We start from the raw sequence: 144179 nt of genomic DNA, 5'->3' as shown, positions 1-144179 counted from the left end.
GCAGATCCACTATAATGACAGGTAGTGATGTCGCGAACATAAAAATTTGGGCTTGCGAACGGCGAACGCGAACTTCCGCAAATGTTCGCGAACGGGCGAACCGGGCGAACCGCCATAGACTTCAATAGGCAGGCGAATTTTAAAACCCACAGGGATTCTTTCTGGCCACAATAGTGATGGAAAAGTTGTTTCAAGGGGACTAACACCTGGACTGTGGCATGCCGGAGGGGGATCCATGGCAAAACTCCCATGGAAAATTACATAGTTTATGCAGAGTCTGGTTTTAATCCATAAAGGGCATAAATCACCTAACATTCCTAAATTGCTTGGAATAACGTGCTTTAAAACATCAGGTATGATGTTGTATCGATCAGGTAGTGTAAGGGTTACGCCCGCTTCACAGTGACAGACCAAACTCCCGCAGCGGGTACAACATCTAAATAGTTTCTAAATTTTGTCCTGAGTTTAGAAATACCCAATGTTAACATGTTCTTTGCTTTTTTTGCAAGTTATAGGGAAATAAATACAAGAAGCACTTTGCTATTTCAAAACCACTTTTTTTCAAAATGAGCGCTAGTTACATTGGAACCCTGATATCTGTCAGGAATACCTGAAAATCCCTTGACATGTATATATATTTTTTTAGAAGATATCCCAAAGTATTGATCTAGGCCCATTTTGGTATATTTCATGCCACCATTTCACCGCCAAATGCGATCAAATAAAAAAATTTTTTTCACTTTTTCACAAACTTTAGGTTTCTCACAGAAATTATTTACAAACAACTTATGCAATTATGGCATAAATGGTTGTAAATGCTTCTCTGGGATCCCCATTGTTCAGAAATAGCAGACTTATATGGTTTTGGTGTTGCTTTTTGGTAATTAGAAGGCTGCTAAATGCCACTGCGCACCACACGTGTTTTATGCCCAGCAGTGAAGGGGTTAATTAGGGAGCATGTAGGGAGCTTGTAGAGTTAATTTTAGCTTAAGTGTAGTGTAGTAGACAACCCAAAGTATTGATCTAGGCCCATTTTGGTATATTTCATGCCACCATTTCACCGCCAAATGCGATCAAATAAAAAAAAATTGTTCACTTTTTCACAAACTTTTGGTTTCTCACAGAAATTATTTACAAACAACTTATGCAATTATGGCATAAATGGTTGTAAATGCTTCTCTGGGATCCCCTTTGTTCAGAAATAGCAGACTTATATGGCTTTGGTGTTGCTTTTTGGTAATTAGAAGGCTGCTAAATGCCACTGCGCACCACACGTGTTTTATGCCCAGCAGTGAAGGGGTTAATTAGGGAGCATGTAGGGAGCTTGTAGAGTTAATTTTAGCTTAAGTGTAGTGTAGTAGACAACCCAAAGTATTGATCTAGGCCCATTTTGGTATATTTCATGCCACCGATTCACCGCCAAATGCGATCAAATAAAAAAAAATTGTTCACTTTTTCACAAACTTTTGGTTTCTCACAGAAATTATTTACAAACAACTTATGCAATTATGGCATAAATGGTTGTAAATGCTTCTCTGGGATCCCCTTTGTTCAGAAATAGCAGACTTATATGGCTTTGGCGTTGATTTTTGGTAATTAGAAGGCTGCTAAATGCCACTGCGCACCACACGTGTTTTATGCCCAGCAGTGAAGGGGTTAATTAGGGAGCATGTAGGGAGCTTGTAGAGTTAATTTTAGCTTAAGTGTAGTGTAGTAGACAACCCAAAGTATTGATCTAGGCCCATTTTGGTATATTTCATGCCACCATTTCACCGCCAAATGCGATCAAATAAAAAAAAAATTGTTCACTTTTTCACAAACTTTTGGTTTCTCACAGAAATTATTTACAAACAACTTATGCAATTATGGCATAAATGGTTGTAAATGCTTCTCTGGGATCCCCTTTGTTCAGAAATAGCAGACTTATATGGCTTTGGCGTTGCTTTTTGGTAATTAGAAGGCTGCTAAATGCCACTGCGCACCACACGTGTTTTATGCCCAGCAGTGAAGGGGTTAATTAGTGAGCATGTAGGGAGCTTGTAGAGTTAATTTTAGCTTAAGTGTAGTGTAGTAGACAACCCAAAGTATTGATCTAGGCCCATTTTGATATATTTAATGCCACCATTTCACCGCCAAATGCGATCAAATTTAAAAAAAAAACTTAAATTTTTTCGCAATTTTAGGTTTCTCACTGAAATTATTTACAAACAGCTTGTGCAATTATGGCACAAATGGTTGTAAATGCTTCTCTGGGATCCCCTTTGTTCAGAAATAGCAGACATATGAGTTTGGCGTTGCTTTCTGGTAATTAGAAGGCAGCTAAATGCTGCTGCGCATCACACGTGTATTATGGCTAGCAGTGAAGGGGTTAATTAGGTAGCTTGTAGGGAGCTTGCAGGGTTAATTTTAGCTTTAGTGTAGAGATCAGCCTCCCACCTGACACATCAGACCCCCTGATCCCTCCCAAACAGCTCCCTTCCCTCCCCACCCCACAATTGTCCCCGCCATCTTAAGTACTGGCAGAAAGTCTGCCAGTACTAAAATAAAATGTTTTTTTTTGTTTTTGTTTTTTTTAGCATATTTACATATGCTGTGGTGTAGCATCCCCCCTTAGCCCCCAACCTCCCTGATCCCCCCCAAAACAGCTCTCTAACCCTCCCCATCTGCCTTATTGACGGCCATCTTGGGTACTGGCAGCTGTCTGCCAGTACCCAGTTTGCAAAAAAAAGTAGACCAACCCCCCCCACCTGCCACACCAGATATGAGTGGTGGCACTGGGCAAGTGGGCACAGTATACGCTGTGAGCCTGACACAGACTGATGTTCTAGCCCTAAAAAGGGTTTTTTGGGGTGCTGTCCTTACAGCAGAGATCAGATGAGTCCTTCAGGACTGTAGTGGACACTGAATACACTAGCCTAGCTATCGATTTCCCTATTAAATCAGCAGCAGCTACACTGTCCCTCCTCTCACTAAGAATGCAGCTTCCGAATGAATCTAAAATGGATGCTGTCCAGGAGGTGGGAGGGTCTGGGAGGGAGGGTCTGCTGCTGATTGGCTGGAATGTGTCTGCTGACTGTGAGGTACAGGGTCAAAGTTTACTCAATGATGACGAATAGGGGGCAGATCGAACATCGCATATGTTCGCCCGCCGCGGTGAACGCGAACAAGCTATGTTCACCGGGAACTATTCGCCGGCGAACTATTCGCGACATCACTAATGACAGAGTGTCTTATGACCCTGTTCCCCAATTTAAGTTTTAACCAGGCAGTACTGTAAACTTTTAGGGAGTCACCCCCAACTCCTATTAGAGAACCATCAACTTCTTTTATTTTAGGTTTGTGGGGTGTTAGCTCATTTAGCTGTGTGTAGTACCTGTGGGATAAAATAGTTGCCTGAGACCCAGTATCAATTAATCCCATGATAGGGTTGGAGACTGAATCTTGCAGCTCAGCTAATACATAATATCTTCCTGCAGTTTCTACCATTTCACACATAAAATTTGCATTATTGTACATCTGTGGGCTTCGCCACGTGTTACCTGAATCCGCCATGTTTTCCCGTGCAGAGGAAGCTTCATACCTACCGGTCTCCTCTATGACAGGGTCGGCTGAATTCTTGTGTACTGCATTAGTGGAAATAAGGTTAAGAGAACACTGCAAAGGGAAAAAATGGTTAATGCTTTCAGGCCAAGGTTGCTCGTCATCACAGCTAAATTGTCCGTTTCCGGTCTGTGGGGAGATAACATGATTAGTACCATTGACATTTATCATTACATTTTGTATATCTCTCCCCTCCCTCTCAGGTGATACTGCAGTATTTATGACTGTGCCTGTGGTCCACTGCTGACCACTGGCTGTACCCCTAAAAAAGTATTGTTCGGTTGCTGAGCCGTAGAAGATTGACTCATATTAGCGAATTGTTCGCTCAACCGATTTAACTGGGTAAAAAGCATATCTACCTGATTGTACAAGTTACCTCTACCCCTGGGCCTATCTCTTGATGCCCCATAATAATGATTCCTGGACCATTGGGTTCCCTCAGAATCAGGGCCGCTATTTCTATTTTGGCATGGTTACCCCTGGGGTTCAGCTTGTTCAGTATTAGTACTTTGGGGAGCATTATATACTTGGGGTGTCTGGTTACCCTGAGAATATCTTCGCCATCTATTGTATCTACCTTTGCGTGGGTACCAATTATTTGGTGAGTATTCTCTTTGTGAGTAATTATTCACCTGATTATGTCCCCCACTTTGGTTATAGTCTCTCTGCACCTCAGCCCCTGTTGGGGGAGGGGCAGAGTTAAACCTCTGTGGAGATGGCCTGTTTTGACTGGCCACCTCCACGTAGGTTTTCTTTTTAGACTCCAAATTGAGGGGGCTAGGTGACACCCTAGTTTCTGCTACAATTTTGGGTTTTGATTCCTTTTTAACCCCCTGCTCACTGGACTGCTGAATAGAGTATAACTTTGTACTCTCTTTGATCAGCCATTCCAATTAGCAGTCCTCATCAAAATCTCTAGCTAAATTAATTTTGATGGGTGTAGGCAGTGCTTCAAAAAATAAATTTACAAATTCTGAGCAATCAAATCTGGGATTATCTTCAGCCATACTGTACGCATTTTTCAATTCAGAAAGGAACTCAATGGGACTTTGATTCGCACTACATTTTAAACCATATACCGCTATTTTCGTGGCAGTTTTAGTGCGATGTTGCCCAAATTCTTTTCTGCATTGTCATTTTATTCCACACCAGGAATGAATATTCATATCCTTTAGTGAAGTGAAGAATTTGGGATGTTTACTGTCAAATACCCAGGGCAGAAATTCAATTTTTAATTTCTCACTGGTAACATTCATTATAGCTAATGCTTTTTCAAAAGCCTTTTAAGTGATCAATTACAGATTTTGTTCCCTTATTGGAGAATATAGGTACTGCACCCTGTATGAAAGTAACTATTTTATGGGAATCATAGACCTTATTAGACTTACTTTGAGATTTTTTATTAGAGTTTCCCTCACCCACACCAGCTGAGTTACAGCAGTTCTCTGGATTTACATCATGAGGTAATTGTCTATTTGGGAACTCTATTTCTGACCCAATAGGGGTCATTTGTCTATACTCTTCCATATATTTTTGTACCTTGTCCCTGACGCGTTCTCTAAGGGAGTTAGCATTATCTGCATTATTCTCACTGTTAATATAGGGGTTTTCATTATGGCGATATGACCTTTTTATATCACTTAATTATCTCTGGCTTTGCACAAGCTGTTTATTTAACTCTTGTATCTGGGCTAGTAAGTTTATATTATGCTTATCTAAGGTGGTTAGGTTTTTGGCAAATTCATCCTTTTTATTTTTGGCTATTTTTAAATTCTCCGCATCTGCATGAGGAACAAATACTACTTTCTAGCTCCTGTATTTGCAATTGTTTGTCTATGACACAAAGCGACATTTCATCAATAAGGCATATCACAAGGGGCCAAGATTTTAGTATAAGTTTGTCTCACTTTTTGAGAGCCTTGCATTGATTAATCATTAATAATTCTTGGAAAAATTCATTTTTTTCATTCCACATATTATTATTAACGGTAATATTTTTAGCCCTAATTTCAAGCATATCCATAAAATCATTTAATTCACCCGCAATATTAAACTTCTCTTTAATGTGATTTATACTGTCTTTCTTATGGACCTGACCTCTAGTAATGGGTATTGTGATGGGACCATTTTCAACGCTATGTACAGAATTAACTGAGTCACTCCTAGTGATAGACATTATTATATTGGTTTAGTATTTAGTTAAATTAAAACGCTAATACAATTTTTACCAAAATAAAGAGAGAAGAAAAAAAATATATACTTTAAAAAAAAATAATATTAATTTTGAAATATGAAAAAAATAAATATTTTTATGAATTTTGAAATATGAAAAAAATAATATTTTTATGAATTTTTAAATATGAAAAATTTATATTTTTAATGAATTTTTAAATATGAAAAATTTATATTTTTGATTAATTTTGAAATATGAAAAATTAATATTTTTATCAATTTTTCAAAAATTAATCTTTAACAATATTTCAAAATATCAATATCAATCTCGAAATATGAACATCAATATTTCAATCTTCAAAAAAACCCTTTTATTTTAAAAATATTAATTTCGAAAAATATTACATTTTTTCTCTCTTTTATAATAATTTCTATTTACTACAAATATATGATATCACTATTATAAATATTAATAAATCTCATGCAAGTGCCTCCATACAGTATGTCAGTATATTTATAAGAATCTAAAGTAGTGCTCTCCAAATAATATATCAGTCTATGGCAGGGTTATAACACAATATATTTAAATAATTATCCTTTAAAATAAACCCTCAATCAATATGCATCTACTAGAAACCAGGAAATTAATATAAATATCTGAATTCTTTTTATTAGTTAATATCTATGAGCATATTGGAATATATTTGTAGTACCAGAATATGAAACAATATTATACACGTTTAAAAAAAAAACTATTTAGATATGCTATACTTCTTACAACTCTCATAAGAGTTTACCTTTAAAACCAGCCTTGTTTACAAATAGCATTTCATTCAATTAACACAATGGGATTCTAAGTAAAATACTCAGCTATTTACCCACGCTTTACTCTAACACAATTCTACTTTAAAATATCAAAACTTTCACAGATAATTTACTTAGCATCAATGATATATGTTTAACAATACACAGGCTATGTAATACTAACTTGAAATACAAACTATTTCTTTAAATCTGCTACATACAGTAATAATGAATGTTTACTTTAAATGTTTGCATACAAACAGGCAAGCTAAGAGCTATTCAAAGCTATGAAATACAGTTTAAAAACACAATTTGCTCTTTTTAATCTACCACAATTTTTTTAATACTTACCAGGATGAACACCAATCGATATCCAATATCTCCAAGCAGGTTTTAATCTCACCTCAGAAATACCAATAAGTATATTTTGCAATCAATGAGAAAAGGGTAGATCAGCTTTGCCAAAGTAAAATGGTATCTCACACCCAGCACACCAGTTATAAGTTAGCCAGCAGAATCTGTGTGTGTCTTCTTTCTCTCTCTTGCATTAACTTATATAAGTTCTCCATCATAGGTGAGGATAATGGGTGGCCCTTCGAAACCTTTTCCCTGTTATTGGTTCACCTTGTGAATGTACGTTGCCAAGGAGATGCATTCTTGCAACAACCAATTGTCTCCTGGCTACAATATCTGTATCGCAACACCGGACCTTGTCCATCGGGGGCAGCATGACAAACAAACACAGCAATACATTTATTATCCAACATTTTAAACAACTCATTATTTCTATAAAAAGGGTTATTCATTAGATCATAACTTCCTGCATCAATCACTCACAAAATTTATTATAGATGGAGCATAATCATATCAATTTTCTGATTATTTTGATATGAAATATCATGTGCCTTTAGCATTATACTATATTTAAGCAAATCAATACTGCTAATTATTTTGAAATTAATGGCATTTAAAATCCTGATATGGCATTCATGCAAATACAGCATGTTTTATATCTCCAACCATTTCTGAATATATAAATTGATGTTCATGACCAATTGTTGCCTGCAATAGAAAGAAATAATTTTTAGAAATGATTTAACATTCATATCTATTTGCAATGTTTATCAGTGTAGTTATTATTCAATACAGCAATTATTTATTTAATATAATATGTCCCATTTCAACATATATATATATATATATATATATATATATATATATATATATATATATATAGAGGTTATTTGAATTATTTCAAACATACACATGAAAAATTTGCATCATTCCTTTTGCACAATGTATTTATATTTTATGTTGTCTTTTAACAATGGTTCCCAAGAGTATAATTTAAAACATGTGTTTCTGCCAAGTTTTCATTGCCCCATTTACATAGCATGGGGTCAATTTGCATCTGAATGTAAATGGTCAAAGTTCTCACAAAACATGTCAATTTATCACAAGATATCTCTCCCAGGTCAGACTTCCAGGCAACGCTGTGAGGGTAGGAGATCCTATCACACATTTCCAGGCAGTAAAACACATGGTCTCCTGAAATGGCTGTCAAAGTCAAATAAACCAAATGTTTATTGTTCTCACTTGTATGCCCTTTTAACTTTTGCATCCTGAGTGGGGGAAAGCTGACATGAGCCAAGTCGATTTTTCTGAATGAATGAATCATTTGCCACTAACCAGCCAAACATATAATCAAAATATGTATATACATTTATTAATCTTTACATATACCTTGACAATGCGATCTGCTCAAATGTAAATCACCACACATCCTTGGCGTCACCTCATTTCCAGACTCATCTCTAGAACATCACATTCATTTGCTGAGAGTTCAAACATTTGCCTCCTTCAAAAACACTGCCAACCATCCACGGCTATTAATAGCAATTACTCTGTTGCGATGGGTGTAGTCAAGTGGCACAAGCAACCAATGCATACGCGCGTTTCACCTCCTACTTCTCTTGGTAGACGAGGCTTCCTCAGGGCTGGTTAATACATCCTATGTTAGCGTTTAAGTATGCATTTTAGCTCCGCTCATGGGATAGATATGTACACTGTTGCATTCAACTCGTCATATTTATACAGTATATACAGGTTAGTATGCAATTTCAATTAAACACATTAGTTACAATGTTATTCACAATGTCTGCAAGTTTAGTAGGATCAAAAAATTGTACCAAAAGATAATAATAATAAAATTATGTACTAAAACAGAAAACAGGAAAAAGGGAAAAGGAAAAAAAAACAAAATTAGCAAATTACCCAATGTTTTCTTAAAAAAAAATGAGATTAACTAAATGAAAATCAGCACTTTGTGGAGGGCACAATATTTAATTTTATATGGAGAACTCTCAATAACTTCAAAGTCCATATTGTGTGTGACAATCCATGTATCACAACATGAGCATAAGCTCAGACATAATACTTCCAAAACGTCACTGCAGAGTAAAGAAAATATAAGACCAGTAGGATCTCACATCTGATGTTCCTATATGCTATGCTCTAAACCTTTGTTTTATTGCCAGACCTCTCGTATCAGTTGCGCTTCATCACGTGTGGATCCTCACTAGTTGTAAAATGCAGCACTGCTTCAGTAATGAGCATGCCACCGGATTCCCCTGTATAACCATCTCTGACTACAAGGTTCTGCTTCTCACAAAACTCCTTAATGCTCCCAGTCTTCAGCCAGAGTATATAACGGTCACATGACCTTCTAAGTTTCTTTCTCCACCATTAATTCCTAATTTTAAGCAAATGTTTACCTACAAATTTGGGGCTTATCTCCATGTATTTTCGCGGTGTATGCCCATATGAGTCACACAACTGCCACGCTGTTACTTTGGTAGTCATAGCAATGGGTCACAGGCCAAACAACAAGGCACATCCTGATTGGTTGCCAATGATTCCCTGGGATATGTAGCAATCAGAATTATGTCTGCAGCTCAAGGAGGAGGGGTTTAAGAAGTGTGGACACCTGGCGTTTTAAAGGAAAGTGCAAGGCGCATTGCTTTTTTAAGTACGGCTCAATAATTAATATTTAAGTATGCCAAAATCGTCACCCCCCCCCCTTAATTTGCTGCATTTGGCCAGTGCCTTGTTTGCCTAGGCCATAATGTGCCCCTGCTCTATGTCAATGAGCGTTTGATCACTGGGCCCTAAATTTTTATTCCCCTGTACAGATAAAAGCCTCTTATAAGTATAGCGCAACTTAGCTTGCACTAAAAGGGATAAACACTAGCGAGTTATACTTAAAAGACTAATTCCAGGTTTGAATCATATACCAGACCCTAATTAATTACCGGAATGTGCCCAAGAGTATTAGCAGAGATAAATAATGTTCTACACTCATTCACACATATACTACCACTCTTGCAATAATACTACGCTATTTATCTAGTGGCTAATAGTGCTGTACGTGAGTAACTCTAAAATGTTTCCAGCAAATACAGGATGTCAAACTCATTTTTATAGATATATAATATGTATAAGAAACTAACTACACTGTAAACAATCTATATACATCTATTAACAGCATTTAAACTGCCATTTTTTTAGCAACAATTGTATGGTTCTGCAGCTCGGGAACAAACCCATTGAAAAATCTCTTGAATTTTTTTATCTGTTCTCCTTTGCTGTGCGCTCCTGCACTGATCAACCAATAACTGTGTGGCATGTTGAACAGTTAGGATTCTCAGTTCAGCAGAATACCTTGCAGGCTCTCTAGGGGCAATGAAAAACACAGTGGTCAGAGGTAAGTTCCAGGAAAAGGGAAACAATATAACTAAAGAAAATATTTAGCAGAGTATTTTTACTAGGGATAAATGGGGAATAACATTTGAGGTGTCAGTCTCTTAGGTGAAGTATGTGAAGATGCAATATGAGATGTGTGAGATATGAGTATTGTGTGCGCTGTGCATATGCAGTGTAATGTCAGACAACGACTCACAAGCCATTTATGGTGATGATTCATGGCTGTCACTCTTTCGTTGGACATATTTGTGTGTGATGGTTAGCTGGGCACACTGTCAGGATTGTCTATATTGTTCTTACAGTCAGGATTGATGGGGATCTGAGATTGTGTGATGCTGTTTGTGCAGGGAAGGGCTCAACCCTTTTGTTATGGTGCCCCCTAACCTAAAATAGCTCACAGATATCAGCATATTCTGGACAATATCACATTGACTACACAGTCGCAGTGCTTTGGCACAGATCACTGCCAGTTTCAGCAAGATCAAGCCCCCTGTCACACTGTAAGGTCTGGTTAGAGAAGAAAGACATCCAGGATTGACCATCTCAAAGTCCTGATCTAAATCAAATAGAACATCTGTGAGATGAGTCAGAATAGCAAACCACATGTAGGTGGATAAGAACTTGCTCCAAGGCCACTGCTTAGCAGAAGGAATGGAGGAAAATTATTGTAAATGCATGGAATCCTGTGTGTGTAAAGCAAATCTAGAAGTGTTGCTGCAGCAATTACTGCCAAAGGTGTACTGATTTTGTACAGATGTTTGCCAATAAAAACAACCTCTCTCATTTAAGTTAGGTGTCTGGATATAATCGCTCACATAATAAAAGATTACAAGTAGTGCGCTAATGTCAGAATAGGATATGATAAGCAATATCGTGACCGCGCTAACAAACATGCTTATTACAAGTAGAAGGTAAACGGTTGCGCTCAAGTGCAAACAGAAACTGCCATTGAAGAAATAGTGCAGCGAAAAGTGTAAGGGTTAAAACACAATATTCACCAAAAACATATGTAAATAACTTCATATATACACTTTTTGAAAAACAAAAGCAAAAAACTAAAATATCTGTATTGTTAAAAATGTTTTATAAAATGTCCACTGAAGTTTGCACGCTAACTTTTTTACTTTCAAGTTGTAATGCTCTAGCAAACCCACCAGCCACATTAAAATGTTACTTTTAACATAGATAGCGCACAAGCAAAAATAAACAGTGCAACACTTGTAATCTAGCAAAAAGTGTATGTGTCTGTGTAGTCGTGTGTGTTTATATATAAAAATGTATATATATATATATATATATATATATATATATATATATATATATATATATATATATATTGAGAGTGGAGGGCCCTCTAGTGGGTCTGTAACAACATTAAGGGATTACCAACTTGAAGTCTGGAGAAGTGCTAGGGTGTTTTTGTTACAATGTTGCAGGAGAGGAGGAGGTGTTTTGTGCTTACCTTTATAGGGTCCTGCAGCAGTGTATGCGGCCTCTTTCTGTTCCAGACTTCGAGGAGAAAGTTTTCTGTTGTTCTGCACTTGGATGATGGAGAGATCTAGAAGAAAGTCGATGCCTCCTAAGCGATTTAGGGAGGTGGTGGAGGTTGCAGCCAGGAAGAAGGGACCTGCAACTCAGAGAGATGAGGACATGTCAGATGAGGCGGTACCCCCCACACCCCAAAAAACACCCCCACATAGGAGTTTTAATAAAGGGAAAGGCCCTAAAAAAGGGGGAGAAGGGGGGTCAGGCACTGTAAGGCAGAAGCAGGTTGGAGCAAGGGAAAGGGCAGCGCAGGGCCCTGGTAGTCAGGGTAGTGATCCGGTCACTAGGACCCCTAAAGTTACCCCTTCCCCCAAGGGTAGGCAGGGGTCCGGAGCTGGCAAGGGAGTAGATAATGTGGGGGGTCTCACTGCAGTAGTAGCTGGGCCTAATAGTGAGCTAGGGCAGTCACCGGTAGTTAGCACTGTGGTGTGTGATAGGCCGCGTGGTGGCGATGGGCCTGACTGTGGGCTGGGGCCTGGGACCGCAATGGGGCCTGATCAATTGGGCCTGGCACAAGAATTGCTACCCTCCCTCCCCCCGGCCGCCATGGCGGCGGTCCTGGCTCTTGCCCGGTCATTGGCGGTGGATGCCCCATCTGGCCTGGAGCGGGCCGGGTCGGCCGCGGTGGTTGCTGGGGGGTCCGGGTCGGAGGCCGCGCGCGCTGGCAGAGTTGCAGAGTGCGCAGCAGGCCCTCCCTCCTCAGATGGCGGTTCCCGCGAGACTTCAACCTCACGCTCTTCAAGTGAGGATCGAGGCCGCCATCTTGGAGGGAGGGATCGAGGAAGGCAGGATGGACCTCACGACCGGAGCAGCCCAGGTAACTTGGGGAGGCTCCGGTTCGCGGGGGGGGCACCAATGGCCGCGGGGGGGACCCGGGAGGCAGAGGGGTACTCACCAGGGGCGGCAGGTGGATCACAGGCGGCGAGTGGATCGCAAGCGGCAAGGAGGCTGGGTGTAGCCGGGAGTATGGCTGTGTGTGACGTAGGAAGGCCTGGAACAAGCGCGCATGCGCAGATTGAATTGCAGGCGCATAGGGCAAGGAGGCATGTTAATCAGTTCCCGGAGGGGGACATACAACATCAGCAGGTCTCAGCTTGGGAACAGCTGGGGATGACACATGGTAGGAGCGGAAGCTTGGTGCAGCAGAGTGCGCATGGTGTGATAGCTGATAATAGATATGGGCAGACTAGGGCACAGGAGGCTGCAAGGCATGTTTGGAGTGGTACCCCCGGGTTTGTGAATGCACATGGGGTGATGCAAGGGGAAGGTAGAGGCAGTCAGGATATGGCTCGAGATGCCGGTATGCATGATAACAATGACAGTATGGAAGAGATGATTAAGAGGGCAGTGCAAGCAGCAATGCGTGAGGCAGGTGTGATGGCTCCCCCTGGGTTGGGTGCCAACGCCCAGGGGGGTACTAGTCATGAAGCTGAGGTGAGAAGAGCAGTAGCAAGTGCGCTGGGGATGAATACAGGGGAACAGAGGGGTGGTAGGGTGGGGGGCATCAATTGGGGCCCCTCCTGCAAACCAGATTGCTCCCCAGGTTGTTTTATCTTCACAGGTGACGGCAGCTACAGAAACCAGGGCGGCGGATGGATCCTCCAATGCGTTGGTGGTAGCTGGGACCAGCAGGAAACAGCAGAGAATGGACGACACAGCTCCACAGGGGACTGCGGACGCAGAGAGACCAGGGGGTGGTGAGTCGCATTTCTTGAACGTTACACACGCTGACACAGACACATCATCTAGCTGTACAGGGTCAGATAGTGGTGAGGACCTAGGGCTAGTTGGGAAGGGGCAGCGTAGGATGTTTCACTGGATAAAGAAGATGGTATCAGGTCAGGAAAAAAGGAGGTCTGGGGTTTCAGTACAGGCTGAGGTGCAGGCGGGGGCGACGGCACCAGGGCCGAATATGCCCATGGATACGCCAGTTCCGCGCAAGGTTGCAGCGCAGGGGGATACTTACCCGTGTCTGGTTCACTCCTTGTATGGTCACCTGAAGGCAAAGGTGATTAAGAAAATACAGGAGGGGCGCTATGTCAATGTTTTTGAGCTCTCTCTGGATGCATTCAGGGCCAAAGAATGGGCCGCGGACGGTTCGGGACCTAAGAGGGTGAGCAGGCCGGAGACCTATGAAGAATGGTTGAAATGCTTCAGGGTCCTGGCAGCATGTTATGTGGATAGGTGGCCCCTGCAAGGCCACAACCTGTTTAAATACCAAGACACCATTGAGGACATACATGTCAGGTTCAAGGAGGGTGCATGGCGTGAGTACGACATGGCCTTCCAGCGCAAGATGGTGGGCAACCCCCTGCTACATTTTGGAACACAGGATATGCATCTGTGGTCCAAACTGGGCCTCGAGGGGCCTTCAACCCTCCCCTCACCTACGCGACAAGCGACAGGTAGGACTGGCCAGAAACAGGGCAGACGAGGCAGAGAGTGCTGGAAATTCCAGGACAAACTGTGTGATAGGGGGAGCAATTGCTCCTTTCGTCACATCTGCAGGTACTGTGGAGGGCCTCACCCAGGAACAGAGTGTGGGAAGAGGAAGGAGCAGGGTCAGGCAAGACCACACCCTAAACAGGGAACTGGAGTCAAGGGCCCCAACACCGCTTAAGCTGCAGGCCGTGCTGCCGTGGCTGGCGAATTACCTGAACCAAGAGGCAGCAGAGCTGCTCAGGATCGGGCTGGGGGAGGGGTTTAGAATACCGGTTAGGGGTTCCGTGGCCGGGTCTGGGGTACATAGGAACCTGAAAACTGCCTATGAGTTCCCTCAGGTGGTTAGAGACAAATTGGCGAAGGAGGTGACTTTAGGATGGGTGTCTGGTCCTTTCGCATCTATTCCTATCGCGGGGCTTGTGCTCTCCCCTTTGGGGGTCGTCCCTAAAAAGGAGACTGGGAAGTTCAGGTTGATTCATCACCTGTCATTCCCGAAAGGGGCATCGGTGAACGATGCAATCGACCCCGAACTTAGCACAGTGCACTATCAGTCTTTTGACGAGGCACTGGCTCTGGTCCGGGCGCTGGGCCCCGGAGCATTAATGGCTAAGCTGGACATCAAGTCAACGTTCAGGCTATTGCCACTTCACCCGTCAGCGTTTATGCTAATGGGGATGAAGTTCGAGGGCGCATTCTATGTGGACAGGTGTTTGCCTATAGGGTGTTCACTGTCCTGCGCGCTGTTTGAGTGTTTCAGCTCATTTCTCCACTGGGTGGTTCAGGAGGCGTCGGGGGGTGGGGCAGTGGCCCACTACCTGGATGACTTCCTGCTGGTGGGGAGAGCACGTAGCACTGAATGTGCTCGGCTCATGGAGGTTAGGAGGGACATAACAGAATGTTTTGGAGTCCCATTGGCCGCAGACAAGACTGAGGGCCCGTGTACGCGGCTCACATTCTTGGGTATAGAGATTGATACAGTCAGGGCTCTATGCAGGTTGCCGGACGATAAAGTGGAGCGGATGCGGCAGACCGTGCGTCTGGTGCAGGGGCGAGAGAGAGTCACCAGGAGGGAAGTACAATCCCTACTAGGACTTTTGAATTTCACTGGAAGGGCAATTCCAATGGGCAGGGTCTTTAATCGGCACCTAGAGGGGCAGCTAAAAGGACCTGCTGGAGGTGGAAAATGGGTCAAAATATCACCTGAGGTGAAGGATAACCTGGGTGTGTGGGACACGTTCCTGTCACACTTCAACGGGGTTTGTCTTTGGAGACACCCGACGGTTTCAAATCAGGTATTGCACCTGTTCACAGATGCAGCCGGCGCGTTCGGGTATGGGGCATACCTGGATGGTGAATGGAGTGCGGGGCCTTGGCCCCGGGAGTGGGTGGACGCTGGCTGTGTCAGGAATCTGACCTTGTTAGAGCTTTTCCCCATTGTGGCCGCGGTTGAGATATGGGGGGGGAGGCTGGCCAATAGATCGGTGGTGTTCTGGTCGGACAATTTGAGTGTGGTGTATGCCATTAATAAATTGTCCGCTTCCTCCCCAGGAGTAGTGTGCTACTTGCGGCACCTGGTGTTGCATTGCTTGGAGCTCAACATCACTTTTACGGCCAAACACGTCCCGGGGGTGCATAACGTGATTGCTGATGCACTCTCTCGATTCAACTGGGGGCAGTTTAGAAAGGTAGCGCCCAGGGCCTCGAAGGAGGGTTTAACATGCCCGTCTTTTCTTTGGCAGCTGTTCCAGCCTGGGAGGGGATCCTCCCATTAATCAGAGCATCGTTGGCACCAAAGACTTGGGCAACATACGAGAGTCACTGGAGCAAATGGGTGGTTTTCTGTCAACAGATGGGAGTACGGGTGGAAGACGCAACCAGGATTCAGGTACTGGAATGGTTGGCTCAGATGAGGCCAGGAGGGGTTAGTAAGCTGGGAGCAGCAGGCAGATTGGCAGCGATAGCATTCTTTAATAAGGCGTTGGGCTACGTTGACCACTCAAGGTCATTCTTGGTTTGGCAGCTGCTGAAAGGTTGGGGCAGGGTCTCTCCCCGTCCGAAGGATCGGAGGGAGCCCATAACGTTGGGGCGGTTAAAGGAACTGGCGATACAATTACGATCGGTTTGTACGTCAGAGTATGAGAAGCTCCTGTTTAACGCGGCATTTGCTCTGGCATTTGTGGGTGTACTACGGGTTGGGGAGCTGGTGTCCTCCTCCAAATTTAAAGGAACGGGGGGCATCCTTGCGGAGCACGTGCGTTCCTCGGGCGAGGGACTGCTCTTGTTTGTGCCTCGATCCAAAACGGATCAGGAGGGCAAGGGAGCGTGGCTGCCACTTGCGAGACATGCACTTGCAGAGTGCTGCCCGGTGCGGTGCATTGAGGAATTTCAGATAGTAAGACCTTCAAATAGTAGGCAGTTTTTAGTACATGAGGACGGCAGTTCGTTGTCACTGTTTCAGTTTCGCAGGGTACTCGCAAAAACGGCGGAGTTGGCGGGGCTGGATCCGAAAAGGATAGCCCCGCACTCCTTCAGAATTGGGGCGGCTACCAGCGCGGCAGCGGCTGGTACATCGGCCCCAGAAATTAAAATGTTGGGTAGATGGAAGTCGACCCAATACAAAAGATATATTAGACCCACATAGTAAAGGGGGGCTGGGGCACACATCCGCTAGGGTTGGGTGCCAGGGCATTACTGGAGTGGGGGATGGGGTTTGGGGAATTGTTGACAGGGGCATGACGGGTAATGTGGTTTGATCTGTTTTGCCAGGTTTAAGAGGTGGCAATTCCCCTCCGGTTCGTGTATGGATTGTCGGACATTCCTACATCCATTGGGCGTCCATCAGGGCGCTGCGGTCAGTGGAAGGGCAGCAACTTGGATTCACAACGTCCAGGGCGAACTTCCGATGGTTAGGGCGCAGAGGCCTTACGTGGGCAGATCTGCCGGCCTTGTTGCAGGAGGCGCACAAGAGGTGGGGGCAGCCTCATGTGATAGTGCTGCACCTCTGGGGAAATGACTTGGGGTCTCTCCCCGCATTGGATTTGATTAAACGCATGATTGCAGACTTGAAGTGGGTGCACACATGGCTTAAAAATGTTAAGTTGGGCTGGTCCAATGTGGTCGCACGACTACATTGGAGGTATATTGTGACCCAGAAGGCCGCGTACAATGTACGAAAGAAGGTTAACCGGGAGATGGGAAGGACGGTCACGGCATTAGGGGGCTTTGTGGTCAGACACGAGCTCATAACGGCCGACAGGAAGGATTTGTTCCGCCCTGATGGTGTCCACCTGACAGATGTGGGTTTGGATATCTTCTTAAAAGACATCAGGAGTGCTCTACTGTTAGTCTAAAAAAAAAAAAAAAAAAAAAAAAAAAAAGGTTGTGATTGGTTAATAGGGTTATGTATATAGTTGCCTGTTGGCTTAGTGGTTTGGCGACAAGAGTACACCTGGCTCTTGTGGCGGGTGGTCAAGGCCCTGGGGAGCGGGCACAGAAGGAGAAGAGTGACGGTCAAGAAAGGGGAGGGGTTACGCTCGCCTAGGCGCCGGCTTGGGGGGTCCCCTCCCTTGCGAGTACAGGCTGAAAATCTCTTATTTCCACAGCTCTCTTTTTGTGCCAATGGGCGTGAACAGCCGGGTGTCACGCTGCAAACACCGAAAGGGGCCTTGACCAGCTGCTGATAGGGGTTAGGTTAGGGTGAGATGCCGCCAACGGATTGTTTAACGAACTTGTTGCCAAGTTTGGAAGTTAATTTATTTAAGTGCCTGCAATGGTATTAAATATCATCGCAGGCACAAGTTAACCATTTATGTTAAATAAACGTGACCGTGACTGGTCTTTGTTTTTCTCCCAACTATGTGTCTTGTCTGTTTATTTCTATAAGTATAAGGTTATAAGGCAAGTCGTAAGATGGAATAGGGGGTTAAGACCTTATGAGAGTGGAGGGCCCTCTAGTGGGTCTGTAACAACATTAAGGGATTACCAACTTGAAGCGGGCACAGAAGGAGAAGAGTGACGGTCAAGAAAGGGGAGGGGTTACACCCGCCTAGGCGCCGGCTTGGGGGGTCCCCTCCCTTGCGAGTACAGGCTGAAAATCTCTTATTTCAACAGCTCTCTTTTTGTGCCAATGGGCGTGAACAGCCGGGTGTCACGCTGCAAACACCGAAAGGTGCCTGCATTGGTATTAAATATCATCGCAGGCACAAGTTAACCATTTATGTTAAATAAACGTGACCGTGACTGGTCTTTGTTTTTCTCCCAACTATGTGTCTGGTCTGTTTATTTCTATAAGTATAAGGCAAGTCGTAAGATGGAATAGGGGGTTAAGACCTTAATATATATATATATATATATATATATATATTTATATATATATATATATATATATATGTGTGTGTGTGTGTGTGTCTGTGTATGTACGTATGTGTTTGTGCATACAAATGTATATTTATGTGTATATATGTATGTGTAAATATGTGTGTGTCTGTGTGTACAAATGTATATGTTACGTATGTATAAATGGATGTGCTTGTATGTGTGTTTGTGTGTATATATATATATATATATATATATATATATATATATATATAAAAATGTATATATGTACAGTATGTGTGTTGTGTAAATATGTGTTTTTGTGTGTGTATCTCAATCTCAGTGTTTATGTATGTATTGTCCATATATAACTCACTGTCCTGAACTTGTTTTACTTATAGTAATGCGACCTTAACGCATATTTAATTAATATAGAACACGTTTGTTACTGTGCGGTCGCAATACTATAAGTATAACACATTAAGAACAGTGAGAACTTATAGAGGCTAAACATAAATACAAACAGAAGTCATGGCTACTATTTTTTATGAAATAATAATATTGCAAACACAAAGGGGTAGATTTATGAAGCAGAGGATGCTGCTGTTTCCACACAAGACTTCTGGCTCACCGGAAACATGCTGCCTGTATCTGTGTGTCCTGCTCCCTGGCCAGAGAGCACAGGGGACACCAGGTCGATCTGCTGAATGAGGCTTCTGAGAAGAAGAAAAAGAAACTGAGAAATGTTCTGCAGAAACTGACCACAAAGAGAGAGGAGACTGAGAAAAGAGTCCAGAGTCTGCAGAAGCACAGGAGAGGGGTGCAAGAGAAAGCAGCTAGTGTAACAGAGAGACTCACTGCCCTGATTAGGGACATCAGGAAACAGCTGGAAGACCTAGAGAAGCGAGTCCTGAGTGAGATCACCCAGCAGCAGGAGCAGGTTTTACTCACAATCTCTGATCTGATCCAGCAGCTGGGAAAAAGAGAACGACGAGCTAACCAGGAAGATTTGTCACATTGAGGAGCTGTGCAACATGACTGACCCATTAACTGTCCTACAAGAACAGGAATCACACAGAGATGAGATGCTTGGTCGGTCCTCCTACTTCCAAGTTCCAATTTGGGGCACTGCGCGTGCAATCTAATGTGCCACCAGATAGGAGTGGGGTTTTAACTAGTACTATTCTTATCAGTTTAATCCCTGTTACGTGCCCTATCAGGGGACGTGTATATGGCATTGATTTTAGGAACCCGGAGATGATTTTAGGAACCGGGAGATGGAAAAAGATGCTTGGTCGGTCCGGCCACGAGATAGATAGATAGATAGATACATAGATTAGATAGATGGATCAATAGATGCAATAGATACATTTGATGATAGATACGATAGATAGATTTGATAGATAAATAGATAGATTTGATAGATAGATAATTTCCCAGACAGAGAATTACAAGACTGCCTCTGGGACCCATGGTAAGGTTCCCAGAGGCAGTTATGGCACCCGAGGCTCTGATTAGAACAGAGCACTCTGTGTATCTGCCCTCGGCCGAAATCGGAACATTCTTTAGCTTTCTGCCTGTCGGACAAATGTCCGTCTGCCAAATGTCCGTCTGCCAAATGTCCTTCTGCATTTTGTCAGAGCACCGCATGCAATCTACTGTGCCACCAGATAGGAGTGGTGTGTTAACTAGTACTATTCTTATCAGTTTAATCCCTGTACCATGTATATGGCATGGATTTTAGGAACCGGGAGATGGAAAAAGATGCTTGAACACCCAGTACAGGTCGTTCTCCTTCAGCCTTTTTATACGAGGGTCCCCGACCCTCAACAGGCACGACAGCATGAAAGACCCCATATGCCATTACTTCCTTTTGCACAATCGAGTACAGGTATGGCATCGATTTTAGGAACCCAGAGATAATTTTTAGGAACCGGGAGATGGAAAAAGATGCTTGGACACCCAGTACAGGTCGTTCTCCGTCAGCCTTTTTTATACGAGTGTGCCCGACCCTCAACAGGCCAGACAGTTTGAAAGACCCCATATGCCATTACTTCCTTTTGCACAATCGAGTACAGGTATGGCATCGATTTTAGGAACCCAGAGATAATTTTAGGAACCGGGAGATGGAAAAGATGCTTGGACACCCAGTACAGGTCGTTCTCCTTCAGGCTTTTTATACGAGGTTCCCCGACCCTCAACAGGCACGACAGCATGAAAGACCCCATATGCCATTACTTCCTTTTGCACAATTGAGTACAGGTATGGCATCGATTTTAGGAACCCGGAGATAATTTTTAGGAACCGGGAGATGGAAAAAGATGCTTGGACACCCAGTACAGGTCGTTCTCCTTCAGCCTTTTTATACGAGGGTCCCACCCTCAACAGGCCAGACAGTTTGAAAGACCCCATTTGCCATGACTTCCTTTTGCACAATTGAGTACAGGTATGGCATCAATTTTAGGATCCCGGAGATAATTTTTAGGAACCAGGAGATGGAAAAAGATGCTTGGACACCCAGTACAGGTCGTTCTCCTTCAGCCTTTTTATACGAGCGTCCCCGACCCTCAACAGGCATGACAGCATGAAAGACCCCATATGCCATTACTTCCTTTTGCACAATCGAGTACAGGTATGGCATCAATTTTAGGAACCCGGAGATAATTTTTAGGAACCGGGAGATGGAAAAAGATACTTGGACACCCAGTACAGGTCGTTATCCTTCAGCCTTTTTATACGAGGGTCCCCGACCCTCAACAGGCCAGACAGTTTGAAAAACCCCATATGCCATGACTTCCTTTTGCACAATTGAGTACAGGTATGGCATTGATTTTAGGAACCCGGAGATAATTTTTAGGAACAGAGAGATGGAAAAAGATGCTTGGACACCCAGTACAGGTCGTTCTCCTTCAACCTTTTTATACGAGGGTCCCCGACCCTCAACAGGCCAGACAGTTTGAAAAACCCCATATGCCATGACTTCCTTTTGCACAATCGAGTACAGGTATGGCATCGATTTTAGGAACCCGGAGATCATTTTTAGGAACCGGGAGATGGAAAAAGATGCTTGGACACCCAGTACAGGTCGTTCTCCTTCAGTCTTTTTATACGAGGGTCCCACCCTCAACAGGCCAGACAGTTTGAAAGACCCCATATGCCATGACTTCCTTTTGCACAATTGAGTACAGGTATGGCATTGATTTTAGGAACCCGGAGATAATTTTTAGGAACCGAGAGATGGAAAAAGATGCTTGGACACCCAGTACAGGTCGTTCTCCTTCAACCTTTTTATACGAGGGTCCCCGACCCTCAACAGGCCAGACAGTTTGAAAAACCCCATATGCCATGACTTCCTTTTGCACAATCGAGTACAGGTATGGCATCAATTTTAGGAAACCGGAGATCATTTTTAGGAACCGGGAGATGGAAAAAGATGCTTGGACACCCAGTACAGGTCGTTCTCCTTCAGTCTTTTTATACGAGGGTCCCACCCTCAACAGGCCAGACAGTTTGAAAGACCCCATATGCCATGACTTCCTTTTGCACAATTGAGTACAGGTATGGCATCGATTTTAGGAACCCGGAGATAATTTTTAGGAACCGAGAGATGGAAAAAGATGCTTGGACACCCAGTACAGGTCTTCTCCTTCAGCCTTTTTATACGAGGGTCCCCGACCCTCAACAGGCACGACAGCATGAAAGACCCCATATGCCATTACTTCCTTTTGCACAATCGAGTACAGGTATGGGATCGTTTTTAGGAACCCGGAGATAATTTTTAGGAACCGGGAGATGGAAAAAGATGCTTGGACACCCAGTACAGGTCGTTCTCCTTCAGCCTTTTTATACGAGGGTCCCCGACCCTCAACAGGCACGACAGCATGAAAGATCCCATATGCCATGACTTCCTTTTGCACAATTGAGTACAGGTATGGCATCGATTATAGGAACCCGGAGAAAATTTTTAGGAACCGGGAGATGGAAAAAGATGCTTGGTCGGTCCGGCCACGAGATAGATAGATACATAGATTAGATAGATAGATAGATCAATAGATGCAATATATACATTTGATGATAGATACGATAGATAGATAGATAGATAGATTTGATAGATAAATAGATAGATTTGATAGATAGATAATTTCCCAGACAGAGAATTACAAGACGTGCGGTCTGGGACCCATGGTAAGGTTCCCAGAGGCAGTTGCGGCACCCGAGGCTCTGATTAGAACAGAGCACTCTGGAACGTATCGGCCCTCGGCCGAAATCAGAACATTCTTTAGCTTTCTGTCTCTCGGCCAAATGTCCGTCTGCCAAATGTCCTTCTGCATTTTGTCAGAGCACTGCGTGCAATCTACTGTGCCCACAGATATGAGTGGTCTGTCAAGTAGTACTATTCTTATCAGTTTAATACCTGTTACGTCCCCTATCAGGGTACGTGTATATGGCATGAATTTTAGGAACCAGGAGATGGAAAAAGATGCTTGGTCGGTCCGGCCACGAGATAGATAGATTTGATAGATAGATATATAGATTAGATAGATAGATCAATAGATGCAATAGATACATTTGATAGATATGATAGATAGATAGATAGATATATTTGATAGATAAATAGATAGATTTGATAGATAGATAATTTCCCAGACAGAGAATTTTACAAGACGTGCGGTCTGGGACTCATGGTAAGGTTACTTCCTTTTGCACAATGAAGTACAGGTTGGGGATTGCCTTTTGTGCAAAGAAATTTCTGCCGTGTACCTTCCACTGCGGTGTCCCCTATCAGGGGACTTGTATATGGCATGGATTTTAGGAACCGGGAGATGGAAAAAGATGCTTGGTCGGTCCTTCTACTTCAAATTTGGGGCACTGTGCGTGCAATCTACTGTGCCACCAAATATGAGTGGTGAGTTAAGTAGTACTATTCTTAGCAGTTTAATCCCTGTTATGTGCCTTTTTTTTTGTTTGGGTTTTGAAGCCACAGTGCAGCACCAGAGGCCAGAAAAATTAGGCATGTACATATGCCTGAAAAATTAGGTATTGTTGCAGCCGCTGCTGTAGCAGCGGCCAGACAAATTGATGTTTGACAGTTAAAGAGTGCCCTAAAATATTGCGGCTTGAACCCTAGTTGTTGGCGGATAAGTCACGCAAGTCATCCGGCATTCGAAGATAAAATACAGCAGCGTGTGGACCATTTTTAGCCCAAGGCAGCTCATCTCATCAGGCCTTTTTTACTCGAATGTAACGCCCAATGTCAGTCCCTTCGGGATCCATCCCTCATTCATTTTAATAAAGGTGAGGTAATCAAGACTTTTTTGACCTAGGCGACTTCTGTTCTCAGTGACAATACCTCCTGCTGCACTGAAGGTCCTTTCTGACAGGACACTTGAAGCGGGGCAGGCCAGAAGTTCGATTGCAAATTGGGATAGCTCAGGCCACAGGTCAAGCCTGCACACCCAGTAGTAAAGGGGTTCATTGCTCCTCAGAGTGTCGAGATCTGCAGTTAAGGCGAGATAGTCTGCTACCTGTCGGTTGAGTCGCTCTCTGAGGCTGGATCCCGAAGGGCTGTGGTGATGCATAGGAATTAAAAAGCTCTGCATGTCCTCCATCAACAACACGTCTGGAAAGCGTCCTGTCCTTGCTGGCGTGGTCATGGGAGGAGGAGTATTACTTTCACCTCTTCCCCTGTTAGATTCCTGTTGTGCTGTGACATCACCCTTATACGCTGTGTAAAGCATACTTTTTAATTTATTTTTGAACTGCTCCATCCTTTCCGACTTGTGGGAATTCGGTAACATTTCATTCACTTTATGCTTATACCGGGGGTCTAGTAGCGTGGACACCCAGTACAGTTCGTTCTCCTTCAGCTTTTTTATACCAGTGTCCCTCAACAGGCACGACAGCATGAAAGACCCCATTTGCACAAGGTTGGATGCCGAGCTACTCATGTCCCGTTCCTCATCCTCACTGATCTCACTGAAGGTATCTTCTTCCCCCCAGCCACGTACAACACCATGGGTACCAGATAGGTGACAACGAGCACCCTGGGATGCCTGTTGTGCTTGGTCTTCCTCCTCCCACATTCCTCCTCTGACTCCTCTTCCTCACAATCCTCTTCCTGCGTTGCCGCTGATCCAGCAAGCGATGCTGATAAGGCTGTTTCTGGTGGTGATGGTGACCACAACTCTTCCTCTTCATGCTCATCTATGGCCTGATCCAGCACTCTTCGCAGGGCACGCTCCAGGAAGAAAACAAATGGTATGATGTCGCTGATGGTGCCTTCGGTGCGACTGACTAGGTTTGTCACCTCCTCAAAAGGATGCATGAGCCTACAGGCATTGCGCATAAGTGTCCAGTAACGTGGCAAAAAATTCCCAGCTCCCCAGAGGCTGTCCTAGCACCCCGGTCATACAAATACTCGTTAACGGCTTTTTCTTGTTGGAGCAGGCGGTCAAACATTAGGAGTGTTGAATTCCAACGTGTCGGGCTGTCACAAATCAAGCGCCTCACTGGCAGGTTGTTTCGCAGCTGGATATCTGACAAGTGCGCCATGGCCATGTAGGAATGCCTGAAATGGCCACATACCTTCCTGGCCTGCTTCAGGATGTCCTGGAAGCCTGGGTACTTATGCACAAAGCATTGTACAATCAGATTACACACATGTGCCATGCACGGCACATGTGTCAACTTGCCCAATTTCAATGCTGCCACCAAATTACTTCCATTGTCAGAAACCACTTTGCCGATCTCCAGTTGGTGCCGAGTCAGCCACTGATCCACCTGTGCATTCAGGGCGGACAGGAGTGCTGCTGCGGTGTGACTCTCTGATTTCAGGCAAGTCAACCCCAAGACGGCGTGACACTGCCGTATCCGGGATGTGGAATAGTACCGGGGGAGCTGGGGGGGTGCTGTTGATGTGGAGCAAGATGCAGCAGCAGAAGAGGACTCAGCCGAGAAGGTTATGGAAGAGGATGGAGTAGGAGGAGTAGAGGAGGTAGCAGCAGGCCTGCCTGCAAGTCGAGGCGGTGTCACCAACTCCTCTGCAGAGCCAGGCATTCCATGCTTGGCAGTCGTTAGCAGGTTTACCCAATGCGCAGTGTAGGTGATATACCTGCCCTGACCATGCTTTGCAGACCAGCTATCAGTGGTCAGATGGACCCTTGCCCCAACACTGTGTGCCAGACATGCCATTACTTCCTTTTGAACAATCTAGTACAGGTTGGGGATTGCCTTTTGTGCAAAGAAATTTCGGCCGGGTACCTTCCACTGCGGTGTCCCAATAGCTACAAATTTGTCGCCTCAGACTCCACAAGCTTGTATGGTAAAATCTGGCGGGCTAAGAGTTCAGACAAGCCAGCTGTCAGACGCCGGGCAAGGGGGTGACTTGGTGACATTGGCTTCTTACGCTCAAACATGTCCTTGACAGACACCTGACTGTGGGCAGATGAGCAGGAACTGCTCCGGAAGAGAGACGGATTGGCGGATGGTTGAGAGGGGGCAAGGAGCACAGCAGTGGTTGACGTGGCTGAAGATGCTGGACCAGGAGGAGGATGGCGGCTTTGAGTTTGTGTGCTGCTTGTCCTCATGTGTTCATCCCATAGGCGTTTGTGATGTGAGATCATGTGCCTTCGCAAAGCAGTTGTACCTAGGTGGGTGTTGGACTTCCCACGACTCAGTTTCTTTTGGCACAGGTTGCAAATGGCATTGCTGTTGTCAGAGGAAGACACATAAAAAAATGCCACACTGCTGAGCTCTGTGATGACAGCATTCTGGTGGTGGCAACAGCATGCGTTGATTGGCTTGCTGTCTGGCTGACCCCGGGTGCCGATGCATGCTGTCTGACTGTGCCACTAGCTCCTTGCGACGACCTCCCCCTGCTTCCAACTCGTCTCCTCCTCCTGCTCCTCTCTGTCTCCCCATCTGAACTTTCCCCCTGTTCTTCTTCTCTTCTACCGGGAGCCCACATGACATCCATGGACGCATCATCATCATCAACCCCTTCACTTGTATCTGACAACTCAACAACGGAAGCAACGGCGGGTACAACATCATCATCATCATCATCACACCGTGCGTCATCCATGTCTGTAATGCTGCCTGACAGAGACATATCACAGTTATCTACATCCTCTGTCAATGATGGTTGCGCATCACTCATTTCTTCACAATGAGGTGTACATAACTCCTCTGACAGATCAAATGAGGCGGCTGTGGTGCTAGTGTCGGTGGTGGCGGCAGGCGGGCGAGTGGTAAGTTGAGAGGTGCCCGAAGCTAAGCTGGAGGAGGATGGTGCGTCAAGGTTACGAGCGGAAGCTGTAGAAGATTGGGTGTCCTGTGTTATAAAGTCAACTATTTCATCAGAACTTTTCGTGTTCATGGTACGTGGCCTAACACTGGGCATTATTCTATGGCCAAAGGGAATCACAGCACCACGACCACGACGGCCCCTGCGGGTTGGCCTGCCTCTGCCTGTCATTTTTTTTCAATTAGTGCTACTATGTGTGCAAGCTACTGTGAGTGGGCACAGTATACGCTGTGAGCCTGACACAAAAAACCAGACTGATGTTTCACAGTCAAATTTTTTTATTTTTTTTTTAAATGTACACTGACACTACTATTAAACAAGATAATATGAGTGGTGGCACTGGGCAAGTGGGCACAGTATACGCTGTGAGCCTGACACAAAAAAGCAGACTGATATTTCACAGTCAAAATAGTATTTTTATTTTTAAAATGTACACTTACACTACTATTAAACAAGATAATGTGTGTGGTGGCAATGGACAAGTGGGCACAGTATACGCTGAGAGCCTGACACAAAAAAGCAGACTTATGTTTCACAGTCAAAATATTTTTTTTATTTTTAAAATGTACACTTACACTACTATTAAACAAGATAATATGAGTGGTGGCACTGGGCAAGTGGGCACAGTATACGCTGTGAGCCTGACACAAAAAAGCAGACTTATGTTTCACAGTCAAAATAGTTTATTTATTTTTATAATGTACACTTACACTACTATTAAACAAGATAATGTGAGTGGTGGCACTGGACAAGTGGGCACAGTATATGCTGTGAGCCTGACACAAAAAAGCAGACTGATGTTTCACAGTCAAAATATTTTTTTTATTTTTAAATGTACACTTACACTACTATTAAACAAGATAATATGAGTGGTGGCACTGGGCAAGTGGGCACAGTATACGCTATGAGCCTGACACAAAGAAGCAGACTGATGTTTCAGAGTCAAAATAGTTTTTTTATTTTTAAAATGTACACTTACACTACTATAAAACAAGATAATATGAGTGGTGGCACTGGACAAGTGGGCACAGTATATGCTGTGAGCCTGACACAAAAAAGCAGACTGATGTTTCACAGTCAAAATAGTTTTTTTATTTTTAAATGTACACTTACACTACTATTAAACAAGATAATATGAGTGGTGGCACTGGGCAAGTGGGCACAGTATACGCTGTGAGCCTGACAAACACGCTGGCAGTGGCAGGCAGGCTGGCCTGGCAACTGCAATTAGATTACACTAGCAGACTGATGTAAAAGTTTTTTTTAAAAAAATGTACACTACTGTTATACCAGATATGACTGGTGGTGGCACTGAGAAAGAAGGCACAGTATATGCTGTGAGCCTGACACACAGGCTGGAGGTGGCAGGCTGGCCTGGCAACTGAAATTAGATTACACTAGCAGACTGATATAAAAGTTTTTTTTTATTTAAATTTACACTACTGTTACACCAGATATGACTGGTGGTGGCATTGAGCAAGTAGGCACAGTATATGCTGTGAGCCTGACACACAGGCTGGCAGTGGCAGGCTGGCCTGGCAACTGAAATTAGATTACACTAGCAGACTGATGTAAAAGTTTTTTTTTTAAAATTTACACTACTGTTACACCAGATATGAGTGGTGGCACTGAGCAAGTAGGCACAGTATATGCTGTAAGCCTGACACACAGGCTGGCAGTGGCAGGCTGGCCTGGCAACTGAAATTAGATGACACTAGCAGACTGATGTAAAAGTTTTTTTAAAAAATTTACACTAATGTTACACCAGATATGAGTGGTGGCACTGAGCAAGTAGGCACAGTATATGCTGTGAGCCTGACACGCAGTCTGGCAGTGGCAGGCAGGCAACTGCTATTAGATTACACTAGCAAACTGATGTAAACGTTTTTTTTTTTAAATTTACACTACTGTTACACCAGATATGAGTGGTGGCACTAAGCAAGTAGGCACAGTATATGCTGTGAGCCTCACACACAGGCTAACAGTGGCAGGCTGGCCTGGCAACTGAAATTAGATTACACTAGCAGACTGATGTAAAAGTTTTTTTTTTTTTTAAATTTACACTAATGTTACACCAGATATGAGTGGTGGCACTGAGCAAGTAGGCACAGTATATGCTGTGAGCCTGACACACAGGCTGGCAGTGGAAGGCTGGCCTGGCAACTGAAATTAGATTACACTAGCAGACTGATGTAAAAGTTTTTTGTTTTTTTTAAATTTACACTAATGTTACACCAGATATGAGTGGTGGCACTGAGCAAGTAGGCACAGTATATGCTGTGCGTCTGACACACAGGCTGGCAGTGGCAGGCAGGCAACTGCTATTAGATTACACTAGCAGACTGATGTAAAAGTTTTTTTTTTTTTTTAAATTTACACTACTGTTACACCAGCCAGATATGAGTGGTGACACTGAGCAAGTAGGCACAGTATATGCTGTGAGCCTGACACACAGGCTGGCAGTGGCAGGCAGGCAACTGCTATTAGATTACACTAGCAAACTGATGTAAAAGTTTTTTTTTTTTTAAATTTACACTACTGTTACACAAGATATGACTGGTGGTGGCACTGAGCAAGTAGGCACAGTATATGCTGTGAGCCTGACACACAGGCTGGCAGTGGCAGGCTGGCCTGGCAACTGAAATTAGATTACACTAGCAGACTGATGTAAAAGTTTTTTTGTTTTTTTTTAATTTACACTAATGTTACACCAGATATGAGTGGTGGCACTGAGCAAGTAGGCACAGTATATGCTGTAAGCCTGACACACAGGCTGGCAGTGGCAGGCTGGCCTGGCAACTGAAATTAGATTACACTAGCAGACTGATGTAAAAGTTTTTTTTTTAAATTTACACTAATGTTACACCAGATATGAGTGGTGGCACTGAGCAAGTAGGCACAGTATATGCTGTGAGCCTGACACACAGGCTGGCAGTGGCAGGCAGGCAACTGCTATTAGATTACAAAGAAAAAAAGAAAAGAAACGACTGATGTAGCCCTTAAAAGGGCTTTTTGGGGTGCTGTCCTTACAGCAGAGATCAGATGAGTCCTTCAGGACTGTAGTGGACACTGAATACACTAGCCTAGCTATCGATTTCCCTATTTAATTAGCAGCAGCTACACTGTCCCTCCTCTCACTAGCAATGCAGCTTCCGAATGAATCTAAAATGGCTGCTTTCCATGAGGTGTAAGGGTCTGGGAGGGAGGGTCTGCTGCTGATTGGCTGGAATGTGCCTGCTGACTGTGAGATACAGGGTCAAAGTTTAGGCAATGATGACGAATAGGGGGCGGATCGAACATCGCATATGTTCGCCCGCCGCTGCAAACGCGAACAAGCTATGTTCGCCGGGAACTGTTCTCCGGCGAACTGTTCTCGACATCACTAGTCACATATAGGTTTATCACAGTCACACATACAGTATAAACCCCATATATGTTATATAACAAATGTGTCTATATCATGTCACACATAGGTTTATAACAGTCACGCATACAGTATAAACCCTACATATGTCATATAACAAATGTGTCTATATCATGTCACACATAGGTTTATAACAGTCACGCATACAGTATAAACCCCATATATGTCATATAACAAATGTGTCTATATCATGTCACACATAGGTTTATAAAAGTCACACATACAGTGTAAACCCCATATATGTCATATAACAAATGTGTCTATATCATGTCACACATAGGTTTATCACAGTCACACATACAGTATAAACCCCATATATGTCATATAACAAATGTGTCTATATCATGTCACACATAGGTCTATCACAGTCACACATACAGTATAAACCCCACGTATGTCATATAACAAATGTGTCTATATCATGTCACACATAGGTCTATCACAGTCACACATACAGTATAAACCCCATATATGTCATATAACAAATGTGTCTATATCATGTCACACATAGGTTTATCACAGTCACACAAACAGTATAAACCCCATATATGTCTTATAACAAATGTGTCTATATCATGTCACACATAGGTCTATCACAGTCACACATACAGTGTAAACCCCATATATGTCATATAACAAATGTGTCTATATCATGTCACACATAGGTCTATCACAGTCACACATACAGTATAAACCCCATATATGTCATATAACAAATGTGTCTATATCATGTCACACATAGGATTATCACAGTCACACAAACAGTATAAACCCCATATATGTCATATAACAAATGTGTCTATATCATGTCACACATAGGATTATCACAGTCACACAAACAGTATAAACCCCATATATGTCATATGACAAATGTGTCTATATCATGTCACACATAGGTCTATCACAGTCACACATACAGTATAAACCCCACGTATGTCATATAACAAATGTGTCTATATCATGTCACACATAGGTCTATCACAGTCACACATACAGTATAAACCCCATATATGTCATATAACAAATGTGTCTATATCATGTCACACATAGGTCTATCACAGTCACACATACAGTATAAACCCCATATATGTCATATAACAAATGTGTCTATATCATGTCACACATAGGTCTATCACAGTCACACATACAGTATAAACCCTACATATGTCATATAACAAATGTGTCTATATCATGTCACACATAGGTCTATCACAGTCACACATACAGTATAAACCCTACATATGTCATATAACAAATGTGACTATATCATGTCACACATAGGTCTATCACAGTCACACATACAGTATAAACCCCATATATGTCATATAACAAATGTGTCTATATCATGTCACACATAGGTCTATCACAGTCACACATACAGTATAAACCCTACATATGTCATATAACAAATGTGTCTATATCATGTCACACATAGGTCTATCACAGTCACACATACAGTATAAACCCCATATATGTCATAACAAATGTGTCTATATCATGTCACACATAGGTCTATCACAGTCACGCATACAGTATAAACCCCATATATGTCATATAACAAATGTGTCTATATCATGTCACACATAGGTCTATCACAGTCACGCATACAGTATAAACCCCATATATGTCATATAACAAATGTGTCTATATCATGTCACACATAGGTCTATCACAGTCACACATACAGTGTAAACCCCATATATGTCATATAACAAATGTGTCTATATCATGTCACACATAGGATTATCACAGTCACACAAACAGTATAAACCCCATATATGTCATATAACAAATGTGTCTATATCATGTCACACATAGGTCTATCACAGTCACACATACAGTGTAAACCCCATATATGTCATATAACAAATGTGTCTATATCATGTCACACATAGGTCTATCACAGTCACACATACAGTATAAACCCTACATATGTCATATAACAAATGTGTCTATATCATGTCACACATAGGTCTATCACAGTCACGCATACAGTATAAACCCTACATATGTCATAAACAAATGTGTCTATATCATGTCACACATAGGTCTATCACAGTCACACATACAGTGTAAACCCCATATATGTCATATAACAAATGTGTCTATATCATGTCACACATAGGTCTATCACAGTCACACATACAGTGTAAACCCCATATATGTCATATAACAAATGTGTCTATATCATGTCACACATAGGTCTATCACAGTCACACATACAGTGTAAACCCCATATATGTCATATAACAAATGTGTCTATATCATGTCACACATAGGTCTATCACTGTCACACATACAGTATAAACCCTACATATGTCATATAACAAATGTGTCTATATCATGTCACACATAGGTCTATCACAGTCACACATACAGTGTAAACCCTACATATGTCATATAACAAATGTGTCTATATCATGTCACACATAGGTCTATCACAGTCACACATACAGTGTAAACCCCATATATGTCATATAACAAATGTGTCTATATCATGTCACACATAGGTCTATCACAGTCACACATACAGTATAAACCCCATATATGTCATATAACAAATGTGTCTATATCATGTCACACATAGGTCTATCACAGTCACACATACAGTATAAACCCCATATATGTCATATAACAAATGTGTCTATATCATGTCACACATAGGTCTATCACAGTCACACATACAGTATAAACCCCACGTATGTCATATAACAAATGTGTCTATATCATGTCACACATAGGTCTATCACAGTCACACATACAGTGTAAACCCCATATATGTCATATAACAAATGTGTCTATATCATGTCACACATAGGTCTATCACAGTCACACATACAGTGTAAACCCCATATATGTCATATAACAAATGTGTCTATATCATGTCACACATAGGTCTATCACAGTCACACATACAGTATAAACCCCATATATGTCATATAACAAATGTGTCTATATCATGTCACACATAGGTCTATCACAGTCACACATACAGTATAAACCCTACATATGTCATATAACAAATGTGTCTATATCATGTCACACATAGGTCTATCACAGTCACACATACAGTATAAACCCCACGTATGTCATATAACAAATGTGTCTATATCATGTCACACATAGGTCTATCACAGTCACACATACAGTGTAAACCCCATATATGTCATATAACAAATGTGTCTATATCATGTCACACATAGGTCTATCACAGTCACACATACAGTGTAAACCCCATATATGTCATATAACAAATGTGTCTATATCATGTCACACATAGGTCTATCACAGTCACACATACAGTGTAAACCCCATATATGTCATATAACAAATGTGTCTATATCATGTCACACATAGGTCTATCACAGTCACACATACAGTGTAAACCCCATATATGTCATATAACAAATGTGTCTATATCATGTCACACATAGGTCTATCACAGTCACACATACAGTGTAAACCCCATATATGTCATATAACAAATGTGTCTATATCATGTCACACATAGGTCTATCACAGTCACACATACAGTATAAACCCCACGTATGTCATATAACAAATGTGTCTATATCATGTCACACATAGGTCTATCACAGTCACACATACAGTATAAACCCTACATATGTCATATAACAAATGTGACTATATCATGTCACACATAGGTCTATCACAGTCACACATACAGTGTAAACCCCATATATGTCATATAACAAATGTGTCTATATCATGTCACACATAGGATTATCACAGTCACACATACAGTGTAAACCCCATATATGTCATATAACAAATGTGTCTATATCATGTCACACATAGGTCTATCACAGTCACACATACAGTGTAAACCCCATATATGTCATATAACAAATGTGTCTATATCATGTCACACATAGGTCTATCACAGTCACACATACAGTGTAAACCCCATATATGTCATATAACAAATGTGTCTATATCATGTCACACATAGGTTTATCACAGTCACACAAACAGTATAAACCCCACGTATGTCATATAACAAATGTGTCTATATCATGTCACACATAGGTCTATCACAGTCACACATACAGTATAAACCCTACATATGTCATATAACAAATGTGTCTATATCATGTCACACATAGGTCTATCACAGTCACACAAACAGTATAAACCCCATATATGTCATATAACAAATGTGTCTATATCATGTCACACATAGGTTTATCACAGTCACACATACAGTATAAACCCCATATATGTCATATAACAAATGTGTCTATATCATGTCACACATAGGTCTATCACAGTCACACATACAGTGTAAACCCCATATATGTCATATAACAAATGTGTCTATATCATGTCACACATAGGTCTATCACAGTCACACATACAGTATAAACCCTACATATGTCATATAACAAATGTGTCTATATCATGTCACACATAGGTTTATCACAGTCACACAAACAGTATAAACCCCACGTATGTCATATAACAAATGTGTCTATATCATGTCACACATAGGTTTATCACAGTCACACAAACAGTATAAACCCCACGTATGTCATATAACAAATGTGTCTATATCATGTCACACATAGGTCTATCACAGTCACACATACAGTGTAAACCCTACATATGTCATATAACAAATGTGTCTATATCATGTCACACATACGTCTATCACAGTCACACATACAGTATAAACCCCATATATGTCATATAACAAATGTGTCTATATCATGTCACACATAGGTCTATCACAGTCACACATACAGTATAAACCCTACATATGTCATATAACAAATGTGTCTATATCATGTCACACATAGGTCTATCACAGTCACACATACAGTATAAACCCTACATATGTCATATAACAAATGTGTCTATATCATGTCACACATAGGTCTATCACAGTCACACATACAGTGTAAACCCTACATATGTCATATAACAAATGTGTCTATATCATGTCACACATAGGTCTATCACAGTCACACATACAGTATAAACCCCATATATGTCATATAACAAATGTGTCTATATCATGTCACACATAGGTCTATCACAGTCACACATACAGTATAAACCCCATATATGTCATATAACAAATGTGTCTATATCATGTCACACATAGGTCTATCACAGTCACACATACAGTATAAACCCTACATATGTCATATAACAAATGTGTCTATATCATGTCACACATAGGTCTATCACAGTCACACATACAGTATAAACCCCATATATGTCATATAACAAATGTGTCTATATCATGTCACACATAGGTCTATCACAGTCACACATACAGTATAAACCCTACATATGTCATATAACAAATGTGTCTATATCATGTCACACATAGGTCTATCACAGTCACACATACAGTATAAACCCTACATATGTCATATAACAAATGTGTCTATATCATGTCACACATAGGTCTATCACAGTCACACATACAGTGTAAACCCTACATATGTCATATAACAAATGTGTCTATATCATGTCACACATAGGTCTATCACAGTCACACATACAGTATAAACCCCTTATATGTCATATAACAAATGTGTCTATATCATGTCACACATAGGTCTATCACAGTCACACATACAGTGTAAACCCCATATATGTCATATAACAAATGTGTCTATATCATGTCACACATAGGTCTATCACAGTCACACATACAGTATAAACCCTACATATGTCATATAACAAATGTGTCTATATCATGTCACACATAGGATTATCACAGTCACACAAACAGTATAAACCCCATATATGTCATATAACAAATGTGTCTATATCATGTCACACATAGGTCTATCACAGTCACACATACAGTGTAAACCCCATATATGTCATATAACAAATGTGTCTATATCATGTCACACATAGGTCTATCACAGTCACACATACAGTATAAACCCCACGTATGTCATATAACAAATGTGTCTATATCATGTCACACATAGGTCTATCACAGTCACACATACAGTATAAACCCTACATATGTCATATAACAAATGTGTCTATATCATGTCACACATAGGTCTATCACAGTCACACATACAGTGTAAACCCCATATATGTCATATAACAAATGTGTCTATATCATGTCACACATAGGTCTATCACAGTCACACATACAGTGTAAACCCCATATATGTCATATAACAAATGTGTCTATATCATGTCACACATAGGTCTATCACAGTCACACATACAGTATAAACCCTACATATGTCATATAACAAATGTGTCTATATCATGTCACACATAGGTCTATCACAGTCACACATACAGTATAAACCCTACATATGTCATATAACAAATGTGTCTATATCATGTCACACATAGGTCTATCACAGTCACACATACAGTATAAACCCTACATATGTCATATAACAAATGTGTCTATATCATGTCACACATAGGTCTATCACAGTCACACATACAGTATAAACCCCATATATGTCATATAACAAATGTGTCTATATCATGTCACACATAGGTCTATCACAGTCACACATACAGTATAAACCCTACATATGTCATATAACAAATGTGTCTATATCATGTCACACATAGGTCTATCACAGTCACACATACAGTATAAACCCTACATATGTCATATAACAAATGTGTCTATATCATGTCACACATAGGTCTATCACAGTCACGCATACAGTATAAACCCCATATATGTCATATAACAAATGTGTCTATATCATGTCACACATAGGTCTATCACAGTCACACATACAGTGTAAACCCCATATATGTCATATAACAAATGTGTCTATATCATGTCACACATAGGTCTATCACAGTCACACATACAGTATAAACCCTACATATGTCATATAACAAATGTGTCTATATCATGTCACACATAGGTTTATCACAGTCACACAAACAGTATAAACCCCACGTATGTCATATAACAAATGTGTCTATATCATGTCACACATAGGTCTATCACAGTCACACATACAGTATAAACCCCATATATGTCATATAACAAATGTGTCTATATCATGTCACACATAGGTCTATCACAGTCACACATACAGTGTAAACCCCATATATGTCATATAACAAATGTGTCTATATCATGTCACACATAGGTTTATCACAGTCACACATACAGTATAAACCCCATATATGTCATATAACAAATGTGTCTATATCATGTCACACATAGGTCTATCACAGTCACACATACAGTATAAACCCTACATATGTCATATAACAAATGTGTCTATATCATGTCACACATAGGTCTATCACAGTCACGCATACAGTATAAACCCTACATATGTCATATAACAAATGTGTCTATATCATGTCACACATAGGTCTATCACAGTCACACATACAGTGTAAACCCTACATATGTCATATAACAAATGTGTCTATATCATGTCACACATAGGTCTATCATAGTCACACATACAGTGTAAACCCCATATATGTCATATAACAAATGTGTCTATATCATGTCACACATAGGTCTATCACAGTCACACATACAGTATAAACCCCATATATGTCATATAACAAATGTGTCTATATCATGTCACACATAGGTCTATCACAGTCACACATACAGTATAAACCCCATATATGTCATATAACAAATGTGTCTATATCATGTCACACATAGGTCTATCACAGTCACACATACAGTGTAAACCCCATATATGTCATATAACAAATGTGTCTTTATCATGTCACACATAGGTCTATCACAGTCACACAAACAGTATAAACCCCACGTATGTCATATAACAAATGTGTCTATATCATGTCACACATAGGATTATCACAGTCACACATACAGTATAAACCCCATATATGTCATATAACAAATGTGTCTATATCATGTCACACATAGGTCTATCACAGTCACACATACAGTGTAAACCCCATATATGTCATATAACAAATGTTTCTTTATCATGTCACATATAGGTCTATCACAGTCACACATACAGTATAAACCCTACATATGTCATATAACAAATGTGTCTATATCATGTCACACATAGGTCTATCACAGTCACACATACAGTATAAACCCTACATATGTCATATAACAAATGTGTCTATATCATGTCACACATAGGTCTATCACAGTCACACATACAGTGTAAACCCCATATATGTCATATAACAAATGTGTCTATATCATGTCACACATAGGTCTATCACAGTCACACATATAGTGTAAACCCCATATATGTCATATAACAAATGTGTCTTTATCATGTCACACATAGGTCTATCACAGTCACACATACAGTATAAACCCTACATATGTCATATAACAAATGTGTCTATATCATGTCACACATAGGTCTATCACAGTCACACATACAGTGTAAACCCCATATATGTCATATAACAAATGTGTCTATATCATGTCACACATAGGTTTATCACAGTCACACATACAGTATAAACCCTACATATGTCATATAACAAATGTGTCTATATCATGTCACACATAGGTCTATCACAGTCACACATACAGTATAAACCCTACATATGTCATATAACAAATGTGTCTATATCATGTCACACATAGGTTTATCACAGTCACACAAACAGTATAAACCCCACGTATGTCATATAACAAATGTGTCTATATCATGTCACACATAGGTCTATCACAGTCACACATATAGTGTAAACCCCATATATGTCATATAACAAATGTGTCTATATCATGTCACACATAGGTCTATCACAGTCACACATACAGTATAAACCCTACATATGTCATATAACAAATGTGTCTATATCATGTCACACATAGGTCTATCCCAGTCACACATACAGTATAAACCCTACATATGTCATATAACAAATGTGTCTATATCATGTCACACATAGGTCTATCACAGTCACACATACAGTGTAAACCCCATATATGTCATATAACAAATGTGTCTATATCATGTCACACATAGGTCTATCACAGTCACACATACAGTATAAACCCTACATATGTCATATAACAAATGTGTCTATATCATGTCACACATAGGTCTATCACAGTCACACATTCAGTATAAACCCTACATATGTCATATAACAAATGTGTCTATATCATGTCACACATAGGTCTATCACAGTCACACATACAGTGTAAACCCCATATATGTCATATAACAAATGTGTCTATATCATGTCACACATAGGTCTATCACAGTCACACATACAGTATAAACCCTACATATGTCATATAACAAATGTGTCTATATCATGTCACACATAGGTCTATCACAGTCACACAGGGCCGCCATCAGGGGGTGACAGGGGTGACTCCTGTCAGGGGCCCAATGGGCTAGGGGGGCCCCAGGAGGCAAGAATTTAAAAATTTTTTTTTTTTTTTTTTTTACATTTTGGCAGCCACCAGTGGGTACTACAGCAGAGTGCTAATTGAGCATGGGGAATGTTATTACAAGGAGTAAAGTATTAGCATTTGAGAGGATTTCAGAGTGTGCACTAAACCACTATGCACAGTGTGAGACAGACTTGGCACTTTGTTTGTAGAGCGTGTGCCTGAGTCAGACGGCTGATCACTTTCATTTGCAGAGGAGGTAGGAATTACTTAGCAAATGTTTTTTATTTCTTTGTGCAATTTAAGATTGTAACTTCAGTGTGGTAGTAGTTGTATGGTGGGGCCAGGGGTTCATAAAAACAAATTTTTTTAGCAGCAGTGTATTTATGATTATTTGACAATGCTGTAGAAATTCTATATTTAAAACCATGCAGAAATTTTTCCTCCTCAATACACAAATGATATATTACATTCCAGTTTACTGCCCCTTTATGCAAGGACTTTCCAGATACAAGTAGGCATTTTATGTAAGATTTTTACATCTGCATAACATGTTATACTCTCAGACTAAGATTGCTCATTGTTGGAATGAGACAGGTTAACTTAAAACTGTTCAGTTTACTCTACAGCTGACTTAATTTTGAAATGCATACCAACAAGCTTAAATCCTGCATTTAACCAGATCTAATGGTATGCGTACCACAGCTTATGGTTCCACCAAGACCATATAGAGTACAGCATTTTCAAAATCCACAAGTACAGCTGACAGATGGGAACATTTGTACACTATATTTGAAGTGGTGCTCTTGGTTGGGGAAAATATCAAACAAACATATGTCAACCTTTTAAAAGTACTTTTCTTCATCTAGCCATCTACCCAGATCATTAATGTACAATTTTGAATTCACAGAATTATTTTTGTTTGCACATTTACAAATATGATTCTTTAAAAAGTGATCTCTTAATTTCTGCATTTTTTTTTATCATGCATGTCACACACTGTTGATTAAGGGGATGCAAGGTGCATAAATGTTTCCTCCTGTGAGTGTTTCTGTGGGTGTCTGTGTTTATGTCTTTGTGCTTTGGTTTGTGTCTCTATGAGTGTGTATGTATTTTTTTCTGTTGGTCTCTGTGAGGTTGGGTGTGTATGTCTTTGTGCATTTTCTGTGGATGTCTGTGAGGGTGTGTGCATATGTCTTTGAGCTTTTTCTATGGGTGTCTATGTGAGGGTGGGCGTGTATTTGTCTTTGTGTATTTTCTCTGGATGCCTCTGTGAGGGTGGGTGTGTATGTCTGTGTTTTCTGTGGATGTCTCTGTGAGGGTGTGTGTGTGTGTGTGTGTGTGTGTGTGTATGTATGTCTGTGTTTTCTGTGGATGTCTCTGTGAGGGTGTGTATTTTATGTGGGTGTCTCTGTGAGGGTGTGTGTATGTCTTTGTGTGTTTTCTGTGGATGTCTCAGTGAGGGTGTGTATGTATGTCTTTCTGTGTTTTCTGTGGGTGTCTCTGTGTGTGTGTGTATGTCTTTGTGTGTTTTCTGAGGCTGTCTCTGTCAGTGTTTCCTTGGGTGTATGTGCAAGTTTGAGTTTATGTGTGTGTGTGTCCATTGTCTGTTCCTTTTTAGGACATTTTGACCTAACTACTAATTATTCACATCTTTCTACAGACTTTGAGACTAATGAGACCTTTCCGGAAGTCAGCAATCTACCATTTAACCTTTAAATTATTGTTTAGGCAGTTCAGGGCCCTTCCTTTCAGCCACTGCATGCTGTTGTCATAATTTAGTTGGCATCTTCCTTTACAAAAAGATAATCAGAACTCCATATTTTGTTTTCTAAATCTCCTTTTTTTACAACTGTAGTCTACCTCATTACTTGTCAGGTCAATGTAAACAAGTGCTGAGTGTCTGTTTGGGTGTCTGTGTCTGAGTTTCTTTGTGTGTCTGCTAGAGTGTCTATATGTGAATCCTTATTTGTAAGTGTGTGTGTGTGTTTCAGTGTATGAGTGTGTCTGTGCGTTTGCATGTTACTACCTTTACAACATTTCCAAGTTTAAAAAGACAATTCAGAATAAAGTGCATATACATTTTAGTCACTTGGTCAAAAATTGCACATGTCAAAGGAGGGGGGGGGGGGCCCTGATCAATGGTTAAGTCAGGGGCCCCAAAATTTCTAGTGGCGGCCCTGCAGTCACACATACAGTGTAAACCCCATATATGTCATATAACAAATGTGTCTATATCATGTCACACATAGGTCTATCACAGTCACACATACAGTATAAACCCCATATATGTCATATAACAAATGTGTCTATATCATGTCACACATAGGTCTATCACAGTCACACATACAGTGTAAACCCCATATATGTCATATAACAAATGTGTCTATATCATGTCACACATAGGTCTATCACAGTCACACATACAGTGTAAACCCCATATATGTCATATAACAAATGTGTCTATATCATGTCACACATAGGTCTATCACAGTCACACATACAGTATAAACCCCATATATGTCATATAACAAATGTGTCTATATCATGTCACACATAGGTCTATCACAGTCACACATACAGTATAAACCCCACGTATGTCATATAACAAATGTGTCTATATCATGTCACACATAGGTCTATCACAGTCACACATACAGTATAAACCCTACATATGTCATATAACAAATGTGTCTATATCATGTCACACATAGGTCTATCACAGTCACACATACAGTGTAAACCCCATATATGTCATATAACAAATGTGTCTATATCATGTCACACATAGGTCTATCACAGTCACACATACAGTATAAACCCTACATATGTCATATAACAAATGTGTCTATATCATGTCACACATAGGTCTATCACAGTCACACATACAGTGTAAACCCCATATATGTCATATAACAAATGTGTCTATATCATGTCACACATAGGCCTATCACAGTCACACATACAGTATAAACCCTACATATGTCATATAACAAATGTGTCTATATCATGTCACACATAGGTCTATCACAGTCACACATACAGTATAAACCCTACATATGTCATATAACAAATGTGTCTATATCATGTCACACATAGGTTTATCACAGTCACACATACAGTATAAACCCCACGTATGTCATATAACAAATGTGTCTATATCATGTCACACATAGGTCTATCACAGTCACACATACAGTATAAACCCCATATATGTCATATAACAAATGTGTCTATATCATGTCACACATAGGTCTATCACAGTCACACATACAGTGTAAACCCCATATATGTCATATAACAAATGTGTCTATATCATGTCACACATAGGTCTATCACAGTCACACATACAGTGTAAACCCCATATATGTCATATAACAAATGTGTCTATATCATGTCACACATAGGTCTATCACAGTCACACATACAGTATAAACCCCATATATGTCATATAACAAATGTGTCTATATCATGTCACACATAGGTCTATCACAGTCACACATACAGTATAAACCCCACGTATGTCATATAACAAATGTGTCTATATCATGTCACACATAGGTCTATCACAGTCACACATACAGTATAAACCCCATATATGTCATATAACAAATGTGTCTATATCATGTCACACATAGGTCTATCACAGTCACACATACAGTGTAAACCCCATATATGTCATATAACAAATGTGTCTATATCATGTCACACATAGGTCTATCACAGTCACACATACAGTGTAAACCCCATATATGTCATATAACAAATGTGTCTATATCATGTCACACATAGGTCTATCACAGTCACACATACAGTATAAACCCCATATATGTCATATAACAAATGTGTCTATATCATGTCACACATAGGTCTATCACAGTCACACATACAGTATAAACCCCATATATGTCATATAACAAATGTGTCTATATCATGTCACACATAGGTCTATCACAGTCACACATACAGTATAAACCCCATATATGTCATATAACAAATGTGTCTATATCATGTCACACATAGGTCTATCACAGTCACACATACAGTGTAAACCCCATATATGTCATATAACAAATGTGTCTATATCATGTCACACATAGGTCTATCACAGTCACACATACAGTGTAAACCCCATATATGTCATATAACAAATGTGTCTATATCATGTCACACATAGGTCTATCACAGTCACACATACAGTATAAACCCTACATATGTCATATAACAAATGTGTCTATATCATGTCATACATAGGTCTATCACAGTCACACATACAGTGTAAACCCCATATATGTCATATAACAAATGTGTCTATATCATGTCACACATAGGTCTATCACAGTCACACATACAGTGTAAACCCCATATATGTCATATAACAAATGTGTCTATATCATGTCACACATAGGCCTATCACAGTCACACATACAGTATAAACCCTACATATGTCATATAACAAATGTGTCTATATCATGTCACACATAGGTCTATCACAGTCACACATACAGTATAAACCCTACATATGTCATATAACAAATGTGTCTATATCATGTCACACATAGGTTTATCACAGTCACACATACAGTATAAACCCCACGTATGTCATATAACAAATGTGTCTATATCATGTCACACATAGGTCTATCACAGTCACACATACAGTATAAACCCCATATATGTCATATAACAAATGTGTCTATATCATGTCACACATAGGTCTATCACAGTCACACATACAGTGTAAACCCCATATATGTCATATAACAAATGTGTCTATATCATGTCACACATAGGTCTATCACAGTCACACATACAGTGTAAACCCCATATATGTCATATAACAAATGTGTCTATATCATGTCACACATAGGTCTATCACAGTCACACATACAGTATAAACCCCATATATGTCATATAACAAATGTGTCTATATCATGTCACACATAGGTCTATCACAGTCACACATACAGTATAAACCCCACGTATGTCATATAACAAATGTGTCTATATCATGTCACACATAGGTCTATCACAGTCACACATACAGTATAAACCCTACATATGTCATATAACAAATGTGTCTATATCATGTCACACATAGGTCTATCACAGTCACACATACAGTGTAAACCCCATATATGTCATATAACAAATGTGTCTATATCATGTCACACATAGGTCTATCACAGTCACACATACAGTATAAACCCTACATATGTCATATAACAAATGTGTCTATATCATGTCACACATAGGTCTATCACAGTCACACATACAGTGTAAACCCCATATATGTCATATAACAAATGTGTCTATATCATGTCACACATAGGCCTATCACAGTCACACATACAGTATAAACCCTACATATGTCATATAACAAATGTGTCTATATCATGTCACACATAGGTCTATCACAGTCACACATACAGTATAAACCCTACATATGTCATATAACAAATGTGTCTATATCATGTCACACATAGGTTTATCACAGTCACACATACAGTATAAACCCCACGTATGTCATATAACAAATGTGTCTATATCATGTCACACATAGGTCTATCACAGTCACACATACAGTATAAACCCCATATATGTCATATAACAAATGTGTCTATATCATGTCACACATAGGTCTATCACAGTCACACATACAGTATAAACCCCATATATGTCATATAACAAATGTGTCTATATCATGTCACACATAGGTCTATCACAGTCACACATACAGTATAAACCCCATATATGTCATATAACAAATGTGTCTATATCATGTCACACATAGGATTATCACAGTCACACATACAGTATAAACCCCATATATGTCATATAACAAATGTGTCTATATCATGTCACACATAGGTCTATCACAGTCACACATACAGTGTAAACCCCATATATGTCATATAACAAATGTGTCTATATCATGTCACACATAGGTCTATCACAGTCACACATACAGTATAAACCCTACATATGTCATATAACAAATGTGTCTATATCATGTCACACATAGGTCTATCACAGTCACACATACAGTATAAACCCTACATATGTCATATAACAAATGTGTCTATATCATGTCACACATAGGATTATCACAGTCACACATACAGTATAAACCCTACATATGTCATATAACAAATGTGTCTATATCATGTCACACATAGGTCTATCACAGTCACACATACAGTGTAAACCCCATATATGTCATATAACAAATGTGTCTATATCATGTCACACATAGGTCTATCACAGTCACACATACAGTGTAAACCCCATATATGTCATATAACAAATGTGTCTATATCATGTCACACATAGGTCTATCACAGTCACGCATACAGTATAAACCCTACATATGTCATATAACAAATGTGTCTATATCATGTCACACATAGGTCTATCACAGTCACACATACAGTATAAACCCCATATATGTCATATAACAAATGTGTCTATATCATGTCACACATAGGTCTATCACAGTCACACATACAGTATAAACCCCATATATGTCATATAACAAATGTGTCTATATCATGTCACACATAGGTCTATCACAGTCACACATACAGTATAAACCCTACATATGTCATATAACAAATGTGTCTATATCATGTCACACATAGGTCTATCACAGTCACACAAACAGTATAAACCCCATATATGTCATATAACAAATGTGTCTATATCATGTCACACATAGGTCTATCACAGTCACACATACAGTGTAAACCCCATATATGTCATATAACAAATGTGTCTATATCATGTCACACATAGGTCTATCACAGTCACACATACAGTGTAAACCCCATATATGTCATATAACAAATGTGTCTATATCATGTCACACATAGGTCTATCACAGTCACACATACAGTATAAACCCTACATATGTCATATAACAAATGTGTCTATATCATGTCACACATAGGTCTATCACAGTCACACATACAGTGTAAACCCTACATATGTCATATAACAAATGTGTCTATATCATGTCACACATAGGTCTATCACAGTCACACATACAGTGTAAACCCCATATATGTCATATAACAAATGTGTCTATATCATGTCACACATAGGTTTATCACAGTCACACATACAGTGTAAACCCCATATATGTCATATAACAAATGTGTCTATATCATGTCACAATTAGGTCTATCACAGTCACGCATACAGTATAAACCCTACATATGTCATAAACAAATGTGTCTATATCATGTCACACATAGGTCTATCACAGTCACACATACAGTATAAACCCTACATATGTCATATAACAAATGTGTCTATATCATGTCACACATAGGTCTATCACAGTCACACATACAGTGTAAACCCCATATATGTCATATAACAAATGTGTCTATATCATGTCACACATAGGTTTATCACAGTCACACATACAGTATAAACCCTACATATGTCATATAACAAATGTGTCTATATCATGTCACACATAGGTCTATCACAGTCACACATACAGTATAAACCCCATATATGTCATATAACAAATGTGTCTATATCATGTCACACATAGGTTTATCACAGTCACACATACAGTGTAAACCCTACATATGTCATATAACAAATGTGTCTATATCATGTCACACATAGGTCTATCACAGTCACACATACAGTGTAAACCCCATATATGTCATATAACAAATGTGTCTATATCATGTCACACATAGGTCTATCACAGTCACACATACAGTATAAACCCTACATATGTCATATAACAAATGTGTCTATATCATGTCACACATAGGTCTATCACAGTCACACATACAGTGTAAACCCCATATATGTCATATAACAAATGTGTCTATATCATGTCACACATAGGTTTATCACAGTCACACATACAGTGTAAACCCTACATATGTCATATAACAAAATATAGACTCTCATTTACAGTAATAAAATCAAATGGTTTAATAAGACAGAGATAAAGCCGCTAGCATTGAGCAATGTTATTCTAAACTAGGACTTATTGTTTAACAATCATAATCACATATTAATACAAACATAACAAAATATTATAACTAACAGGAAGTGTAGCAAATATGCAGTAACATTGTTATGGCAGTGTTTTCTCTTATTCACTATTTTTTATTGTATTTTTTAAATGGAAGATTTATCATTTAATACTTTATTACATTTAATTTAATGGGACAGTCAACATAAAACTCAAATAGACTGGATATAGAATGAAATGTTAAACAACTTTAATTTTACAACTAGTAGGAATTTTGATCAGTTCTCTTGATATCCTTTGTTAAAGAGAAATCCTAGAGGAGCTCAGGAGCATGCATGTGTGTTTAAGCTATCTGACAGCAGAGTTTGCAGCATTGTTTATGGTAATGGTATACATAGTAACAAACACTAATGCCATAGATTGCTATAGACATGTGCACACTCCTGAGCTCCTATTAACCTACCTAGGTTTACTCTTTAACAAAAGATACCAAGAGAACAAAGCAAATGTGATAATAGAAGTAAAGTGCAGTTTTGTAAAAAACTTTATGCTCTATTTGAATTATAATAGTTTAATTGTGACTTTACTCACCCATTAAAAGGTCATAGAAGCCGCATTTATTTTGCTATTTCATGGTCCATACGGGTATACTGAGGTATGCTCAGAAGTGTGCATTGGTCCTGAGCACTACAAGCTCATTTTGTTATTAGTAATCTTCATGACAATGTTATAATATAGCACTGAAGTCACATGCACACTCTAGATCCTACTTCAGTATGCTCAGAAGTGTGCATTGGTCCTGAGCACTACAAGCCCATTTTGTCATTAGTAATCTTCATGACAATGTTATAATATAGCACTGAAGTCACATGCACACTCTAGATCCTACTTCAGTATGCTCAGAAGTGCGCATTGGTCCTGAGCACTACAAGCCCATTTTGTTATTAGTAATCTTCATGACAATGTTATAATATAGCACTGAAGTCACATGCACACTCTAGATCCTACTTCAGTATGCTCAGAAGTGCGCATTGGTCCTGAGCACTACAAGCCCATTTTGTTATTAGTAATCTTCATGAAAATGTTATAATATAGCACTGAAGTCACATGCACACTCTAGATCCTACTTCAGTATGCTCAGAAGTGCGCATTGGTCCTGAGCACTACAAGCTCATTTTGTTATTAGTAATCTTCATGACAATGTTATAATATAGCACTGAAGTCACATGCACACTCTAGATCCTACTTCAGTATGCTCAGAAGTGCGCATTGGTCCTGAGCACTACAAGCCCATTTTGTTATTAGTAATCTTCATGACAATGTTATAATATAGCACTGAAGTCACATGCACACTCTAGATCCTACTTCAGTATGCTCAGAAGTGCGCATTGGTCCTGAGCACTACAAGCTCATTTTGTTATTAGTAATCTTCATGACAATGTTATAATATAGCACTGAAGTCACATGCACACTCTAGATCCTACCTCAGTATGCTCAGAAGTGCGCATTGGTCCTGAGCACTACAAGCCCATTTTGTTATTAGTAATCTTCATGACAATGTTATAATATAGCACTGAAGTCACATGCACACTCTAGATCCTACTTCAGTATGCTCAGAAGTGCGCATTGGTCCTGAGCACTACAAGCTCATTTTGTTATTAGTAATCTTCATGACAATGTTATAATATAGCACTGAAGTCACATGCACACTCTAGATCCTACTTCAGTATGCTCAGAAGTGCGCATTGGTCCTGAGCACTACAAGCCCATTTTGTTATTAGTAATCTTCATGACAATGTTATAATATAGCACTGAAGTCACATGCACACTCTAGATCCTACTTCAGTATGCTCAGAAGTGCGCATTGGTCCTGAGCACTACAAGCCCATTTTGTTATTAGTAATCTTCATGACAATGTTATAATATAGCACTGAAGTCACATGCACACTCTAGATCCTACTTCAGTATGCTCAGAAGTGCGCATTGGTCCTGAGCACTACAAGCCCATTTTGTTATTAGTAATCTTCATGACAATGTTATAATATAGCACTGAAGTCACATGCACACTCTAGATCCTACTTCAGTATGCTCAGAAGTGCGCATTGGTCCTGAGCACTACAAGCTCATTTTGTTATTAGTAATCTTCATGACAATGTTATAATATAGCACTGAAGTCACATGCACACTCTAGATCCTACTTCAGTATGCTCAGAAGTGCGCATTGGTCCTGAGCACTACAAGCCCATTTTGTTATTAGTAATCTTCATGACAATGTTATAATATAGCACTGAAGTCACATGCACACTCTAGATCCTATTTCAGTATGCTCAGAAGTGCGCATTGGTCCTGAGCACTACAAGCCCATTTTGTTATTAGTAATCTTCATGACAATGTTATAATATAGCACTGAAGTCACATGCACACTCTAGATCCTACTTCAGTATGCTCAGAAGTGCGCATTGGTCCTGAGTACTACAAGCCCATTTTGTTATTAGTAATCTTCATGACAATGTTATAATATAGCACTGAAGTCACATGCACACTCTAGATCCTACTTCAGTATGCTGTCATGGAAAAGAACAAAACAACCAATTAAGTGATCTATCACAGTTTATCAGCTGAGGCCTTTTTGGCTATTTATTCAGTCCAAAAACCCCACTTTTAAAAATGTCATATTTCCATCTGGTTTAGGAACAGTTGCAAACAGTCTATTATCCTGTAAATGTGCAAAACACTGAATGGAGACATTGCAGAGGTTTATTGACATAAATAGTATTGATTCATTAAAGGGACAGAAAATTCAAAATTAAACAAATTAATTGGATAGTTTTAAATAACTTTCCAATTTACTTTTATTATCAATATATTTAGTTCTCTTGAACCCTTTGTTAAAAAGTAACCCTAGATGAGCTCAGAAGTGTGCATGTGTGCTAAGCCATCTCACAGCAGTAGTTTTTACAATAATGTTTATAGTAATGTTATACATAGTTGCAAATGTTGTTGCCATAGACTGCAATAGGCACGTGAATGCTCCTGAGCGCCTATCATTCTATTTAGATTTACTCTTAGTCGATACAAAGAAACAAAAAAGCAAATATGATAATAGAAGTAAATTGGAAAGTTAATATTGCACACATTGGGGCCAATTTATGAAGTGTCTGGCGGATATGATCTGCTGTAGCGTATCATGTCCGCCAGACATCGATAAATGCTAACAGCATACGCTGTCAGCATTTATCATTGCACAAGCAGTTCTGGTGAAATGCTTGTGCAATGCCGCCCCCTGCAGATTCACGGCCAATTGGCCGCTAGCAGGGGGTGTCAATCAACCCGATCGCATTTGATCGGGCGGCTTACTGTCTGCTGCATCAGAGGTGGCGGACGAGTTAAAGGGACATGACACCCACATTTTTTCTTTCATGATTTAGAAAGAGAATGCATTTTTAAACATCTTTCTAATTTAATTATATTATCTAATTTGTTTTATTCTCTTGATATTCTTTGCTGAAAAGCATATCTAGATATGCTCAGTAGCTGCTGATTGGTTGCTGCACATAGAAGCCTCGTGTGATTGGCTCACCATGTGCATTGCTTTTTCTTCAACTAAGGATATCTACAAAAGGAAGCAAAATAAATAATAGAAGTAAATTGTAATGTTGTTTACATTTCTATTCTCTATCTGAATCATGAAAGAAAGATTTTGGGTTTAGTGGCCCTTTAAGGAGCAGCAGTTTTAAAACCACTGCTTCTTAAAGGGACAGTCAAGTCCAAAAAAAACTTTCATTTTTCAAATAGGGCATGTAATTTTAAACAACTTTCCAATTTACTTTTATCAACAATTTTGCTTTGTTCTCTTGGTATTCTAGTTGAAAGCAAATCTAGGAAGGTTCATATGATAATTTCTAAGCCCTTGAAGGCCACCTCTATTTTATTTACTTTTCACAGCAGGGGAGAGCAAGCTCTTGTAGGCCATATAGATAGCATTGTGATCCTGCCCGTGGCTAGTGGCAGACACTGCACTAATTGGCTAAAATGCAAGTCAATATATAATAACTAAAAGTCATGTGATTAGGGGTGGTCAGAAGATGCTTAGATACAAGTTAGTCACAGAAATAAAAAGTGTATTAATATAACAGTGTTGGTTTTGCAAAACTGGGGAATGGGTAATCAAGGGATTATCTATCTTTTTAAACAACAAAAATTCTGGTGTTGACTGTCCCTTTAACTCCTGTTTCCGGGGAGCCTGAAGGCTTGCACGGAAACAGGGGTATCCGGCCCCATTCCGGATATGATAAATCAGTCCCTATACCTGAAAAATGAAACTGTTCCCTTTAAAGCTCTGTTTATCACTATTGTAGAGGCTGTATACAGTACAGGGCACACATTTACATATGTATAGGTTCATTTCCATATTTACATGTAAAGAGTATGTAATTTCCAGTATAGCCAAGGTGATGTGTGATTAGTCACATGAGAACCCCAATATCTACAAATGTAATGATCTCTTTATTTTAACATTTGTTTCAAAGTCACAGTTTGTCTGTTGTGATTGTCATTATTAGTACAGGAGTCTTCATAACCGGCTGTAAAATGTGATTACACAATCGTAAATTCCAAAGGCACTTATTGCAATCCGATTCCATCCGCACCACTACTAAACCATCTTAATGCCAATTGTATGTTAACATGATGGGCAGACTGGGCACAATTAGTCAATTGCTATATTGTCACTTTTTATCTTTAACAAGTATGTTTTCATACAATATTTATTTTCATTGCTTGTTAGAGAACTATTTCCGGTTTGGCATGATCTGAAAACAAGATGGATACTCCAGGTTTCTACCGAAGAGGCTTATGATATCTCCTTATACTGGATTTTAAAAGTACTGAAACTATAGAACATGAACCCCCTCCAATGCAACATTGTACCTGCATAGAAGATGTCTTAGTGACTGAGTTTTTATATTGGACGCGCACTGTCATGTCCAAACACAGTCATGACAGTGCATTACAAATTGCTTGCACTTATATAATTAAACTTTTAAACAGGTAGGCACCTTTGTGAACGTGAGTCTATAATGTAGGCACATGCAATTTGTAACGTACTGTCATGACCGTGTTTGTGATGACCAATTCAGGAGGAAAACTAGAAGCCATATTGAGAGCAAATTGCAGATGGATTGTAATTGACTCCGGTATTAAATACTGTATAAGTAAATTAAAAAAAAAATGTTTTTTAAATTGTACACTCTTATGTTAAGGTTTCAGTTTGACTCCCATATCCCTTTAATTTGTATCTATTTTTTAGAGAGTTGCTACTCTTATCCACAGTCAAAAAGCATTCTCATTAAAGCATCAAAAGATAACAAACCACTGGTTTTAATTAGCAGAAGATTATACCTGTGTGACAGAATGACCACATCGTTATCTCTAAAAATCAAACCATATTGCATGTTCTCCTAAAAGGGACATTAAAACAAAATACATTTTATCTATATATGAAAAAAACATCTTTTAACTAAATATGTGCATGAAAAGTAAATGAAAAAAAAGCTAAATCTGTTTAAATTCATATTAAAAAACTAAATTCTTGTGAGTGCAAAACTAAAGATACATTCATTAAAAAAAAATAATATATATATACACATACTTCCTCAGCCCTGGAACTTAAAAACAAAACAAATGTTGATACAATTTAAAGTGCCTTCATTTTACTTGCAACAATGGGTAGGAAAATGTATTAATCTACTGTTACCTATTTAGGACTAGATTACAAGAGGCGTGCGTGCTATTTAGCATAAACTTCACTAGAAGTAATCTTTTTGCATGTGTCAGTAGTGCTCGTATTATAAGTTAAAAGTAAAAAAAGTTTGCGCAAAAGCGAAACCCGAATCACTCTAACCAAAGGACTTTAAAAAACACAAACGGCGTTAACTTATTCTCCTCATAGACTTCAATGGAAAGCGCAGAAGATAAAACCCAACACTTATTGGTCGCTAACCCGACAGGAGTTATTCATATTTTATTCATATTTTACATTTCAATGTTGTTCACATACAGAAAAATGCTATTAGTACACTACCCTCTGCACAAGTTTTCAGTCACGCTAACCAAACAAGCGTAAAATGTGATTACTCTGTTACGATCGCATTTATCTTCAACTTGTAATACGCACGCTATTTCTGTTGCGTGCAAAGAGCCAATAACGCTTGCAACAGTTAGCCGGCCTCTTGTAAGCTTGCCCTTGGTATATAATGCTCATGTAGGATAGTTTAATATAAGAGACATAGATCAGATATAAATAGAGAGCTAGACAAATAGGAGATAGATGATGATCTGCTATTTCTCTACAAAATGCATTTACTGGATATTTATAAGTTTTCCTGAATGATTTATAAACTTTTTATTTTATTTTTTGATTTTGGTTTTATTTTCATGACTAGGCATTAGACGTCCTATGAGTGAGTTGATATTGCTTTAGATAGAGGTGGTGTTTTTGGAATTAGAAAATAAGGCCTAGATTACGAGTTGTGCGTTAGCCTTAAAAAGCAGCGTTGAGAGCTCCTAACTCTGCTTTTTAACGCCCGCTGGTATTACGAGTCTTGCAGATACAGGTGTACCGCTCACTTTTTTGGGCAGACTCGGAAATACCGCAAATCCACTTACGTCAATTGCGTATCCTATATTTTCAATGGGACTTGCATAACGCCGGTATTACGAGTCTGACAAAAAGTGAGCGGTAAACCCTCTCCTGTCAAGACTGGTACCACATTAAAAGGTCAGTAGTTAAGATTTTTACACTACAACGCCGTTGCATAAAACTCTTAACTAAAGTGCTAAAAAGTACACTAACACCCATAAACTACCTATTACCCCCTAAACCGAGGCCCCCCACATCGCAAACACTAAAATAAATATTTTAACCCCTAATCTGCCGAACCGGACATCACCACCACTATAATAAATATATTAACCCCTAAACCGCCGTACTTCTGCATCGCAAACACTATTTAAATATTATTAACCCCTAATCTGCCTGCCCTAACATTGCCGCCACCTACCTACATTTATTAACCCCTAATCTGCCGCCCCCAACGTCGCCGCCTCTATAATAAAGTTATTAACCCCTAAACCTAAGTCTAACCCTAACACCCCCTTACTTAAATATAATTTAAATAAATCTAAATAAAATTACTACTATTAACTAAATTATTCCTATTTAAAACTAAATACTTACCTATAAAATAAACCCTAAGCTAGCTACAATATAACTAATAGTTACATTGTAGCTAGCTTATGGTTTATTTTTATTTTACAGGCAAGTTTGTATTTATTTTAACTAGGTAGAATAGTTATTAAATAGTTATTAACTATTTAATAACTACCTAGTTAAAATAAAGACACATTTACCTGTAAAATAAAACCTAACCTTTTACACTAACACCTAACACTACACTATAATTAAATAAACTACCTAAATTATATACAATTTATTACAATTAAATAAAATTATCTAAAGTACAAAAAACAAACGAACACTAAATTACAGAAAATAATAAAGAAATAACAAGATTTTTAAACTAATTACACCTAATCTAATCCCACTAACAAAATACCCCCCCCCCAAAATAAAAAAAAGCCCTACCCTACACTAAATTACAAATAGCCCTTAAAAGAGCTTTTTGCCCCAAAGTAATCAGCTCTTTTACCTGAAAAAAAATTACAATTCCCCCAAACATTAAAACCCACCACCCACACAACCAACCCTACTCTAAAACCCACCCAATACCCCCTTAAAGAAAACTAACACTAACCCCCTGAAAATCATCTTCACCCAACCAGGCAGAAGTGGTCCTCCAGACGGCAAAAGTCTTCATCCAACCGGGCAGAAGTGGTCCTAAAGACAGGCAGAAGTCTTCATCCAGACGGCATCTTTTATCTTCATCCATCCGGCGCGGAGCGGGTCCATCTTCAAGACATCCGATGCGGAGCATCCTCTTCTTTCCACGGCCGACAACTGAATGAAGCTTCCTTTAAATTACATCATCCAAGATGGCGTCCCTTCAATTCCGATTGGCTGATAGAATTCTATCAGCCAATCGGAATTAAGGTAGAAAAAATCATATTGGCTGATGCAATCAGCCAATAGGATTGAAGTTCAATCTTATTGGCTGATCCAATCAGCCAATAGAATTGAGCTGGCATTCTATTGGCTGTTCCAATCATCTAATAGAATGCCAGTTCAATCCTATTGGCTGATTGCATCAGCCAATAGGATTTTTTCTACCTTAATTCCGATTGGCTGATAGAATTCTATCATCCAATCGTAATTGATGGGAGGCCATCTTGGATGACGTCAATTAAAGGAACCTTCATTCAGTCGTCGGCCGTGGAAAGAAGAGGATGCTCTGCATCGAATGTCTTGAAGATAAACCCGTTCCACGCTGGATGGATGAAGATAGAAGATGCCGTCTGGATGAAGACTTCTGCCCGTCTGGAGGAACACTTCTGCCTGGTTGGAAGAAGACTTCTGCCCGTCTGGAGGACCACTTCTGCCCGGTTGGGTGAAGATGTCTCCCGGTAAGGTAATCTTCAAGGGGTTAGTGTTAGTTTTTTTTGAGGGAGGATTAGGTGGGTTTTAGAGTAGGGTTGGTTGTGTGGGTGGTGGGTTTTAATGTTGTGGGGGCGAATTGTTATTTTTTTTTTCAGGTAAAAGAGGTGATTACTTTGGGGCAATGCCCCGCAAAAGGCGCTTTTAAGGGCTATTTGTAATTTAGTGTACGGTAGGGCTTTTTATTTGGGGGGGGGGTTATTTTGTTAGGGGGATTAGATTAGGTGTAATTAGTTTAAAAATCTTGTAATTTCTTTATTATTTTCTACAATTTAGTGTTTGTTTTTGTACTTTAGATAATTTTATTTAATTTAGGTAATTAATTTAATTGTAGTGTAGAGTTAGGTGTAATTGTAACTTAGGATAGGTTTTATTTTACAGGTAAATTTGTCTTTATTTTAACTAGGTAGTTATTAAATAGTTAATAACTATTTAGTAACTACTGTACCTAGTTAAAATAAATTCAAAGTTGCCTGTAAAATAAAAATAAACCCTAAGCTAGCTACAATGTAACTATTAGTTATATTGTAGCTAGCTTAGGGTTTATTTTATAGGTAAGTATTTAGTTTTAAATAGGAATTATTTAGTTAATGATAGTAATTTTATTTAGATTTATTTAAATTATATAAGTTAGGGGGGGCTAGGGTTAGGGTTAGAATTAGGTTTAGGGGTTAATAACTTTAATATAGTGGCGGCGACGTTGGGTGCGGCAGATTAGGGGTTAATAAATGTAGGTCAGTGTCGGCAATGTTAGGGACAGCAGATTAGGGGTTAATAATATTTAACTAATGTTTTCGATGTGGAAGTGCGGCGGTTTAGGGGTTAATATGTTTATTATAGTGGTGGCGACGTTGGGGGCGGCAGATTAGGGGTTAATAAGTGTAGTTAGGTTACGGCGACATTGGAGGCTGCAGATTAGGGGTTAATAAATATAATGTAGGTGTCGGCGATGTTGGGGGCAGCAGATTAGGGGTTCATAAGTATAATGTAGGTGGCGGCGGTGTCCGGAGCGGCAGATTAGGGGTTAATAATATAATGTAGGTGTCGGCGATGTCGGGGGCGGCAGATTATTGGTTAATAAGTGTAAGATTAGGGGTGTTTAGACTCAGGGTTCATGTTAGGGTGTTAGGTGTAGACATAAATGTATTTCCCCATAGGAATCAATAGGGCTGCGTTAGGAGCTTTATGCTGCTTTTTTGCAGGTGTTAGGTTTTTTTTCAGCCGGCTCCCCCCCATTGATTCCTATGGGGAAATCGTACACGAGCACGTTTTACCAGCTCACTGCTAACGTAAGCAGCGCTGGTATTGAGGTGAGATGTGGAGCAAAATTTTGCTCTTCGCTCACTTATTTGTGGTTAACGCCGGGTTTTAAAAACATGTAATACCAGCGCTGTCTGTAAGTGAGGGGTAAGCATAAACTGCTCATTAGCACCGCACAGCCTCTAACACAAAACTCATAATCTAGGCGTAAGTTTGTTAATAATTTACAAATTTCCATAGATTTTTCTCTTTCATTATTATTTTCTTATTCTATATTTTTTTTTTTTTTTGTTGAAGTGGTTTCAGAACTTGTTTCAGTGAATTTAGTCACTGTAGAACTGTCAGACACAGAATGTGTAGTAGCAGTTGTGGAACTTTTAGATGTAGCTGTAGAGTGTGTAGTAGCAGTTGTGGAACTTTCAGATGTAGCTGTAGAGTGTGCAGAAACATCTGTTGGGTGTTTATAACTGGTTGTGTTGATTCCGGAAGTGGTTGAGTGTTCAGGACTTGAGCTGGTGGTTTCTGTCTTTAAGCTGCTGCTTCCTGTAACTGTGATATGTTCTGTTCTTGAGGTCACATGTACTGAAGTTGAAGATGCAATTGATGCTGTTGTTGAGTTATGTTCTGGTGGAGACGTGGTAAATGGTGTTGTAGAACCAACATACTCTGGGTACTTGGTACTGAGTGGCACCGCAATTACCACCACCAATAACACTAAGAGAATGACCAAAAGAGGGAAAAGCCAAGGACGGTGCATCTGAAAAGCAAAGGACAAAACATTCACTACCATTGGTAGCTCTGAGACCACTGATTCTATTTTATTTTTTTATTTTTCTTAGATAATATGCAGCTTATGTAAAAAGAAAAAAAGAGAGGAAGAAAAGAGAAGCACTAAACTGTAAATCAAATATTTATAATAGTTCTTCCTATGGGCTGTGCCAACCCCAGGTGCAGTTTCTCTTTTACACCATTTGTACCTTTCACATAGGAGAACCTTATATCAGTCTGATTTCATCCAGAAAGACAGTTCAGCACTAAAATACCAGACAAATCTCATTTGATTTAATGCTTTACAAAGTTAACCCCAGACCTACAATTTGGCATATATTGATCTCATAAGGTCAGGTGCAGCTGTAGCTCTCTAAAGCACATTGGGCTGGGTGTTTATATCTGGATCCCCCTCTTATGGAGGCAAAATCCCAAGGATGATTTCCATATAGAAGTGATAGACAGAGAGGCAAAGAGGAGATTGGAACAATTGTAAAATATTTTGTTTAAAACATAAAAGGAAATAGTGTAAGAGTGCCCTCTAGTATCCATTGTACGTAAACTGTGTAAGAGTGCCCTCTAGTATCCATAGTATGTAAACTGTGTAAGAGTGCCCTCTAGTATCCATAGTATGTAAACTGTGTAAGAGCGCCCTCTAGTATCCATAGTATGTAAACTGTGTAAGAGCGCCCTCTAGTATCCATAGTATGTAAACTGTGTAAGAGCGCCCTCTAGTATCCATAGTATGTAAACTGTGTAAGAGCGCCCTCTACTATCCATAGTATGTAAACTGTGTAAGAGTGCCCTCTAGTATCCATAGTACGTAAACTGTGTAAGAGCGCCCTCTAGTATCCATAGTAAATAAACTGTGTAAGAGCACCCGTTAATATCCATAGTACGTAAACTGAGTAAGAGCACCCTCTAGTATACATAGTATATTAACTGTGTAAGCGCACACTCTAGTTTTAAAATGTATAAAGAGTCTCTTAAACTAAAAAAATAGTTCTGTACTATTATTTTTTTTTTCAAAAAAACCCCATATTAAATATGTACAGCCAGGAAGTAAATGATTTCTTTTTTTATTTTGATTAAAAAAATGTTTTTAAATATTACTTCTATAATACAATGCACACGCACTAGACATATTACACTAGACATATTACTAATTCAGAACTCAATAATTATAAACATACCTATGTCAAGATTTATCATTATATTAACTGAAATCCAAATATGTTGTGCCACACAACCACATTTGTACAGCTTTGTAGAACTTTACATTCATATACCTAGATTACGAGTTTTGCGGTAACAGGGATGCGGTGCTAACGAGCAGTTTTTCTCACCGCTCACTTTCATACAGCGCTGGTACTGCGAGTTTTCATAAACCCGGAGTTAAAAGACAAGAAGTGAGTGGAGAGCAAAATTTTGCTCCAAATCTCACTACCAGCGCTGCTTAAGTCAGCAGTGAGCTGGTGTAACGTGCGCGTGCACGATTTCCCCATAGGAATCAACGGGGAGAGCCGGCTGAAAAAAAGTCTAACACCTGCAATAAAACAGCGTTTAGCTCAGTAACGCAGCCTCATTGATTCCTATGGGGAAATAAAATTTATGTTTACACCTAACACCCTAACATGAACCCCGAATCTAAACACCCCTAATCTTACACTTATTAAACCCTAATCTGCCGCCCCGACATCGCCGACACCTGCGTTATACTTATTAACCCCTAATCTGCCGCTCTGGACATCGCCGCCACCTACATTATATTTATGAAACGCTGATCTGCTGCCCCCAACATCGCCGACACCTACATTATATTTATTAACCCCTAATCTGCCGCCCCCAATGTCGCCGCCACCTACCTACATGTATTAACCCCTAATCTGCCGTCCCCAACGTCGCCACCACTATACATTGCCCCAAAGTAATCAGCTCATTTATCTGTAAAAAAAAATACAAACAACCCCCCCAACAGTAAAACCCACCACCCACACAACCAACTCCCCAAATAAAATACTAACTAAAAAAACCTAAGCTCCCCATTGCCCTGAAAAGGGCATTTGGATGGGCATTGCCCTTAAAAGGGCAGTTAGCTCTTTTGCGGGCGCAAACCCTAACCTAAAAACCCCCCCCACCCAATACACCCTTAAAAATAAACTAACACTAACCCCCTGAAGATCGACTTACCGGGAGACGTCTTCATCCAAGCCTGGCCGAAGTCCTCAACGAAGCCGGGAGAAGTCTTCATCCAAGTCGGGCGAAGTGGTCCTCCAGACGGGCAGAAGTCTTCATCCAGACGGCATCTTCTATCTTCATCCATCCGGCGCGTCCCTTAGATTTTGATTGGCTGATAGAATTCTATCAGCCAATCGGAATTAAGGTAGAAAAAATCCTATTGACTGATGCAATCAGCCAATAGGATTGAGCTTGCATTCTATTGGCTGATTGGAACAGCCAATAGAATGTGAGCTCAATCCTATTGGCAGATTGGATCAGCCAATAGGATTGAACTTCAATCCTATTGGCTGATTGCATCAGCCAATAGGATTTTTTCTACCTTAATTCCGATTGGCTGATAGAATTCTATCAGCCAATCAGAATCTAACAGACGCCATCTTGGATGACGTCACTTAAAGGTACCTTCATTCTGTGTTAGTTGTCGGATGAAGAGGATGCTCCGTGTCGGAAGTCTTGAAGATGGACCCGCTCCGCGCCGGATGGATGAAGATAGAAGATGCCGTCTGGATGAAGACTTCTACCCATCTGGAGGACCTCTTCTGCCCGGCTTGGATGAAGACTTCTGTCCATCTGGAGGACCACTTCGCCCAGCTTGGATGAAGACTTCTCCCGGCTTCGTTGAGGACTTCGGCCCGGCTTGAATGAAGACGTCTCCTGGCAAGTCGATCTTTAGGGGGTCAGTGTTAGGTTTTTTTAAGGGTGTATTGAGTGGGTTTTTTTAGGTTAGGGTTTGGGCCTGCAAAAGAGCTAACTGCCCTTTTAATGGCAATGCCCACCCAAATGCCCTTTTCAGGGCAATGGGGAGCTTAGGTTTTTTTAGTTAGTATTTTATTTGGGGGGTTGGTTGTGTGGGTGGTGGGTTTTACTTTTGGGGGGGGGTTGTTTGTATTTTTTTTACAGGTAAAATAACTGATTACTTTGGGGCAATGCCCTGCAAAAGGCCCTTTTAAGGGCTATTGATAGTTTAACTTAGGCTAGAGTTTTTTTTTATTTTGGGGGGGCATTTTCTTGTTTGATAGGGCTATTAGATTAGGTGTAATTAGTTTAAATATCTGTAATTTGTTTTTTATTTTCTGTAATTTACTGTTTTTTTTTTTTTGTACTTTAGATAATTTAATTTAATTTATTTCATATTGTTTAAGTTTATTTAATTATAGTGTAGTGTTAGGTGATATTGTAACTTAGGTTAGGTTTTATTTTTTACAGGTACTTTTGTATTTATTTTAGCTAGGTAGTTATTAAATACTTAATAACTATTTAATAACTATTCTACCCAGTTAAAATAAATACAAACAGCAGATTAGGGGTTAATAATAATAAACTAGTGTTTGCGATGCAGGAGTGCGGCGGTGTTAGGGGTTAATATGTTTATTATAGCGCTGGCGATGTCTGGAGCGGCAGATTAGGGGTTACAAATTTTATTTTAGTGTTTGCGATGCGGGAGGGCCTCGGTTTAGGGGTTAATAGGTAGTTTATGGGTGCTAGTGTAATTTTTAGCACTTTAGTTAGGAGTTTTATGTTACAGCGTTGTACCATAAAACTCTTAACTACTGACTTTCAAATGCAGTAGGAATCTTGGTGGTAGAGGGTCTACCGCACACTTTATGGCCTCCCAGGACAGACTAGTAATACCAGCGGTATGAAAATCCCATTGAAAAAAGACTTTACGAAGTTTACGTAAGTCATTTTGCGGTAAGGCCAAAAAAGTGTGCAGTGACCCTAAACCTTCAAGACTCTTAATACCAGCGGTAGGAAAAAAGCAGCATTAGCACCTGTTAACGCAGCTTTTTCAGCTACCGCAAAACTCGTAATCTAGGCCATAGTAAGTGAACTGATTTAAGTGTGGGCATCAATTTAAACTTAACTAAAGTTAAAGTAGTAGCTAATGCTAATGTTACAAGCCTGAGAACAGGTCTGGCAAAGAACATAAGTGAAGCATACATACTTATTGGCTTACCCTGCAATCAACTGACATAAGACATTGCTAAATTGATATTGAACAGTGTAAATTTGATCTTTTGAAGCCAACAGCCACCTTTAGAGTTTAACCGCACAAACAAATCAACTAATGGGATATCCCTTCATTGTTTTCTGATAAATGCAACATAAATAGAAAATATAGATTTTTTTTTGTTTATTTTATATTCATCTGAAAACAAATGTTGATTCTAGACCATCAAATTTTGGAATGCAAAAAAATTGAGGATCACATATTCTGCTACTTATTCCTAACATTATTTAATGAATATTTTTTATTTATTTTAAATTATCCCCCTCCATTATCTCTCTCTTTGCCCTGCAGGAAGTACTGAACACATAAAAAGTCACTAATTTCTGTTAAAGTCTGTGATCATACACATACACATACACATTGACACATGCGCACACACACTGACTGACACATGCACTTACTAACAAACACACATACATGCACAAACTGACACACACACACACAGGCACATGCACTTACTGACAAACACACATACATGCACAAACTGAAACACACACACACTGACACATTCACACACCGACACACAGTGGAACATACACATGGACTGAGACACACATACCTTGAGACACACATACAGACACACTGAGACACACACATTTATAAAAAGCACTGTTCCGTAGCGACTTATTCACACAATCTTCTATTTCTAGTATAAAAATGAATTATTACTTCTACTTACCTCCCATAAACTGTTGTTGCGAGTTCCAGAAAAGGCACCAGTGTTTCCCTGTAACAGAACATGCCCACACTATGGTCAGCAGTTGTATAATATATAGTTATTAAATATTCATCAGGTATTAGAAGCTTGTTTGATAAGAATGTATTACATTATTACTCTTACAATGAAGGAGCTAGTTATGTGCTTGTGAAGCCACTATCTTACATTCAGATTGCTGCGCTGCGGAATCTGTTGGTGCTCTACAAATAACCAGTAATAATAAAGATGTCTTGCAATGTACATAGCCAAGCTGACAGCCATGTTTAGGTATTACAGTATAAAGGATTCTGTTTGGTTTCTGAGTGATTCTAATTTATAATGCACTGTTTATATGCACTATACACATATGCTGTACTTTTTGTTTTATCATCTACTTAAAGGGCTGTTAAATAACAAATACACGCTAGACATAATGATGTATTCAAAGCAAATATTAGCTTTAGAATAATATTTAGATGTATTTTACCATGATATCAGTTGTTTAAATATTAAATGATATTTGTAAAAGTTTAGTTTCCATAAATTACTCTAGATTCTATAAAGTAATGGGAGCCGCCATGTTTGAACTAGTTTTCTATTGATCTCTGTCTTCTGCTGAGAACAATTAGGGAAAGATATATAAACCAGGCAATAAAGTAGTTTGTGTAAACAAGGCTGTGTGTAATACCACACAACCTTGTTTGTATTAGTCTATTTTATTGCCTGTTTTATGTATCTGCTCCTAATTGTTTGCAGCAGGACAGTGAGATAAGCTTAATCCCTTCACTACTGGAACTTTCAGAGAACAGCTTCCAAAATTATGGAAAATATTTAGGATTTTTGCTATCACTCCAGTTAAACAAAAATAGAGGCTTGTTTTTTTTATTTACCTGTCAAAACTATATATACTTTCTTAAGTAGACAACCCAAGACCCATTTTGGTATATTTCATTCCACCATTTCCCTGCCAACTGCAATCATATAAAAAAAATATTGTTCACTTTTTCACAAACTTATTTCACTGAAATTATTTACAAACTGCTTGTGTAATCATGGAAAAAAAAGATTGTAAAAGCTTATTTGGGATCCCCTTTGTTCAGAAATAGTAGACATATATGGCTTTGTCATTGTTTTTTGGTAAATAGAAGGCCGCTAATTGCAGTTGTGCACCACACTTCTATTATTCCTGGCAGTGAAGGGGTTAAAAAGGAAGCTTGTAAGGTTAATTTTAGCTTTAGTGTAGAGATTACCCTCCCCTATGACACCTTCCAAAAAAACTCTCTTCCCTCCCTCACCCCCACTGGTCACCACCGTCTTAGGTACTGGCAGACAGTCTGCCAGTATGAAGATTTAAGGCAATTTTTTTAATGAAATATTTTTTTTTATATTTTGTAATATTTTATGCAGTGTAGGATCTCCCTTACCCTTCAACCTCCCTGATCCCTCCCAAAAAAAACCCTCTAACCCCCCCCATCTAACTAGTGTACTGGCAGCTGTCTTTTTTATTTTAATTTCTGTAGTGTAGTGGTCTCCCCAACTCTGGATTGTTAGTTAGGGGGCCCCCACCCTTTTTCTTTAATGTAGCTCCCCTTCTCTCCCTGCCCCTTTATTTATTCTATTTTCTGTAGTGTAGATGAATCACACTCCCTCCCCCTTCCACTGTTGGACCATCCACCTGCCTCACAGATTCCTTCCCACACATCACGCCGGCACCGGTAGATGACACACACAGTGTCTCCGTCTATAATAATCTGGCATTTACTTCATTTGGAACTGGAGCACTAGATGGAAGATCTGAAGACAGATGTGATGAGCTCAGGAACTCCAGCTCTTGGCTATAACTCAACAGTCAAGATTGCTGGAGCTTCCTGCAGCTCAGACGTATATAAATGCCATGCAGTACAATAAGCAAAGTAAAACAAAAATACAAAAACAGGAGCGCTACAGCTGAAGGTGGAGGGGAAAGTTATTAAATCCAATATAAGTAATATAAAGTGACCTGTGTATTAATAAATGTGAAAGTCTAAGTGTTAGGTGAAAGGTATATACCTTCAATAGAAACGTGCAAATGCTATTAAAACAATGAGCAAGAACAGTACCAAATTAATTAGTAATAAATAATATCTAATAGAAGCGAAAATAATCAGATGTAGTTGCAACCTGAAGTGACTTTTCATTTGTTTGTAGCTGGAGCTACAACTCACATATTTACCACCTTTGAAATATCTGTGATTGTGATTTGCCAATCACAGACTCTGGACTGAGACAACCACTAACAACTAACAACTAACTGTTCTAATAAGCAAGCACTTTTTGTTGGCCTACTTTGGAATTCACTGATCCTTTGAAAATTTTGGAGAACGCCTAATAGAGTGTTTTTTCTACACATTACCTCTACAAGTATCTTGCGTACTGTCAGGCACTTAAGAGCAGATAATTTATGCTGTGGAAACCAACAGTTACCATCTTGAGCTGAACTGCAATTAGGCCCAATCAGGCGGCTTATCCAGGACAGCGTCCATAAAGATGACGTCATCCTGCTACGGCTGTAATTCCACTCAGAGAGGACACAGAGTGTATACAGCCTGGGGGTAAGCCTGCGTTTGCTAGCAAACAAATATACTTTTGGGACTTTCTCTTTACCATTGAGATATTGAACAGACTAAGTCAATAACCGCTGGCTCTATTTTCACAGATTTTTTATGTGGTGGCAACCTTAGTTTTATAGTTAACGGAGACGTCCGTTTTTAATATATTTTTAATATAATTCTCTCAGTGATTAATTTGATGTTTGGTTTTTATATGTGTTATTAAATCTTGGCACAAGCCATTTTTTCCCATATTTGTTTGGACATTGATTATTTTCGCTTCTATTAGATATTATTTATTACTAATTAATTTGGTACTGTTTTTGCTCATTGTTTTAATAGCATTTGCACGTTTCTATTGAAGGTATATACCTAACACTTAGACTTTCACATTTATTAATACACAGGTCACTTTATATTACTTATATTGGATTTAATAACTTTCACCTCCACCTTCAGCTGTAGCGCTCCTGTTTTTGTATTTTTGATTTATTGTTATTACCTATGTGAGGGACTCATAGGTTCTTTCAGGAGTTTGGTGGCCTCACCCTGTGCTCATTATATATCCCTTGTTTGACAATAAGCAAAGTACTGCACAACGTATACAGTGTATATATATATATATATATATATATATATATATATATATATATCAAAATGAGTTAAGGGGTTAAAACTTAAGTTTAGACATGACGGTAACCATTACTTCATAGAAACTCAGTAGAATTAAAAACAAATTACAGGGAACTGGGATAAAAGATAGAATGTATATGTAAAGTAGATTACAAATCAGTTTAACTACACATAATTAAACATGTTATGTTATATTACAATCTTATATAATTTATTCCTTTAAGTATAAGTGGGTAAATAGCTTCTTCCTATTAACTCAAGATAAAAAATGTTTGACCAATCACATATTGGAGGAAGATATACATGAATAACATAAAGCAATATTTCATTGGAGTAACTGATCTCAGCAGTGCCTTCATTTTGCAACCCATACTTTTTATACAAAAATACAAAGCATATTAAGCTATAAGTATATTGTAACATATTTATAACCAAACATGTAACTCTGTTTTTAAATATGGTAAACATGTAATCTAATTATGAGCATATGAGGTATAGTACAAATAAGCATATTTTTGAGCCAAATAGCAAAGTTAGAACTTTTATTTCTAATGGGTTTAAGATAATATCACTTATAAACACTTAAAAAATATTTTTCTCTTACATAAGTCAAATGCCAAAACATGTCTAAGATGAAAGCAAAATATTCTAGTATGTTTGATTGTAATGCATTATTTAATTTGATTAAAAATAAAAAGCAAATAAAGTCAAAATATAAACTCTAAAACATAATAAACGTTGTTGCATTGTCACATTGAAAACTATATAATGTAACTGATGAAATGCATAGCAATAGTGAAAAATATATATGCAATAGAGGAAAAAAAAGACCTTTGCCTGAGGAGACAAAAGGAGAATTTATTTTTCATAACTCACTGCTGTTGTGCACATTATTATAGGAACACAGGGTATTACCGAAAATGAAGAGTCTGTTCCTCCAGTAAAGTTGTCATTGTATGAAAATCCACCTGTCCTTTTCCCTGGTAATAAATATGAAAACAAATTATTCATTTTGGTTATGCAGACTGATTGAGCAATGAGCATATCATATAGTAACCTACAATACAAATACAGTATTAGAAGTGTATGAATCTGAAGTGGACGGCTGGGGAGAAACTGGGAAATGTAAAACGAGGAAGAGATGAAAGGTCATTATTTCAAAGATGGTTCTAGATCAGACGTGTGCTTTGGAAAATCATTTTTTTAGGAAATAAAAAAACCCTCTTTTGCATCATCCAAAAGTCATTAATTGGTTGTTTGGAATTTGTTTGGTAACCAAAAGCCATACATCCCCTATTACCTGTGGGGAAATTGTTCAGAGCAGAAGAAGAGAAGTTGGGAAATATTTAAACTTAAAGGGACAGTCTAGACCCAATACTTCTTTATTACTTATTGTTTATACCAGAAAATCATCCTGCAACAGGTTCCACATCTATAAGATTGTAAGAAGTACATGAAACGTTTAAATAATCATCATTTGTTATTGTTAACATAAACAGTATATATTTGCTAACAGTAAGAACATTAACCCCTTTGTGCTGGTACTATAGTGTTAACATCAAAACAAAGTTTCAATGTGAACACTATTAGTAAAAATTAAATCATGTGATCGTCGATGCAGATTTTAAGGCCGGGATCGGAACATGGGGTACTGCCTAGGCTGCTAGACATGCCCCATGTCGATTCTTAGGTGCGTCAAAGGGGGAAACTGCAGGACGGCATATAAGGTAGCAATTTCCATGATGTCCTAACGGTGTTAAAGCACAGTGCTCTTAGGATCACATATAGGCCTCTAGTTATCAAGCCGTCAACCGCAAATACGCTGGATTTCCGCAGCGTATTTGTGGCGAACCTGATTCGTCTTAGTTTTCAAACCCTACAGACCGGCAAAAGTAGAATTTTGTGATGTAACATACGATCTGCCGGTCTCAGTCCGACACAAATCGATGCTTATGTCACTACAGATGTTCCGAACGCAAGTTCGGCACAATCTGAATACTTTTGGAAGTTATCAAATTTCTACCAGGTACGCTCGCCACTATTCCAGCCCAGCGAATGCCATAGGAATCAATGGGAGTCGGAAAGCAGCGAAAGCTCATGTTCGCTGCTGCCCGATATCCCATTGATTTCTATGGGAATGTCTACACCCAACCCTACTCTAAAACCCACCCAATCCCCCCTTAAAAAACCTAACACTAACCCCCTGAAAATCACCCTACCTTAAGACGTCTTCACCCAACCGGGCCGAAGTCCTCAACGAAGCCAGGCAGAAGAGGTCCTCCAGATGGGCAGAAGTCTTCATCCAGACGGCATCTTCTATCTTCATCCATCCGGAGCGGAGCGGGTCCATCTTCAAGACATCTGACGTGGAGCATCCTTCCAGGCCGACAACTACCCGACGAAAGAATATTCCTTTAAATGATGTCATCCAAGATAGCGTCCCTTAAATTCCGATTGGTTGATAGAATTCTATCAGCCAATCGGAATTAAGGTAGGAAAAATCCTATTGGCTGATGCAATCAGCCAATAGGATTGAGCTCGCATTCTATTGGCTGTTCCAATCAGCCAATAGAATGTGAGTTCAATCCTATTGGCTGATTGGATCAGCCAATAGGATTGAACGTCAATCCTATTGGCTAATTGCATCAGCCAATAGAATTTTTCCTACCTTAATTCCGCTCCGCTCCAGATGGATGAAGATAGACGATGCCGTCTGGATGAACACTTCTGCCAGTCTGGAGGACCTCTTCTGCCCAGCTTCATTGAGGACTTTGGCCCGGTTGGGTGAAGATGTCTCAAGGTAGGGTGATCTTCAGGGGGTTAGTGTTAGGTTTTTTTAAGGGGGGATTGGGTAGGTTTTAGAGTAGGGTTGGGTGTATGGGTGGTGGGTTTTAATGTTGGGGGGTATTTTTCTTTTTTTTACAGGTAAAAGAGCTGATTACTTTGGGGCACTGCCCAGCAAAAGCCCTTTTAAGGGCTATTTGTAATTTAGTATAGGGTAGGGCTTTTTATTATTTTGGGGGGCTTTTTATTTTTTAGGGGGATTAGATTAGGTGTAATTAGTTTAAAAATCTTGTAATTATTTTATTATTTTCTGTAATTTAGTGGTGTCTTTTTTTGTACTTTAGTTAATTTTATTTAATTGTAATTAATTGTAGTTAATTTAGGGAATTTATTTAATTATAGTGTAGTGTTAGGTGTAATTGTAACTTAGGTTCAATTTTATTTTACAGGTAAATTTGTACTTATTTTAGCTAGGTAGCTATTAAATAGTTAATAACTATTTAATAACTATTGTACCTAGTTAAAATAAATACAAAGTTGCCTGTAAAATAAATATAAATCGTAAAATAGCTACAATGTAACTATTAGTTATATTGTAGCTATCTTAGGGTTTATTTTATAGGTAAGTATTTAGTTTTAAATAGGAATAATTTAGTTAATGATAGGAATATTTATTTAGATTTATTTAAATTATATTTAAGTTAGTGGATGTAAGACTTAGGTTTAGGGGTTAATATGTTTATTATAGTGGCGGCGGTGTAGGGGGGGCAGTTTAGGGGTTATTATCCATAATATAGGTGGCGGCGGTATAGGGGGCAGCCGATTAGGGGTTAATATGTATAATGTAGGTGGCGGTGGGCTCCGGGAGCGGCAGTTTAGTGGTTAATAAATATAATGTAGGTGGTGGCAGTGTAGGGGCGGCAGATTAGGGGTTAATAAATATAATGTTGGTGGCGGAGGGGTCCGGGAGCGGCGGTTTAGGGGTTAAATAATTTATTTTGTTGTGGCGGGGTAGGGGTTTATAACGTTATGTAGGTGGCGGCGGTATAGGGGGCGGCAGATTAGGGCTTAATATGTATAATGTAGGTGGCAGTGGGCTCCGGGAGCGGTGGTTTAGGGGTTAATACATTTATTAGAGTTGCGGCGGGGTCCATGAGCAGCGGTTTAGGTTTAATAACTTTATTTAGGTGTGGCAGGGTCCGGGAGCTGCGGTATAGGGGGTAAAACAGTTTAGTATAGTGTGGGTGCTTAGTGACAGGATAGCAAGAAAGCTGTGAAAAAGCCGAATAGCAGAGAGATCGATGACTGTTAGTTAACAACAATCCGTTGCTCATCGCCCCGTACTTGGTGCGTGGCTTTTTGATAGCTTTTTTTGATAATTTTGGAGAACGTATGCAGCAGCGATGTTAGGCGAATTTAGGCGAGCGTATTGGTACCGTCGAATGCAGGTAAGTTAACGGGTTGATAAATAGAGGCCATATTGTCCAAATGGCTTGAATGAGTTAAATAGCATGTCTATTTGAAAAACATGGCATACATTGTACAACATACTACTGGGATTCATTGCTAAAATAGCTCTAGAAATATATTAAAAGGTGACACAAAATTCTACAAAAGTGACTTTGTAGGTAAGAAAACAAAATTGACGTTTGGTAAAATATTATAAAAATTAGGAATATGGAGTGGGAGGAGGAAATGACCTACAAAAGCTAAAATAGACAACAGAATTAAAGAAGAGAGAAGGTTTATAAGAGGGAAGTATTAGCGGAAGAAAGAGAAATAAGATGGGGATAAAGAATGAGAAACTTTGAGTCAGGCTTAGGGGTTAGAGGTTAGAGTATTAAAGGGAATAAATGAGAATATAAATAATTATTTAAATAAAGGGAAGGAGACAGTGAGAGGAGAAAGAGTTGTGTAAAAACAAATTCCCCTTAGCACTTGTGTTGGATTTTTCATTACTCAGTAACAATACTTGCTCCAGATAAATGAAGCTATTAGAGGCTCCAGCTCAGTAAGTGCACTTGAGTTTTATTGTTACCTTTTAAAATTCTTTTCATGCTCGTTAACTTTTCATTCAATGTGTCAGCAGCGTTTAGGTTCTGCAGTCCAATGGATCCATTTGTACGAGAACCACTAGATCTAAGACAGGCTTTTTCTGCTTTTGAGAAGAGGAAGAGATCTCCGGCTAGTCTCCCGATACTGGGCTGTGTCTGAAGGATACGGGCTCTCTCAAGATCACTGCTGTCATCAACATCATCAATCACCACCAGAATCTTCTCCCTGTCTACAAACACAGACACTGTAAAATATGGGGTAACTTTGTTTCATTTACAATTATTTGTATTAGGTTTTAGGTCATTACCAATAAATTATATTGCTGCCGTATCATTTTTAGGGAGGGAGCAAGGGGAATGAAGGAGAGGGGAATCCTATATGGGATCCAATGTGGGAAAGGGATCTAGGAAGGGGTAGGGTAAAAGGGGGGGCAGCTACACTGCAGAAAAAAAAAAGTTTTTTTTTGTTTGTGTTTTTTAAAATAATTATAAATTTCAGCAAACTTGGGTAATGGCAGATAGCTGCCAGTATCTAAGATGGCGGCATTTTTTTATTGCAAAGTTTTCACAGTGTGTAATATATATATAAATGTGTGCATGCACCAATCAGTAGCTAGCTCCCACTAGTGTAGGATATGTGCATATTCTTTTTCAACAATGGATACTAACAGAACAAAGCAGATTCGAAAATAGAAGTGAATTTTAAAGTGTCTTAACCACTTAATGACCAAGGTTGTGCTAGGTACATCCTCCAAAAAACAGTCCTTAACAACCATGAATTTACCTACCACGTCCTTGTTTAAAATGAGCACTGGAAGCATTCGCAATTGCTTCCAGCTGCTCTCAGGGTATTGCAGCGATGCGTCAATATTGAGGCATCTTGGCAATACACTCCATTCAATAACCGATGCAGAGCGGGCCACTCTGTGAGGGGGAAGGAGGGATAGGGGGATCCAATGTGGGAAAGGGATCTGGGAGGGGGGAGGGTAATGAGGGGCAGCTACACTACAGATTTTTTTAAAATAAGTATAAATTGCATCAAACTGGGTACTGGCAGACAGCTGTCAGTACCTAAGATGGTGGCAAATAAGTAGAGGGAGGAGGGATAGAGAGCAGTTTGGGGGGATCCTACATTGCAGAAAATATATTTTAAAAAAATATTGAGAAAAAAAAGTGCATTTTATTTTCATACTGGCTGACTTTCTGCCAGAACTTAAGATGGGGTTGACCATTGGGGAGTGAGGGAGGGAAGAGAGCGGTTTGAGAGGGATTAGGAAGGGATCAGGGGGTGGGATGTGTCAAGTGGTAGGGTAATCTATACACTAAAGCTAAAAATCAACTCTACAAGCTACATAATTAACCCCCTCACTGCTGAGCATAATGCAAGTGTGGTGAGCAGCTGCAATTAGCAGCCTACTAATTACCAAAAAGCAATGTCAAAGCCATAAATGTCTGCTATTTCTGAACAAAGGGGATCCCAGAGAAGCTTTCACAACTATTTGTGCTATGATTGCACAAGCTGTTTGTAAATAATTTCAGTGAGAAACCTAAAGTTTGTGAAAAAGTTGAATGATTATTTTTATTTGATCACATTTGGCAGCGAAATGGTGGCATGAACTATACCAAAATGAGCCTAGATTAATACTTTGGGTTGTCTACTAAAAATATATATATAGTTTTGATAGGTAATTTTTTTAAAAAAAGGCTTTATTTCTGTTTAAATGGAGTGATAGCAAAAATGCTAAAATTCCCGGTCCTTTAATGGGTTAAGGGGGTAAACATTGGGTATTTCTAAACTCAGACCACAATTTAGAAACTATTTAGCATGGGTGTTGTTAGTGGTTGTAGATGTGTAACAGATTTTGGGGGTCAAAGTTAGAAAATGTGTGGGGGTTTTTTTTCAATTTTTTCATCATATGTTAAAAATAAAATTATAGCAAATTATAAGATATGATGAAAAACGGCGAGAAAAACGGTATATAATATGTGTGGGTACAGTAAAAGAGTAAGAGGAAAATTACAGCTAAACAAACACCGCAGAAATGTAAAAATAGCCCTGGTCCTTAACGGTAACAAAATTGAAAAACCGTCTGGTCACTACAGGGTTAAAAATACATGTTCTATCTGATTCTTGGAAGATTAATTTTGACTTTCCTATCCCTTTAACTACAAAATCCCCAAGACTTTAATGATGAATTTTGTAGAAAAAAAATAATTAGATAATCTTTTATAAAGGATTGTAAGAGACCCCTGTATGTTCTGTTGCAATTGGTTCTTTTAATTATTCAAATTATATAATGTTAAAGGGACAGTTAAGTCCAAATTAAACTTTCATGGTTCAGATAGGACATGTAATATTAAACAACTTTCCAATTTACTTTTATCACCAACTTTGTTTTGTTCTCTTGGTATTCTTAGTTGAAAGGTAAACCTAGGAGGTTCATATGCTAATTTCTTAGACCTTGATGGCCACCTCTAACTGAATGCATTTTGACACTTTTTCACCACTAGAGGGCGTTAGTTCATGTGTTTCATATTACATAACATTGTGCTCATGCACGTGGAGTCAGCACTGATTGGCTAAAATGCAAGTCTGTCAAAAGAACTGAAATAAGGGGTAAAAAGTGTATTAATATAACTGTGTTGGTTATGCAAAACTGGGGAATGGGCAATAAAGGGATTATCTATCTTTTAAAACAATACAAATTCTGGTGTAGACTGTCCCTTTAAAATTAGTTGTAAATAACATAATTTATGCTTACCTGATAAATTTATTTCTCTTGTAGTGTATCCAGTCCACGGATCATCCATTACTTATGGGATATTAACTCCTCCCCAACAGGAAGTGCAAGAGGATTCACCCAGCAGAGCTGCTATATAGCTCCTCCCCTAACTGCCATTACCAGTCATTCGACCGAAAACATGCAGAGAAAGGAAAACCATAGGGTGCAGTGGTGACTGTAGTTTAATGGAAAAATTACCTGCCTTAAAGTGACAGGGCGGGCCGTGGACTGGATACACTACAAGAGAAATACATTTATCAGGTAAGCATAAATTATGTTTTCTCTTGTTAAGTGTATCCAGTCCACGGATCATCCATTACTTATGGGATACCAATACCAAAGCTAAAGTACACGGATGACGGGAGGGACAGGCAGGCTCTTTATACGGAAGGAACCACTGCCTGAAGAACCTTTCTCCCAAAAAACAGCCTCCGAAGAAGCAAAAGTGTCAAATTTGTAAAATTTGGAAAAAGTATGAAGAGAAGACCAAGTTGCAGCCTTGCAAATCTGTTCAACAGAAGCCTCATTCTTAAAGGCCCAAGTGGAAGCCACAGCTCTAGTAGAATGTGCTGTAATTCTTTCAGGAGGCTGCTGTCCAGCAGTCTCATAGGCTAACCGTATTATGCTACGAAGCCAAAAGGAGAGAGAGGTAGCCGAAGCTTTTTGACCTCTCCTCTGACCAGAATAAACGACAAACAGGGAAGACGTTTGTCGAAAATCCTTAGTTGCCTGTAGATAAAATTTCAGGGCACGGACTACATCTAGATTGTGTAGCAGACGTTCCTTTTTCGAAGAAGGATTAGGACACAAAGATGGAACCACAATCTCTTGATTGATATTCCTGTTAGTGACCACCTTAGGTAGGAACCCAGGTTTAGTACGCAGAACTACCTTGTCTGAATGAAAAATCAGATAAGGAGAATCACAATGTAAGGCAGATAACTCAGAGACTCTTCGAGCCGAGGAAATCGCCATTAAAAACAGAACTTTCCAAGATAACAACTTGATATCAATGGAATGAAGGGGTTCAAACGGAACCCCCTGTAAAACATTAAGAACTAAGTTCAAACTCCATGGTGGAGCAACAGTTTTAAACACAGGCTTGATCCTAGCTAAAGCCTGACAAAAAGCTTGAACGTCCGGAACTTCTGACAGACGTTTGTGTAAAAGAATGGACAGAGCTGAAATCTGTCCCTTTAAGGAACTAGCGGATAAACCCTTTTCTAAACCTTCTTGTAGAAAAGACAATATCCTCGGAATCCTAACCTTACTCCATGAGTAACTCTTGGATTCGCACCAATATAAGTATTTGCGCCATATCTTATGGTAAATCTTTCTGGTAACAGGCTTCCTAGCCTGTATTAAGGTATCAATAACTGACTCAGAAAAACCACGTTTTGATAAAATCAAGCGTTCAATTTCCAAGCAGTCAGCTTCAGAGAAATTAGATTTTGATGTTTGAAGGGACCCTGGATCAGAAGGTCCTGTTTCAGAGGTAGCGACCAAGGTGGACAGGATGACATGTCCACTAGATCTGCATACCAAGTCCTGCGTGGCCATGCAGGCACTATTAGAATCACTGATGCTCTCTCCTGTTTGATTCTGGCAATCAATCGAGGAAGCATCGGGAAGGGTGGAAACACATAAGCCATCCCGAAGGTCCAAGGTGCTGTCAAAGCATCTATCAGAACCGCTCCCGGATCCCTGGATCTGGACCCGTAACGAGGAAGCTTGGCGTTCTGTCGAGACGCCATGAGATCTATCTCTGGTTTGCCCCAACGTCGAAGTATTTGGGCAAAGACCTCCGGATGAAGTTCCCACTCCCCCAGATGAAAAGTCTGATGACTTAAGAAATCCGCCTCCCAGTTCTCCACTCCCGGGATGTGGATTGCTGACAGGTGGCAAGAGTGAGACTCTGCCCAGCGAATTATCTTTGATACTTCCATCATTGCTAGGGAGCTTCTTGTCCCTCCCTGATGGTTGATGTAAGCTACAGTCGTGATGTTGTCCGACTGAAACCTGATGAACCCCCGAGTTGTTAACTGGGGCCAAGCCAGAAGGGCATTGAGAACTGCTCTCAATTCCAGAATGTTTATTGGTAGGAGACTCTCCTCCTGATTCCATTGTCCCTGAGCCTTCAGAGAATTCCAGACAGCGCCCCAACCTAGTAGGCTGGCGTCTGTTGTTACAATTGTCCAGTCCGGCCTGCTGAATGGCATCCCCCTGGACAGATGTGGCCGAGAAAGCCACCATAGAAGAGAATTTCTGGTCTCTTGATCCAGATTCAGAGTAGGGGACAAGTCTGAGTAATCCCCATTCCACTGACTTAGCATGCACAATTGCAGCGGTCTGAGATGTAGGCGTGCAAAGGGTACTATGTCCATTGCTGCTACCATTAAGCCGATCACCTCCATGCATTGAGCTACTGACGGGTGTTGAATGGAATGAAGGACACGGCATGCATTTTGAAGCTTTGTTAACCTGTCTTCTGTCAGGTAAATCTTCATTTCTACAGAATCTATAAGAGTCCCCAAGAAGGGAACTCTTGTGAGTGGAAAGAGAGAACTCTTCTTTTCGTTCACCTTCCATCCATGCGACCTTAGAAATGCCAGTACTAACTCTGTATGAGACTTGGCAGTTTGAAAGCTTGAAGCTTGTATCAGAATGTCGTCTAGGTACGGAGCTACCGCAATTCCTCGCGGTCTTAGTACCGCCAGAAGAGCACCCAGAACCTTTGTGAAGATTCTCGGAGCCGTAGCCAATCCGAATGGAAGAGCTACAAATTGGTAATGCCTGTCTAGAAAGGCAAACCTTAGATACCGGTAATGATCCTTGTGAATCGGTATGTGAAGGTAAGCATCCTTTAAATCCACTGTGGTCATGTACTGACCCTTTTGGATCATGGGTAAAATTGTCCGAATAGTCTCCATTTTGAACGATGGAACTCTTAGGAATTTGTTTAGGATCTTTAAATCCAGGATTGGCCTGAAAGTTCCCTCTTTTTTGGGAACCACAAACAGATTTGAGTAAAACCCTTGTCCCTGTTCCGACCGTGGAACTGGATGGATTACTCCCATTAATAAAAGCTCTTGTACGCAGCGTAGAAACGCCTCTTTCTTTATTTGGTTTGTTGACAACCTTGACAGATGAAATCTCTCTCTTGGGGGAGAGTATTTGAAGTCCAGAAGGTATCCCTGAGATATTATCTCTAGCGCCCAGGGATCCTGGACATCTCTTGCCCAAGCCTGGGCGAAGAGAGAAAGTCTGCCCCCCACTAGATCCGTTCCCGGATCGGGGGCCCTCAATTCATGCTGTTTTAGGGGCACCAGCAGGTTTCCTGGCCTGCTTGCCCTTGTTCCAGGACTGGTTAGGTCTCCAGCCTTGTCTGTAGCGAGCAACAGATCCTTCTTGTTTTGGAGCAGAGGAAGTTGATGCTGCTCCTGCTTTGAAATTCCGAAAGGAACAAAAATTAGATTGTCTAGCCTTAGGTTTGGCTCTGTCTTGAGGCAGGGCATGGCCTTTACCTCCTGTAATGTCAGCGATAATTTCTTTCAATCCGGGCCCGAATAAGGTCTGCCCTTTGAAAGGTATATTAAGAAATTTAGACTTAGAAGTAACGTCAGCTGACCAGGATTTTAGCCACAGTGCTCTGCGCGCCTGAATGGCGAATCCGGAATTCTTAGCCGTAAGCTTAGTTAAATGTACTACGGCATCTGAAATAAATGAGTTAGCTAACTTAAGAGCTTTAAGCCTGTGTGTAATCTCATCTAATGGAGCTGATTCAAGTGTCCCTTCCAGAGACTCAAACCAAAATGCTGCTGCAGCCGTGACAGGCGCAATGCATGCAAGGGGTTGCAATATAAAACCTTGTTGAACAAACATTTTCTTAAGGTAACCCTCTAACTTTTTATCCATTGGATCTGAAAAGGCACAGCTATCCTCCACCGGGATAGTGGTACGCTTAGCTAAAGTAGAAACTGCTCCCTCCACCTTAGGGATCGTTTGCCATAAGTCCCGTGTGGTGGTGTCTATTGGAAACATCTTTCTAAATATCGGAGGGGGTGAGAACGGCACACCGGGTCTATCCCACTCCTTAGTAACAATTTCAGTAAGTCTCTTAGGTATAGGAAAAACGTCAGTACTCAACGGTACCGCAAAATATTTATCCAACCTACACATTTATTCTGGTATTGCAACTGTGTTACAATCATTCAGAGCCGCTAACACCTCCCCTAGTAATACACGGAGGTTTTCCAGCTTAAATTTAAAATTTGAAATATCTGAATCCAATCTGTTTGGATCAGAACCGTCAGCCGCAGAATGAAGCTCTCCGTCCTCATGTTCTGCAAGTTGTGACGCAGTATCTGACATGGCCCTAACATTATCAGCGCACTCTGTTCTCACCCCAGAGTGATCACGCTTACCTCTTAGTTCTGGTAATTTAGCCAAAACTTCAGTCATAACAGTAGCCATATCCTGTAATGTGATTTGTAATGGCGGCCCAGATGTACTCGGCGCCACAATATCACGCACCCCCCGAGCGGGAGATGCAGGTACTGACACGTGAGGCGAGTTAGTCGGCATAACTCTCCCCTCGTTGTTTGGTGAAATGTGTTCAATTTGTACAGATTGACTTTTATTTAAAGTAGCATCAATACAGTTAGTACATAAATTTCTATTGGGCTCCACTTTGGCATTAGCACATATAGCACAGATGTCTTCCCCTGAATCAGACATGTTTAACACACTAGCAAATAAACTAGCAACTTGGAAATACTTTTCAAGTAATTTACTATAATATGAAAACGTACTGTGCCTATAAGAAGCACAGAAAGAGTTATGACAGTTGAAAGTTAATAAACTGAAAGGTTATAGCATCAAATCTTTGTAAAAAACACAATTTTAGCAAAGGCTTGTTCCCATTAGCGAAGGATAACTAACCCTGATAGCAGAAAAAAAAGTTACAGGAAAAAAACGTTTTTTATCACAGTCAACTACAATCTCACAGCTCTGCTGTGAATGATTACCTCCCTCAAAACAAGTTTTGAAGACCCCTGAGTTCTGTAGAGATGAACCGGATCATGCAGGAAATACAATGAGCTTCTGACTGAATTTTTTGACCTCCCCCTCACACACAACAGTGAGAGAGATCAGTAAACTGTCATAAATTAAATAAAACAACTGCCAAGTGGAAAAAATAATGCCCAAAACATTTTATTCACCCAGTACCTCAGAAAATGAAACGATTTTACATGCCAGCAAAAAACGTTTAACATAAATTAAGTGTTATTAAAGAGCCTGTTGCCAGTCCCTGCAAATTAGGCTAAAGTCTTATGCACACAGTATAATTCCAGTGAAGTGCCATTCCCCAGAATACTGAAGTGTAAAATATACATACATGACAGCCTGATACCAGATGCTGCTACTGCATTTAAGGCTGAGTTTACATTATATCGGTATGGCAGAATTTTCTCATCAATTCCATTGTCAGAAAATAATAAGCTGCTACATACCTCTTTGCAGATTAATCTGCCCTCTGTCCCCTGATCTGAAGTTTACCTCTCCTCAGATGGCCGAGAAACAGCAATATGATCTTAACTACGCCGGCTAAAATCATAGTAAAAACTCAGGTAGATTCTTCTTCAAATTCTACCAGAGAAGGAATAACACACTCCGGTGCTATTATAAAATAACAAACTTTTGATTGAAGGTATAAAACTAAATATAATCACCATAGTCCTCTCACACATCCTATCTAGTCGTTGGGTGCAAGAGAATGACTGGTAATGGCAGTTAGGGGAGGAGCTATATAGCAGCTCTGCTGGGTGAATCCTCTTGCACTTCCTGTTGGGGAGGAGTTAATATCCCATAAGTAATGGATGATCCGTGGACTGGATACACTTAACAAGAGAAATGCTGTTCCCATTGGAAATAATGGAAATTAATTTGAAACCAATATTCAGCCCACATGAATGAAATCCATCTGAAACTAATATATTTTATACATATGAAACAAATCTTTCAGACAAAATGATTTTTTCCTGTGCACAAGTCTATTAGATAACAATGGTATTCTCACCTTTTGTATTTGACAAATAATCCAGTTCCCTGTCATAGATAGAATCTGTCACATTAGTGACATTAATCTTTCCTCTGTTCAGTGAGTGATACAGGATGGCAAATGAACACTTGGCAACTTCATCATTAAAGTTCTGAGAGCTGTTATTGTTGATATAAACAGGTCGGACATCCTTGACGTCTGGCAGTTCCAAAAGGAAATTAATTAACCATTTATAGGTGCTTTCCGGTTCTCGTGAGAAGACTCCAACCAACATCTTACATAATATAATATTCTTCTTGGTGTCTAGAATTTCATGAAAATTCTAATCTTGATCAAAAGGGAAAAAAAAAACTTTTCAAATTTCCTGGGTCCTTATCAATGTAATATACAGTCCCCAATCCTGTATAACGCAAGAAAAAATGCCATAACGTTTACATGTAAAAATATGGTTAAAGGGACAGTCTAGTCCAAAATAAACTTTCATGATTCAGATAGGGCATGTCATTTTAAACAACTTTCCAATTTACTTTAATCACCAATTTTGCTTTGTTCTCTTTGTATTCTTAGTTGAAAGCTAAATTTAGGAGGTTCATGTGCTAATTTCTTAGACCTTGAAGGCCGCCTCTTATATGAATGCATTTTTACAGTTTTTCACCACTAGAGGGTGTAAGTTGTTGTGTGTCATATAGATAACATTAAGCTCATGCACGTGAAGTTACCTAGGAGTCAGCACTGATTGGCTAAAATGCAAGTCTTTCAAAAGAACTGATATGATTAGCTGTTTTATTCATGTTGGAGGTGACACACTAATTTGTGCCCTTTGTGCCATTTACCATGTTGCTAGACCCTGTCAGATGCACTGGTCTTTTTTTTACAGGTACCCGGGTGCACTTTTCTTGATCCTTTTACTGGCGTGGGCAGAACATAACCTGCTTTTGTCTGTTGATTGTCTGTTTTAAACTCTGACCTCTGTTGCCAACCTCCTGCCTATCTGACCTGTCTCTGCCTGCTGATTTGGACTGTATTTTTGGTACTGGACCCTGGGCTGAACTGGCCTTGCCTTTGCTTTCTCTTTACCGGTCAGCTGTTTAAACTGTTTACCTATGAATGACCCTGGCCTGGCTGATTTCTCTTTGGGTACGTACCATATATCAGCTACTGATACACTGCTGGTTGGTTACATCCTGAAATATCAAGGATCTTGGTTGGCCAATACTATCGTACATCAGACCGTGGGCCTACTTCCAGAGTGATAATATAGCACAACCGCATGAACCTTTTGGCAGAAGTAAAACCATACAGCTATAATATTCCTTCTGAATTAAATTTGTTTTTATTTACTTTAATTGTATTTTTTTTCTGTTTACAAATATATGGCCAGAGTTTTGCATTATGGCTGCCTTGCTGCTAACTTGCAAGTTATTTCCACCGCTCACCTTACCAACAGCACTGGTATTACAGGTTTGCAAAAACCCGGCGTTAGCGGGCAATATTGCAGCGTTGATCTCCTTTGAGCTCCATTCCGCACCCAAATACCAGCGCTGAAGTGAGCTGCTTTTACGTGCTCGTGCACGATTTCCCCATAGACATCAATGGGGAGAGCCGGCTAAAGAAAAGCCTAACACCTGCAATAATGGAGCGTAAAGCTCCGTAACACAGCCCAATTGATTCCTATGGGGAAAGAAAAAGTTATGTTTAAACTTAACACCCTAACATAAACCTAGAGTCTAAACACCCCTAATCTTCCACCCCCGACATCGCCGCCACCTACATTATACTTATTAACCCACAATCTGTCGCCCCCAATGTCTTAGCTACCTACCTACACTTATTAACCCCTAATCTGTCGCTCCCAATGTCGCCACCACCTACCTACACTTATTAACCCCTAATCTGCCTCCCCCAATGTCGCCACCACCTACCTACACTTATTAACCCCTAATCTGCCACCCCCAATGTCATGCTACCTATCTACACTTATAAATCCCTAATTTGCGGCCCCCAATGTCGCCGCCACCTACCTACACTTATTAACCCCTAATCTGCTGCCCCCAATGTCACCGCCACTATACTAAAGTTATTAACCCCTAAACCTAAGTCTAACCCTAGCCCTAACAGCCACTAACTTTAACATAATTAAAATAAGTCCAAATAAAAATTACAATTAATACCTAAATAATACCTATTTAAAACCTAACGGCTAGATTATGAGTTTTGCGGTATGAGTGAAAAAGCAGTGTTATGACTCTTTTTATCTACCGCTGGTATTACGAGTCTTGCAGGTATATCTGTACCGCACAGCTTTTTGGCCGTAACGCAACGTAACTACCGCAGTTTCAAAAAGTCCTTTTTCAATGGGACTTCCATAGCGCCGGTATTACGAGTTTGCCTTTCCAGCCAAAAAGTGAGCGGTACAGCCTATACCGACAAGATCCATATCGTAAACTGAAAGTCAGTAGTTATGGCTTTTATGTTACAGAGCTGTAGCATAAAACTCATAACTAAAGTGCTAAAAAGTACACTAACACCCATAAACTACCTATTAACCCCTAAACCGAGGCCCTCCCGCATCGCAAACACTAAAATAAAATTATTAACCCCTAATCTGCCGCTCCAGACATCGCTGCCACTAGAATAAACATATTAACCCCTAAACTGCCGCACTCCCGCATCGTAAACACTAGTTAAATATTATTAACCCCTAATCTGCTTCCCCCAAAATCGCTGCCACTATACTAAAGTTATTAACCGCTAAACCTAACCCTAAGTCTAACCCTAACACCCACTCACTTTAATATAATTAAAATAAATCTAAATAAAAATTACTATCATTAACTAAATAATTCCTGTTTAAAACTATATTCTTACCTGTAAAATAAACTCTAAGCTAGCTACAATATAACTAATAGTTACATTGTATCTAGCTTAGGTTTTATTTTTATTTTACAGGTAAGTTTGTATTTATTTTAACTAGGTAGATTAGTTACTAAATAGTTATTAACTATTTACTAGCTACCTAGCTAAAATAAATACAAATTTACCTGTAAAATAAAACCTAACCTGAGTTACACTAACACCTAACCTTACAATTAAATAAATTACATTAATTAAATACAATTAACTAAATTACAAAAAAAAAATAAACACTAAATTACACAAAATAAAAAAGAAATGATCAAATATTTAAACTAATTACACATAATCTAATAGCCCTATCAAAATAAAAAAGCCCCCCCCAAAATAAAAAAAAACCCTAGCCTACAATAAACTACCAATGGTCCTTAAAATGGCCTTTTGTGGGGCATTGCCCCAAAGAAATCAGCTCTTTTACCTGTAAAAAAATAATACAAACAACCCCCCAACAGTAAAACCCACCACCCACACACCCAAACCCCCCAAATAAAATCCTATCTTAAAAAAACCTAAGCTCCCAATTGCCCTGAAAAGGGCATTTGTATGGGCATTGCCTTTAAAAGGGCATTTAGCTCTTTTTCAGCCCAAACCCTAAGCTAAAAATAAAACCCACCCAATAAACCCTTTAAAAAACCTAACACTAACCTCTGAAGATTCACTTACAGTTTTTGAAGACCGGACATCTATCCTGATCGAAGCCGGGAGAAGTCTTCATCGAAGCCGGGAGAAGTCCTCAACGAAGCCGGGGAAGTCTTCATCCAAGCGGCAAGAAGTCCTCAACGAAGCCGGGAGAAGTCTTTATCCAAGCGGCAAGAAGTGGTCCTCCAGACGGGCAGGTCTTCATCCAGATGGCATCTTCTATCTTCATGCTTCCGACGTGGAGCGGCTCCATCTTCAAGACATCCGGCGAGGAGCATCCTCTTCTTTCCACGGCTCTTCAAGAATTAATTCTCCTTTAAATGACGTCATCCAAGATAGAATTCTATCAGCCAATCGGAATTAAAGGTGAAAATATCCTATTGGCTGACGCAATCAGCCAATAGGATTGAGCTTGCATTCTATTGCCAGATTGGAACAGCCAATAGAATGTGAGCTCAATCCTATTTGCTGATTGCATCAGCACGGAGCATCCTCTTCTTTCTATGTCAGTTGCAGAATGAAGGTTCCTTTAAGGGATGTCATCCAAGATGGCATCCCTTGAATTCCGATTGGCTGATAGAATTCTATCAGCCAATCGGAATTCAAGGGACGCCATCTTGGATGACGTCCCTTAAAGGAACCTTCATTCTGCAACAGACATCGAAAGAAGAGGATGCTCCGCGCCGGATGTCTTGAAGATGGGATGCATCGGAAGGATGAAGATAGAAGATGCCGTCTGGAAGAAGACTTCTGCCATCCTGGAGGACCACTTCTTGCCGCTTGGATGAAGACTTCTCCCAGCTTCATTGAGGACTTCTGCCCGCTTGGATGAAGACTTCTCCCAGCTTCGTTGAGGACTTCTGCCCACTTGGATGAAGACTTCTCCCGGCTTGATAAGGATGGATGTCCGGTCTTCAAAAACTGTAAGTGGATCTTCAGGGGTTAGTGTTAGGTTTTATTAAGGGTTTATTGGGTGGGTTTTATTTTTAGATTTGGGACTTTGGGCAATGTGAAAGAGCTAATTGCCCTTTTAAGGGCAATGCCCATCCAAATGCCCTTTTCAGGGCAATGGGGTGCTTAGGTTTTTTAGATAGGATTTTATTTGGGGGGTTGATTGTGTGGGTGGTGAGTTTTACTGTTGGGGGGTTGTTTGTATTTCTTTTTACAGGTAAAAGAGTTGATTTCTTTGGGGCAATGCCCCGCAAAAGGCCCTTTTAAGGGCTATTGGCAGTTTAGTTTAGGCTAGGGTTTTTTTTTATTTTGGGGGGCTTTTTTTATTTTGATAGGGCTATTAGATTAGGTGTAATTAGTTTAAATATTTGATAATTTCTTTTTTATTTTGTGTAATTTAGTGATTTTTTTATTTAGTTAATTGTATTTAATTAATGTAATTGATTTAATTGTAGTGTAATGTTAGGTGTTAGTGTAAGACAGGTTAGGTTTTATTTTACAGGTAAATTTGTATTTATTTTATTTAGGTAGCTAGTAAATAGTTAATAACTATTTACTAACTAGTCTACCTAGTTAAAATAAATACAAACTTACCTGTAAAATAAAAATAACACCTAAGATAGCTACAATGTAACTATTAGTTATATTGTAGCTAGCTTAGGGTTTATTTTACATGTAAATATTTAGTTTTAAATTGGTATTATTTAGTTAATGATAGTAATTTTTATTTAGATTTATTTTAATTATATTAAAGTTAGTGGTGTTAGGGCTAGTCTTAGGGTTAGGTTTAGCGGTTAATAACTTTAGTATAGTGGCGGCGGTGATGTTGGAGCGGCAGATTAGTGGTTAATAATATTTAACTAGTGTTTGCAATGCGGGAGTACTGCGGTTTAGGGGTTAATATGTTTATTATAGTGGCGGCGATGTCCAGAGCGGCAGATTAGGGGTTAATAATTTTATTTCAGTGTTTGCGATGCGGGAGGGCCTCGGTTTAGGGGTTAATATGTAGTTTATGGGTGTTAGTGTACTTTTTAGCACTTAAGTTATGAGTTTTATGTTAACGGCTTTTTAACATAAAAGCTATAACTACTGGCTTTCAGTTTACGGTATGGATCCTGACGGTATGGGCTGTAGCGCTCACTTTTTGGCCTCCCAGGCAAACTCGTAATACAGGCGCTATGGAAGTCCCATTGAGTAAGGACTTTTGGAAAGCTGTGGTAGTTACGTTGCGTGACGGCCAAAAAAGTGTGCGGTACAGCTGTACCTGCAAGCCTTCTAATAGCAGCGGTAGTGAAAAAGCAGCGTTATGAGGCTTTTTCACTCATAACGCAAAACTCGCAATCTAGCTGATAGGATATTAAAGCTATTACAAGAAGATACAGTATATTATTTTCCAAATATAGAAGCATTTATTTTACAACATTTTCTATTTGGAGGTTTTTGTAAATCTTTTGAACTGGAATAGAATATAAATGAAACCTCTACCCCCACACCATCTCCTCAGCTATCCCAGCATATGTGTCATTCCCCTGTGCCTTGTTGCTGTTCTCTGTGCAGTGATCACTTGGGTTTTATGAGAGGTTCCAGAAGGTTTTCTTGTGGATGCATACCATAATACATAGACAAGGCAGAATGCACAATGTTTAGTGGGGCAGAGGTTCTTAACCTAAGATTCACTGATTCACAAGGGGCCAACAAATATATTTCAGGGTTTCATGAACTTGGATTGGAAAACAACTGACATATTCATATGTATTAACCTCTAACTAAAAAGTACCATATAGAACCATGAATAAGACACCTTGCTCTAAAGCCCTGCCTGTTATATGCCCATATCACATCTCAAATGTGTCCCTTGGTTCTGAAACCCCTGTCAGTTATATACTTATATTATGTCTCTAATGTGACCCCTGGTCCTGAAGCCCCTGTCAGTCATATGCCCATATCATAGCTCTAATGTGACCCCTGGTCCTGAAGCCCCTGTCAGTCATATGCCCATATCACATCTCAAAAGTGACCAATGGTCCTGAAGCCCTTGTCAGTCATATGCCCATATTCTAGCTCTAATATGACCCCTGGTCCTGAAGCCCCTGTCAATCTTATGTCCATATCATATCTCAAATGAGCCCCCTGGCCCTGCAGCCCCTGTCAGTCATATGCCCATATCATATCTCAAATGAGCCCCCTGGTCCTGAAGCCCCTGTCAGTAATATGCCCATATTATATCTTTAATGAGCCCCCTGATCCTGATGCTACTGTCAGTCATATGCCCATATGACATCTCAAATGAGCCCCCTGGTCCTGAAGCCCCTTTCAGTCAAATGCCCATATTATATCTCTAATGTGACCCCTGATCCTGACGCTACTGTCAGTCATATGCCCATATCACATCTCTAGTGTGACATCCTTGTTCTGAAGCCTCTGTCAGTTATATGCCCATATCATATCTCTAATGTGACCCCTGATCCTGAAGCCCCTGTCAGTCATATGCCTATATCACATCTCAAATGAGCACCCCTGGTCTTGAAGCCCCTGTCAGTCATATGCCTATATCACATCTCAAATGAGCCCCCTGGTCCTGAAGTCCCTGTCAGTCATATGCCCATATCACATCTCTAGTGTGACCTCCTTGTCCTGAAGCCCTTGTCAGTCATATGCTTATATCACATCTCAAATGAGTCCCCTGGTCTTGAAGCCCCTGTCAGTCACATGCCTATATTGCCTCACAAATGTGACCTGTCGTCATGAAGTCTCAGTCAGTCATATGCATTTATCACATCTCAATTGGGACAACTGGTTCGAAAACAGATGTCAGTCATATGCCCATATCACATCTCAAATATAACCCCTGGTCTGGAAGTCCCTGTCAGTCATATGCCCACATCACATCTCAAATGTAACCCCCGGTCCTGAAGTCCCTGTCAGTCATATGCCAATATCACATCTCAAATGTAACCCCTGGTCCGGAAGTCCCTGTCAGTCATATGCCCATATCACATCTCAAATGTAACCCCTGGTCCTGAAGTCCCTGTCAGTCATATGCCCATATCACATCTCAAATGTAACCCCTGGTCCTGAAGGCCGTGTCAGTCATATGCCCATATCACATCTCAAATGTAACCCCTGGTCCTGAAGTCCCTGTCAGTCATATGCCCATATCGCATCTCAAATGTAACCCCTGGTCCTGAAGTCCCTGTCAGTCATATGCCCATATCACATCTCAAATGTAACCCCTGGTCCTGAAGGCCGTGTCAGTCATATGCCCATATCACATCTCAAATGTAACCCCTGGTCCTGAAGGCCGTGTCAGTCATATGCCCATATCACATCTCAAATGTAACCCCTGGTCCTGAAGTCCCTGTCAGTCATATGCCGATATCACATCTCAAATGTAACCCCTGGTCCTGAAGGCCGTGTCAGTCATATGCCCATATCACATCTCAAATGTAACCCCTGGTCCTGAAGGCCGTGTCAGTCATATGCCCATATCACATCTCAAATGTAACCCCTGGTCCTGAAGGCCATGTCAGTCATATGCCCATATCACATCTCAAATGTAACCCCTGGTCCTGAAGGCCGTGTCAGTCATATGCCCATATCACATCTCAAATGTAACCCCTGGTCCTGAAGTCCCTGTCAGTCATATGCCCATATCACATCTCAAATGTAACCCCTGGTCCTGAAGGTCCTGTCAGTCATATGCCCATATCACATCTCTAATGTGACCTCCTTGTCCTGAAGCCCCTCTCGGTTATACTTCCACGTCAGATATATGTTAACTGCCTATATATTATTACAGGTCAGGGAGTTTTAGACTTTCTAGTTAAACACTAAACACCTGCAACTCCCATGTGCAGTGATATATGTGCTAGAACTGCTCTAATCCAGTGGAATTTAATTGAAAATAGTATAAACTAATATTGTCGCCAAACTGCTGTTTGCCTTAATAACATTTAACAACTTGTTGCAATCCTGTCTGGATGCCAAAAGGATAAACACAACGCCCAGTGAATTCCAGAGCTGACATTAAACAATGTAGCACTGTTTACATTGCAATGATTGTATAGTAAATGTTCAGTAATTCACTCCCTGATTGTAAGGAGATATTATCGACTTTACTGGGAGAGAAAAACTTTCGATTTCCTGCTCCGCTCCACCCATAACTGTCAATAGATCAAGTGAAAGGAGGAAGAATGACAAAGAGAGTAGTAAGAGAATTCCGGACATAGGGCCGATGATAAAAACCCTCAATATCATGAAGAAAAATTACATGTTTACAAAATTACAGTGTAGTGTAGTGTGCAGTGTAATGTAGTGTAGTGTAGTGTTGTCTAGTGCAGTGTAATATAGTGTAGTGTACTGTTGTCTAGTGCAGTGTAATGTAGTGTAGTGTTGTCTAGTGCAGTGTAATGTAGTGTAGTGTAGATGCAACAATGCACACAGGTATGTAACTAAATAATACTGTGTAATACCTAATGTAACAATAAAGCACACAGACATGTAACTAGATAATACTGTTTAATACCTAATTTAACAATAAAGCACACAGACATGTAACTAGATAATACTGTGTAATACCTAATGTAACAATAAAGCACACAGGTATGTAACTAAATAATACCGTGTAATACCTAATGTAACAATAAAGCACACAGACGTGAAACTAGATAATACTGTGTAATACCAAACGTAACAATAAAGAACACAGACATGTAACTAGATAATATTGTGTAATACCTAATGTAACAATAAAGCACGCATACATGTAACTAAATAATACTGTGTAATACCTAATGTAGCAATAAAGCACAAAGACATGTAACTAGATAATACTGTGTAATACCTAATGTAGCAATAAAGCACAAAGACATGTAACTAGATAATACTGTGTAATACCTAATGTAACAATAAAGCACACAGACATGTAACTAAATAATACTGTGTAATACCTAATGTAGCAATAAAGCACAAAGACATGTAACTAGATAATACTGTGTAATACCTAATGTAACAATAAAGTACACAGACATGTAACTAGATAATACTGTATAATACATAATGCAGCAATAAAGCACACAGACATGTAACTAAATAATACTGTGTAATACCTAATGTAGCAATAAAGCACACAGACATGTAACTAGATAATACTGTGTAATACCTAATGTAACAATAAAGCACACAGAGATGTAACTAGATAACACTGTGTAATACCTAATGTAACAATAAAACACACAGACATGTAACTAGATAACACTGTGTAATACCTAATGTAACAATGAAGCACATAGACATGTAACTAGATAATACTGTGTAATACCTAATGTAATAATAAAGCACACAGACATGTAACTAGATAATACTGTGTAATACCTAATGCAACAATAAAGCACACAGACATGTAACTAGATAATACTGTGTAATACCTAATGTAACAATGAAGCACATAGACATGTAACTAGATAATACTGTGTAATACCTAATGTAACAATAAAGCACACATACATGTAACTAGATAATACTGTGTAATACCTAATGTAACAATAAAGCACGCAGACATGTAACTAGATAATACTGTGTAATACCTAATGTAACAATAAAGCACATAGACATGTAACTAGATAATACTGTGTAATACCTAATGTAACAGTAAATCACACAGACATGTAACTAGATAATACTGTGTAATACCTAATGTAACAGTAAATCACACAGACATGTAACTAGATAATACTGTGTAATACCTAATGTAACAATAAAGCACATAGACATGTAACTAGATAATACTGTGTAATACCTAATGTAACAGTAAATCACACAGACATGTAACTAGATAATACTGTGTAATACCTAATGTAACAGTAAATCACACAGAAATGTAACTAGATAATACTGTGTAATACCTAATGTAACAATAAAGCACACAGGTATGTAACTAGATAATACTGTGTAATACCTAATGTAACAATAAAGCACGCAGACATGTAACTAGATAATACTGTGTAATACCTAATGTAACAATAAAGCACATAGACATGTAACTAGATAATACTGTGTAATACCTAATGTAACAGTAAATCACACAGACATTTAACTAGATAATACTGTGTAATACCTAATGTAACAGTAAATCACACAGACATGTAACTAGATAATACTATGTAATATCTAATGTAACAATAAAGCACACAGACATGTAACTAGATAATACTGTGTAATACCTAATGTAACAATAAAGCACATAGACATGTAACTAGATAATACTGTGTAATACCTAATGTAACAATAAAGCACATAGACATGTAACTAGATAATACTGTGTAATACCTAATGCAACAATAAAGCACACAGACATGTAACTAGATAATACTGTGTAATACCTAATGTAAAAATAAAGCACACAGACATGTAACTAGATAATACTATGTAATACCTAATGTAACAATAAAGCACACAGGTATGTAACTAGATAATACTATGTAATACCTAATGTAACAATAAAGCACACAGAAATGTAACTAAATAATACTGTGTAATACCTAATGTAACAATAAAGCACACAGACATGTAACTAGATAATACTGTTTAATACCTAATGTAACAATAAAGCACACAGACATGTAACTAGATAATACTGTGTAATACCTAATGTAACAATAAAGCACACAGGTATGTAACTAGATAATACTATGTCATACCTAATGTAACAATAAAGCACACAGGTATGTAACTAGATAATACTATGTCATACCTAATGTAACAATAAAGCACACAGACATGCAACTAGATAACACTGTGTAATACCTAAAGTAACAATAAAGCACGCATACATGTAACTAGATAATACTGTGTAATACCTAATGTAGCAATAAAGCACAAAGACATGTAACTAGATAATACTGTGTAATACCTAATGTAACAATAAAGTACACAGACATGTAACTAGATAATACTGTATAATACATAATGCAGCAATAAAGCACACAGACATGTAACTAAATAATACTGTGTAATACCTAATGTAGCAATAAAGCACACAGACATGTAACTAGATAATACTGTGTAATACCTAATGTAACAATAAAGCACACAGACATGTAACTAGATAACACTGTGTAATACCTAATGTAACAATAAAGCACACAGACATGTAACTAGATAATACTGTTTAATACCTAATGTAACAATAAAGCACACAGACATGTAACTAGATAATACTGTGTAATACCTAATTCAACAATAAAGCACACAGGTATGTAACTAGATACTATGTCATACCTAATGTAACAATAAATCACACAGGTATGTAATTAGATAATACTGTGTAATAACTAATGTAACAATAAAACACACAGACATGTAACTAGATAATACTGTGTAATACCTAATGTAACAATAAAGCACACAGACATGTAACTAGATAATACTGTGTAATAACTAATGTAACAATAAAACACACAGACATGTAACTAGATAATACTGTGTAATACCTAATGTAACAATAAAGCACACAGACATGTAACTAGATAATACTGTGTAATACCTAATGTAAAAATAAAGCACACAGACATGTAAATAGATAATACTGTGTAATACCTAATGTAACAATAAAGAACACAGACATGTAACTAGATAATACTGTGTAATACCTAATGTAACAATCAACCACACAGACATGTAACTAGATAATACTGTAGAATACCTAATGCAGCAATAAAGCACACAGACAATTAACTAGGTAATACTGTGTAATACCTAATGCAGCAATAAAGCACACAGACATGTAACTAGATAATACTGTGTAATACCTAATGCAAAAATAAAGCACACAGGTATGTAACTAGATAATACTGTGTAATACCTAATGTAAAAATAAAGCACACAGACATGTAACTAGATAATACATTATAATACCTAGTGTAACAATAAAGCACCCAGACAGGCACCTAGATAATACTATGTAATACCTAATGAACAATAAAGCACACAGTCATGTAACTAGATAATACTTTACAATACCTAAGGTAACAATAAAGCACACAGACATGTAACTAGATAATACTGTGTAATACCTCATGTAACAATAAAGCACACAGGTATGTAACTAGATAATACTGTGTAACACCTAATGTAACAATAAAGCACACAGGTATGTAACTAGATAATACTGTGAAATACCTAATGTAACAATAAAGCACACAGACATGTAACTAGATAATACTGTGTAATACCTAATGTAACAATAAAGCACACAGACATGTAACTAGATAATACTGTGTAATACCTAATGTAAGAAAAAAAGCACACAGACATGTAACTAGATAATACTGTGTAATACCTAATGTAACAATGAAGCACACAGACATGTAACTAGAGAATACTGTGTAATACCTAATGTAACAATGAAGCAAACAGACATGTAACTAGAGAATACTGTGTAATACATAATGTAGCAATAAAGCACATAGACATGTAACTAGATAATACTGTGTAATACCTAATGTTACAATAAAGAACAAAGGTATGCAACAAGATAATACTATGTAATAACTAACGTAACAATAAAGAACATACACATGTAACTAAATAATACTGTGTAATACCTAATGTAACAATAAATACACAGACATGTAACTAGATACCACTGTGTAATACCTAATGTAACCATAAAGCACACAGACATGTAACTAGATACTACTATGTAATACCTAATGTAACAATAAAGCACAGGCATGTAACTAGATAATACTGTGTAATACCTAATGTAATAATCAACCACACAGACATGTAACTAAATCATACTGTGTAATACCTAATGTAAAAATAAAGCACACAGACATGTAACTAGATAATACTATGTAATACCTAATGTAACCATAAAGCACATAGACATGTAACGAGATACCACTGTGTAATACCTAATGTAACAATAAAGCACAAAGACATGTAACTAGATAATACTGTGTAATACCTAATGTAACAATAAAGCACACAGACATGTAACTAGATAATACTGTGTAATACCTAATGTAACAATAAAGCACGCAGACATGTAACTAAATAATACTGTGTAATACCTAATGTAACTATAAAGCACAGACATGTAACTAGATAATACTGCGTAACAATAAAGCACACAGACCTGTAACTAGATAATACTGTGTAATACCTAATGTAACTATAAAGCACAGACATGTAACTAGATAATACTGTGCAATACCTAATGTAACAATAATGCACACAGACATGTAACTAAATAATACTGTGTAATACCTAATGTAACAATAAAGCACATAGACATGTAACTAGATAAAACTGTGTAATACCTAATGTAACAATAAAGCACACAGACATGTAACTAGAAAATAATTTATAACACCTAATGTAACAATAAAGCACACAGACATGTAGCTATATAATACTGTGTAATACCTAATGTAACTATAAAGCACAGGCATGTAACTAGATAATACTGTGCAATACCTAATGTAACAATAACGCACACAGACATGTAACTAGATAATACTGTGTAATACCTAATGTAACAATAAATCACACAGGTATGAAAGTAGATAATACTGTGTAATACCTAATGTAACAATAAAGCACACAGACATGTAAATAGATAATACTGTGTAATACCTAATGTAACAATAAAGAACACAGACATGTAATTAGATAATACTGTGTAATACCTAATGTAATAATCAACCACACAGACATGTATCTAAATCATACTGTGTAATACCTAATGTAGCAATAAAGCACAAAGACATGTAACTAGATAATACTGTGTAATACCTAATGTAACAATAAAGCACACAGACATGTAAATAGATAATACTGTGTAATACCTAATGTAACAATAAAGAACACAGACATGTAATTAGATAATACTGTGTAATACCTAATGTAATAATCAACCACACAGACATGTATCTAAATCATACTGTGTAATACCTAATGTAGCAATAAAGCACAAAGACATGTAACTAGATAATACTGTGTAATACCTAATGTAACAATAAAGCACACAGACATGTAACTAGATAATACTGTGTAATACCTAATGTAACAATAAAGCACACAGACATGTAACTAGATAATACTGTGTAATACCTAATGTAACAATAAAGCACATAGACATGTAACTAGATAATACTGTGTAATACCTAATGTAACAGTAAATCACACAGACATGTAACTAGATAATACTGTGTAATACCTAATGTAACAGTAAATCACACAGACATGTAACTAGATAATACTGTGTAATACCTAATGTAACAATAAAGCACATAGACATGTAACTAGATAATACTGTGTAATACCTAATGTAACAGTAAATCACACAGACATGTAACTAGATAATACTGTGTAATACCTAATGTAACAGTAAATCACACAGAAATGTAACTAGATAATACTGTGTAATACCTAATGTAACAATAAAGCACACAGGTATGTAACTAGATAATACTGTGTAATACCTAATGTAACAATAAAGCACGCAGACATGTAACTAGATAATACTGTGTAATACCTAATGTAACAATAAAGCACATAGACATGTAACTAGATAATACTGTGTAATACCTAATGTAACAGTAAATCACACAGACATTTAACTAGATAATACTGTGTAATACCTAATGTAACAGTAAATCACACAGACATGTAACTAGATAATACTATGTAATATCTAATGTAACAATAAAGCACACAGACATGTAACTAGATAATACTGTGTAATACCTAATGTAACAATAAAGCACATAGACATGTAACTAGATAATACTGTGTAATACCTAATGTAACAATAAAGCACATAGACATGTAACTAGATAATACTGTGTAATACCTAATGCAACAATAAAGCACACAGACATGTAACTAGATAATACTGTGTAATACCTAATGTAAAAATAAAGCACACAGACATGTAACTAGATAATACTATGTAATACCTAATGTAACAATAAAGCACACAGGTATGTAACTAGATAATACTATGTAATACCTAATGTAACAATAAAGCACACAGAAATGTAACTAAATAATACTGTGTAATACCTAATGTAACAATAAAGCACACAGACATGTAACTAGATAATACTGTTTAATACCTAATGTAACAATAAAGCACACAGACATGTAACTAGATAATACTGTGTAATACCAAATGTAACAATAAAGCACACAGGTATGTAACTAGATAATACTATGTCATACCTAATGTAACAATAAAGCACACAGGTATGTAACTAGATAATACTGTATAATACCTAATTTAACAATAAAGCACACAGACATGCAACTAGATAACACTGTGTAATACCTAAAGTAACAATAAAGCACGCATACATGTAACTAGATAATACTGTGTAATACCTAATGTAGCAATAAAGCACAAAGACATGTAACTAGATAATACTGTGTAATACCTAATGTAACAATAAAGTACACAGACATGTAACTAGATAATACTGTATAATACATAATGCAGCAATAAAGCACACAGACATGTAACTAAATAATACTGTGTAATACCTAATGTAGCAATAAAGCACACAGACATGTAACTAGATAATACTGTGTAATACCTAATGTAACAATAAAGCACACAGACATGTAACTAGATAACACTGTGTAATACCTAATGTAACAATAAAGCACACAGACATGTAACTAGATAATACTGTGTAATACCTAATGTAACAATCAACCACACAGACATGTAACTAGATAATACTGTAGAATACCTAATGCAGCAATAAAGCACACAGACAATTAACTAGGTAATACTGTGTAATACCTAATGCAGCAATAAAGCACACAGACATGTAACTAGATAATACTGTGTAATACCTAATGCAAAAATAAAGCACACAGGTATGTAACTAGATAATACTGTGTAATACCTAATGTAAAAATAAAGCACACAGACATGTAACTAGATAATACATTATAATACCTAGTGTAACAATAAAGCACCCAGACAGGCACCTAGATAATACTATGTAATACCTAATGAACAATAAAGCACACAGTCATGTAACTAGATAATACTTTACAATACCTAAGGTAACAATAAAGCACACAGACATGTAACTAGATAATACTGTGTAATACCTCATGTAACAATAAAGCACACAGGTATGTAACTAGATAATACTGTGTAATACCTAATGTAACAATAAAGCACACAGGTATGTAACTAGATAATACTGTGCAATACCTAATGTAACAATAAAGCACACAGGTATGTAACTAGATAATACTGTGAAATACCTAATGTAACAATAAAGCACACAGACATGTAACTAGATAATACTGTGTAACACCTAATGTAACAATAAAGCACACAGGTATGTAACTAGATAATACTGTGAAATACCTAATGTAACAATAAAGCACACAGACATGTAACTAGATAATACTGTGTAATACCTAATGTAACAATAAAGCACACAGACATGTAACTAGATAATACTGTGTAATACCTAATGTAAGAAAAAAAGCACACAGACATGTAACTAGATAATACTGTGTAATACCTAATGTAACAATGAAGCACACAGACATGTAACTAGAGAATACTGTGTAATACCTAATGTAACAATGAAGCAAACAGACATGTAACTAGAGAATACTGTGTAATACATAATGTAGCAATAAAGCACATAGACATGTAACTAGATAATACTGTGTAATACCTAATGTTACAATAAAGAACAAAGGTATGCAACAAGATAATACTATGTAATAACTAACGTAACAATAAAGAACATACACATGTAACTAAGATAAAACTGTGTAATACCTAATGTAACAATAAAGCACACAGACATGTAACTAGAAAATAATTTATAACACCTAATGTAACAATAAAGCACACAGACATGTAGCTATATAATACTGTGTAATACCTAATGTAACTATAAAGCACAGGCATGTAACTAGATAATACTGTGCAATACCTAATGTAACAATAACGCACACAGACATGTAACTAGATAATACTGTGTAATACCTAATGTAACAATAAAGCACACAGGTATGAAAGTAGATAATACTGTGTAATACCTAATGTAACAATAAAGCACACAGACATGTAAATAGATAATACTGTGTAATACCTAATGTAACAATAAAGAACACAGACATGTTATTAGATAATACTGTGTAATACCTAATGTAATAATCAACCACACAGACATGTATCTAAATCATACTGTGTAATACCTAATGTAGCAATAAAGCACAAAGACATGTAACTAGATAATACTGTGTAATACCTAATGTAACAATAAAGCACACAGACATGTAAATAGATAATACTGTGTAATACCTAATGTAACAATAAAGAACACAGACATGTAATTAGATAATACTGTGTAATACCTAATGTAATAATCAACCACACAGACATGTATCTAAATCATACTGTGTAATACCTAATGTAGCAATAAAGCACAAAGACATGTAACTAGATAATACTGTGTAATACCTAATGTAACAATAAAGCACACAGACATGTAACTAGATAATACTGTGTAATACCTAATGTAACAATAAAGCACACAGACATGTAACTAGATAATACTGTGTAATACCTAATGTAACAATAAAGCACACAGACATGTAACTAGATAATACTGTGTAATACCTAATGTAGCAATAAAGCACACAGACATGTAACTAGATAATACTTTGTAATACCTAATGTAACAATAAAGAACACAGACATGTAACTAGATAATACTGTGTAATACCTAATGTAACAATAAAGCACACAGACATGTAACTAGATAATACTGTGTAATACCTAATGTAACAATATAACACAGACATGTAACTAGATAATACTGTGTAATACCTAATGTAACAATAAAGTACACAGACATGTAACTAGATAATACTGTATAATACATAATGCAGCAATAAAGCACACAGACATGTAACTAAATAATACTGTGTAATACCTAATGTAGCAATAAAGAACACAGACATGTAACTAAATAATACTGTGTAATACCTAATGTAGCAATAAAGCACACAGACATGTAACTAGATAATACTTTGTAATACCTAATGTAACAATAAAGAACACAGACATGTAACTAGATAATACTGTGTAATACCTAATGTAACAATAAAGCACACAGACATGTAACTAGATAATACTGTTTAATACCTAATGTAACAATAAAGCACACAGACATGTAACTAGATAATACTGTGTAATACCTAATTCAACAATAAAGCACACAGGTATGTAACTAGATAATATGTCATACCTAATGTAACAATAAAGCACACAGGTATGTAACTAGATAATACTGTGTAATAACTAATGTAACAATAAAACACACAGACATGTAACTAGATAATACTGTGTAATACCTAATGTAACAATAAAACACACAGACACGTAACTAGATAACACTGTGTAATACCTAATCTAACAATAAAACACACAGACATGTAACTAGATAATACTGTGTAATACCTAATGTAACAATAAAGCACACAGACATGTAACTAGATAATACTGTGTAATACCTAATGTAACAATAAAGCACACAGACATGTAAATAGATAATACTGTGGAATACCTAATGTAACAATAAAGAACACAGACATGTAACTAGATAATACTGTGTAATACCTAATGTAACAATCAACCACACAGACATGTAACTAGATAATACTGTGTAATACCTAATGTAACAATAAAGCACACAGACATGTAACTAAATAATACTGTGTAATACCTAATGTAACAATAAAGCACACAGACATGTAACTAGATAATACTGTAGAATACCTAATGCAGGAATAAAGCACACAGACAATTAACTAGATAATACTGTGTAATACCTAATGCAGCAATAAAGCACACAGACATGTAACTAGATAATACTGTGTAATACCTAATGCAAAAATAAAGCACACAGGTATGTAACTAGATAATACTGTGTAATACCTAATGTAAAAATAAAGCACACAGAAATGTAACTAGATAATACATTAGAATACCTAGTGTAACAATGAAGCACACAGACAGGCACCTAGATAATACTATGTAATACCTAATGAAACAATAAAGCACACAGTCATGTAACTAGATAATACTTTACAATACCTAAGGTAACAATAAAGCACACAGACATGTAACTAGATAATACTGTGTAATACCTCATGTAACAATAAAGCACACAGGTATGTAACTAGATAATACTGTGTAACACCTAATGTAACAATGAAGCACACAGGTATGTAACTAGATAATACTGTGAAATACCTAATGTAACAATAAAGCACTTAAACATGTAACTAGAAAATACTGTGTAATACCTAATGTAACCATAAAGCACACAGACATGTAACTAGATACTACTGTGTAATACCTAATGTAACAATAAAGCACACAGACATGTAACTAGATACTACTGTGTAATACCTAATGTAACAATAAAACACACAGACATGTAACTAGATAATACTGTGTAATACCTAATGTAACAATAAAGCACACAGACATGTAACTAGATAATACTGTGTAATACCTAATGTAACAATAAAGCACACAGACATGTAAATAGATAATACTGTGGAATACCTAATGTAACAATAAAGAACACAGACATGTAACTAGATAATACTGTGTAATACCTAATGTAACAATCAACCACACAGACATGTAACTAGATAATACTGTGTAATACCTAATGTAACAATAAAGCACACAGACATGTAACTAAATAATACTGTGTAATACCTAATGTAACAATAAAGCACACAGACATGTAACTAGATAATACTGTAGAATACCTAATGCAGGAATAAAGCACACAGACATGTAACTAGATAATACTGTAGAATACCTAATGCAGGAATAAAGCACACAGACAATTAACTAGATAATACTGTGTAATACCTAATGCAGCAATAAAGCACACAGACATGTAACTAGATAATACTGTGTAATACCTAATGCAAAAATAAAGCACACAGGTATGTAACTAGATAATACTGTGTAATACCTAATGTAAAAATAAAGCACACAGAAATGTAACTAGATAATACATTATAATACCTAGTGTAACAATGAAGCACACAGACAGGCACCTAGATAATACTATGTAATACCTAATGAAACAATAAAGCACACAGTCATGTAACTAGATAATACTTTACAATACCTAAGGTAACAATAAAGCACACAGACATGTAACTAGATAATACTGTGTAATACCTCATGTAACAATAAAGCACACAGGTATGTAACTAGATAATACTGTGTAACACCTAATGTAACAATGAAGCACACAGGTATGTAACTAGATAATACTGTGAAATACCTAATGTAACAATAAAGCACTTAAACATGTAACTAGAAAATACTGTGTAATACCTAATGTAACCATAAAGCACACAGACATGTAATTAGATACTACTGTGTAATACCTAATGTAACAATAAAGCACACAGACATGTAACTAGATACTACTGTGTAATACCTAATGTAACAATAAAGCACACAGACATGTAACTAGATAATACTGTGCAATACCTAATGTAACAATAAAGCACACATACATGTAACTAGATAATACTGTGTAATACCTAATGTAATAATAAAGCACACAGACATGCAACTAGATAATACTGTGTAACAATAAAGCACACAGACCTGTAACTAGATAATACTGTGTAATACCTAATGTAACAATAAAGCACACAGACATGTAACTAGATAATACTGTTTAATACCTAATGTAACAATAAAGCACACAGACATGTAACTAGATAATACTGTGTAATACCTAATTCAACAATAAAGCACACAGGTATGTAACTAGATAATACTGTGTAATAACTAATGTAACAATAAAGCACACAGACATGTAACTAGATAATACTGTGTAATACCTAATGTAATAATAAAGCACACAGACATGTAACTAGATAATACGGTGTAATACCTAATGTAACAATAAAACACACAGACATGTAACTAGATAATACTGTGTAATACCTAATGTAACAATAAAACACACAGACATGTAACTAGATAACACTGTGTAATACCTAATCTAACAATAAAACACACAGACATGTAACTAGATAATACTGTGTAATACCTAATGTAACAATAAAGCACACAGACATGTAACTAGATAATACTGTGTAATACCTAATGTAACAATAAAGCACACAGACATGTAACTAAATAATACTGTGTAATACCTAATGTAACAATAAAGCACACAGACATGTAACTAGATAATACTGTGTAATACCTAATGTAACAATAAAGCACACAGACATGTAAATAGATAATACTGTGGAATACCTAATGTAACAATAAAGAACACAGACATGTAACTAGATAATACTGTGTAATACCTAATGTAACAATCAACCACACAGACATGTAACTAGATAATACTGTGTAATACCTAATGTAACAATAAAGCACACAGACATGTAACTAAATAATACTGTGTAATACCTAATGTAACAATAAAGCACACAGACATGTAACTAGATAATACTGTAGAATACCTAATGCAGGAATAAAGCACACAGACATGTAACTAGATAATACTGTAGAATACCTAATGCAGCAATAAAGCACACAGACATGTAACTAGATAATACTGTGTAATACCTAATGCAAAAATAAAGCACACAGGTATGTAACTAGATAATACTGTGTAATACCTAATGTAAAAATAAAGCACACAGACATGTAACTAGATAATACATTATAATACCTAGTGTAACAATGAAGCACACAGACAGGCACCTAGATAATACTGTGTAATACCTAATGAAACAATAAAGCACACAGTCATGTAACTAGATAATACTTTACAATACCTAAGGTAACAATAAAGCGCACAGACATGTAACTAGATAATACTGTGTAATACCTCATGTAACAATAAAGCACACAGGTATGTAACTAGATAATACTGTGTAACACCTAATGTAACAATGAAGCACACAGACATGTAACTAGATAATACTGTGAAATACCTAATGTAACAATAAAGCACATAAACATGTAACTAGAAAATACTGTGTAATACCTAATGTAACAATAAAGCACACAGACATTTAACTTGATGATACTATGTAATAACTAATGTAACAATAAAGCACATAAACATGTAACTAGATACCACTGTGTAATACCTAATGTAACCATAAAGCACACAGACATGTAACTAGATACTACTGTGTAATACCTAATGTAACAATAAAGCACACAGACATGTAACTAGATACTACTGTGTAATACCTAATGTAACAATAAAGCACACATACATGTAACTAGATACTACTGTGTAATACCTAATGTAACAATAAAGCACACAGACATGTAACTAAATAATACTGTGTAATACCTAATGTAACAATAAAGCACACAGACATGTAACTAGATAATACTGTGTAATACCTAATGCAAAAATAAAGCACACAGGTATGTAACTAGATAATACTGTGTAATACCTAATGTAAAAATAAAGCACACAGACATGTAACTAGATAATACTGTGTAATACCTAATGTAACAAAGCACACAGAAATGTAACTAGATAATACATTATAATACCTAGTGTAACAATGAAGCACACAGACAGGCACCTAGATAATACTATGTAATACCTAAGGTAACAATAAAGCACACAGACATGTAACTAGATAATACTGTGTAATACCTCATGTAACAATAAAGCACACAGGTATGTAACTAGATAATACTGTGTAACACCTAATGTAACAATGAAGCACACAGACATGTAACTAGATAATACTGTGTAATACCTAATGTAACAATAAAGCACTTAAACATGTAACTAGAAAATACTGTGTAATACCTAATGTAACAATGAAGCACACAGGTATGTAACTAGATAATACTGTGAAATACCTAATGTAACAATAAAGCACATAAACATGTAACTAGAAAATACTGTGTAATACCTAATGTAACAATAAAGCACACAGACATTTAACTTGATGATACTATGTAATAACTAATGTAACAATAAAGCACATAAACATGTAACTAGATACCACTGTGTAATAGCTAATGTAACCATAAAGCACACAGACATGTAACTAGATACTACTGTGTAATACCTAATGTAACAATAAAGCACACAGACATGTAACTAGATACTACTGTGTAATACCTAATGTAACAATAAAGCACACAGACATGTAACTAGATAATACTGTGTAATACCTAATGTAACAATAAAGCACACATACATGTAACTAGATAATACTGTGTAATACCTAATGTAATAATAAAGCACACAGACCTGTAACTAGATAATACTGTGTAATACCTAATCCTATATTATAAAAGACAAGAGTTTGTCTGAAGCCGTCATGCGCAGTTCAGACAAACTCTTGCAGCTGATCGCACGCGCACCCGACAGCAGCGCGAGGACCGGGCAGCACAGCTGATCGCGCGCACAGGGGAGAACCGAGCAGCACAGCTGATCGCGAGAGAGAGAGAAGAGAGGAGAGGAGAGGAGAAGAAAAGAGAAGAGAGAGAGAGAGAGAGAGAGATAAAGCACACAGACATGTAACTAGATAATACTGTGTAATATCTAATGTAACAATAAAGCACACAGGTATGTAACTAAATAATACTGTGTAATACCTCATGTAACAATAAAGCACACAGACATGTAACTAGATAATACTGTGTAATACCTAATGTAACAATGAAGCACACAGACATGTAACTAGATAATACTGTGTAATATCTAATGTAACAATAAAGCACACAGACATGTAACTAGATAATACTGTGTAATACCTAATGTAACAATAAAGCACGCAGACATGTAACTAGATAATACTGTGTAATACCTAATGTAACAATAAAGCACACAGACATGTAACTAGATAATACTGTGTAATACCTAATGTAACAATAAAGCACACAGACATGTAACTAGATAATACTGTGTAATACCTAATGTAACAATAAAGCACACAGACATGTAACTAAATAATACTGTGTAATACCTAATGTAACAATAAAGCACACAGACATGTAACTAGATAATACTGTGTAATACCTAATGTAACAATAAAGCACACAGACATGTAACTAAATAATACTGTGTAATACCTAATGTAGCAATAAAGCACACAGACATGTAACTAAATAATACTGTGTAATACCTAATGTAACAATAAAGCACACAGACATGTAACTAGATAATACTGTGTAATACCTAATGCAAAAATAAAGCACACAGGTATGTAACTAGATAATACTGTGTAATACCTAATGTAAAAATAAAGCACACAGACATGTAACTAGATAATACTGTGTAATACCTAATGTAACAAAGCACACAGAAATGTAACTAGATAATACATTATAATACCTAGTGTAACAATGAAGCACACAGACAGGCACCTAGATAATACTATGTAATACCTAAGGTAACAATAAAGCACACAGACATGTAACTAGATAATACTGTGTAATACCTCATGTAACAATAAAGCACACAGGTATGTAACTAGATAATACTGTGTAACACCTAATGTAACAATGAAGCACACAGACATGTAACTAGATAATACTGTGTAATACCTAATGTAACAATAAAGCACTTAAACATGTAACTAGAAAATACTGTGTAATACCTAATGTAACAATGAAGCACACAGGTATGTAACTAGATAACACTGTGTAATACCTAATGTAACAATAAAGCACACAGACATGTAACTAGATAATACTGTGCAATACCTAATGTAACAATAAAGCACACAGGTATGTAACTAGATAATACTGTGTAATACCTAATGTAATAATAAAGCACACAGACCTGTAACTAGATAATACTGTGTAATACCTAATCCTATATTATAAAAGACAAGAGTTTGTCTGAAGCCGTCATGCGCAGTTCAGACAAACTCTTGCAGCTGATCGCACGCGCACCCGACAGCAGCGCGAGGACTGGGCAGCACAGCTGATCGCGCGCACAGGGGAGAACCGAGCAGCACAGCTGATCGCGAGAGAGAGAGAAGAGAGGAGAGGAGAGGAGAAGAAAAGAGAAGAGAGAGAGAGAGAGAGAGAGAGAGAGAGAGAGAGAGAGAGATAAAGCACACAGACATGTAACTAGATAATACTGTGTAATATCTAATGTAACAATAAAGCACACAGACATGTAACTAGATAATACTGTGTAATATCTAATGTAACAATAAAGCACACAGACATGTAACTAGATAATACTGTGTAATACCTAATGTAACAATAAAGCACGCAGACATGTAACTAGATAATACTGTGTAATACCTAATGTAACAATAAAGCACACAGACATGTAACTAGATAATACTGTGTAATACCTAATGTAACAATAAAGCACACAGACATGTAACTAGATAATACTGTGTAATACCTAATGTAACAATAAAGCACACAGACATGTAACTAAATAATACTGTGTAATACCTAATGTAACAATAAAGCACACAGACATGTAACTAGATAATACTGTGTAATACCTAATGTAACAATAAAGCACACAGACATGTAATTAAATAATACTGTGTAATACCTAATGTAGCAATAAAGCACACAGACATGTAACTAAATAATACTGTGTAATACCTAATGTAACAATAAAGCACACAGACATGTAACTAGATAATACTGTGTAATACCTAATGCAAAAATAAAGCACACAGGTATGTAACTAGATAATACTGTGTAATACCTAATGTAAAAATAAAGCACACAGACATGTAACTAGATAATACTGTGTAATACCTAATGTAACAAAGCACACAGAAATGTAACTAGATAATACATTATAATACCTAGTGTAACAATGAAGCACACAGACAGGCACCTAGATAATACTATGTAATACCTAAGGTAACAATAAAGCACACAGACATGTAACTAGATAATACTGTGTAATACCTCATGTAACAATAAAGCACACAGGTATGTAACTAGATAATACTGTGTAACACCTAATGTAACAATGAAGCACACAGACATGTAACTAGATAATACTGTGTAATACCTAATGTAACAATAAAGCACTTAAACATGTAACTAGAAAATACTGTGTAATACCTAATGTAACAATGAAGCACACAGGTATGTAACTAGATAATACTGTGAAATACCTAATGTAACAATAAAGCACATAAACATGTAACTAGAAAATACTGTGTAATACCTAATGTAACAATAAAGCACACAGACATTTAACTTGATGATACTATGTAATAACTAATGTAACAATAAAGCACATAAACATGTAACTAGATACCACTGTGTAATACCTAATGTAACCATAAAGCACACAGACATGTAACTAGATACTACTGTGTAATACCTAATGTAACAATAAAGCACACAGACATGTAACTAGATAATACTGTGTAATACCTAATGTAACAATAAAGCACACAGACATGTAACTAGATAATACTGTGCAATACCTAATGTAACAATAAAGCACACATACATGTAACTAGATAATACTGTGCAATACCTAATGTAACAATAAAGCACACAGACCTGTAACTAGATAATACTGTGTAATACCTAATCCTATATTATAAAAGACAAGAGTTTGTCTGAAGCCGTCATGCGCAGTTCAGACAAACTCTTGCAGCTGATCGCACGCGCACCCGACAGCAGCGCGAGGACCGGGCAGCACAGCTGATCGCGCGCACAGGGGAGAACCGAGCAGCACAGCTGATCGCGAGAGAGAGAGAAGAGAGGAGAGGAGAGGAGAAGAAAAGAGAAGAGAGAGAGAGAGAGAGAGAGAGAGAGAGATAAAGCACACAGACATGTAACTAGATAATACTGTGTAATATCTAATGTAACAATAAAGCACACAGACACGTAACTAGATAATACTGTGTAATACCTAATGTAACAATAAAGCACACAGGTATGTAACTAGATAATACTGTGTAATATCTAATGTAACAATAAAGCACACAGACATGTAACTAGATAATACTGTGTAATATCTAATGTAACAATAAAGCACACAGACATGTAACTAGATAATACTGTGCAATACCTAATGTAACAATAAAGCACACATACATGTAACTAGATAATACTGTGCAATACCTAATGTAACAATAAAGCACACAGACCTGTAACTAGATAATACTGTGTAATACCTAATCCTATATTATAAAAGACAAGAGTTTGTCTGAAGCCGTCATGCGCAGTTCAGACAAACTCTTGCAGCTGATCGCACGCGCACCCGACAGCAGCGCGAGGACCGGGCAGCACAGCTGATCGCGCGCACAGGGGAGAACCGAGCAGCACAGCTGATCGCGAGAGAGAGAGAAGAGAGGAGAGGAGAGGAGAAGAAAAGAGAAGAGAGAGAGAGAGAGAGAGAGAGATAAAGCACACAGACATGTAACTAGATAATACTGTGTAATATCTAATGTAACAATAAAGCACACAGACATGTAACTAGATAATACTGTGTAATATCTAATGTAACAATAAAGCACACAGACATGTAACTAGATAATACTGTGTAATACCTAATGTAACAATAAAGCACGCAGACATGTAACTAGATAATACTGTGTAATACCTAATGTAACAATAAAGCACACAGACATGTAACTAGATAATACTGTGTAATACCTAATGTAACAATAAAGCACACAGACATGTAACTAGATAATACTGTGTAATACCTAATGTAACAATAAAGCACACAGACATGTAACTAAATAATACTGTGTAATACCTAATGTAACAATAAAGCACACAGACATGTAACTAGATAATACTGTGTAATACCTAATGTAACAATAAAGCACACAGACATGTAACTAAATAATACTGTGTAATACCTAATGTAACAATAAAGCACACAGACATGTAACTAAATAATACTGTGTAATACCTAATGTAACAATAAAGCACACAGACATGTAACTAAATAATACTGTGTAATACCTAATGTAACAATAAAGCACATAGACATGTAACTAGATAATATTGTGTAATACCTAATGTAACAATATTAAATATAATAATGCTAATATAATACTAAATCTTTCTCCAGGATCTGTTCCTATTGGGATATATAGTAAAACACCTTGCAACAATATTGCCTGTTTAACATATATGTCAGCAGCTTGGAATATTTTGTCAGCTCACCAGTCATCGCAACAGATCCACTTAGAATATTTTCTCTCCTTGTGGCATTTTCAAACATCTGGGCCACAGTGAGTCTCACTTGTCACAATCCCCCCACCCCAGTGGTACAGGAGACAAGTAGCACACACTGCAGCTATCCTGAGATTGTCTGTTTATAGGGCAATGCTACAGTAAGTCTCACATGTCACCCCCAGATGGACAGGAGACCAGGAGTGTATACTGCCATTATCCCGAGATTGTCTGTGTATAGGGCAATGCTACAGTGAGTGCCTCTTCTGTACATCCTATTCCTTCATACATACATACATACACTTCTAAATATGTATATGTATGTATGTATAGACACATATCGTCTAGATAATGGATTATGAATAACCCTTTGACACGTAGTTCTGCTATAAGAGGGACTAACACCTTTGTAAAGACTCTTGGAGTAGTGGATATTCCAAAGGGAAGAGCCAGTGAGTCTCACATGTCACCCCAGAGGGATAGGAGACCAGGAGTGCATACTGCAGTATCCTGAGATTGTCTGTGTATAGGGCAATGCTACAGTGACTCTCACATGTCACCTCCAGAGGGACAGGAGACCAGGAGTGCATACTGCAGTATCCTGAGATTGTCTGTGTATAGGGCAATGCTACAGTGATTCTCACATGTTACCTCCAGAGGGACAGGAGACCAGGAGTGCATACTGCAGTATACTGAGAATGTCTGTGTATAGGGCAATGCTACAGTGAGTCTCACATGTCACCCACAGATGGACAGGAGACCAGGAGTGCATACTGCAGTTATACTGAGATTGTCTGTGTATAGGGCAATGCTACAGTGAGTCTCACATGTCACCCCCAGAGGGACAGGAGACCAGGAGTGTATACTGCAGTTATACTGAGATTTTCTGTGTACAGGTATACCCCGCTCATACAGTGGGTTAGGGACCGGAGCCCCACTGTAAATTGAAAACCGTCTTAAAGTGAAGCAAGGCAGTTTTAGCTTTCTATTTACTTGCCAGTGTGTTTAAAAACTTGAAAACATGTTTGAACTAATATATATTAGGGGTGCAATAGGGCTACATTTAGTTTAACACTAGCACAGCTCAGTATTCAATAAATACTGTACCTGTAAAATAGTGACAATTACTGTAGTACAATTTGCCAGACTATAACACTGAGACACAGATTGCACTGTAATGCTGTAAACAGAGTGAAAGAAGCATAACAAAATAGTGCCAGTCACTTTTCTCACGATGATTACAGCACTTTTTCAAAATCTTTGGAGGTTGAACTTCAGCTCCACAAAGCGCTATATTAGCGAAGCGCTGTAAAGTGAGGTATACCTGTATAGGGCAATGCTACAGTGAGTCTCGCATGTCACCCCAGAGGGACAGGAGAAGAGGAGTGCATACTGCAGTTATACTGAGATTGTCTGTGTATAGGGCAATGCTACTGTGAGTCTCACATGCAGGGCCACTGTGGTGATCAGGGCTGATCCTAAACAGGGATCGGCAAGGTATGCGTGACTGAACCTTGTGGTGTCCGCCACCCATTTTGCCACAGGGAGGGTTTGAGACGGTCTCCACCTTGCCTTGATTCAACGCAGCACCAAGTTTTTTTCGGGGGTTGGGGGCGGAGCTCAGGTCACGTGAGCTTTGCTCAGCCTCAGAGTGAGAGAGTCAGTAGCGGGAAAGTTACTGAGTGACGACAAGAGAAGGTTTGTGAAGCAGACTGCTCTCTCCCTCCCTTTGTTTATGTACGGTAAGACCTGTGCTAGCTAATTGCCATAATAAATACATAAATTACTGATTTAACACAAAATATACTAACTATTGAAAAAGGCATTTTGCTTTATACTTCTGTGATAGATAGAAAGGAGATTCTAGGAAAGGTCTGTAATATACTTACTTTTAAAAAAAGGCTGTAGGCTTTTTTAGTAGCTTGTGAGCATTCTCAACTTCTGTGTGCAAATCTGACGATGTCCATGGATCAATGATATATAAAAGGTGTTAAGCTCTTTTATTTTTTCAGAGCTTTTTTTCTCTTGTCATTTTTAACTATGTGATATACATCTGACATCTGGCAGTTGACCTGTGCCAGTTATAAGCATGTGTTTCACACAGTGTTTGCATAACTAATCAGTGTATATACCCATTAAAAATGTTACAACTATTCTATTGTACTATCTACCCTACCACCATGTTAGACGATTCCAAAATGAGTGCATTGTTATCCAAGTCCAACCAAAGAACCATATAGATATCTGTTTATAACTTTATCTCACACCAAACTGTTTATATGCATGACATAGCATGGCATCTATCTTCCTCAAACTACATCACTTAGAGTACCCAGTGCCAACCAATTGTGCCTCTTCTATACATCCTATTCATTCATATGGTTCAGAGATACATACATACATACACTTCTAAATATGTATATGTATGTATGTATAGACACATATCGTCTAGATAATAGATTATGAATAATCCTTTGACACGTAGTTCCGCTATAAGAGGGACTAACACTTTTGTAAAGAACCTTGGAGCAGTGGATATTCCAAAGGGAAGAGCCAGTGAGTCTCACATGTCACCCCAGAGGGACAGGAGACCAGGAGTGCATACTGCAGTTATACTGAGATTGTCTGTGTATAGGGCAATGGTACAGTGAGTCTCACATGTCACCCCCAGAGGGACAGGAGACCAGGAGTACATACTGCAGTTATACTGAGATTATCTGTGTACAGGGCAATGCTACAGTGAGTCTCACATGTCACCCCCAGAGGGACAGGAGACCAGGAGTGCTTTCTGCAGTTATACTGAGATTATCTGCGTATAAGGCAAAACTACAGTAAATCTCACATATCACCCCCAGAGGGACAGGAGATCAGGAGTGCTTTCTGCAGTTATACTGAGATTATCTGTGTATAGGGCAATGCTACAGTGAGTCTCACATGTCACCCCCAGAGGGACAGGAGACCAGGAGTACATACTGCAGTTATACTGAGATTATCTGTGTATAGGGCAATGCTACAGTAAGTCTCACATGTCACCCCCCCCCCCCCCCCCAAAGGGACAGGAGACCAGGAGTGCATACTACAGTTATACTGAGATTATCTGTGTATAGGGCAATGCCACAGTGAGTCTCACATGTCACCCAAGCCAGGAGTGCATGCTGCAGTTATACTGAGATTATCTGTGTATAGGGCAATGCTACAGTGAGTCTCACATGTCACCCCCAAAGGGACAGGAGACCAGGAGTGAATATTGCAGTTATCCTGAGATTGTCTGTGTATAGGGCAATGCTACAGTGAGTCTCACATGTCACCCCCAAAGGGACAGGAGGCCAGGAGTGCATACTGCAGTTATCCTGAGATTGTCTGTGTATAGGGCAATGCTGCAGTGAGTCTCACATGTCACCCCAGACGGACAGGAGATCAGGAGTGAATATTGCAGTTATCCTGAGATTGTCTGTGTATAGGGCAATGCTACAGTGAGTCTCACATGTCACCCCCAGAGAGACAGGAGACCAGGAATGCATACTGCAGTTATACTGAGATTATCTGTGTATATGGTAATGCTACAGTGAGTCTCACATGTCACCTCCAGAGGAACAGAAGACCAGGAGTGCTTTCTGCAGTTATACTGAGATTATCTGTGTATAGGGCAATGCTACAGTGAGTCTCACATGTCACCTCAGAGGGACAGGAGACCAGGAGTGCATACTACAGTAATACTGAGATTAGCTGTGTATAGGGTAATGCTAGTGAGTCTCACATGTCACCTCCAGAGGGACAGGAGACCAGGAGTGCTTTTTGCAGTTATACTGAGATTAACTGTGTATAGGACAGTGCTACATTGAGTCTCACATATACTCTCTCCCCAGAGGGACAGGAGACCAGGAGTGCACACTGCAGTTATGTTAAGATTATATATGTATAGGGCAAAGCTACAGTGAGTCTTACATGTCAACCCCAGAGGGACAGGAGACCAGGAGTGCATACTGCAGTTATGCTGAGATTATATGTGTATTGGGCAATGCTACAGTGAGTCTCACATGTCACTCCCAGAGGGACAGGAGACCAGGAGTGCATACTGCAGTATACTGAGAATGTCTGTGTATAGGGCAATGCTACAGTGAGTCTCACATGTCACCCCCAGAGGGACAGGAGACCAGGAGTGCATACTGCTGTTATGCTGAGATTATATGTGTATAGGGCAATGCTACAGTGAGTCTCACATGTCACCCCCAGAGGGACAGGAGACCAGGAATGCATACTACAGTTATACTGAGATTATCTGTGTATAGGGTAATGCTACAGTGAGTCTCACATGTCACCTCCAGAGGGACAGGAGACCAGGAGTGCTTTCTGCAGTTATACTGAGATTATCTGTGTATAGGGCAATGTTACAGTGAGTCTCACATGTCACCCCCAGAGGGACAGGAGACCAGGAGTGCTTTCTGCAGTTATACTGAGATTAACTGTGTATAGGGCAATGCTACATTGATGGGAAAATTAGAAAAGTAACAATGGCACTAAAATAGGCAATCCCCACTTTTAGCTTAATAATATGGTCGCACTCTACTTGTTTAGTGTACAATTGTGCTCTGATCCCCCATTACTTATTATGTGGGTTGGTGCTCTGCATAAATAAATTGGAAACTGGAAATAGTGGATAAGAGTTATCCACAAGATGTATGCATATAGCACTCTGGTGCCCAGACTCTGAGGTTAGCGGTATTCCCTTGAGTTAAAACATAACTTTTAATTTAATCAGTTAAAAATATAAGCACTCCAACACAACATCCATACAAATTAAAATATCTAAATTCTGTGGTTATGAAATTACAGATCAAGAAGATGAAATCGGTCCAAAATTGGTGGCCTTATCCACAATTATTAACAACTTCTTCTGTAATCCAATATAATTATTCACTATTAGGTTGGTCTTTGAGTGTGTATACGTAAAACAACTGTCTGATCAACCTAGGGTTGTCTATTCTTTCTGCTCAGTAATTACAAACATGATATATATGTGTGATCTGAATAGGTAAGATCAAATTCTCCAAACGTATATGTTGGGGTAAAATACAGTAGTTTGGGGGAACTCCCAAACTACATAAATATAAAAAAAATGTATTTTATTGAAAAATATTAAAAATATAGAGGCATAGAACAGGGAATTAACCCCTTACGCGTTTCATGCCACAAACAGGCACTTAATCATAGGGATGGGTGTCTACTACCGGACATAGCCTATTTAAAGGCATAGCATCCAATAAGAAAACCCAGAGAAAGATTAAAACAATCAACATTATAAAAACATGTTATGTAAACATTTCAGTGTGAACATATGGAAACATGATGGTGCAGCATATGAAGAAAACATAAACAATCAAATACATCTTGATAAATGAATGTTTTACATGATCAATAGCAAGTAGGGCTATTAATAGGTACTATGGCAGACATTTTTTACACTGGCAGTAACAGATGACAACTAAATACAAGACAATGTAAAAAAACCTGCAAAGATACACCAATTGCACACTAATAATACACAGACCTCCTATATTTAAGTTGATAATAAAACACTCTATAACATTTGATGGTAGGAGATGAATGGAAAGTATATGAGCTTATAAACATACTGACAATTTGACCTAGTATGTGTGCATAAATGTAACTATAACCATTGATAACCTGCTACTCTGTAACAAGGAAATTCTTCAAAAATGATAGATGCACAGAGTCTGATAATAGATCTCTCACAGAAAGGTCAACATGTAATGATATGCCTGGAGAACCAGACACTAATGTTACACATTTTGATTTTCAAGATTTCACTAGTTTAAGAATATTAAGAGATTTAGAACACACTAATGTAGGTCCCACTGACCATGATATTGTGACACCTAAACAAAAGTCATCTGATTTTTATCCTGTTCATTTCAGGGGTAGAGCACTCAACATTTTTCAAAAACAGGTTGAGAAGGAGATTCTTGAGTTAGAAAGGGGTTGTAAGTCAATGCGTATTATTACAAATTTAACAAGAGAGGAGAATGAAGCCCTTAAAACACTACAAGCCAATGATAATATCACTATTAGAGCTAGTGATTAAGGAGGCAATGTAGTAGTACTAAACAAGAAGGATTACATATGTGAGGCAAAAAGGCAATTAAATGACCCCAAAACTTAGTGAAAATTAACTAGAGATCCCACCTGTGATTTTTAAAAGAAACTTTTGAGATTTTTGGATCAAGTGGTATCATTGGGCATTTTGACTAAAAAAAGAAATCAGTATCCTAGTTCCAAACTATCCATCTATACCCATTTTTCATCACTTACCCAAGACTCATAAAAGCATCACCTCTCCCCCAGGACGACCAATCATCTCCAGCATAGGCTCATTATTTGAGCCTCTGTCGGAGTGGATTGACTCCATTTTGCAACCGATGGTTGTTAAACTAAGTAGCTACCTGAGGGACTCTTCACACCTGATCAAAATTTTACAGAATGTGAAGTGGAGGAGAGGTTATCGCTGGATTGTAGCCGATGTGGCATCTTTATACTCATGTATATCCCATTCCTTGGGCATTAGGGCAATTAGATATTTTTTTGGATCTGGATACATGTTTTTCTGAAGAAACCAAAATATTGCTTTGTGAGATAATTTAGTTTTTATTACAGCACAATTTTTGCATGTTTGACAATGAGTTCTATCTTCAGGTTTGTGGCACCGCGATGGGTGCAAAGTTTGCACCTTCCTTCGCCAACCTATACGTAGGTTGGTGGGAGAATAATGTCATCTATAGCGGCCACAATCCTTATATGGAATCCATTGTCATGTACATGAGATACATAGACGATTTGATATTTATAGTCGATAAATCTGTCAATGAGAAAGATTTTTTGCATTCTTGAATCATAATGATTTAAATTTAAGGTATGTTGGAGAATGCAAAGATGACTCAATTAACTTTCTTGATCTTACATTAACAGGTATGAGTGACACAGGCATTATAATAACAGACACTTTTCGAAAACCTACTGCAGGTAACTCAATTTTACATGCTAAATCCTGTCATCCACCACACTTGTTGAGGACAATTCCTAAGGCACAATTTTTAAGACTTAGGAGAAACACAAACTCAGATGTTCTTTTTGAAAAACAGGCATTAACATTGAAAAAAAGACTTCATGAAAGGGGTTATAATGAGAAATTACTTTACACTAGCTTTCAGCAAGTCAACAGCAATTCACAACAGAGTCTTATTTCTCAAACCCGACAAGGCAATAAGGAGTTTAATGACTCCACTGTTGTATTCTCAACTGAATACTCCAATCAGTTTAACCAGGTTTGTGGGATTTTAAAAAGGAATTTATACATTCTAAAACAAGATGAGGTTCTTTGTGATATAGCCGACAATTGTAAATTTGTCCCCAGAAAGGCACCCACTCTAGCCAATAAATTATCACCCAGTTTAGTCTGTACAAAGACAAAAGCGACTGATACTTGGTTACATCAGAAGGGTACCTTCAGATGTGGAACAGGCCCTTGTATAACCTGTGATGTCAAAGGCACAGGGGATACTTTCACTAGTTCAGTCACACAGGAGAGTTTCAATGTTAAGTTTTATGCAAACTGCAGAAGTAGATATGTTGTGTATCTTTTGGAATGTAAATTGTGTAAAATGCAGTACACAGGTCAGACCAGTAGGGAACTGAGATCCCGTATGAGGGAACATATCAATGACACAAATAACTTCAATAAAGACTCGTCTATAGCGAGACATCATTTTACTATGCACATGACCAACAGTTCAACATGACTGTAAAAGTCATAGATGAGATTCATGGACCAATTAGAGGAGGTGACAGAAATAAATTCTTATTAAAACAGGAGATGTTCTGGATATATAGGTTGAGAACTGTTACTCCAGAAGGTCTAAATAAGGAATGGGATATGAGCCTATTTACAGGCTGATCCACCCTGTTTTTCTTAAGCACCTTTTTATTCTCTAATCCTTTGCATAGAGTTTCCCAGTGAGGTTGTTAGATACATTTTGATAATCAAACACTTTCATACCAGTTCTCAGCCAATTGCAAATGACTGCAAAATTTCCCCAGTTTCTCCATAAAGCTCTTATATATACATTAGTAGTTTTGGGAGTATGGCGTAAACAATGACATTGTGCTTTCACATGTCATATATCATATGCATACTGTTCAAGAATGATTCTTCCTTTAGTTAAGTGTCTATTAGAAATTATAAAATCTGATAGGCTACTTTCATGGTATATGATTGGTGAGTGCAATATAAACATCATGGGTTGATACATTCATACATTGCATTGACTATGTTCAGCATAATTATGTTACAAGATTTAAAATTTCATTGTTACAGAGTAGCAGGTTATCAATGGTTATATAATAAATAAAGAAAGTTCCAAAAACGAAGCCAAAGTGATAAAAAAAACAGATCACTTTATTCCTTAAAGTATGTAGAGATACAAAACCATGTGGTTAGGCAGTTAGCATAGCTGAGTCTGACCGGTTTCGGTCGTATTGACCGTAATCATAGAATAGGGCTTTACATATAATGCTACAGTGACTTTATAACAGCCAAACTTTATTATCAGTGAGCCAATTTGATTTACTTGCATATACCATGATCTGGGACCTCTGGAGGATTTCAGTGTTTTCCTCTGTGAAAGGAGCGGCGGATGCAGACTAGCAGCAATTGGTTACTTTCATGCCGACAGCGAGGACCATACAGCTGATACAATTGATCTGCACTACAAGCCGAGAGTAATCCCCACCGATAGGCCGGTTCGTCACCACATGGTTTGCTACGTCATCGTGACACAACAGCACAGAGGAGGGTTGACACATCACCAGTGATTGGCTGACTCACGATCACATGGTACGCCACTACGGAGCTACACTACAACCAGCCAACGAGTGAGTTTCACGCTCCTGCTACACGCTGTTATGGAGCCACGCTACAACTAGGAACAAAGTGAGTCTACCACTCCGGCTATATATGACAGTGTCTTTAAGCCGTGTTTGCCTATGCTGCTTTACATCTGGTGAGTTTTAACTCCATTGCTACTGTCACTGTTATTACTAGCGTACCAGGTCTATCTCTCTATATATACTGCACGTGTGTTAGCAATTGAATGACAACCGGGGAATGCAAGCTCATTTTGCCACTGTGATACCTAGTACTATATTTTGAACTGTATATTGGCTACTTGGGCCCAACTGACCACGGTATCAACTTACACCTATGGATTTTATTTGATTGTCTATGAAAAGGACTGGTCCCAATACACACTAGTATCACTGACAGCCTGCTTTCTGTATGCATTTCAACAGGCTCAGGGGGGTTTTCATTCTAAGTGTTTTTTCTTTAGCCATATTCAGCAAATATACCTGGGAATATTAAGGAAGTCAACATTTACTACTGGCTTTTTACACTACTTATTTATTCACTTTTTCTATCAATGGTTATAGTTACATTTATGCACACATACTAGGTCAAATTGTCAGTATGTTTATAAGCTCATGTACTTTCCATTCATCTCCTACCATCAAATGTTATAGAGTATTTTATTATCAACTTAAATATAGGAGGTCTGTGTATTATTAGTGTGCAATTGGTGTATCTTTGCAGGTCTTTGCAATTGGTGTATCTATGCACCATCATGTTTCCATATGTTAACACTGAAATGTTTACCATAACATGTTTTTATAATGTTGATTATTTTAATCTTTCTCTGGGTTTTCTTATTGGATGCTATGCCTTTAAATAGGCTATGTCCGGTAGTAGACACCCATCCCTATGATTAAGTGCCTGTTTGCGGCATGAAACGTGTAAGGGGTTAATTCCATGTTCTATGCCTCTATATTTTTAATATTTTTCAATAAAATAAAAAAAATTATGTTTATCGTGTCCCACGAGTGCTGCATTTCTTTACATTGTATGTTTTTGCGGCTTGCGCTTAGCCGCGCCTTATCTGCACCTCATGGGGCTGTGTTTCAGAGTTTCCCTAACAGCTGGGCGGCTTACGGCTCACCTTCCTACGTCACACTCTGCAGCGGCCTTGTATTTACTTCAATGCTACATTGAGTCTCACATTTCACCTCTAGAGGGATGGAAGACCAGGAGTGCTTTCTGCAATTATACTGAGATTATTTGTGTATAGGGCAATGCTACAGTTAGTCTCACATGTCACCCCCCAGAGGGACAGGAGACCAGGAGTGCATACTGCAGTTATGCTGAGATTATCTGTGTATAGGGAAATGCTACAGTGAGTCTCACATATACTCTCTCCCCAGAGGGACAGGAGACCAGGAGTGCACACTGCAATTATACTGAGATTATCTGTGTATAGGGAAATGCTACAGTGAGTCTCACATATACTCTCTCCCCAGAGGGACAGGAGACCAGGAGTGCATACTGCAGTTATATTGAGATTGTTTGTGTATAGGGCAATGCTACAGTGAGTCTCGCATGTCACCTCCAGAGGGACAGGAGACCAGAAGTGCATACTGCAGTTATGCTGAGATAATATGTGTATAGGGCAATGCTACACTGAGTCTCACATGTCACCTCCAGAGGGACAGGAGACCAGGAGTAAATACTGCAGTTATACTGAGATTATATGTGTATAGGGCAATGCTACAGTGAGTCTCACATGTCACCCCACAGAGGGACAGGAGACCAGGAGTGCATACTGCAGTTATACTGAGTTTATATATGTGTATAGGGCAATGCTACAAGTGAGTCTCACATGTCACCCTGAGAGGGACAGGAGACCAGGAGTGCATACTGCAGTTATACTGAGATTATATATGTGTATAGGGCAATGCTACAGTGAGTCTCACATGTCACCCCAGAGGGACAGGAGACCAGGAGTGCATACTGCAGTTATACTGAGATTATCTGTGTATAGGGTAATGCTACAAAGAGTCTCACATTTAACCTTAGAACCTTAGGAAATGATTAGGAAATATTTAAACTGAAGTTAGGTTTTGAAGGTTCAAAAGTAGACTTCAACACAATAATCCACTGAATATAACAGACATTAGATAAATACAATGTAATACAGGTGGCAAGTGTCCACACCTAATTGGAGGATTAGACAATTTGTACAAGAGGTTGGTCAGCAATATGAAACTATCGGTGTTTACAATAAATAATAATTCTAGATGGATCGGTGATACCCGGTGTGGTGAAGACAAGGTAGGAAGATCTTCAGGGGCTTAGTGTTAGGTTTTTTAAGGGGGGTTTGGGTTAGATTAGGGGTATGTGGGTGGTGGGTTGCAGTGGCGTCACTAGGGTTGGTGTCACCCGGTGCGGTAAGTCATGGTGTCATCCCCCCCCCAGAAAGCAGACACACACAAAAACACATACAAACACTCAGACACACTTAAAAACATACTCAGATGCACACACAAACACTCGGAAACACACTCAGACACACACACAAAAACACTGAGACACACAAAAACTCAGACACACACATACAAAATATGTAAACTGCACTGCATTAATTATGAAGCTCATGCCTAGAGCTGCTCCCTGGCTCAGCAGAACATCAAATGAAAGATAAACAGAGCACTCTAAAATAAATCACTGAAGAAAAGGTTTAGGCACGCAAACTATGAAAATTCTGCTCTGACTCTGTTCCAAGTCTGTCAGTGCACAGCCCTGGGCCGCATGTCACTGAGCAGTGAGCACAGATAGTCAGGCAGGTTAAGGCTAGCAGCGCAACTTTGCAAGCCCCACGGCACACCCACAACATTCATAGTGACATTGGGCAGGGGAGGAACAAAGTACAAACAAGCAAAAGCAGCCGGGAAAACTATTTGTTGAAATTGCAGCACTGGCTCAAGGGGCAAAAAAATTGTGTGTCTACAACTTTCCCAGTCCCACTAATGTTCACAAATGCCAGCCTCTAATAAAATAATCTATGCATCTCAACATTGTATTTCTTTGAATTTCAATAATTTTTTTATTTATTTTTTTTTTGGTGTCACCCCCCTAGTGACGCCACTGGTGGGTTGTAATGTTGGGGGGGGTATTGTATGTTTTTTTACAGGCAAAAGAGCTGTTTACTTTGGGGCATGCCCCGCAAAAGGCCCTTTTAAGGGCTGGTAAGGTAGAAGAGCTGTAAAATATTTATTTTAGAATAGGGTAGGGAATTTTTTTGTTATTTTTTTAGGGGGCTTAGAGTAGGTGTAATTAGTTTAAAATTCTTGTAATATTTTTTTTATTTTTTTAAATTTAGTGTTTGTTTTTGTAATTTAGTTTAGTTGATTTAATTGTAGGTAGTTTATTTAATTAATTTATTGATAGTGTAGTGTTAGGTTTAATTGTAACTTAGGTTAGGATTTATTTTACAGGTAATTTTGTAATTATTTTAACTAGGTAACTATTAAATAGTTATTAACTATTTAATAGCTATTGTACCTGGTTAAAATAAATACAAAGTTGCCTGTAAAATAAATATTAATCCTAAAATAGCTACAATATAATTATTATTTATATTGTAGCTATATTAGGGTTTATTTTACAGGTAAGTATTTAGCTTTAAATAGGAATAATTTATTTAATAAGATTTATTTCGTTAGATTTAAAATATAATTAACTTAGGGGGGTGTTAGGGTTAGGGTTAGACTTAGCTTTAGGGGTAATACATTTATTATAGTAGCGGTGAGGTCCGGTCGGCAGATTAGGGGTTAATAATTCTAGGTAGGTAGCAGCGACGTTGGGGGGGGGGCAGATTAGGGGTTAATAAATATTAAGTAGGGGTCGGCGATGTTAGGGGCAGCAGATTAGGGGTACATAGGGATAATGTAGGTTGCGGCAGTGTGCGGTCGGCAGATTAGGGGTTAAAAAAATGTAATAGAGTGGCGGCGATGTGGGGGGGCCTTGGTTTAGGGGTACATAGGTAGTTTATGTGTGTTAGTGTACTTTAGAGCACAGTAGTTAAGAGCTTTATGAACCAGCGTTAGCCCAGAAAGCTCTTAACTCCTGACTTTTTTTCTGCAGCTGGAGTCTTGTCGTTAGATTTCTAACGCACACTTCAGCCAAGACTCTAAATACCGGCGTTAGAAAGATCCCATTGAAAAGAGAGGATACGCAATTAACGCAAGGGGATCTGCGGTATGGAAAAGTTGCGGCTGGAAAGTGAGCGTTAGACCCTTTCCTGACTGACTCTAAATACCAGCGGTAGGCCAAAACCAGCGTTAGGACCCCCTAATGCTGGTTTTGACGGCTAACGCAGAACTCTAAATCTAGGCGTTAGTTTGTTAATAAGTCGGGTGATAAGCTTCCCTCGCAGCAATGGTAGCAAGAATAAATATATATGTTTATGCCGATATACATATATATTTACAGGAAACACACAGTTCGCATAGACCGCAATGTAAAGGCACCTTTCAGTGATGTTTTTTTACTAACACCCCAATACCGCCAAATTTTATTAAAAATAAAGATGCTGTTATCTTTATTTTTTAATAAACTACTCTAAACTGTATTTTGGGGGCATTTGGGGCAGATCTCTGGTTAATTTTACAAGCGCTAATTGATACCGTGAGCTTCCGGTAGCAATAACCTGCCACTTGTAATGGCTGGTTAATTATTGCACTCCCGCAAATCTGTAAATTTGCCCATTTGCGGGAGCGCAATCATTTAGTGCTCTACTTGTCATCTAGCCCAGTGTTTTTCAACCAGTGTGCCATGGCACACTAATGTGCCGTGAGAGATCCTCAGGTGTGCCACAACAGTGTGACATATTTTTTAACAACAGACTGACAACAGTGTGACATATTTTTAAAACTTTGCTTGTTTTTTACTCCCAGTGCAGGGGTAGTTTGTAGGAGGCATGGCATAACAGCACAATACATACAGTATGTGTGTGTTTGTGTGTATGTGTATATATATATATATATATGCTGTATTAGGCTACAATGTGTGATTTTTTTTTAATTTTGGGATGGTGGTGTGCCACAGGATTTTTTTAATGTAAAAAAGTGTGCCACGTCAAAGAAAAGGTTAAAAATCACTGATCTAGCCCACTGTGTTTATCCTCCTTCTGCCCCATTAACTGCTGTTTATGAGTTGTCTTCGGCTCTCCAGAAGGACTTTGTGTATATAAACCCCTGGGTAAGTAGTACAATAATTATGTGCTGTAATGAGTTATGCACACTGTCCCTTTAACAAGACCCACCCCTGTAGAGTATTACAAGTGTATGATTATTTAGTTAGCTGGGTGAGTAGTACAATAGTGATGTGCTGTAATGAGTTATGCACACTGTCCCTTTAACAAGACCTGCCCCTGTAGAGTATTACAAGTGTGTGGTTATTTAGTTAGCTGGGTGAGTAGTACAATAGTGATGTGCTGTAATGAGTTATGCACACTGTCCCTTTAACAAGACCTGCCCCTGCAGAGTATTACAAGTGTGTGGTTATTTAGTTAGCTGGGTGAGTAGTACAATAGTGATGTGCTGTAATGAGTTATGCGCACTGTCCCTTTAACAAGACATGTCCCTTTAGAGTATTACAAGAGTGTGGTTATTTAGTTAGCTGGGTGAGTAGTACAATAGTGATGTGCTGTAATGAGTTATGCACACTGTCCCTTTAACAAGACCTGCCTCTTTAGACTATTACAAGTGTATGGTTATTTAGTTAACTTGGTGAGTAGTACAACAATTATGTGCTGTAATGAGTTATGCACACTGTCCCTTTAACAAGACCTGCCCCTGTAGAGTATTACAAGTGTGTGGTTATTTAGTTAGTTGGGTGAGTAGTACAATAGTGATGTGCTGTTATGAGTTATGCACTCTGTCCCTTTAACAAGACCTGCCCCTGTAGATTATTACAAGTGTGGTTATTTAGCTGAAGCTGGGTGAGTAGTACAATAGTGATGTGCTGTAATGAGTTATGCACTATTTCCCTTTAACAAGACCAACCCCTGTAGAGTATTACAAGTGTGTGGTTATTTAGGTGAAGCTGGGTGAGTAGTACAATAATTATGTGCTGTAATGAGTTATGCACTCTGTCCCTTTAACAAGACCTGCCCCTTTAGACTATTACAAGTGTATGGTTATTTAGTTAGCTGGGTGAGTAGTACAATAATTATGTGCTGTAATGAGTTATGCACACTGTCCCTTAACAAGACCTGCCCCTGTAGAGTATTACAAGTGTATGATTATTTAGTTAGATAGGTGAGTAGTACAATAATTATGTGCTGTAATGCGTTATGTACACTGTCCCTTTAACAAGACCTGACCTGTAGATATTACAAGTGCATAGCTAGTTAGTTAGCTGGGTGAGTAGTACAATAATTATGTGCTGTAATAAGTTATGTACACTGTCCCTTTAAAAAGACCTGACCTGTAGATATTACAAGTGTATAGCTATTTAGTTAGCTGGGTGAGTAGTACGATAATTATGTGCTGTAATAAGTTATGCACACTATCCCTTTAACAAGTCCCTGTAGCTATTACAAGTGTACGGCTATTTAGGTGAAGCTCTGGATAAGAAAAAAACAAGTTGGGCAACTTTAAAACAGTTTTGCTAAAGTCACTCTGAGGTCACATTTCTACCTGTAGGTTTGGGTGTTGCTGCAGGTTTTAAACAGGTAATAGAAGTGGTTAATTATTATCCTAACTGTTCTTTATATTCATCTCATATTCACATTCCCTTTATCATATGAGTTTTCTAATGCCCCATAGCTTAACTGTCATTTAACCCTTTACCTACTAATGAAGGCTACAATGTACAGCCAAAGGGTTAAACCAGTCTTGCATTCTTCACACAATACACAAAAATCTTTATAAATAGTAAGGCACAAAATCCCTAACTGTGACACAGAAAGTGAATCTACATTCATATGTACGATAGATAGATATAGACAGACAGATAGATTAGATATATATTAGATAGATAGATAGATAGATAGATAGATAGATAGATAGATAGATAGATAGATAGATAGATCATATATAGATATATAGATAGATTGATAGAAAGATAGATAAATGATAGACAAACAGACAGATGATAGACAGACAGACAGATAGATGATAGACAGACATGCATTGCTCCCCATGTTCCATAAAGGAAAATAAATGTATTTTACATTAAACTCACTGTATTTTCTTTTTATATAATGCAGTACAACACAAGTATAGGTGTGCATTTGATCTGTAACATATAAAGAAAATCAATTATGTCTAGCAAATTGTCTAGATTCATACATACCCCTCAAAGACCTATATATTTCTAGCAAAATATTCACTAAAGCTCACTCATCACTCAGTTCTCCAGTGTGTAAGCCTCATGAACTAATATATGGAGAGAAGAGACTGAAGAGGCAGGAGAGACTGTTAGTAAATCTAGTCTGGATAAAAATAAGCTGTGCACAGGGACTAAGCGCTAGTAAATACTACTGTTTCTTGTCTAAGATTTATTATATTCCTAAATCTGATCCTCTGAATCTATGCACAAAGCTCACTCACCCTCTCAGTGCCTCTCCAGAGATCTGTACGTCTCAAGCCTGTTCATATACCAGAATAGCAGGAGAGTGAACACACCCAGATTTATGTGCGCACCTGTCCAGGTGTTGTTCTGTGTAACATTCTCAGCAAACAGTTATAATGTGAAAGAGCCAAATATCATATCTCATAACACTGACTTACTTGCAATATTACCACAATCATGTGACTTATCCTCAGCTGTATGTACACAATAGTTACTAATGCATGCAGTGCCCCAGTCATGTGACATCCTCAGCTGTATATACACAATAGTTACTAATGCATGCAGTGCCCCAGTCATGTGACTTATCCTCAGCTGTATATACACAATAGTTACTAATGCATGCAGTGCCCCAGTCATGTGACTTATCCTCAGCTATATATACACAATAGTTACTAATGCATGCAGTGCCCCAGTCATGTGACGTATCCTCAGCTGTATATACACAATAGTTACTAATGCATGCAGTGCCCCAGTCATGTGACTTATCCTCAGCTGTATATACACAATAGTTACTAATGCATGCAGTGCCCCAGTCATGTGACTTATTCTCAGCTGTATATACACAATAGTTACTAATGCATGCAGTGCTCCAGTCATGTGACGTATCCTCAGCTGTATATACACAATAGTTACTGATGCAAGTAGTGCCCTAGTCATGTGACGTATCCTCAGCTGTATATACACAATAGTTACTAATGCATGCAGTGCCCCAGTCATGTGACGTATCCTCAGTTGTATATACACAATAGTTACTAATGCATGCAGTGCCCCAGTCATGTGACGTATCCTCAGCTGTATATACACAATAGGTACTAATGCATGCAGTGCCCCAGTCATGTGACGTATCCTCAGCTGTATATACACAATAGTTACTGATGCATGCAGTGCCCCAGTCATGTGACGTATCCTCAGCTGTATATACACAATAGTTACTAATGCATGCAGTGCCCCAGTCATGTGATTTATCCTCAGCTGTAATGTGAAAGAGCCAAATATCATATCTCATAACACTGACTTACTTGCAATATTACCACAATCATGTGACTTATCCTCAGATGTATATACACTATAGTTACTAATGCATGCAGTGCCCCAGTCATGTGACATCCTCAGCTGTATATACACAATAGTTACTAATGCATGCAGTGCCCCAGTCATGTGACTTATCCTCAGCTGTATATACACAATAGTTACTAATGCATGCAGTGCCCCAGTCATGTGACTTATCCTCAGCTATATATACTCAATAGTTACTAATGCATGCAGTGCCCCAGTCATGTGACTTATCCTCAGCTGTATATATACAATAGTTACTAATGCATGCAGTGCCCCAGACATGTGACTTATCCTCCGATGTATATACACAATAGTTACTAATGCATGCAGTGCTCCAGTCGTGTGACTTATCCTCAGCTGTATATACACAATAGTTACTAATGCATGCAGTGCCCCAGTCATGTGACGTATCCTCCTCAGCTGTATATACACAATAGTCACTAATGCATGCAGGCTCCAGTCATGTGACATCCACAGCTGTATATACACAATAGTTACTAATGTATGCAGTGCTCGAGTCATGTGAATTTTGCTCAGCTCTGCATACACAATAGTTACTAATGCATGCAGGCTCCAGTCATGTGACATCCTCAGCTGTATATACGCAATAGTTACTAATGCATGCAGTGCCCCAGTCATGTGACTTATCCTCAGCTGTATATACACAATAGTTACTAATGCATGCAGTGCCCCAGTCATTTGACTTATCCTCAGCTGTATATACACAATAGTTACTAATGCATGCAGTGCCCCAGTCATGTGACTTAGTCTCAGCTGTATATACACAATAGTTACTAATGCATGCAGTGCTCCAGACATGTGACTTATCCTCAGCTGTATATACACAATAGTTACTAATGCATGCAGTGCTCCAGACATGTGACTTATCCTCAGCTGTATATACACTATAGTTACTAATGAATGCAATGCCCCAGTCAGGTTACTTATCCTCAGCTGTAGACTGATTTTTCTAAGGTTTTATGGACTGATGAAATGAGAGTGAGTCTTGATGGGCCAGATGGATGGGCCCGTGGCTGGATTGGTAAAGGGCAGAGAGCTCCAGTCCGACTCAGACGCCAGCAAGGTGGAGGTGGAGTACTGGTTTGGGCTGGTATCATCAAAGATGAGCTTGTGGGGCCTTTTCGGGTTGAGGATGGAGTCAAGCTCAACTCCCAGTCCTACTGCCAGTTTCTGGAAGACACCTTCTTCAAGCAGTGGTACAGGAAGAAGTCTGCATCCTTCAAGAAAAACATGATTTTCGTGCAGGACAATGCTCCATCACACGCGTCCAAGTACTCCACAGCGTGGCTGGCAAGAAAGGGTATAAAAGAAGAAAATCTAATGACATGGCCTCCTTGTTCACCTGATCTGAACCCCATTGAGAACCTGTGGTCCATCATCAAATGTGAGATTTACAAGGAGGGAAAACAGTACACCTCTCTGAACAGTGTCTGGGAGGCTGTGGTTGCTGCTGCACGCAATGTTGATGGTGAACAGATCAAAACACTGACAGAATCCATGGATGGCAGGCTTTTGAGTGTCCTTGCAAAGAAAGGTGGCTATATTGGTCACTGATTTGTTTTTGTTTTGTTTTTGAATGTCAGAAATGTATATTTGTGAATGTTGAGATGTTATATTGGTTTCACTGGTAAAAATAAATAATTGAAATGGGTATATATTTGTTTTTTGTTAAGTTGCCTAATAATTATGCACAGTAATAGTCACCTGCACACACAGATATCCCCCTAAAATAGTTATAACTAAAAACAAACTAAAAACTACTTCCAAAACTATTCAGCTTTGATATTAATGAGTTTTTTGGGTTCATTGAGAACATGGTTGTTGTTCAATAATAAAATTAATCCTCAAAAATACAACTTGCCTAATAATTCTGCACTCCCTGTACACAATAGTTACTAATGCATGCAGTGCCCCAGTCTGTGACTTATCCTCAGCTGTATATACACAATAGTTACTAATGCATGCAGTGCCCCAGTCATGTGACTTATCCTCAGCTGTATATACACAATAGTTACTAATGCATGCAGTGCCCCAGTCTGTGACTTATCCTCAGCTGTATATACACAATAGTTACTAATGCATGCAATGCCCCAGTCAGGTGACTTATCCTCAGCTGTATATACACAATAGTTACTAATGCATGCAGTGCCCCAGTCATGTGACTTATTCTCAGCTGTATATACACAATAGTTACTAATGCATGCAGTGTCCCAGTCATGTGACTTATTCTCAGCTGTATATACACAATATTTACTAATGCATGCAGTGCCCTAGTCATGTGACTTATCCTCAGCTGTATATACACAATAGTTACTAATGCATGCAGTGCCCCAGTCATTTGACTTATTCTCAGCTGTATATACACAATAGTTACTAATGCATGCAGTGCTCCAGTCATGTGACGTATTCTCAGCTGTATATACACAATAGTTACTAATGCATGCAGTGTCCCAGTCTGTGACTTATCCGCAGCTGTATATACATAATAGTTACTAATGCATGCAGTGCCCCAGTCATGTGACTTATCCTCCGCTGTATATACACAATAGTTACTAATGCATGCAGTGCTCCAGTCATGTGACATCCGCAGCTGTATATACACAATAGTTACTAATGCATGCAGTGCTCCAGTCATGTGAATTTTGCTCAGCTGTATATACACAATAGTTACTAATGCATGCAGTGCCCTAGTCATGTGACTTATCCTCAGCTGTATATGCACAATAGTTACTAATGCATGCAGTGCCCCAGTCATGTGACATCCTCAGCTGTATATACACAATAGTTACTAATGCATGCAGTGCCCTAGTCATGTGACTTATCCTCAGCTGTATATGCACAATAGTTACTAATGCATGCAGTGCCCCAGTCATGTGACATCCTCAGCTGTATATACACAATAGTTACTAATGCATGCAGTGCTCCAGTCATGTTCATTTTGCTCAGCTGTATATACACAATAGTTACTAATACATGCAGTGCCCCAGTCATGTGACATCCTCAGCTGTATATACACAACAGTTACTAATGCATGCAGTGCCCCAGTCATGTGACATCCTCAGCTGTATATACACAATAGTTACTAATGCATGCAGTGCCACAGTCATGTGACTTATTCTCAGCTGTATATACACAATAGTTACTAATGCATGCAGTTCCCCCGTCATGTGACTTATTCTCAGCTGTATATACACAATAGTTACTATTGCATGCAGTGCTCCGGTCATGTGACGTATCCTCAGCTGTATATACACAATAGTATACTAATGCATGTAGTGCCCCAGTCATGTGACTTATCCTCAGCTGTATATACACAATAGTATACTAATGCATGCAGTGCCCCAGTCATGTGAAGTATCCTCCTCAGCTGTATATACACAATAGTTACTAATGCATGCAGTGCCCTAGTCATGTGACTTATTCTCAGCTGTATATACACAATAGTTACTAATGCATGCAGTTCTCCAGTCATGTGACGTATCCTCAGCTGTACATACACAATAGTATACTAATGCATGCAGTGCTCCAGTCATGCAACTTATCCTCAGTTGTATATACACAATAGTTACTAATGCATGCAGTGCCCCAGTCATGTGACTTATTCTCAACTGTATATACACAATAGTTAATAATGCATGCAATGCTCCAGTCATGTGACGTAGCCTCAGCTGTATATACGCAATAGTTACTAATGCATGCAGTGCCCCAGTCATGTGACTTATCCTCAGCTGTATATACACAATAGTATACTAATGCATGCAGTGCTCCAGTCATGTGACTTATCCTCAGCTGTATATACACAAAAGTTACTAATGCATGCAGTGCTCCAGTCGTGTGACTTATCCTCAGCTGTATATACACAATAGTTACTAATGCATGCAGTGCCCCAGTCATGTGACGTAGCCTGAGCTGTATATACACAATAGTTACTAATGCATGCAGTGCTCCAGTCATGTGACTTATTCTCAGCTGTATATACACAATAGTTACTAATGCATGCAGTGCCCCAGTCATGTGACTTATTCTCAGCTGTATATACACAATAGTTACTAATGCATGCAGTGCCCCAGTCATGTGACGTAGCCTGAGCTGTATATACACAATAGTATACTAATGCATGCAGTGCCCCAGTCATGTGACATCCTCAGCTGTATATACACAATAGTTACTAATGCATGCAGTGCCCTAGTCATGTGACTTATCCTCAGCTGTATATAAACAATAGTTACTAATGCATGCAGTGCCCCAGTCATGTGACTTATTCTCAGCTGTATATACACAATAGTTACTAATGCATGCAGTGCCCCAGTCATGTAACTTATCCTCAGCTGTATATACAGGGAATGCAGAATTATTAGGCAAATGAGTATTTTGACCACATCATCCTCTTTATGCATGTTGTCTTACTCCAAGCTGTATAGGCACGAAAGCTTGCTACCAATTAAGCATATTAGGTGATGTGCATCTCTGTAATGAGAAGGGGTGTGGTCTAATGACATCAACACCCTATATCAGGTGTGCATAATTATTAGGCAACTTCCTTTCCTTTGGCAAAATGGGTCAAAAGAAGGACTTGACAGGCTCAGAAAAGTCAAAAATAGTGAGATATCTTGCAGAGGGATGCAGCACTCTTAAAATTGCAAAGCTTCTGAAGCGCGATCATCGAACAATCAAGCGTTTCATTCAAAAAAGTCAACAGGGTCGCAAGAAGCGTGTGGAAAAACCAAGGCGCAAAATAACTGCCCATGAACTGAGAAAAGTCAAGCGTGCAGCTGCCAAGATGCCACTTGCCACCAGTTTGGCCATATTTCAGAGATGCAACATCACTGGAGTGCCCAAAAGCACAAGGTGTGCAGTACTCAGAGACATGGCCAAGGTAAGAAAGGCTGAAAGACGACCACCACTGAACAAGACACACAAGCTGAAACGTCAAGACTGGGCCAAGAAATATCTCAAGACTGATTTTTCTAAGGTTTTATGGACTGATGAAATGAGAGTGAGTCTTGATGGGCCAGATGGATGGGCCCGTGGCTGGATTGGTAAAGGGCAGAGAGCTCCAGTCCGACTCAGACGCCAGCAAGGTGGAGGTGGAGTACTGGTTTGGGCTGGTATCATCAAAGATGAGCTTGTGGGGCCTTTTCGGGTTGAGGATGGAGTCAAGCTCAACTCCCAGTCCTATTGCCAGTTTCTGGAAGACACCTTCTTCAAGCAGTGGTACAGGAAGAAGTCTGCATCCTTCAAGAAAAACATGATTTTCGTGCAGGACAATGCTCCATCACACGCGTCCAAGTACTCCACAGCGTGGCTGGCAAGAAAGGGTATAAAAGAAGAAAATCTAATGACATGGCCTCCTTGTTCACCTGATCTGAACCCCATTGAGAACCTGTGGTCCATCATCAAATGTGAGATTTACAAGGAGGGAAAACAGTACACCTCTCTGAACAGTGTCTGGGAGGCTGTGGTTGCTGCTGCACGCAATGTTGATGGTGAACAGATCAAAACACTGACAGAATCCATGGATGGCAGGCTTTTGAGTGTCCTTGCAAAGAAAGGTGGCTATATTGGTCACTGATTTGTTTTTGTTTTGTTTTTGAATGTCAGAAATGTATATTTGTGAATGTTGAGATGTTATATTGGTTTCACTGGTAAAAATAAATAATTGAAATGGGTATATATTTGTTTTTTGTTAAGTTGCCTAATAATTATGCACAGTAATAGTCACCTGCACACACAGATATCCCCCTAAAATAGTTATAACTAAAAACAAACTAAAAACTACTTCCAAAACTATTCAGCTTTGATATTAATGAGTTTTTTGGGTTCATTGAGAACATGGTTGTTGTTCAATAATAAAATTAATCCTCAAAAATACAACTTGCCTAATAATTCTGCACTCCCTGTACACAATAGTTACTAATGCATGCAGTGCCCCAGTCTGTGACTTATCCTCAGCTGTATATACACAATAGTTACTAATGCATGCAGTGCCCCAGTCATGTGACTTATCCTCAGCTGTATATACACAATAGTTACTAATGCATGCAGTGCCCCAGTCTGTGACTTATCCTCAGCTGTATATACACAATAGTTACTAATGCATGCAATGCCCCAGTCAGGTGACTTATCCTCAGCTGTATATACACAATAGTTACTAATGCATGCAGTGCCCCAGTCATGTGACTTATTCTCAGCTGTATATACACAATAGTTACTAATGCATGCAGTGACCCAGTCATGTGACTTATTCGCAGCTGTATATACACAATAGTTACTAATGCATGCAGTGCCCCAGTCATGTGACTTATCCTCAGCTATATATACACAATAGTTACTAATGCAAGCAGTGCCCCCGTCATGTGACTTATTCTCAGCTGTATATACACAATAGTATTAATATGAAGTTACTCAAAATTATATAAAATTATTAATTGCATCAGTCATTAATTGAAATTAAAGGGAGATTCCAGCCAAAATTTAAATCCACGTTGATGCATTTCAGTTTTGAATAGAAGCATTTTTTATATACATGTATTAGCAAAAGTGCTTTTTATAAAAGTTAAATTTGCTTCAAAATTGTATTTAAGTTTGCACCATGCACCAGCATTTTAAACATGCTCAGTGCGTCTAAGATGCTTGTACGACCTGATAATGACTCAATTTGTTACTTGCTGAAATGATACAAACCCCACTGACACACTGAACAGCTGTAGTATATAAAATCCTGGTGCACTGAGAATATCTAGCAATGCTTCACATGCAGAGAAAAATGCTAACACTAAAACATTTATAACTTCTACTAGAAGTTTTTCCTGTACATGTATATTGTAAAAATGTTTCTATCCCAAGATGTAATTCATTTATGTGCAGTTATATTTGACCAGAATGTCCCTTTAAGGTTTATGTATAAAAATGCTTTCAGGGTTGTTAGTAGAGCATAAATCAGCTGATATTGTTCCTTCCACAAAACACTGAAAATCTGTAGGAGAACCTAGTTGTAAATCCTTTAAAAACATTTCTTGTCTTTCTTAATTTGATTTTTGAGATTTTAATGTTCTCTATTTTATTTTTAATTCAAAAACTGTCTTCCTATTTGTTGTAAATGCTTTAAAAATGATATTTAAAAAAAAGACCCGTTATATGATGTGTGCGAATTCCGAATTATTCAAATCCAGGTGAATGATGGGTGAGACAACGCCCTGTGCCTGCAAGCGTAACCTGTGTGTTTAACCCTTCTTAAGACTTAATCACATAGTTAAAAAAGCAACCTGTGTTTTATAATAAAAACTATAATGAATTATATTTCATCTCACAATAACCATTTAAGCAATATTTAACCTCTTCTTGTATTTCCTGCATATTATTTTGCAATACGACAAGTTGTAACCGATAAGGGCAAAGTTCTCCTGCTTGGGTGTAATAAAGTAATTATGTTGCACAGCTGAACTATTATTGCTTCTGCTTACTTGGTTAAATACATAAATATAGCACATGAGCCAGTGTCACTTATCTGGTTATATACAATGTGTATATCTCTCTCTTTATTTTTATATATATATATATATATATATATATTTATATATATATATATATATATATATATATATATATATATATATATATATATATACAGTAAACTCAAGCAACCAGAACTCTCAAGAGACCAGAAAAAAAATGAAAATACTGTACATTAAAATGAACACTAACTTTGCTCCGAAGCTTCCTTTCTCTATAGTTGTCTCTCAAAGGTGAAAGCCCTTTTCATGCCACCAGACCCTACTTAACTGCTCTTTAAAGTTGTTGAAAGCACAAGGCAGTCTGAGATTTAGACATCACGCTGCCACTGGGTGCCCGGGACTCCCTTTTTAATAGTAACTCTCAAGCAACCAGGAAGTCCACTGATCCGGAATCTACCAATCACCATGGGTGACGGTCAACTGGGAGTTTACTGTATATATATATATATATATATATCACGTGAGTCAGTATCACTTATCTAACACATATTCTGTACACTGTGTATAATGTGCACTGTTAGACACTGCAGCTATCTACTAGTATATACTATATACTGGTTATATACAATGTACATGTCACGGATACCAAGCTGTCCAGCCACCCCGTCATTATTGGATTACTGTGTTTCCACTGACCCCCCTTTTATTTGTTGCTACACTGCTTGAACTTTGCCCTGAAAAAGCTGCCCTGCTTATCCCCTCCCAGCGTCATCGAGGTCCAGCCAGAATCTCATTGAACTACTCGCCGTATGGACACGAAAAAGATCCCCGCTGGACTTCAACCTAGGTCGCTCCAGCAGCCCCTTGCCCCAGAACTCCACTCTATTGGGGATTTGTTGAACAGTGGATGGGCATGGGTTGGGGTGATTGCTAAGAGGAAGGTCACTCAGGAACCTAGGGTTTTTGATACCTCTCCACCTCATGCTGGTCCGGGGTACCCTTTGCCAGGATGCTACTCCAGTCCCCAGAGACGGTTCATGTCGTTTTTTGGACTGGGACTTCTAGGGGCCCGGAGCTCTCCAATGGTACCCTGGAATAGCTGTGACCTAGCTATTGGAGGATCTGTGTGGGACTAGGGCTCCTATGGAGGCGCCAGCCTGTCTGGAGGGGCGGGAATCTTTATATCACATAAGGCTCTTACAAGATGGCAAATGTGTTTATAAGCTGTGTGCTTTTCCCAATAAAGTCGGTTCTGTTCATGTTTCACCTTAATACTGGTCTTGTCTGGTTATTAGGGTGGAATCTTGTTAAAATCCCTTTTCCCGCTCTACAGTATCTCACAAAAGTGAGTACACCCCTCACATTTTTTTAAATATTTTATTATATATTTTCATGTGACAACACTAAAGAAATGACACTCCAACCACCATGCTTGACTGTAGGCACAACACACTTGTCTTTGTACTCCTCACCTGATTGCCACCGCACACGCTTGACACCATCTGAATCAAAAAAAGTTTATCTTGGTCTCATCGGACCACAGGACATGGTTCCAGTAATACATGTCCTTAGTCTGCTTGTCTTCAGCAAACTGCGGGCTTTCTTGTGCATCATCTTTAGAAAAGGCTTCCTTCTGGGATGACAGCCATGCAGACCAATTTGATGCAGTGTGTGCCGTATGGTCCGAGCACTGACAGGCTGATCCCCTACACCCTTCAACCTCTGCAGCAATGCTGGCAGCACTCAAAAGTCTATTTTCCAAAGACAACCTCTGGATATGACGCTGAGCACATGCACTCAACTTCTTTGGTTGACCATGGCGAGGCCTGTTCTGAGTGGAACCTGTCCTGTGAAACCACTGTATGGTCTTGCCCACCATGCTACAGCTCAGTTTCAGGGTCTTGGCAATCAAGAAAAACAGTATATGCTTACAATCTCAAAATGAGAGACTAAGTAACTTTATAAACCTATAGTAGGAAAAAAGTCCCTTATATAAGAGTCCTTTTTCAAGTAAAGTCTTGTCGTAGTAACTAGTGTTAGAGTGTTAAGTGATACAAAAAAGGACTCCAAACAATAATTTACTTAGTCCCAATTGTATGGCAGGTAAGTATGGTACTTATCTTTTACTCCAAAGGGCGATGCAGATAGTCCGTAACAATTAGGTAGATATGTTACCGTTCAGCTCTCTCCTCCTGTGCATAGGGATCTAAAGAAGATCCGGACAACTTCTGTCGGTGAGGCTTGTAAGGTAAGGAAGCCCCCCAAGTCTCGCCTGCAGGAAATGTGCCAGGGTAAAAACAACTTCTGTATGCTGCTCCAAGTAACTTGTAAATACCGCCTCAGCTCCAAAAACTTCAGCTAAAAGGTAGCGCCACCGTTGGCGTGATGATTCCTCGTGTGTTCTGAGGTTCTGACATCAGTGATTTGCAACACCTGTGATAGGCTCAGGAGGAGGGTGTGGATGGTCTGTAAACGGCAAGTAGCCGACAGGTAACACCAGCTGTATTGGAGAGAACCAGGGGGTCGAGTGGCTCAAGCGGTATTTCCTTCCGCTATAGAAGGTAATCATTCAAGACAGACAAAGCCACAATAGACCCGAACTTGATAAAGAAGAAAAGTTAATTTATTCAATGAGTAGTGACAGGAACATACAAATGAACACCTCATTCATTTGTATGTTCCTGACACTACTCATTGAATAAATTAACTTTTCTTCTTCATCAAGTTCGGGTCTATTGTGGCTTTGTCTGTCTTGAATGATTACAATCTTCTTATAGCCTAGGCCATCTTTATGTAGAGCAACAATTCTTTTTTTCAGATCCTCAGAGATTTCTTTGCCATGAGGTGCCATGTTGAACTTCTAGTGACCAGTATGAGAGAGTGTGAGAGCAAAGTCACCAAATTTAGCACACCTGCTCCCCATTCACACCTGAAACCTTGTAACACTAACGAGTCACATGACACCGGGGAGGGAAAATGGCTTATTAGGCCCAATTTGGACATTTCCACTTAGGGGTGTACTCACTTTTGTTGCCACCGGTTTAGACATTAATGGCTGTGTGTTGAGTTATTTTGAGGGGACAGCAAATTTACACTGCTATACAGGCTGTACACTCACTACTTTACATTATAGCAAAGTGTCATTTCTTCAGTGTTGTCACATGAAAAGATATAATAAAATATTTACAAAAATTTGAGGGGTGTACTCACTTTTGTGAGATACTGTATATCACATGAGTCAGTATCACTTATCTAACAAGTATTCTGTACACTGTGTATAATGTGCACTGTTAGACACTGCAGTTATATACTAGTATATAACATATATACTGGTTATATACAATGTGTATATATATATATATATATATATATATATATAAACTCCAATTCAGCCAGGGTGCTATAGGAAGCTCAATATTAAAGTTTAGCACAAGCACTCACTGAAAAGATGGTGGAATATAAAGTATTTTTTTTTTCAGGGTACCTATGAAGTAACATTAGATAAACTACATATGTATCGCACAATTTAATATTTCATGTCAGCTAATATCTCCTCTGACATGAGTTGAGTGGGCCATAGTCACAACAGACTAACCTCCCTTTTCCTGGTTACAGAACATCCGAGAACAAAAGGAACAAATATCTGTCTAGATAAAAAGATAGGTATTTTCAGAGGAATTTTATCAAATGGCACCTTCAGATCAAAAGCCCATATATAGAGTTTCCTGCCTACAAGGTCCAAATAGATAATGACCCCATGCAAGGATAAAATCCGCTCAGTCTGAAGTGATCTTTGAAGCTAGCTGAATCCCAGGATGAGACAACAAAAGGTAACATCTTCACATACAGGAGTAAATTATCCCATGCTGCGCTCCAATACACAATTCTCATCTAAAAACTGCTAGCTCAGAGATCAACATATGGAAAGCTATGAGTCATATGAAATGAATTGTGTTTAAGTTCACATAGTTATAAAACTCAAATTATATAAATAATGTATATGAATCTAGAAGATTCAAATAAAAGAAGAACAAAGAGCGCATCCGGATTCAGGGGTGTGTAAACCAATTAACTGACTTGTAACCTGATTGGTATGGAACCACTATAATAGAAACAGCACTACAGGTTAGAACTACCTATCCTCTTGAGAAAGCCCGTTCGCTAAACGGGGGAAACGCGTTGAGGTATCTGCTACACCTTATCATTGAATTCTGAGTGTACTTGTACAGTATATCTGCTGAGGGTATCCTGTCATCACCTGGTGGGCTTGTGGTGATCGATTTGGTCGGCAGTGAACTGTACACCTCATTAACTACATGCTTTTATACATTTTACTTCTAGTAAGTGCAATACTGTTTGTGTGTCATATGTGTAAATGTGAATAGAACACACTTGAATCCGGATGCGCTCTTTGTTCTTCTTTTATTTGCATATTCTTGTTGGTGGAGTGTCTAAGATCTTCACATCTGCAGAGCTGCATCGGGTTGTGCTGCTTACAGCGTGGCCGTGACATCACCATCAGGCGTCTGATAGGATTACACCGGGCGAGAACGCCAATACTGTGCAGGACCGTCACGGTGTGTTTGAGTCAAGACAGATTATACCGAACAACGGATTCCCGTCAGAGATAATCTACTTCATCATTACAGGGACCTGTATACATGTTTGGAGGTATCCATGACCATATCATGTTCTAATCATCAGTTTATATCAAGATCACTTTGAGACATTTATTGTAATTTGAGACTATCTGATTCTCGTTTTCACACACTAGAAGTACTTGGGGTGATCCATCTGTTTAGCGCGGACTGTTTCTTTTGTTTGTTTGAATCTAGAAGATTGTCTTAGACATAATATACCATATTGGATGAATGTCCTATATTAAATGAATGGCTGCATTGATGAATTTGAAATGTTTTGCAAACCTTCAGGATAAAAAAAAGAAAAATAATGCTTTTCTTTGTTTTTCGGAACCTGGTCTGACAGGGAAATTCCAAATAAGACATACATACTAAATAAGCTGTCCTGTGAATATTTGTCATAAACATAAGTCCATGCACTCAAATATTATTAGAAATATGGAATATACTGTATTTATATTAAGATGCAATATAATGACAGGATGTTGAATGCTATGATTTTGTGAAGATCAAATAATTAACAATATAATTGCTTACTAATATGATACTAGAAATATACTCATGTTTAGTCTCTATAAATACATGCTAATATACTATTAGATAGTCCCATATATGTGGACCAGATGAATTTATTAATATCAGGAAATAATGAGTATATTAAACATACATTTTAAAATATATAACAATATTTTTGTAGTGGTGTTTGCAAACAAAGCTGCATTCCGTTGTCCGTTGCCCTCCGGTGTTTGATGCAAGAATTGCAACCAAAGGGTATTTGGTTGCTCAGAGAGGCATTTTCCAAATAACCTATGAGAGACAAGCTTGGATTGAGGGCATAACCCAATCTCTGTTTGGAATGATTAGAAAAGGAGGTGTTATATCGTTGATAAAACACCCACACACTCTAGAAAAAGTACAGACTCAAACAGAGACACTCACTTTGACTGAGAGAAAAACACACAGACTTGTGCTAGTAACTTCTCTGCATTTTTGTTGGGACCCTTTCTTAGGATAAGAAAAAAAATAATTGAGGCCTGTATCCTTGCAAAATAGTGGAATAATCCTTCTTATATGACCAACAAGAAGCCCCAGGATAAGCTAAATTCTCATGGGTATTTGGTAATGTATTATAGTGATTTTATATTTTAATAGATTTTATCAAAGATATTCTATAACTAAAGCTGCAGTTGTGGTTTGTAAGTATAAATTGTAGGTACAGGCAGGAATATGTTGTATTTTTAAATTTATATCCCATTGGTGTCAAAGGGACAGTCAAGTCCAAAACAAAAACATTAATGATTTAAATAGGGAATGTAATTTTAAATAACTTTTCAATTTACTTTTTTCACCAATATTGCTTTGTTCTCTTGGTATTCTTAGTTGAAAGACAAACCTAAGAGGTTCATATGCTAATTTCTTAGACCTTGAAGACTGCCTCTAATCTGAATGCATTGTGACCACTAGAGGGCATTAGTTCATGTGTTTCATATAGATAGCATTGAGCTCATGCACATGAAGTTACCCTGAAGTGAGCCCTAATAGACTAAAATGCAAGTCTGTCTAAAGAACTGAAATAAGGGGGCAGTTTGCAGAGGCTTAGATACAAGGTAATTACAGAGGTAAAAAGTGTATTTCTATAATTGTGTTGCTTATGCAAAACTGAGGAATGGATAATAACGGGATTATCTTTCTTTTTAAACAACAAAAATTCTGTTGTTGACTGTCCCTTTAAATAATTTTATAGCTGGAAAAGACTTTATATATACTATATTTATAAGTAAGTCTTACTTGTGAAATCTCTTAGAAATTGCATATAAATTGGTTATTGTGTTAAGAATACAGTATACAATTTCTCTGATTGTTATAAGTTCAGCATTATAATTTATAGGCCTATGTAGTGGCAGTAAATTAGAATTGTTGGCTAATTATAGACTGTTCTGGTATTCTCATTTGTGGTATTATAATAAGCGATTCATTGTGAATAAGGTTAATGTGCAGAAATATCTTTATAGCTGGCTTTGTATAGAATAATTGTAACAGCATAGATATATTTATATTGGCCATAAGTAATACGATATTTACTACGTGAATATAATCATTGTGTCTATAAAGATAATTAATCAGAACAAAGGATTAAATATTCATTTTTAATAATAATATTGTTGTCAAATTTATAGATATCTCTATAGTGATATTTTGGAGTACACTAAAGAGATCTCACTGAAGTGTATTTACAAAGTTCTGCTATATTAATTGTAGATATCGCTGACAATAGTTTTATACTGCTACTAATTATTAATATTCATAATTACAAGATGTATCAACATTATTGGAGATTACTGCTGAGATCATATCAAATTATATTGTTACGTAAATATATAACATAACATTCCATATATAAACAAGTGACGTTTCAGGGGGGTTTACCCCTTCATCAGACCAACAACAGTGCAAGGTGAAACAAGCATTTATACTTCTTGAAACCCCACCCACTGTGCAAAAGAAGCACCAACCGTTGCCATAGCAACTATTGGACACAACCGATATAATGTTGCAAGAATATTTAAACTCATCATGTTCTAGAATGATAAAGTGAAACAATAACATAAAGGGGCCGATTTATCATGGCCCAAATGGGGCCGTATACCCCTGTTTCTGTGCGAGCCTTCAGGGGAAATATAACAGATCATCAAATGTAGATATTTAATCCTTAAGCAATGATACATCATTTTGCATATATTATGCCTCTGTGTCTTAGCCTTAGGTAGTGATCAGGGCTAAATCCACAGTATGCGCCACAACCTCATCATTTATATATGTATAAAACTACTCAATAAGATCATTATTTCAACAGCCAACAGGATTTAAGTAGCTCTAATTCCTATTGGCTGATTTAAATAGGCAAATAGGAATGCAATGGTACCCCCAGTATAAAAGGTGTACCTTGCATTTAAATCCTCAGTGTGCGGCAGATGATCACATGAAAAGGACCTCCACGTTGGATCGATGGACCTCCGCCTCTGCGCATTGACCGCTCCGCCTCCGTGGGGATGAAGAAGATGCCGGTTCCTCGATGGATGAAGATGAAGCCACTGGGATGAAGATGAAGCCACTGGGATGAAGATCGTTTAAGCCGGACTTTTAAGGGCAGTAAAAGTGCTGAATGCCCTCTTAAGGGCAATGCCCATACAAATGCCCTTTTCAGGGCAATAGGTAGATTAGGTTTTTTTAGTTAGGTTTTTTTATTTTGTGGGTTTGGGGGTGGGGGTTTGTAATGTTAGGGGGTGTTTGTTTTTATTTTGTAGCAAAAGAGCTGATTTCTTTAGGACAATGCCCTTTTAAGGGTTATTGGTATGTTATTATAGATTAGGGTTCTTTTATTTTGGAGTGGTTTTTTTTTAAACGGGGTATTAGAATAGGAATCATTTTTATTATTTTGGATAATTTGTTTGTTATTTCGTGTAATGTTTTTTTTTTTTTTTTCTTTTTTGGGGGGGTTTAGAATAGCCATTGTTTTATTTTTAATGGGCAGTAAAAGAGCTGAATGCCCCTTTAAGGGCAATGCCAATACAAATGCCCTTTTCAGAGCAATGGGTAGATTAGGTTTAACTGTATTTTTATTTTGTGGGTTTGGGGGGTGAGGGTTTGTATACTGTTAGAGGGTGTTTGTTTTCTTTTTTAGCAAAATAGCTGATTTCTTTAGGGCAATGCCCTACAACAGACCATTTTAAGGGCCCTTGGTAGTTTATTATAGATTAGGGTTTTTTTAAAACGGGCTATTAGAAAAGGATTCATTTTTATTGTTTTGGATAATTTTGTTATTTTTTTGTAATATTAGCAGGGGTTTTTTTTTTTTTTTTGTAATTTTAGTGTTTTTTATTTTTTTTGGTAATGGTAGGTTTTTAATTTTTGTAATGTTAATTTTTTTTCTAATGTTAGGTTTTAGAGTAAGGCAGCTTAGGTTTTACTTTTATTTCACCGGTACGTTTGTATTTATTTTAACTAGGTAGTTAGTAAATAGTTAATAACTATTTACTAACTAGTCTACCTAGTTAAAATAAATACAAAACTTACCTGTGAAATAAAAATAAAACCTAAGCTAGCTACAATGTAACTATTAGTTATATAGTAGCTAGCTTAGGTTTTATTTTTATTTTACAGGTAAGTTTGTTTTTAGTTTTAAATAGGTATTATTAAGTTAATAATTGTAATTTTAATTTAGGTCTATTTTAATTATGTTTAAGTTAAGGGGTGTTAGGTTTAGGGTTAGGGTTAGGTTTAAGGTTAGGGATTAATATAGTTTAATTTAGTTTTTTGCAGTCATAGAGAATACACGCCACTATATTTATGACACATAAGATCATTTCAGTCTTTTTCTTTATCACAATATATATCTTTGTACACACCCTAACATAGACAGATGTTTCTCATTTAGAACCTCCTTTTTTTATTATAATTCACCATTGATCCTAGGACCTAGTATCACTTTATAGTTATTACATATTTTAGTTATAATTCTTTGTATCCCTTCACTACCACACCGCCTACTATTCTATCACAATCACACACATTTTAATCGCCTATCACATTTCTGTCATAGCACACACCTTTATTGTTATTGGATATTAGGGATACAGCTCCCTTCAAACTCCATAGCATTATATTACACACACCCCTTCTCTTTGTAATACAAATAGTACACATACGTATCTAGCATGAGCTCCTATTACACTCTACAGCGTCACATGGCTCACGCCCCTTCCATTTCGTAACTCCTATAGCATTATACACTAGAGTGTTCAATGTGACACGCCCCTTTTTTCATCGTAATTCTGTGAGTAAATATCTGTGCTTGGTGTGAGATATTTAGCATACATCTCACACTGTTAGTTTCATCCTAGGATAGATTAGAATTGGATCCATATATGCCACTATTTTATCTTTCCATCGATCATGTTACGGTAAGCACAGATTAAAAAGATATTTACTTGCATGATATAATTCTTGCATTGATATAAACACACATATATTATTTTTATTATTATTTGTATGCACTGATTTATTATCTTTTTATTTTTCATACTTGCACATAATATAGTTTGTCTAATTAACCAATAGTATGCACTTTAAACAAAGGGTTAAAATCTCTGGGTTTCCTCCCCTGTGAGGGAGACACCCAGGTGTATTCTCCTTGAGTGGTAAGGCTTATGTATTTAAATGCTTACTTTAGCTATTACCTTATGCCTGATGAAACAGCGTTCTGAAGCACTGTGAAACGCATTATACACTGTGAGGAGGGCTAGCTAGCATACCCTAACCCTTGGTTCCTGTTTTTATATTATCTTTTAAATAAATTGTTGTTACTTTTTTTAAACTGGAACCTTGTATTTCCTATTAATACCAATCACTCCCACTGGGAGTTTCAAGCTTGGAGAATCCGTTGTTCCTGTTACCTGGAGACCAGTCAGCTGTTGCCGATGTTTGGGAACGGCGGTTTACGGGTTAATAGGTTTAGTTCAT

At 38.4% G+C, this 144179-nt stretch overlaps 1 protein-coding gene across 1 annotated transcript; it reads right to left on the bottom strand.

Annotated features, from left to right (window-relative positions):
* Positions 1–56984: 56984 nt before the first annotated feature.
* On the bottom strand, positions 56985–125505 carry LOC128642273 (serine-rich adhesin for platelets-like). The gene is made up of 6 exons (XM_053694984.1): positions 125467–125505; positions 80235–80538; positions 71357–71602; positions 67450–67514; positions 63296–63343; positions 56985–58353 (listed from the first exon to the last, which is right to left on the bottom strand). Exons 2-6 carry the CDS (start codon positions 80488–80490, stop codon positions 57862–57864), a joined length of 1107 nt encoding a protein of 368 aa, XP_053550959.1. The 5' UTR covers positions 80491–80538; positions 125467–125505; the 3' UTR covers positions 56985–57861.
* Positions 125506–144179: the final 18674 nt, after the last annotated feature.

This window comes from Bombina bombina, chromosome 11 (genome assembly GCF_027579735.1).
Source record: "Bombina bombina isolate aBomBom1 chromosome 11, aBomBom1.pri, whole genome shotgun sequence".
Classification (NCBI taxonomy): domain Eukaryota; kingdom Metazoa; phylum Chordata; class Amphibia; order Anura; family Bombinatoridae; genus Bombina; species Bombina bombina.
Note: the sequence above shows the minus strand (reverse complement) of the source record. Positions and strands in the feature narration are given on the sequence as shown.

Excerpts from the sequence above, each read along its gene's own strand:
- LOC128642273 (XM_053694984.1), bottom strand. The coding sequence starts at position 80,490 with ATGTTGGTTGGAGTCTTCTCACGAGAACCGGAAAGCACCTATAAATGG. Across the intron at positions 71,603-80,234 it reads TTATTTGTCAAATACAAAAG|ACAGGGAGAAGATTCTGGTG; the intron begins GTGAGAATACCA and ends CTGTGTTTGTAG. Across the intron at positions 58,354-63,295 it reads GCAACAACAGTTTATGGGAG|ATGCACCGTCCTTGGCTTTT; the intron begins GTAAGTAGAAGT and ends TTTGCTTTTCAG.